The following is a 144,179-nucleotide window of genomic DNA, read 5'->3' on the forward strand; positions in this document are numbered from 1 at the left end:
TGCCACTTCCAGCTTAGCTGTGCAGAAGAAGAACAACAAGAAGAAGAAATATCTGGAAATATGTCCGTCAGGCCCCTTCCCTTGAGATATATCTGCAAATATCTCGGAAACGAAGCGAGCTACGGCAAAATGTTAAGAGACCTTTTTTGTAGAGAATCATATTTCCCACAATTTAGGTTCTATGATATTTTTTGATCAGAAGCGTAGTTTTCGAGATATATCGAGATATTTAAAAGATCCGAAGCCGCACCAACATAATAGAGATACAGAAACACCGTGGCCCCTTTCTTTGAGATAACTCTGCACTATTGCGAGCTGCAAATGCCACTTCCAGCTTAGCTGTGCAGAAGAAGAACAACAAGAAGAAGAAATATCTCGAAATATGTCCGTCAGGCCCCTTCCCTCGAGATAAATCTGCAAATATCTCGGAAACGAAGCGAGCTATGGCAAAATCTTAAGAGACCTTTTTTGTAGAGAATTAAGTTTCCTACTTTTTATGTTCTATGATATTTTTTGATCGGATGCGTAGTTCTCGAGATATATCAAGATATTTAAAAGTTCCGAAGCCGCACCAACATAATAGAGATACAGAAACACCGTGGCCCCTTACTTTGAGATAACTCTGCACTATTGCGAGCTGCAAATGCCACTTCCAGCTTAGCTGTGCAGAAGAAGAACAACAAGAAGAAGAAATATCTGGAAATATGTCCGTCAGGCCCCTTCCCTTGAGATAAATCTGCAAATATCTCGGAAACGAAGCGAGCTACGGCAAAATGTTAAGAGACCTTTTTTGTAGAGAATTATATTTCCCACAATTTAGGTTCTACGATATTTTTTGATCAGAAGCGTAGTTTTCGAGATATATCGAGATATTTAAAAGATCCGAAGCCGCACCAACATAATAGAGATACAGAAACACCGTGGCCCCTTTCTTTGAGATAACTCTGCACCATTGCGAGCTGCAAATGCCACTTCCAGCTTAGCTGTGCAGAAGAAGTCCAACAAGAAGAAGAAATATCTCGAATTATGTCCGTCAGGCCCCTTCCCTTGAGATAAATCTGCAAATATCTCGGAAACGAAGCGAGCTATGGCAAAATGTTAAGAGACCTTATTTGTAGAGAATTAAGTTTCCTACTTTTTATGTTGTATGATATTTTTTGATCAGATGCGTAGTTCTCGAGATATATCAAGATATCTAAAAGTTCCGAAGCCGCACCAACATAATAGAGATACAGAAACACCGTGGCCCCTTTCTTTGAGATAACTCTGCACTAGTGCGAGCCGCAAATGCCGCTTCCAGCTTAGCTGTGCAGAAGAAGAACAACAAGAAGAAGAAATATCTCGAAATATGTCCGTCAGGCCCCTTCCCTCGAGATAAATCTGCAAATATCTCGGAAACGAAGCGAGCTATGGCAAAATGTTAAGAGACCTTTTTTGTAGAGAATTAAGTTTCCTACTTTTTATGTTGTATGATATTTTTTGATCGGATGCGTAGTTCTCGAGATATATCAAGATATTTAAAAGTTCCGAAGCCGCACCAACATAATAGAGATACAGAAACACCGTGGCCCCTTTCTTTGAGATAACTCTGCACTATTGCGAGCTGCAAATGCCACTTCCAGCTTAGCTGTGCAGAAGAAGAACAACAAGAAGAAGAAATATCTGGAAATATGTCCGTCAGGCCCCTTCCCTTGAGATATATCTGCAAATATCTCGGAAACGAAGCGAGCTACGGCAAAATGTTAAGAGACCTTTTTTGTAGAGAATCATATTTCCCACAATTTAGGTTCTATGATATTTTTTGATCAGAAGCGTAGTTTTCGAGATATATCGAGATATTTAAAAGATCCGAAGCCGCACCAACATAATAGAGATACAGAAACACCGTGGCCCCTTTCTTTGAGATAACTCTGCACTATTGCGAGCTGCAAATGCCACTTCCAGCTTAGCTGTGCAGAAGAAGAACAACAAGAAGAAGAAATATCTGGAAATATGTGCGTCAGGCCCCTTCCCTTGAGATATATCTGCAAATATCTCGGAAACGAAGCGAGCTACGGCAAAATGTTAAGAGACCTTTTTTGTAGAGAATTATATTTCCCACAATTTAGGTTCTATGATATTTTTTGATCAGAAGCGTAGTTTTCGAGATATATCGAGATATTTAAAAGATCCGAAGCCGCACCAACATAATAGAGATACAGAAACACCGTGGCCCCTTTCTTTGAGATAACTCTGCACTATTGCGAGCTGCAAATGCCACTTCCAGCTTAGCTGTGCAGAAGAAGAACAACAAGAAGAAGAAATATCTCGAAATATGTCCGTCAGGCCCCTTCCCCTGAGATAAATCTGCAAATATCTCGGAAACGAAGCGAGCTATGGCAAAATGTTAAGAGACCTTATTTGTAGAGAATTAAGTTTCCTACTTTTTATGTTCTATGATATTTTTTGATCAGATGCGTAGTTCTCGAGATATATCAAGATATTTAAAAGTTCCGAAGCCGCACCAACATAATAGAGATACAGAAACACCGTGGCCCCTTTCTTTGAGATAACTCTGCACTATTGCGAGCTGCAAATGCCACTTCCAGCTTAGCTGTGCAGAAGAAGAACAAGAAGAAGAAGAAATATCTCGAAATATGTCCGTCAGGCCCCTCCCCTTGAGATAAATCTGCAAATATCTCGGAAACGAAGCGAGCTATGGCAAAATGTTAAGCGACTTTATTTGTAGAGAATTAAGTTTCCTACTTTTTACGTTCTATGATATTTTTTGATCAGATGCGTAGTTCTCGAGATATATCAAGATATTTAAAAGTTCCGAAGCCGCACCAACATAATAGAGATACAGAAACACCGTGGCCCCTTTCTTTGAGATAACTCTGCACTATTGCGAGCTGTAAATGCCACGTCCAGCTTAGCTGTGCAGAAGAAGAACAACAAGAAGAAGAAATATCTCGAAATATGTCCGTCAGGCCCCTTCCCTTGAGATAAATCTGCAAATATCTCTGAAACGAAGCGAGCTATGGCAAAATGTTAAGCGACTTTATTTGTAGAGAATTAAGTTTCCTACTTTTTACGTTCTATGATATTTTTTAATCAGATGCGTAGTTCTCGAGGTATATAAAGATATTTTAAAGTTCCGAAGCCGCACCAACATAATAGAGATACAGAAACACCGTGGCCCCTTTCTTCGAGATAACTCTGCACTATTACGAGCTGGAAATGCCACGTCCAGCTTAGCTGTGCAGAAGAAGAACAACAAGAAGAAGAAATATCTCGAAATATGTCCGTCAGGCCCCTTCCCTCGAGATAAATCTGCAAATATCTCGGAAACGAAGCGAGCTATGGCAAAATGTTAAGAGACCTTTTTTGTAGAGAATTAAGTTTCCTACTTTCTATGTTCTATGATATTTTTTGATCGGATGCGTAGCTCTCGAGATATATCAAGATATTTAAAAGTTCCGAAGCCGCACCAACATAATAGAGATACAGAAACACCGTGGCCCCTTCCTTTGAGATAACTCTGCACTATTGCGAGCTGCAAATGCCACTTCCAGCTTAGCTGTGCAGAAGAAGAACAACAAGAAGAAGAAATATCTGGAAATATGTCCGTCAGGCCCCTTCCCTTGAGATAAATCTGCAAATATCTCGGAAACGAAGCGAGCTACGGCAAAATGTTAAGAGACCTTTTTTGTAGAGAATTATATTTCCCACAATTTAGGTTCTATGATATTTTTTGATCAGAAGCGTAGTTTTCGAGATATATCGAGATATTTAAAAGATCCGAAGCCGCACCAACATAATAGAGATACAGAAACACCGTGGCCCCTTTCTTTGAGATAACTCTGCACCATTGCGAGCTGCAAATGCCACTTCCAGCTTAGCTGTGCAGAAGAAGACCAACAAGAAGAAGAAATATCTCGAATTATGTCCGTCAGGCCCCTTCCCTTGAGATAAATCTGCAAATATCTCGGAAACGAAGCGAGCTATGGCAAAATGTTAAGAGACCTTATTTGTAGAGAATTAAGTTTCCTACTTTTTATGTTCTATGATATTATTTGATCAGATGCGTAGTTCTCGAGATATATCAAGATATTTAAAAGTTCCGAAGCCGCACCAACATAATAGAGATACAGAAACACCGTGGCCCCTTTCTTTCAGATAACTCTGCACTAGTGCGAGCCGCAAATGCCGCTTCCAGCTTAGCTGTGCAGAAGAAGAACAACAAGAAGAAGAAATATCTCGAAATATGTCCGTCAGGCCCCTTCCCTCGAGATAAATCTGCAAATATCTCGGAAACGAAGCGAGCTATGGCAAAATGTTAAGAGACCTTTTTTGTAGAGAATTAAGTTTCCTACTTTTTATGTTGTATGATATTTTTTGATCGGATGCGTAGTTCTCGAGATATATCAAGATATTTAAAAGTTCCGAAGCCGCACCAACATAATAGAGATACAGAAACACCGTGGCCCCTTTCTTTGAGATAACTCTGCACTATTGCGAGCTGCAAATGCCACTTCCAGCTTAGCTGTGCAGAAGAAGAACAACAAGAAGAAGAAATATCTGGAAATATGTCCGTCAGGCCCCTTCCCTTGAGATATATCTGCAAATATCTCGGAAACGAAGCGAGCTACGGCAAAATGTTAAGAGACCTTTTTTGTAGAGAATCATATTTCCCACAATTTAGGTTCTATGATATTTTTTGATCAGAAGCGTAGTTTTCGAGATATATCGAGATATTTAAAAGATCCGAAGCCGCACCAACATAATAGAGATACAGAAACACCGTGGCCCCTTTCTTTGAGATAACTCTGCACTATTGCGAGCTGCAAATGCCACTTCCAGCTTAGCTGTGCAGAAGAAGAACAACAAGAAGAAGAAATATCTCGAAATATGTCCGTCAGGCCCCTTCCCTCGAGATAAATCTGCAAATATCTCGGAAACGAAGCGAGCTATGGCAAAATGTTAAGAGACCTTTTTTGTAGAGAATTATGTTTCCTACTTTTTATGTTGTATGATATTTTTTGATCGGATGCGTAGTTCTCGAGATATATCAAGATATTTAAAAGTTCCGAAGCCGCACCAACATAATAGAGATACAGAAACACCGTGGCCCCTTTCTTTGAGATAACTCTGCACTATTGCGAGCTGCAAATGCCACTTCCAGCTTAGCTGTGCAGAAGAAGAACAACAAGAAGAAGAAATATCTGGAAATATGTGCGTCAGGCCCCTTCCCTTGAGATATATCTGCAAATATCTCGGAAACGAAGCCAGCTACGGCAAAATGTTAAGAGACCTTTTTTGTAGAGAATTATATTTCCCACAATTTAGGTTCTATGATATTTTTTGATCAGAAGCGTAGTTTTCGAGATATATCGAGATATTTAAAAGATCCGAAGCCGCACCAACATAATAGAGATACAGAAACACCGTGGCCCCTTTCTTTGAGATAACTCTGCACTATTGCGAGCTGCAAATGCCACTTCCAGCTTAGCTGTGCAGAAGAAGAACAACAAGAAGAAGAAATATCTCGAAATATGTCCGTCAGGCCCCTTCCCCTGAGATAAATCTGCAAATATCTCGGAAACGAAGCGAGCTATGGCAAAATGTTAAGAGACCTTTTTTATAGAGAATTAAGTTTCCTACTTTTTATGTTCTATAATATTTTTTGATCAGATGCGTAGTTCTCGAGATATATCAAGATATTTAAAAGTTCCGAAGCCGCACCAACATAATAGAGATACAGAAACACCGTGGCCCCTTTCTTTGAGATAACTCTGCGCTATTGCGAGCTGGAAATGCCACTTCCAGTTTAGCTGTGCAGGAGAAGAACAACAAGAAGAGGAAATATCTCGAAATATGTCCGTCAGGCCCCTTCCCTTGAGATATATCTGCAAATATCTCGGAAACGAAACGAGCTATGGCAAAATGTTAAGAGACCTTTTTTGTAGAGAATTATGTTTCCTACAATTTATGTTCTATGATATTTTTTGATCAGAAGCGTAGTTTTCGAGATATATCGAGATATTTAAAAGATCCGAAGCTGCACCAACATAATAGAGATACAGAAACACCGTGGCCCCTTTCTTTGAGATAACTCTGCACTAGTGCGAGCCGCAAATGCCGCTTCCAGCTTAGCTGTGCAGAAGAAGAACAACAAGAAGAAGAAATATCTCGAAATATGTCCGTCAGGCCCCTTCCCTCGAGATAAATCTGCAAATATCTCGGAAACGAAGCGAGCTATGGCAAAATGTTAAGAGACCTTCTTTGTAGAGAATTAAGTTTCCTACCTTTTATGTTCTATGATATTTTTTGATCGGATGCGTAGTTCTCGAGATATATCAAGATATTTAAAAGTTCCGAAGCCGCACCAACATAATAGAGATACAGAAACACCGTGGCCCCTTTCTTTGAGATAACTCTGCACTATTGCGAGCTGCAAATGCCACTTCCAGCTTAGCTGTGCAGAAGAAGAACAACAAGAAGAAGAAATATCTGGAAATATGTCCGTCAGGCCCCTTCCCTTGAGATAAATCTGCAAATATCTCGGAAACGAAGCGAGCTACGGCAAAATGTTAAGAGACCTTTTTTGTAGAGAATTATATTTCCCACAATTTAGGTTGTATGATATTTTTTATCAGAAGCGTAGTTTTCGAGATATATCGAGATATTTAAAAGATCCGAAGCCGCACCAACATAATAGAGATACAGAAACACCGTGGCCCCTTTCGTTGAGATAACTCTGCACCATTGCGAGCTGCAAATGCCACTTCCAGCTTAGCTGTGCAGAAGAAGGCCAACAAGAAGAAGAAATATCTCGAAATATGTCCGTCAGGCCCCTTCCCTTGAGATAAATCTGCAAATATCTCGGAAACGAAGCGAGCTATGGCAAAATGTTAAGAGACCTTATTTGTAGAGAATTAAGTTTCCTACTTTTTATGTTCTATGATATTATTTGATCAGATGCGTAGTTCTCGAGATATATCAAGATATTTAAAAGTTCCGAAGCCGCACCAACATAATAGAGATACAGAAACACCGTGGCCCCTTTCTTTCAGATAACTCTGCACTATTGCGAGCTGGAAATGCCACTTCCTGTTTAGCTGTGCAGAAGAAGAACAACAAGAAGAAGAAATATCCCGAAATATGTCCGTCAGGCCCCTTCCCTTGAGATAAATCTGCATATATCTCGGAAACGAAGCGAGCTATGGCAAAATGTTAAGAGACCTTTTTGGTAGAGAATGAAGTTTCCTACTTTTTATGTTCTATGATATTTTTTGATCAGATGCGTAGTTCTCGAGATATATCAAGATATTTAAAAGTTCCGAAGCCGCACCAACATAATAGAGATACAGAAACACCGTGGCCCCTTTCTTTGAGATAACTCTGCACTATTGCGAGCTGCAAATGCCACTTCCAGCTTAGCTGTGCAGAAGAAGAACAAGAAGAAGAAGAAATATCTCGAAATATGTCCGTCAGGCCCCTCCCCTTGAGATAAATCTGCAAACATCTCGGAAACGAAGCGAGCTATGGCAAAATGTTAAGCGACTTTATTTGTAGAGAATTAAGTTTCCTACTTTTTACGTTCTATGATATTTTTTGATCAGATGCGTAGTTCTCGAGATATATCAAGATATTTAAAAGTTCCGAAGCCGCACTAACATAATAGAGATACAGAAACACCGTGGCCCCTTTCTTTGAGATAACTCTGCACTATTGCGAGCTGTAAATGCCACGTCCAGCTTAGCTGTGCAGAAGAAGAACAACAAGAAGAAGAAATATCTCGAAATATGTCCGTCAGGCCCCTTCCCTTGAGATAAATCTGCAAATATCTCTGAAACGAAGCGAGCTATGGCAAAATGTTAAGCGACTTTATTTGTAGAGAATTAAGTTTCCTACTTTTTACGTTCTATGATATTTTTTAATCAGATGCGTAGTTCTCGAGGTATATAAAGATATTTTAAAGTTCCGAAACCGCACCAACATAATAGAGATACAGAAACACCGTGGCCCCTTTCTTCGAGATAACTCTGCACTATTACGAGCTGGAAATGCCACGTCCAGCTTAGCTGTGCAGAAGAAGAACAACAAGAAGAAGAAATATCTCGAAATATGTCCGTCAGGCCCCTTCCCTCGAGATAAATCTGCAAATATCTCGGAAACGAAGCGAGCTATGGCAAAATGTTAAGAGACCTTTTTTGTAGAGAATTAAGTTTCCTACTTTCTATGTTCTATGATATTTTTTGATCGGATGCGTAGCTCTCGAGATATATCAAGATATTTAAAAGTTCCGAAGCCGCACCAACATAATAGAGATACAGAAACACCGTGGCCCCTTCCTTTGAGATAACTCTGCACTATTGCGAGCTGCAAATGCCACTTCCAGCTTAGCTGTGCAGAAGAAGAACAACAAGAAGAAGAAATATCTGGAAATATGTCCGTCAGGCCCCTTCCCTTGAGATAAATCTGCAAATATCTCGGAAACGAAGCGAGCTACGGCAAAATGTTAAGAGACCTTTTTTGTAGAGAATTATATTTCCCACAATTTAGGTTCTATGATATTTTTTGATCAGAAGCGTAGTTTTCGAGATATATCGAGATATTTAAAAGATCCGAAGCCGCACCAACATAATAGAGATACAGAAACACCGTGGCCCCTTTCTTTGAGATAACTCTGCACCATTGCGAGCTGCAAATGCCACTTCCAGCTTAGCTGTGCAGAAGAAGACCAACAAGAAGAAGAAATATCTCGAATTATGTCCGTCAGGCCCCTTCCCTTGAGATAAATCTGCAAATATCTCGGAAACGAAGCGAGCTATGGCAAAATGTTAAGAGACCTTATTTGTAGAGAATTAAGTTTCCTACTTTTTATGTTCTATGATATTATTTGATCAGATGCGTAGTTCTCGAGATATATCAAGATATTTAAAAGTTCCGAAGCCGCACCAACATAATAGAGATACAGAAACAACGTGGCCCCTTTCTTTCAGATAACTCTGCACTATTGCGAGCTGCAAATGCCACTTCCAGCTTAGCTGTGCAGAAGAAGAACAACAAGAAGAAGAAATATCTCGAAATATGTCCGTCAGGCCCCTTCCCTTGAGATAAATCTGCAAATATCTCGGAAACGAAGCGAGCTATGGCAAAATGTTAAGAGACCTTTTTTGTAGAGAATTAAGTTTCCTACTTTTTATGTTCTATGATATTTTTTGATCAGATGCGTAGTTCTCGAGATATATCAAGATATCTAAAAGTTCCGAAGCCGCACCAACATAATAGAGATACAGAAACACCGTGGCCCCTTTCTTCGAGATAACTCTGCACTATTGCGAGCTGCAAATGCCACTTCCAGCTTAGCTGTGCAGAAGAAGAACAACAAGAAGAAGAAATATCTCGAAAAATGTCCGTCAGGCCCCTTCCCTTGAGATAAATCTGCAAATATCTCGGAAACGAAGCGAGCTATGGCAAAAGGTTAAGAGACCTTATTTGTAGAGAATTAAGTTTCCTACTTTTTATGTTCTATGATATTTTTTGATTAGATGCGTAGTTCTCGAGATATATCAAGATATTTAAAAGTTCCGAAGCCGCACCAACATAATAGAGATACAGAAACACCGTGGCCCCTTTCTTTGAGATAACTCTGCGCTATTGCGAGCTGGAAATGCCACTTCCAGTTTAGCTGTGCAGAAGAAGAACAACAAGAAGAGGAAATATCTCGAAATATGTCCGTCAGGCCCCTTCCCTTGAGATATATCTGCAAATATCTCGGAAACGAAACGAGCTATGGCAAAATGTTAAGAGACCTTTTTTGTAGAGAATTATGTTTGCTACAATTTATGTTCTATGATATTTTTTGATCAGAAGCGTAGTTTTCGAGATATATCGAGATATTTAAAAGATCCGAAGCTGCACCAACATAATAGAGATACAGAAACACCGTGGCCCCTTTCTTTGAGATAACTCTGCACTAGTGCGAGCCGCAAATGCCGCTTCCAGCTTAGCTGTGCAGAAGAAGAACAACAAGAAGAAGAAATATCTCGAAATATGTCCGTCAGGCCCCTTCCCTCGAGATAAATCTGCAAATATCTCGGAAACGAAGCGAGCTATGGCAAAATGTTAAGAGACCTTTTTTGTAGAGAATTAAGTTTCCTACTTTTTATGTTCTATGATATTTTTTGATCGGATGCCTAGTTCTCGAGATATATCAAGATATTTAAAAGTTCCGAAGCCGCACCAACATAATAGAGATACAGAAACACCGTGGCCCCTTTCTTTGAGATAACTCTGCACTATTGCGAGCTGCAAATGCCACTTCCAGCTTAGCTGTGCAGAAGAAGAACAACAAGAAGAAGAAATATCTGGAAATATGTCCGTCAGGCCCCTTCCCTTGAGATAAATCTGCAAATATCTCGGAAACGAAGCGAGCTACGGCAAAATGTTAGGAGACCTTTTTTGTAGAGAATTATATTTCCCACAATTTAGGTTCTATGATATTTTTTGATCAGAAGCGTAGTTTTCGAGATATATCGAGATATTTAAAAGATCCGAAGCCGCACCAACATAATAGAGATACAGAAACACCGTGGCCCCTTTCTTTGAGATAACTCTGCACTAGTGCGAGCCGCAAATGCCGCTTCCAGCTTAGCTGTGCAGAAGAAGAACAACAAGAAGAAGAAATATCTCGAAATATGTCCGTCAGGCCCCTTCCCTCGAGATAAATCTGCAAATATCTCGGAAACGAAGCGAGCTATGGCAAAATGTTAAGAGACCTTTTTTGTAGAGAATTAAGTTTCCTACTTTTTATGTTCTATGATATTTTTTGATCGGATGCCTAGTTCTCGAGATATATCAAGATATTTAAAAGTTCCGAAGCCGCACCAACATAATAGAGATACAGAAACACCGTGGCCCCTTTCTTTGAGATAACTCTGCACTATTGCGAGCTGCAAATGCCACTTCCAGCTTAGCTGTGCAGAAGAAGAACAACAAGAAGAAGAAATATCTGGAAATATGTCCGTCAGGCCCCTTCCCTTGAGATAAATCTGCAAATATCTCGGAAACGAAGCGAGCTACGGCAAAATGTTAAGAGACCTTTTTTGTAGAGAATTATATTTCCCACAATTTAGGTTCTATGATATTTTTTGATCAGAAGCGTAGTTTTCGAGATATATCGAGATATTTAAAAGATCCGAAGCCGCACCAACATAATAGAGATACAGAAACACCGTGGCCCCTTTCTTTGAGATAACTCTGCACCATTGCGAGCTGCAAATGCCACTTCCAGCTTAGCTGTGCAGAAGAAGACCAACAAGAAGAAGAAATATCTCGAAATATGTCCGTCAGGCCCCTTCCCTTGAGATAAATCTGCAAATATCTCGGAAACGAAGCGAGCTATGGCAAAATGTTAAGAGACCTTATTTGTAGAGAATTAAGTTTCCTACTTTTTATGTTCTATGATATTATTTGATCAGATGCGTAGTTCTCGAGATATATCAAGATATCTAAAAGTTCCGAAGCCGCACCAACATAATAGAGATACAGAAACACCGTGGCCCCTTTCTTCGAGATAACTCTGCACTATTGCGAGCTGCAAATGCCACTTCCAGCTTAGCTGTGCAGAAGAAGAACAACAAGAAGAAGAAATATCTCGAAAAATGTCCGTCAGGCCCCTTCCCTTGAGATAAATCTGCAAATATCTCGGAAACGAAGCGAGCTATGGCAAAAGGTTAAGAGACCTTATTTGTAGAGAATTAAGTTTCCTACTTTTTATGTTCTATGATATTTTTTGATTAGATGCGTAGTTCTCGAGATATATCAAGATATTTAAAAGTTCCGAAGCCGCACCAACATAATAGAGATACAGAAACACCGTGGCCCCTTTCTTTGAGATAACTCTGCGCTATTGCGAGCTGGAAATGCCACTTCCAGTTTAGCTGTGCAGAAGAAGAACAACAAGAAGAGGAAATATCTCGAAATATGTCCGTCAGGCCCCTTCCCTTGAGATATATCTGCAAATATCTCGGAAACGAAACGAGCTATGGCAAAATGTTAAGAGACCTTTTTTGTAGAGAATTATGTTTGCTACAATTTATGTTCTATGATATTTTTTGATCAGAAGCGTAGTTTTCGAGATATATCGAGATATTTAAAAGATCCGAAGCTGCACCAACATAATAGAGATACAGAAACACCGTGGCCCCTTTCTTTGAGATAACTCTGCACTAGTGCGAGCCGCAAATGCCGCTTCCAGCTTAGCTGTGCAGAAGAAGAACAACAAGAAGAAGAAATATCTCGAAATATGTCCGTCAGGCCCCTTCCCTCGAGATAAATCTGCAAATATCTCGGAAACGAAGCGAGCTATGGCAAAATGTTAAGAGACCTTTTTTGTAGAGAATTAAGTTTCCTACTTTTTATGTTCTATGATATTTTTTGATCGGATGCCTAGTTCTCGAGATATATCAAGATATTTAAAAGTTCCGAAGCCGCACCAACATAATAGAGATACAGAAACACCGTGGCCCCTTTCTTTGAGATAACTCTGCACTATTGCGAGCTGCAAATGCCACTTCCAGCTTAGCTGTGCAGAAGAAGAACAACAAGAAGAAGAAATATCTGGAAATATGTCCGTCAGGCCCCTTCCCTTGAGATAAATCTGCAAATATCTCGGAAACGAAGCGAGCTACGGCAAAATGTTAGGAGACCTTTTTTGTAGAGAATTATATTTCCCACAATTTAGGTTCTATGATATTTTTTGATCAGAAGCGTAGTTTTCGAGATATATCGAGATATTTAAAAGATCCGAAGCCGCACCAACATAATAGAGATACAGAAACACCGTGGCCCCTTTCTTTGAGATAACTCTGCACTAGTGCGAGCCGCAAATGCCGCTTCCAGCTTAGCTGTGCAGAAGAAGAACAACAAGAAGAAGAAATATCTCGAAATATGTCCGTCAGGCCCCTTCCCTCGAGATAAATCTGCAAATATCTCGGAAACGAAGCGAGCTATGGCAAAATGTTAAGAGACCTTTTTTGTAGAGAATTAAGTTTCCTACTTTTTATGTTCTATGATATTTTTTGATCGGATGCCTAGTTCTCGAGATATATCAAGATATTTAAAAGTTCCGAAGCCGCACCAACATAATAGAGATACAGAAACACCGTGGCCCCTTTCTTTGAGATAACTCTGCACTATTGCGAGCTGCAAATGCCACTTCCAGCTTAGCTGTGCAGAAGAAGAACAACAAGAAGAAGAAATATCTGGAAATATGTCCGTCAGGCCCCTTCCCTTGAGATAAATCTGCAAATATCTCGGAAACGAAGCGAGCTACGGCAAAATGTTAAGAGACCTTTTTTGTAGAGAATTATATTTCCCACAATTTAGGTTCTATGATATTTTTTGATCAGAAGCGTAGTTTTCGAGATATATCGAGATATTTAAAAGATCCGAAGCCGCACCAACATAATAGAGATACAGAAACACCGTGGCCCCTTTCTTTGAGATAACTCTGCACCATTGCGAGCTGCAAATGCCACTTCCAGCTTAGCTGTGCAGAAGAAGACCAACAAGAAGAAGAAATATCTCGAAATATGTCCGTCAGGCCCCTTCCCTTGAGATAAATCTGCAAATATCTCGGAAACGAAGCGAGCTATGGCAAAATGTTAAGAGACCTTATTTGTAGAGAATTAAGTTTCCTACTTTTTATGTTCTATGATATTATTTGATCAGATGCGTAGTTCTCGAGATATATCAAGATATTTAAAAGTTCCGAAGCCGCACCAACATAATAGAGATACAGAAACACCGTGGCCCCTTTCTTTCAGATAACTCTGCACTATTGCGAGCTGGAAATGCCACTTCCTGTTTAGCTGTGCAGAAGAAGAACAACAAGAAGAAGAAATATCCCGAAATATGTCCGTCAGGCCCCTTCCCTTGAGATAAATCTGCATATATCTCGGAAACGAAGCGAGCTATGGCAAAATGTTAAGCGACTTTATTTGTAGAGAATTAAGTTTCCTACTTTTTACGTTCTATGATATTTTTTGATCAGATGCGTAGTTCTCGAGATATATCAAGATATTTAAAAGTTCCGAAGCCGCACCAACATAATAGAGATACAGAAACACCGTGGCCCCTTTCTTTGAGATAACTCTGCGCTATTGCGAGCTGGAAATGCCACTTCCAGTTTAGCTGTGCAGAAGAAGAACAACAAGAAGAGGAAATATCTCGAAATATGTCCGTCAGGCCCCTTCCCTTGAGATATATCTGCAAATATCTCGGAAACGAAACGAGCTATGGCAAAATGTTAAGAGACCTTTTTTGTAGAGAATTATGTTTCCTACAATTTATGTTCTATGATATTTTTTGATCAGAAGCGTAGTTTTCGAGATATATCGAGATATTTAAAAGATCCGAAGCTGCACCAACATAATAGAGATACAGAAACACCGTGGCCCCTTTCTTTGAGATAACTCTGCACTAGTGCGAGCCGCAAATGCCGCTTCCAGCTTAGCTGTGCAGAAGAAGAACAACAAGAAGAAGAAATATCTCGAAATATGTCCGTCAGGCCCCTTCCCTCGAGATAAATCTGCAAATATCTCGGAAACGAAGCGAGCTATGGCAAAATGTTAAGAGACCTTTTTTGTAGAGAATTAAGTTTCCTACTTTTTATGTTCTATGATATTTTTTGATCGGATGCCTAGTTCTCGAGATATATCAAGATATTTAAAAGTTCCGAAGCCGCACCAACATAATAGAGATACAGAAACACCGTGGCCCCTTTCTTTGAGATAACTCTGCACTATTGCGAGCTGCAAATGCCACTTCCAGCTTAGCTGTGCAGAAGAAGAACAGCAAGAAGAAGAAATATCTGGAAATATGTCCGTCAGGCCCCTTCCCTTGAGATAAATCTGCAAATATCTCGGAAACGAAGCGAGCTACGGCAAAATGTTAAGAGACCTTTTTTGTAGAGAATTATATTTCCCACAATTTAGGTTCTATGATATTTTTTGATCAGAAGCGTAGTTTTCGAGATATATCGAGATATTTAAAAGATCCGAAGCCGCACCAACATAATAGAGATACAGAAACACCGTGGCCCCTTTCTTTGAGATAACTCTGCACCATTGCGAGCTGCAAATGCCACTTCCAGCTTAGCTGTGCAGAAGAAGAACAACAAGAAGAAGAAATATCTCGAAATATGTCCGTCAGGCCCCTTCCCTCGAGATAAATCTGCAAATATCTCGGAAACGAAGCGAGCTATGGCAAAATGTTAAGAGACCTTTTTTGTAGAGAATTAAGTTTCCTACTTTTTATGTTCTATGATATTTTTTGATCGGATGCGTAGCTCTCGAGATATATCAAGATATTTAAAAGTTCCGAAGCCGCACCAACATAATAGAGATACAGAAACACCGTGGCCCCTTTCTTTGAGATAACTCTGCACTATTGCGAGCTGCAAATGCCACTTCCAGCTTAGCTGTGCAGAAGAAGACCAACAAGAAGAAGAAATATCTCGAAATATGTCCGTCAGGCCCCTTGCCTTGAGATAAATCTGCAAATATCTCGGAAACGAAGCGAGCTATGGCAAAATGTTAAGAGACCTTATTTGTGGAGAATTAAGTTTCCTACTTTTTATGTTCTATGATATTATTTGATCAGATGCGTAGTTCTCGAGATATATCAAGATATTTAAAAGTTCCGAAGCCGCACCAACATAATAGAGATACAGAAACACCGTGGCCCCTTTCTTTGAGATAACTCTGCACTATTGCGAGCTGCAAATGCCACTTCCAGCTTAGCTGTGCAGAAGAAGACCAACAAGAAGAAGAAATATCTCGAAATATGTCCGTCAGGCCCCTTCCCTTGAGATAAATCTGCAAATATCTCGGAAACGAAGCGAGCTATGGCAAAATGTTAAGAGACCTTATTTGTAGAGAATTAAGTTTCCTACTTTTTATGTTCTATGATATTATTTGATCAGATGCGTAGTTCTCGAGATATATCAAGATATTTAAAAGTTCCGAAGCCGTACCAACATAATAGAGATACAGAAACACCGTGGCCCCTTTCTTTCAGATAACTCTGCACTATTGCGAGCTGGAAATGCCACTTCCTGTTTAGCTGTGCAGAAGAAGAACAACAAGAAGAAGAAATATCCCGAAATATGTCCGTCAGGCCCCTTCCCTTGAGATAAATCTGCATATATCTCGGAAACGAAGCGAGCTATGGCAAAATGTTAAGAGACCTTTTTGGTAGAGAATGAAGTTTCCTACTTTTTATGTTCTATGATATTTTTTGATCAGATGCGTAGTTCTCGAGATATATCAAGATATTTAAAAGTTCCGAAGCCGCACCAACATAATAGAGATACAGAAACACCGTGGCCCCTTTCTTTGAGATAACTCTGCACTATTGCGAGCTGCAAATGCCACTTCCAGCTTAGCTGTGCAGAAGAAGAACAAGAAGAAGAAGAAATATCTCGAAATATGTCCGTCAGGCCCCTCCCCTTGAGATAAATCTGCAAATATCTCGGAAACGAAGCGAGCTATGGCAAAATGTTAAGCGACTTTATTTGTAGAGAATTAAGTTTCCTACTTTTTACGTTCTATGATATTTTTTGATCAGATGCGTAGTTCTCGAGATATATCAAGATATTTAAAAGTTCCGAAGCCGCACCAACATAATAGAGATACAGAAACACCGTGGCCCCTTTCTTCGAGATAACTCTGCACTATTGCGAGCTGCAAATGCCACTTCCAGCTTAGCTGTGCAGAAGAAGAACAACAAGAAGAAGAAATATCTCGAAAAATGTCCGTCAGGCCCCTTCCCTTGAGATAAATCTGCAAATATCTCGGAAACGAAGCGGACTATGGCAAAATGTTAAGAGACCTTATTTGTGGAGAATTAAGTTTCCTACTTTTTATGTTCTATGATATTATTTGATCAGATGCGTAGTTCTCGAGATATATCAAGATATTTAAAAGTTCCGAAGCCGCACCAACATAATAGAGATACAGAAACACCGTGGCCCCTTTCTTTGAGATAACTCTGCACTATTGCGAGCTGCAAATGCCACTTCCAGCTTAGCTGTGCAGAAGAAGAACAACAAGAAGAAGAAATATCTCGAAATATGTCCGTCAGGCCCCTTCCCTTGAGATAAATCTGCAAATATCTCGGAAACGAAGCGAGCTATGGCAAAATGTTAAGAGACCTTTTTTGTAGAGAATTAAGTTTCCTACGTTTTATGTTGTATGATATTTTTTGATCAGATGCGTAGTTCTCGAGATATATCAAGATATTTAAAAGTTCCGAAGCCGCACCAACATAATAGAGATACAGAAACACCGTGGCCCCTCTCTTTGAGATAACTCTGCACTATTGCGAGCTGCAAATGCCACTTCCAGTTTAGCTGTGCAGAAGAAGACCAACAAGAAGAAGAAATATCTCGAAATATGTCCGTCAGGCCCCTTCCCTTGAGATAAATCTGCAAATATCTCGGAAACGAAGCGAGCTATAGCAAAATGTTAAGAGACCTTATTTGTGGAGAATTAAGTTTGCTACTTTTTATGTTCTATGATATTATTTGATCAGATGCGTAGTTCTCGAGATATATCAAGATATTTAAAAGTTCCGAAGCCGCACCAACATAATAGAGATACAGAAACACCGTGGCCCCTTTCTTTGAGATAACTCTGCACTATTGCGAGCTGCAAATGCCACTTCCAGCTTAGCTGTGCAGAAGAAGAACAACAAGAAGAAGAAATATCTCGAAATATGTCCGTCAGGCCCCTTCCCTTGAGATAAATCTGCAAATATCTCGGAAACGAAGCGAGCTATGGCAAAATGTTAAGAGACCTTTTTTGTAGAGAATTAAGTTTCCTACTTTTTACGTTCTATGATATTTTTTGATCAGATGCGTAGTTCTCGAGATATATCAAGATATTTAAAAGTTCCGAAGCCGCACTAACATAATAGAGATACAGAAACACCGTGGCCCCTTTCTTTGAGATAACTCTGCACTATTGCGAGCTGTAAATGCCACGTCCAGCTTAGCTGTGCAGAAGAAGAACAACAAGAAGAAGAAATATCTCGAAATATGTCCGTCAGGCCCCTTCCCTTGAGATAAATCTGCAAATATCTCTGAAACGAAGCGAGCTATGGCAAAATGTTAAGCGACTTTATTTGTAGAGAATTAAGTTTCCTACTTTTTACGTTCTATGATATTTTTTAATCAGATGCGTAGTTCTCGAGGTATATAAAGATATTTTAAAGTTCCGAAACCGCACCAACATAATAGAGATACAGAAACACCGTGGCCCCTTTCTTCGAGATAACTCTGCACTATTACGAGCTGGAAATGCCACGTCCAGCTTAGCTGTGCAGAAGAAGAACAACAAGAAGAAGAAATATCTCGAAATATGTCCGTCAGGCCCCTTCCCTCGAGATAAATCTGCAAATATCTCGGAAACGAAGCGAGCTATGGCAAAATGTTAAGAGACCTTTTTTGTACAGAATTAAGTTTCCTACTTTCTATGTTCTATGATATTTTTTGATCGGATGCGTAGCTCTCGAGATATATCAAGATATTTAAAAGTTCCGAAGCCGCACCAACATAATAGAGATACAGAAACACCGTGGCCCCTTCCTTTGAGATAACTCTGCACTATTGCGAGCTGCAAATGCCACTTCCAGCTTAGCTGTGCAGAAGAAGAACAACAAGAAGAAGAAATATCTGGAAATATGTCCGTCAGGCCCCTTCCCTTGAGATAAATCTGCAAATATCTCGGAAACGAAGCGAGCTACGGCAAAATGTTAAGAGACCTTTTTTGTAGAGAATTAAGTTTCCTACTTTTTATGTTCTATGATATTTTTTGATTAGATGCGTAGTTCTCGAGATATATCAAGATATTTAAAAGTTCCGAAGCCGCACCAACATAATAGAGATACAGAAACACCGTGGCCCCTTTCTTTGAGATAACTCTGCGCTATTGCGAGCTGGAAATGCCACTTCCAGTTTAGCTGTGCAGAAGAAGAACAACAAGAAGAGGAAATATCTCGAAATATGTCCGTCAGGCCCCTTCCCTTGAGATATATCTGCAAATATCTCGGAAACGAAACGAGCTATGGCAAAATGTTAAGAGACCTTTTTTGTAGAGAATTATGTTTGCTACAATTTATGTTCTATGATATTTTTTGATCAGAAGCGTAGTTTTCGAGATATATCGAGATATTTAAAAGATCCGAAGCTGCACCAACATAATAGAGATACAGAAACACCGTGGCCCCTTTCTTTGAGATAACTCTGCACTAGTGCGAGCCGCAAATGCCGCTTCCAGCTTAGCTGTGCAGAAGAAGAACAACAAGAAGAAGAAATATCTCGAAATATGTCCGTCAGGCCCCTTCCCTCGAGATAAATCTGCAAATATCTCGGAAACGAAGCGAGCTATGGCAAAATGTTAAGAGACCTTTTTTGTAGAGAATTAAGTTTCCTACTTTTTATGTTCTATGATATTTTTTGATCGGATGCCTAGTTCTCGAGATATATCAAGATATTTAAAAGTTCCGAAGCCGCACCAACATAATAGAGATACAGAAACACCGTGGCCCCTTTCTTTGAGATAACTCTGCACTATTGCGAGCTGCAAATGCCACTTCCAGCTTAGCTGTGCAGAAGAAGAACAACAAGAAGAAGAAATATCTGGAAATATGTCCGTCAGGCCCCTTCCCTTGAGATAAATCTGCAAATATCTCGGAAACGAAGCGAGCTACGGCAAAATGTTAGGAGACCTTTTTTGTAGAGAATTATATTTCCCACAATTTAGGTTCTATGATATTTTTTGATCAGAAGCGTAGTTTTCGAGATATATCGAGATATTTAAAAGATCCGAAGCCGCACCAACATAATAGAGATACAGAAACACCGTGGCCCCTTTCTTTGAGATAACTCTGCACTAGTGCGAGCCGCAAATGCCGCTTCCAGCTTAGCTGTGCAGAAGAAGAACAACAAGAAGAAGAAATATCTCGAAATATGTCCGTCAGGCCCCTTCCCTCGAGATAAATCTGCAAATATCTCGGAAACGAAGCGAGCTATGGCAAAATGTTAAGAGACCTTTTTTGTAGAGAATTAAGTTTCCTACTTTTTATGTTCTATGATATTTTTTGATCGGATGCCTAGTTCTCGAGATATATCAAGATATTTAAAAGTTCCGAAGCCGCACCAACATAATAGAGATACAGAAACACCGTGGCCCCTTTCTTTGAGATAACTCTGCACTATTGCGAGCTGCAAATGCCACTTCCAGCTTAGCTGTGCAGAAGAAGAACAACAAGAAGAAGAAATATCTGGAAATATGTCCGTCAGGCCCCTTCCCTTGAGATAAATCTGCAAATATCTCGGAAACGAAGCGAGCTACGGCAAAATGTTAAGAGACCTTTTTTGTAGAGAATTATATTTCCCACAATTTAGGTTCTATGATATTTTTTGATCAGAAGCGTAGTTTTCGAGATATATCGAGATATTTAAAAGATCCGAAGCCGCACCAACATAATAGAGATACAGAAACACCGTGGCCCCTTTCTTTGAGATAACTCTGCACCATTGCGAGCTGCAAATGCCACTTCCAGCTTAGCTGTGCAGAAGAAGACCAACAAGAAGAAGAAATATCTCGAAATATGTCCGTCAGGCCCCTTCCCTTGAGATAAATCTGCAAATATCTCGGAAACGAAGCGAGCTATGGCAAAATGTTAAGAGACCTTATTTGTAGAGAATTAAGTTTCCTACTTTTTATGTTCTATGATATTATTTGATCAGATGCGTAGTTCTCGAGATATATCAAGATATTTAAAAGTTCCGAAGCCGCACCAACATAATAGAGATACAGAAACACCGTGGCCCCTTTCTTTCAGATAACTCTGCACTATTGCGAGCTGGAAATGCCACTTCCTGTTTAGCTGTGCAGAAGAAGAACAACAAGAAGAAGAAATATCCCGAAATATGTCCGTCAGGCCCCTTCCCTTGAGATAAATCTGCATATATCTCGGAAACGAAGCGAGCTATGGCAAAATGTTAAGCGACTTTATTTGTAGAGAATTAAGTTTCCTACTTTTTACGTTCTATGATATTTTTTGATCAGATGCGTAGTTCTCGAGATATATCAAGATATTTAAAAGTTCCGAAGCCGCACCAACATAATAGAGATACAGAAACACCGTGGCCCCTTTCTTTGAGATAACTCTGCGCTATTGCGAGCTGGAAATGCCACTTCCAGTTTAGCTGTGCAGAAGAAGAACAACAAGAAGAGGAAATATCTCGAAATATGTCCGTCAGGCCCCTTCCCTTGAGATATATCTGCAAATATCTCGGAAACGAAACGAGCTATGGCAAAATGTTAAGAGACCTTTTTTGTAGAGAATTATGTTTCCTACAATTTATGTTCTATGATATTTTTTGATCAGAAGCGTAGTTTTCGAGATATATCGAGATATTTAAAAGATCCGAAGCTGCACCAACATAATAGAAATACAGAAACACCGTGGCCCCTTTCTTTGAGATAACTCTGCACTAGTGCGAGCCGCAAATGCCGCTTCCAGCTTAGCTGTGCAGAAGAAGAACAACAAGAAGAAGAAATATCTCGAAATATGTCCGTCAGGCCCCTTCCCTCGAGATAAATCTGCAAATATCTCGGAAACGAAGCGAGCTATGGCAAAATGTTAAGAGACCTTTTTTGTAGAGAATTATATTTCCCACAATTTAGGTTCTATGATATTTTTTGATCAGAAGCGTAGTTTTCGAGATATATCGAGATATTTAAAAGATCCGAAGCCGCACCAACATAATAGAGATACAGAAACACCGTGGCCCCTTTCTTTGAGATAACTCTGCACCATTGCGAGCTGCAAATGCCACTTCCAGCTTAGCTGTGCAGAAGAAGAACAACAAGAAGAAGAAATATCTCGAAATATGTCCGTCAGGCCCCTTCCCTCGAGATAAATCTGCAAATATCTCGGAAACGAAGCGAGCTATGGCAAAATGTTAAGAGACCTTTTTTGTAGAGAATTAAGTTTCCTACTTTTTATGTTCTATGATATTTTTTGATCGGATGCGTAGCTCTCGAGATATATCAAGATATTTAAAAGTTCCGAAGCCGCACCAACATAATAGAGATACAGAAACACCGTGGCCCCTTTCTTTGAGATAACTCTGCACTATTGCGAGCTGCAAATGCCACTTCCAGCTTAGCTGTGCAGAAGAAGACCAACAAGAAGAAGAAATATCTCGAAATATGTCCGTCAGGCCCCTTGCCTTGAGATAAATCTGCAAATATCTCGGAAACGAAGCGAGCTATGGCAAAATGTTAAGAGACCTTATTTGTGGAGAATTAAGTTTCCTACTTTTTATGTTCTATGATATTATTTGATCAGATGCGTAGTTCTCGAGATATATCAAGATATTTAAAAGTTCCGAAGCCGCACCAACATAATAGAGATACAGAAACACCGTGGCCCCTTTCTTTGAGATAACTCTGCACTATTGCGAGCTGCAAATGCCACTTCCAGCTTAGCTGTGCAGAAGAAGACCAACAAGAAGAAGAAATATCTCGAAATATGTCCGTCAGGCCCCTTCCCTTGAGATAAATCTGCAAATATCTCGGAAACAAAGCGAGCTATGGCAAAATGTTAAGAGACCTTATTTGTAGAGAATTAAGTTTCCTACTTTTTATGTTCTATGATATTATTTGATCAGATGCGTAGTTCTCGAGATATATCAAGATATTTAAAAGTTCCGAAGCCGTACCAACATAATAGAGATACAGAAACACCGTGGCCCCTTTCTTTCAGATAACTCTGCACTATTGCGAGCTGGAAATGCCACTTCCTGTTTAGCTGTGCAGAAGAAGAACAACAAGAAGAAGAAATATCCCGAAATATGTCCGTCAGGCCCCTTCCCTTGAGATAAATCTGCATATATCTCGGAAACGAAGCGAGCTATGGCAAAATGTTAAGAGACCTTTTTGGTAGAGAATGAAGTTTCCTACTTTTTATGTTCTATGATATTTTTTGATCAGATGCGTAGTTCTCGAGATATATCAAGATATTTAAAAGTTCCGAAGCCGCACCAACATAATAGAGATACAGAAACACCGTGGCCCCTTTCTTTGAGATAACTCTGCACTATTGCGAGCTGCAAATGCCACTTCCAGCTTAGCTGTGCAGAAGAAGAACAAGAAGAAGAAGAAATATCTCGAAATATGTCCGTCAGGCCCCTCCCCTTGAGATAAATCTGCAAATATCTCGGAAACGAAGCGAGCTATGGCAAAATGTTAAGCGACTTTATTTGTAGAGAATTAAGTTTCCTACTTTTTACGTTCTATGATATTTTTTGATCAGATGCGTAGTTCTCGAGATATATCAAGATATTTAAAAGTTCCGAAGCCGCACCAACATAATAGAGATACAGAAACACCGTGGCCCCTTTCTTCGAGATAACTCTGCACTATTGCGAGCTGCAAATGCCACTTCCAGCTTAGCTGTGCAGAAGAAGAACAACAAGAAGAAGAAATATCTCGAAAAATGTCCGTCAGGCCCCTTCCCTTGAGATAAATCTGCAAATATCTCGGAAACGAAGCGGACTATGGCAAAATGTTAAGAGACCTTATTTGTGGAGAATTAAGTTTCCTACTTTTTATGTTCTATGATATTATTTGATCAGATGCGTAGTTCTCGAGATATATCAAGATATTTAAAAGTTCCGAAGCCGCACCAACATAATAGAGATACAGAAACACCGTGGCCCCTTTCTTTGAGATAACTCTGCACTATTGCGAGCTGCAAATGCCACTTCCAGCTTAGCTGTGCAGAAGAAGAACAACAAGAAGAAGAAATATCTCGAAATATGTCCGTCAGGCCCCTTCCCTTGAGATAAATCTGCAAATATCTCGGAAACGAAGCGAGCTATGGCAAAATGTTAAGAGACCTTTTTTGTAGAGAATTAAGTTTCCTACGTTTTATGTTGTATGATATTTTTTGATCAGATGCGTAGTTCTCGAGATATATCAAGATATTTAAAAGTTCCGAAGCCGCACCAACATAATAGAGATACAGAAACACCGTGGCCCCTCTCTTTGAGATAACTCTGCACTATTGCGAGCTGCAAATGCCACTTCCAGTTTAGCTGTGCAGAAGAAGACCAACAAGAAGAAGAAATATCTCGAAATATGTCCGTCAGGCCCCTTCCCTTGAGATAAATCTGCAAATATCTCGGAAACGAAGCGAGCTATAGCAAAATGTTAAGAGACCTTATTTGTGGAGAATTAAGTTTGCTACTTTTTATGTTCTATGATATTATTTGATCAGATGCGTAGTTCTCGAGATATATCAAGATATTTAAAAGTTCCGAAGCCGCACCAACATAATAGAGATACAGAAACACCGTGGCCCCTTTCTTTGAGATAACTCTGCCCTATTGCGAGCTGCAAATGCCACTTCCAGCTTAGCTGTGCAGAAGAAGAACAACAAGAAGAAGAAATATCTCGAAATATGTCCGTCAGGCCCCTTCCCTTGAGATAAATCTGCAAATATCTCGGAAACGAAGCGAGCTACGGCAAAATGTTGAGAGACCTTTTTTGTAGAGAATTATATTTCCCACAATTTAGGTTCTATGATATTTTTTGATCAGAAGCGTAGTTTTCGAGATATATCGAGATATTTAAAAGATCCGAAGCCGCACCAACATAATAGAGATACAGAAACACCGTGGCCCCTTTCTTTGAGATAACTCTGCACTATTGCGAGCTGCAAATGCCACTTCCAGCTTAGCTGTGCAGAAGAAGAACAACAAGAAGAAGAAATATCTCGAAATATGTCCGTCAGGCCCCTTCCCTTGAGATAAATCTGCAAATATCTCGGAAACGAAGCGAGCTATGGCAAAATGTTAAGAGACCTTTTTTGTAGAGAATTAAGTTTCCTACTTTTTATGTTCTATGATATTTTTTGATCGGATGCGTAGCTCTCGAGATATATCAAGATATTTAAAAGTTCCGAAGCCGCACCAACATAATAGAGATACAGAAACACCGTGGCCCCTTTCTTTGAGATAACTCTGCACTATTGCGAGCTGCAAATGCCACTTCCAGCTTAGCTGTGCAGAAGAAGACCAACAAGAAGAAGAAATATCTCGAAATATGTCCGTCAGGCCCCTTCCCTTGAGATAAATCTGCAAATATCTCGGAAACGAAGCGAGCTATGGCAAAATGTTAAGAGACCTTATTTGTAGAGAATTAAGTTTCCTACTTTTTATGTTCTATGATATTATTTGATCAGATGCGTAGTTCTCGAGATATATCAAGATATTTAAAAGTTCCGAAGCCGTACCAACATAATAGAGATACAGAAACACCGTGGCCCCTTTCTTTCAGATAACTCTGCACTATTGCGAGCTGGAAATGCCACTTCCTGTTTAGCTGTGCAGAAGAAGAACAACAAGAAGAAGAAATATCCCGAAATATGTCCGTCAGGCCCCTTCCCTTGAGATAAATCTGCATATATCTCGGAAACGAAGCGAGCTATGGCAAAATGTTAAGAGACCTTTTTGGTAGAGAATGAAGTTTCCTACTTTTTATGTTCTATGATATTTTTTGATCAGATGCGTAGTTCTCGAGATATATCAAGATATTTAAAAGTTCCGAAGCCGCACCAACATAATAGAGATACAGAAACACCGTGGCCCCTTTCTTTGAGATAACTCTGCACTATTGCGAGCTGCAAATGCCACTTCCAGCTTAGCTGTGCAGAAGAAGAACAAGAAGAAGAAGAAATATCTCGAAATATGTCCGTCAGGCCCCTCCCCTTGAGATAAATCTGCAAATATCTCGGAAACGAAGCGAGCTATGGCAAAATGTTAAGCGACTTTATTTGTAGAGAATTAAGTTTCCTACTTTTTACGTTCTATGATATTTTTTGATCAGATGCGTAGTTCTCGAGATATATCAAGATATTTAAAAGTTCCGAAGCCGCACCAACATAATAGAGATACAGAAACACCGTGGCCCCTTTCTTCGAGATAACTCTGCACTATTGCGAGCTGCAAATGCCACTTCCAGCTTAGCTGTGCAGAAGAAGAACAACAAGAAGAAGAAATATCTCGAAAAATGTCCGTCAGGCCCCTTCCCTTGAGATAAATCTGCAAATATCTCGGAAACGAAGCGGACTATGGCAAAATGTTAAGAGACCTTATTTGTGGAGAATTAAGTTTCCTACTTTTTATGTTCTATGATATTATTTGATCAGATGCGTAGTTCTCGAGATATATCAAGATATTTAAAAGTTCCGAAGCCGCACCAACATAATAGAGATACAGAAACACCGTGGCCCCTTTCTTTGAGATAACTCTGCACTATTGCGAGCTGCAAATGCCACTTCCAGCTTAGCTGTGCAGAAGAAGAACAACAAGAAGAAGAAATATCTCGAAATATGTCCGTCAGGCCCCTTCCCTTGAGATAAATCTGCAAATATCTCGGAAACGAAGCGAGCTATGGCAAAATGTTAAGAGACCTTTTTTGTAGAGAATTAAGTTTCCTACGTTTTATGTTGTATGATATTTTTTGATCAGATGCGTAGTTCTCGAGATATATCAAGATATTTAAAAGTTCCGAAGCCGCACCAACATAATAGAGATACAGAAACACCGTGGCCCCTCTCTTTGAGATAACTCTGCACTATTGCGAGCTGCAAATGCCACTTCCAGTTTAGCTGTGCAGAAGAAGACCAACAAGAAGAAGAAATATCTCGAAATATGTCCGTCAGGCCCCTTCCCTTGAGATAAATCTGCAAATATCTCGGAAACGAAGCGAGCTATAGCAAAATGTTAAGAGACCTTATTTGTGGAGAATTAAGTTTGCTACTTTTTATGTTCTATGATATTATTTGATCAGATGCGTAGTTCTCGAGATATATCAAGATATTTAAAAGTTCCGAAGCCGCACCAACATAATAGAGATACAGAAACACCGTGGCCCCTTTCTTTGAGATAACTCTGCACTATTGCGAGCTGCAAATGCCACTTCCAGCTTAGCTGTGCAGAAGAAGAACAACAAGAAGAAGAAATATCTCGAAATATGTCCGTCAGGCCCCTTCCCTTGAGATAAATCTGCAAATATCTCGGAAACGAAGCGAGCTATGGCAAAATGTTAAGAGACCTTTTTTGTAGAGAATTAAGTTTCCTACGTTTTATGTTGTATGATATTTTTTGATCAGATGCGTAGTTCTCGAGATATATCAAGATATTTAAAAGTTCCGAAGCCGCACCAACATAATAGAGATACAGAAACACCGTGGCCCCTTTCTTTGAGATAACTCTGCACTAGTGCGAGCCGCAAATGCCGCTTCCAGCTTAGCTGTGCAGAAGAAGAACAACAAGAAGAAGAAATATCTCGAAATATGTCCGTCAGGCCCCTTCCATCGAGATAAATCTGCAAATATCTCGGAAACGAAGCGAGCTATGGCAAAATGTTAAGAGACCTTTTTTGTAGAGAATTAAGTTTCCTACTTTTTATGTTCTATGATATTTTTCGATCAGATGCGTAGTTCTCGAGATATATCAAGATATTTAAAAGTTCCGAAGCCGCACCAACATAATAGAGATACAGACACACCGTGGCCCCTTTCTTTGAGATAACTCTGCACTATTGCGAGCTGCAAGTGCCACTTCCAGCTTAGCTGTGCAGAAGAAGAACAACAAGAAGAAGAAATATCTCGAAATATGTCCGTCAGGCCCCTTCCCTTGAGATAAATCTGCAAATATCTCGGAAACGAAGCGAGCTATGGCAAAATGTTAAGAGACCTGTTTTGCAGAGAATTAAGTTTCCTACTTTTTATGTTCTATGATATTTTTCGATCAGATGCGTAGTTCTCGAGATATATCAAGATATTTAAAAGTTCCGAAGCCGCACCAACATAATAGAGATACAGAAACACCGTGGCCCCTTTCTTTGAGATAACTCTGCACTATTGCGAGCTGCAAATGCCACTTCCAGCTTAGCTGTGCAGAAGAAGAACAACAAGAAGAAGAAATATCTCGAAATATGTCCGTCAGACCCCTTCCCTTGAGATAAATCTGCAAATATCTCGGAAACGAAGCGAGCTACGGCAAAATGTTAAGAGACCTTTTTTGTAGAAAATTAGGTTTCCTACTTTTTATGTTCTATGATATTTTTTGATCAGATGCGTAGTTCTCGAGATATATCAAGATATTTGAAAGTTCCGAAGCCGTACCAACATAATAGAGATACAGAAACACCGTGGCCCCTTTCTTTGCGATAACTCTGCACTATTGCGAGCTGCAAATGCCACTTCCAGCTTAGCTGTGCAGAAGAAGAACAACAAGAAGAAGAAATATCTCGAAATATGTCCGTCAGGCCCCTTCCCTTGAGATAAATCTGCAAATATCTCGGAAACGAAGCGAGCTATGGCAAAATGTTAAGAGACCTTTTTTGTAGAGAATTAAGTTTCCTACTTTTTATGTTCTATGATATTTTTCGATCAGATGCGTAGTTCTCGAGATATATCAAGATATTTAAAAGTTCCGAAGCCGCACCAACATAATAGAGATACAGACACACCGTGGCCCCTTTCTTTGAGATAACTCTGCACTATTGCGAGCTGCAAGTGCCACTTCCAGCTTAGCTGTGCAGAAGAAGAACAACAAGAAGAAGAAATATCTCGAAATATGTCCGTCAGGCCCCTTCCCTTGAGATAAATCTGCAAATATCTCGGAAACGAAGCGAGCTATGGCAAAATGTTAAGAGACCTGTTTTGCAGAGAATTAAGTTTCCTACTTTTTATGTTCTATGATATTTTTCGATCAGATGCGTAGTTCTCGAGATATATCAAGATATTTAAAAGTTCCGAAGCCGCACCAACATAATAGAGATACAGAAACACCGTGGCCCCTTTCTTTGAGATAACTCTGCACTATTGCGAGCTGCAAATGCCACTTCCAGCTTAGCTGTGCAGAAGAAGAACAACAAGAAGAAGAAATATCTCGAAATATGTCCGTCAGACCCCTTCCCTTGAGATAAATCTGCAAATATCTCGGAAACGAAGCGAGCTACGGCAAAATGTTAAGAGACCTTTTTTGTAGAAAATTAGGTTTCCTACTTTTTATGTTCTATGATATTTTTTGATCAGATGCGTAGTTCTCGAGATATATCAAGATATTTGAAAGTTCCGAAGCCGTACCAACATAATAGAGATACAGAAACACCGTGGCCCCTTTCTTTGCGATAACTCTGCACTATTGCGAGCTGCAAATGCCACTTCCAGCTTAGCTGTGCAGAAGAAGAACAACAAGAAGAAGAAATATCTCGAAATATGTCCGTCAGGCCCCTTCCCTTGAGATAAATCTGCAAATATCTCGGAAACGAAGCGAGCTATGGCAAAATGTTAAGAGACCTTTTTTGTAGAGAATTAAGTTTCCTACTTTTTATGTTCTATGATATTTTTCGATCAGAGGCGTAGTTCTCGAGATATATCAAGATATTTAAAAGTTCCGAAGCCGCACCAACATAATAGAGATACAGAAACACCGTGGCCCCTCTCTTTGAGATAACTCTGCACAATTGCGAGCTGCAAATGCCACTTCCAGCTTAGCTGTGCAGAAGAAGAACAACAAGAAGAAGAAATATCTCGAAATATGTCCGTCAGGCCCCTTCCCTTGAGATAAATCGGCAAGTATCTCGGAAACGAAGCGAGCTATGGCAAAATGTTGAGAGACCTTTTTTGTAGAGAATTAAGTTTCCTACTTTTTATGTTGTATGATATTTTTTGATCAGATGCGTAGATCTCGAGATATATCAAGATATTTAAAAGTTCCGAAGCCGCACCAACATAATAGAGATACAGAAACACCGTGGCCCCTTTCTTTGAGATAACTCTGCACTATTGCGAGCTGCAAATGCCACTTCCAGCTTAGCTGTGCAGAAGAAGAACAACAAGAAGAAGAAATATCTCGAAATATGTCCGTCAGGCCCCTTCCCTTGAGATAAATCTGCAAATATCTCGGAAACGAAGCGAGCTATGGCAAAATGTTAAGAGACCTTTTTTGTATGGAATTATGTTTCCTACTTTTTATGTTCTATGATATTTTTTGATCAGACGCGTAGTTCTCGAGATATATCAAGATATTTAAAAGTTCCGAAGCCGCACCAACATAATAGAGATACAGAAACACCGTGGCTCCTTTCTTTTAGATAACTCTGCACTATTGCGACCTGGAAATGCCACTTCCAGTTTAGCTGTGCAGAAGAAGAACAACAAGAAGAAGAAATATCTCGAAATATGTCCGTCAGGCCCCTTCCCTTGAGATAAATCTGCAAATATCTCGGAAACGAAGCGAGCTATGGCAAAATGTTAAGAGACCTTTTTTGTAGAGAATTCAGTTTGCTACTTTTTACGTTCTATGATATTTTTTGATCAGATGCGTAGTTCTCGAGATATATCAAGATATTTAAAAGTTCCGAAGCAGCACCAACATAATAGAGATACAGAAACACCGTGGCCCCTTTCTTTGAGATAACTCTGCACTATTGCGAGCTGTAAATGCCACTTCCAGCTTAGCTGTGCAGAAGAAGAACAACAAGAAGAAGAAATATCTCGAAATATGTCCGGCAGGCCCCTTCCCTTGAGATAAATCTGCAAATATCTCGGAAACGAAGCGAGCTATGGCAAAATGTTAAGAGACGTTTTTTGTAGAGAATAATGTTTCCTACAATTTATGTTTTATGATATTTTTTGATCAGAAGCGTAGTTTTCGAGATATATCGAGATCTTTAAAAGTTCCGAAGCCGCACCAACATAATAGAGATACAGAAACACCGTCGCCCCTTTCTTTGAGATAACTCTGCACTATTGCGACCTGCAAATGCCACTTCCAGCTCAGCTGTGCAGAAGAAGAACAACAAGAAGAAGAAATATCTCGAAATATGTCCGTCAGGCCCCTTCCCTTGAGATAAATCTGCAAATATCTCGGAAACGAAGCGAGCTATGGCAAAATGTTAAGAGACCGTTTTTGTAGAGAATTAAGTTTCCTACTTTTTATGTTCTATGATATTTTTTGATCAGATGCGTGGTTCTCGAGATATATCAAGATATTTAAAAGTTCCGAAGCCGCACCAACATAATAGAGATACAGAAACACCGTGGCCCCTTTCTTTGAGATAACTCTGCACTAGTGCGAGCCGCAAATGCCACTTCCAGCTTAGCTGTGCAGAAGAAGAACAACAAGAAGAAGAAATATCTCGAAATATGTCCGTCAGGCCCCTTCCCTTGAGATAAATCTGCAAATATCTCGGAAACGAAGCGAGCTATGGCAAAATGTTAAGAGACCTTTTTTGTAGAGAATTAAGTTTCCTACTTTTTATGTTCTATGATATTTTTCGATCAGAGGCGTAGTTCTCGAGATATATCAAGATATTTAAAAGTTCCGAAGCCGCACCAACATAATAGAGATACAGAAACACCGTGGCCCCTCTCTTTGAGATAACTCTGCACAATTGCGAGCTGCAAATGCCACTTCCAGCTTAGCTGTGCAGAAGAAGAACAACAAGAAGAAGAAATATCTCGAAATATGTCCGTCAGGCCCCTTCCCTTGAGATAAATCGGCAAGTATCTCGGAAACGAAGCGAGCTATGGCAAAATGTTGAGAGACCTTTTTTGTAGAGAATTAAGTTTCCTACTTTTTATGTTGTATGATATTTTTTGATCAGATGCGTAGATCTCGAGATATATCAAGATATTTAAAAGTTCCGAAGCCGCACCAACATAATAGAGATACAGAAACACCGTGGCCCCTTTCTTTGAGATAACTCTGCACTATTGCGAGCTGCAAATGCCACTTCCAGCTTAGCTGTGCAGAAGAAGAACAACAAGAAGAAGAAATATCTCGAAATATGTCCGTCAAGCCCCTTCCCTTGAGATAAATCTGCAAATATCTCGGAAACGAAGCGAGCTATGGCAAAATGTTAAGAGACCTTTTTTGTATGGAATTATGTTTCCTACTTTTTATGTTCTATGATATTTTTTGATCAGACGCGTAGTTCTCGAGATATATCAAGATATTTAAAAGTTCCGAAGCCGCACCAACATAATAGAGATACAGAAACACCGTGGCTCCTTTCTTTTAGATAACTCTGCACTATTGCGACCTGGAAATGCCACTTCCAGTTTAGCTGTGCAGAAGAAGAACAACAAGAAGAAGAAATATCTCGAAATATGTCCGTCAGGCCCCTTCCCTTGAGATAAATCTGCAAATATCTCGGAAACGAAGCGAGCTATGGCAAAATGTTATGAGACCTTTTTTGTAGAGAATTCAGTTTGCTACTTTTTACGTTCTATGATATTTTTTGATCAGATGCGTAGTTCTCGAGATATATCAAGATATTTAAAAGTTCCGAAGCCGCACCAACATAATAGAGATACAGAAACACCGTGGCCCCTTTCTTTGAGATAACTCTGCACTATTGCGAGCTGCAAATGCCACTTCCAGCTTAGCTGTGCAGAGGAAGAACAACAAGAAGAAGAAGTATCTCGAAATATGTCCGTCAGGCCCGTTCCTTTGAGCTGAATCTGCAAATATCTCGGAAACGAAGCGAGCTATGGCAAAATGTTAAGAGACGTTTTTTGTAGAGAATTATGTTTCCTACAATTTATGTTCTATGATATTTTTTGATCAGAAGCGTAGTTTTCGAGATATATCGAGATATTTAAAAGTTCCGACGCCGCACCAAGATAATAGGGATACAGAAACACCGTGGCTCCTTTCTTTGAGATAACTCTGCACTAGTGCGAGCCGCAAATGCCACTTCCAGCTTAGCTGTGCAGAAGAAGAACAACAAGAAGAAGAAATATCTCGAAATATGTCCGTCAGGCCCCTTCCCTTGAAATAAATCTGCAAATATCTCGGAAACGAAGCGAGCTATGGCAAAATGTTAAGAGACCTTTTTTGTAGAGAATTAAGTTTCCTACTTTTTATGTTCTATGATATTTTTCGATCAGACGCGTAGTTCTCGAGATATATCGAGATATTTAAAAGTTCCGAAGCCGCACCAACATAATAGAGATACAGAAACACCGTGGCCCCTTTCTTTGAGATAACTCTGCACTAGTGCGAGCCGCAAATGCCACTTCCAGCTTAGCTGTGCAGAAGAAGAACAACAAGAAGAAGAAATATCTCGAAATATGTCCGTCAGGCCCCTTCCCTTGAGATAAATCTGCAAATATCTCGGGAACGAAGCGAGCTATGGCAAAATGTTAAGAGACCTTTTTTGTAGAGAATTAAGTTTCCTACTTTTTATGTTCTATGATATTTTTTGATCAGATGCGTAGTTCTCGAGATATATCAAGATATTTAAAAGTTCCGAAGCCGCACCAACATAATAGAGATACAGAAACACCGTGGCCCCTTTCTTTGAGATAACTCTGCACTAGTGCGAGCTGCAAATGCCACTTCGAGCTTAGCTGTGCAGAAGAAGAACAACAAGAAGAAGAAATATCTCGAAATATGTCCGTCAGGCCCCTTCCCTTGAAATAAATCTGCAAATATCTCGGAAACGAAGCGAGCTATGGCAAAATGTTAAGAGACCTTTTTTGTAGAGAATTAAGTTTCCTACTTTTTATGTTCTATGATATTTTTTGATCAGATGCGTAGTTCTCGAGATATATCAAGATATTTAAAAGTTCCGAAGCCGCACCAACATAATAGAGATACAGAAACACCGTGGCCCCTTCCTTTTAGATAACTCTGCACTATTGCGAGCTGCAAATGCCACTTCCAGCTTAGCTGTGCAGAGGAAGAACAACAAGAAGAAGAAATATCTCGAAATATGTCCGTCAGGCCCCTTCCCTTGAGATAAATCTGCAAATATCTCGGGAACGAAGCGAGCTATGGCAAAATGTTAAGAAACCTTTTTTGTAGAGAATTAAGTTTCCTACTTTTTATGTTCTATGATATTTTTTGATCAGATGCGTAGTTCTCGAGATATATCAAGATATTTAAAAGTTCCGAAGCCGCACCAACATAATAGAGATACAGAAACACCGTGGCCCCTTTCTTTGAGATAACTCTGCACTATTGCGAGCTGCAAATGCCACTTCCAGCTTAGCTGTGCAGAGGAAGAACAACAAGAAGAAGAAGTATCTCGAAATATGTCCGTCAGGCCCGTTCCTTTGAGCTGAATCTGCAAATATCTCGGAAACGAAGCGAGCTATGGCAAAATGTTAAGAGACGTTTTTTGTAGTGAATTATGTTTCCTACAATTTATGTTCTATGATATTTTTTGATCAGAAGCGTAGTTTTCGAGATATATCGAGATATTTAAAAGTTCCGAAGCCGCACCAACATAATAGAGATACAGAAACACCGTGGCCCCTTTCGTTGAGATAACTCTGCACTATTGCGAGCTGCAAATGCCACTTCCAGCTTAGCTGTGCAGAGGAAGAACAACAAGAAGAAGAAATATCTCGAAATATGTCCGTCAGGCCCCTTCCCTTGAGATAAATCTGCAAATATCTCGGGAACGAAGCGAGCTATGGCAAAATGTTAAGAAACCTTTTTTGTAGAGAATTAAGTTTCCTACTTTTTATGTTCTATGATATTTTTTGATCAGATGCGTAGTTCTCGAGATATATCAAGATATTTAAAAGTTCCGAAGCCGCACCAACATAATAGAGATACAGAAACACCGTGGCCCCTTTCTTCGAGATAACTCTGCACTATTGCGAGCTGCAAATGCCACTTCCAGCTTAGCTGTGCAGAGGAAGAACAACAAGAAGAAGAAGTATCTCGAAATATGTCCGGCAGGCCCCTTCCCTTGAGATATATCTGCAAATATCTCGGAAACGAAGCGAGCTATGGCAAAATGTTAAGATACCTTTTTTGTAGAGAATTATGTTTCCTACAATTTATGTTCTATGATATTTTTTGATCAGATGCGTAGTTCTCGAGATATATCAAGATATTTAAATTCCGAAGCAGCACCAACATAATAGAGATACAGAAACACCGTGGCCCCTTTCTTTGAGATAACTCTGCACTATTGCGAGCTGCAAATGCCACTTCCAGCTTAGCTGTGCAGAGGAAGAACAACAAGAAGAAGAAATATCTCGAAATATGTCCGACAGGCCCCTTCCCTTGAGATTAATCTGCAAATATCTCGGAAACGAAGCGAGTTATGGCGAAATGTTAAGAGACCTTTTTTGTAGAGAATTAAGTTTCCTACTTTTTATCTTCTATGATATTTTTTGATCAGATGCGTAGTTCTCGAGATGTATCAAGATATTTAAAAGTTCCGAAGCCGCACCAACATAATAGAGATACAGAAACACCGTGGCCCCTTTCTTTGAGATACCTCTGCACTATTGCGCGCTGCAAATGCCACTTCCAGCTTAGCTGTGCAGAAGAACAACAACAAGAAGAAGAAATATCTCGAAATATGTCCGTCAGGCCCCTTCCCTTGAGATAAATCTGCAAATATCTCGGAAACGAAGCGAGCTATGGCAAAATGTTAAGAGACCTTTTTTGTAGAGAATTAAGTTTCCTACTTTTTACGTTCTATGATATTTTTCGATCAGAGGCGTAGTTCTCGAGATATATCAAGATATTTAAAAGTTCCGAAGCCGCACCAACATAATAGAGATACAGAAACACCGTGGCCCCGTTCTTTGAGATAACTCTGCACGATTGCGAGCTGGAAATGCCACTACCAGTTTAGCTGTGCAGAGGAAGAACAACAAGAAGAAGAAATATCTCGAAATATGTCCGACAGGCCCCTTCCCTTGAGATTAATCTGCAAATATCTCGGAAACGAAGCGAGTTATGGCGAAATGTTAAGAGACCTTTTTTGTAGAGAATTAAGTTTCCTACTTTTTATCTTCTATGATATTTTTTGATCAGATGCGTAGTTCTCGAGATGTATCAAGATATTTAAAAGTTCCGAAGCCGCACCAACATAATAGAGATACAGAAACACCGTGGCCCCTTTCTTTGAGATACCTCTGCACTATTGCGCGCTGCAAATGCCACTTCCAGCTTAGCTGTGCAGAAGAACAACAACAAGAAGAAGAAATATCTCGAAATATGTCCGTCAGGCCCCTTCCCTTGAGATAAATCTGCAAATTTCTCGGAAACGAAGCGAGCTATGGCAAAATGTTAAGAGACCTTTTTTGTAGAGAATTAAGTTTCCTACTTTTTACGTTCTATGATATTTTTCGATCAGAGGCGTAGTTCTCGAGATATATCAAGATATTTAAAAGTTCCGAAGCCGCACCAACATAATAGAGATACAGAAACACCGTGGCCCCGTTCTTTGAGATAACTCTGCACGATTGCGAGCTGGAAATGCCACTACCAGTTTAGCTGTGCAGATGAAGAACAACAAGAAGAAGAAGTATCTCGAAATATGTCCGTCAGGCCCGTTCCTTTGAGCTGAATCTGCAAATATCTCGGAAACGAAGCGAGCTATGGCAAAATGTTAAGAGACGTTTTTTGTAGAGAATTATGTGTCCTACAATTTATGTTCTATGATATTTTTTGATCAGAAGCGTAGTTTTCGAGATATATCGAGATATTTAAAAGTTCCGAAGCCGCACCAACATAATAGAGATACAGAAACACCGTGGCCCCTTTCTTTGAGATAACTCTGCACTAGTGCGAGCCGCAAATGCCACTTCCAGCTTAGCTGTGCAGAAGAAGAACAACAAGAAGAAGAAATATCTCGAAATATGTCCGACAGGCCCCTTCCCTTGAGATAAATCTGCAAATATCTCGGAAACGAAGCGAGCTATGGCGAAATGTTAAGAGACCTTTTTTGTAGAGAATTAAGTTTCCTACTTTTTATCTTCTATGATATTTTTTGATCAGATGCGTAGTTCTCGAGATGTATCAAGATATTTAAAAGTTCCGAAGCCGCACCAACATAATAGAGATACAGAAACACCGTGGCCCCTTTCTTTGAGATAACTCTGCCCTATTGCGCGCTGCAAATGCCACTTCCAGCTTAGCTGTGCAGAAGAACAACAACAAGAAGAAGAAATATCTCGAAATATGTCCGTCAGGCCCCTTCCCTTGAGATAAATCTGCAAATATCTCGGAAACGAAGCGAGCTATGGCAAAATGTTAAGAGACCTTTTTTGTAGAGAATTAAGTTTCCTACTTTTTACGTTCTATGATATTTTTCGATCAGAGGCGTAGTTCTCGAGATATATCAAGATATTTAAAAGTTCCGAAGCCGCACCAACATAATAGAGATACAGAAACACCGTGGCCCCTTTCTTTGAGATAACTCTGCACTATTGCGAGCTGCAAATGCCACTTCCAGCTAAGCTGTGCAGAGGAAGAACAACAAGAAGAAGAAGTATCTCGAAATATGTCCGTCAGGCCCGTTCCTTTGAGCTGAATCTGCAAATATCTCGGAAACGAAGCGAGCTATGGCAAAATGTTGAGAGACGTTTTTTGTAGTGAATTATGTTTCCTACAATTTATGTTCTATGATATTTTTTGATCAGAAGCGTAGTTTTCGAGATATATCGAGATATTTAAAAGATCCGAAGCCGCACCAACATAATAGGGATACAGAAACACCGTGGCCCCTTTCTTTGAGATAACTCTGCACTAGTGCGAGCTGCAAATGCCACTTCCAGCTTAGCTGTGCAGAAGAAGAACAACAAGAAGAAGAAATATCTCGAAATATGTCCGTCAGGCCCCTTCCCTTGAAATAAATCTGCAAATATCTCGGAAACGAAGCGAGCTATGGCAAAATGTTAAGAGACCTTTTTTGTAGAGAATTAAGTTTCCTACTTTTTATGTTCTATGATATTTTTCGATCAGAGGCGTAGTTCTCGAGATATATCAAGATATTTAAAAGTTCCGAAGCCGCACCAACATAATAGAGATACAGAAACACCGTGGCCCCTTTCTTTGAGATAACTCTGCACGATTGCGAGCTGGAAATGCCACTTCCAGTTTAGCTGTGCAGAAGAAGAACAACAAGAAGAAGAAATATCTCGAAATATGTCCATCAGGACCCTTCCCTTGAGATAAATCTGCAAATATCTCGGAAACGAAGCGAGCTATGGCAAAACGTTAAGAGACCTTTTTTGTAGAGAATTATGTTTCCTACAATTTATGTTCTATGATATTTTTTGATCAGAAGCGTAGTTTTCGAGATATATCGAGATATGTAAAAGTTCCGAAGCCGCACGAACATAATAGAGATACAGAAACACCGTGGCCCCTTTCTTTGGGATAACTCTGCACTATTGCGAGCTGCAAATGCCACTTCCAGCTTAGCTGTGCAGAAGAAGAACAACAAGAAGAGGAAATATCTCGAAATATGTCCGTCAGGCCGCTTCCCTTGAGATAAATCTGCAAATATCTCGGAAACGAAGCGAGCTATGGCAAAATGTTAAGAGACCTTTTTTGTAGAGAATTACGTTTCCTACTTTTTATGTTCTATGATATTTTTCGATCAGAGGCGTAGTTCTCGAGATATATCAAGATATTTAAAAGTTCCGAAGCCGCACCAACATAATAGAGATACAGAAACACCGTGGCCCCTTTCTTTGAGATAACTCTGCACGATTGCGAGCTGGAAATGCCACTTCCAGTTTAGCTGTGCAGAAGAAGAACAACAAGAAGAAGAAATATCTCGAAATATGTCCGTCAGGCCAGTTCCTTTGAGCTGAATCTGCAAATATCTCGGAAACGAAGCGAGCTATGGCAAAATGTTAAGAGACGTTTTTTGTAGAGAATTATGTTTCCTACAATTTATGTTCTATGATATTTTTTGATCAGAAGCGTAGTTTTCGAGATATATCGAGATATTTAAAAGTTCCGAAGCCGCACCAACATAATAGGGATACAGAAACACCGTGGCCCCTTTCTTTGAGATAACTCTGCACTAGTGCGAGCCGCAAATGCCACTTCCAGCTTAGCTGTGCAGAAGAAGAACAACAAGAAGAAGAAATATCTCGAAATATGTCCGTCAGGCGCCTTCCCTTGAGATAAATCTGCAAATATCTCGGAAACGAAGCGAGCTATGGCAAAATGTTAAGAGACCTTTTTTGTAGAGAATTACGTTTCCTACTTTTTATGTTCTATGATATTTTTCGATCAGAGGCGTAGTTCTCGAGATATATCAAGATATTTAAAAGTTCCGAAGCCGCACCAACATAATAGAGATACAGAAACACCGTTGCCCCTTTCTTTGAGATAACTCTGCACGATTGCGAGCTGGAAATGCCACTTCCAGTTTAGCTGTGCAGAAGAAGAACAACAAGAAGAAGAAATATCTCGAAATATGTCCGTCAGGCCAGTTCCTTTGAGCTGAATCTGCAAATATCTCGGAAACGAAGCGAGCTATGGCAAAATGTTAAGAGACGTTTTTTGTAGAGAATTATGTTTCCTACAATTTGTGTTCTATGATATTTTTTGATCAGAAGCGTAGTTTTCGAGATATATCGAGATATTTAAAAGTTCCGAAGCCGCACCAGAATAATAGGGATACAGAAACACCGTGGCCCCTTTCTTTGAGATAACTCTGCACTAGTGCGAGCCGCAAATGCCACTTCCAGCTTAGCTGTGCAGAAGAAGAACAACAAGAAGAAGAAATATCTCGAAATATGTCCGTCAGGCCCCTTCCCTTGAAATAAATCTGCAAATATCTCGGAAACGAAGCGAGCTATGGCAAAATGTTAAGAGACCTTTTTTGTAGAGAATTAAGTTTCCTACTTTTTATGTTCTATGATATTTTTCGATCAGAGGCGTAGTTCTCGAGATATATCAAGATATTTAAAAGTTCCGAAGCCGCACCAACATAATAGAGATACAGAAACACCGTGGCCCCTTTCTTTGAGATAACTCTGCACGATTGCGAGCTGGAAATGCCACTTCCAGTTTAGCTGTGCAGAAGAAGAACAACAAGAAGAAGAAATATCTCGAAATATGTCCATCAGGACCCTTCCCTTGAGATAAATCTGCAAATATCTCGGAAACGAAGCGAGCTATGGCAAAACGTTAAGAGACCTTTTTTGTAGAGAATTATGTTTCCTACAATTTATGTTCTATGATATTTTTTGATCAGAAGCGTAGTTTTCGAGATATATCGAGATATGTAAAAGTTCCGAAGCCGCACGAACATAATAGAGATAAAGAAACACCGTGGCCCCTTTCTTTGGGATAACTCTGCACTATTGCGAGCTGCAAATGCCACTTCCAGCTTAGCTGTGCAGAAGAAGAACAACAAGAAGAGGAAATATCTCGAAATATGTCCGTCAGGCCGCTTCCCTTGAGATAAATCTGCAAATATCTCGGAAACGAAGCGAGCTATGGCAAAATGTTAAGAGACCTTTTTTGTAGAGAATTACGTTTCCTACTTTTTATGTTCTATGATATTTTTCGATCAGAGGCGTAGTTCTCGAGATATATCAAGATATTTAAAAGTTCCGAAGCCGCACCAACATAATAGAGATACAGAAACACCGTGGCCCCTTTCTTTGAGATAACTCTGCACGATTGCGAGCTGGAAATGCCACTTCCAGTTTAGCTGTGCAGAAGAAGAACAACAAGAAGAAGAAATATCTCGAAATATGTCCGTCAGGCCAGTTCCTTTGAGCTGAATCTGCAAATATCTCGGAAACGAAGCGAGCTATGGCAAAATGTTAAGAGACGTTTTTTGTAGAGAATTATGTTTCCTACAATTTATGTTCTATGATATTTTTTGATCAGAAGCGTAGTTTTCGAGATATATCGAGATTTTTAAAAGTTCCGAAGCCGCACCAACATAATAGGGATACAGAAACACCGTGGCCCCTTTCTTTGAGATAACTCTGCACTAGTGCGAGCCGCAAATGCCACTTCCAGCTTAGCTGTGCAGAAGAAGAACAACAAGAAGAAGAAATATCTCGAAATATGTCCGTCAGGCGCCTTCCCTTGAGATAAATCTGCAAATATCTCGGAAACGAAGCGAGCTATGGCAAAATGTTAAGAGACCTTTTTTGTAGAGAATTACGTTTCCTACTTTTTATGTTCTATGATATTTTTCGATCAGAGGCGTAGTTCTCGAGATATATCAAGATATTTAAAAGTTCCGAAGCCGCACCAACATAATAGAGATACAGAAACACCGTGGCCCCTTTCTTTGAGATAACTCTGCACGATTGCGAGCTGGAAATGCCACTTCCAGTTTAGCTGTGCAGAAGAAGAACAACAAGAAGAAGAAATATCTCGAAATATGTCCGTCAGGCCAGTTCCTTTGAGCTGAATCTGCAAATATCTCGGAAACGAAGCGAGCTATGGCAAAATGTTAAGAGACGTTTTTTGTAGAGAATTATGTTTCCTACAATTTGTGTTCTATGATATTTTTTGATCAGAAGCGTAGTTTTCGAGATATATCGAGATATTTAAAAGTTCCGAAGCCGCACCAGAATAATAGGGATACAGAAACACCGTGGCCCCTTTCTTTGAGATAACTCTGCACTAGTGCGAGCCGCAAATGCCACTTCCAGCTTAGCTGTGCAGAAGAAGAACAACAAGAAGAAGAAATATCTCGAAATATGGCCGTCAGGCCCCTTCCCTTGAGATATATCTGCAAATATCTCGGAAACGAAGCGAGCTATGGCAAAATGTTAAGAGACCTTTTTTGTAGAGAATTAAGTTTCCTACATTTTATGTTCTATGATATTTTTTGATCAGATGCGTAGTTCTCGAGATATATTAAGATATTTAAAAGTTCCGAAGCCGCACCAACATAATAGAGATACAGAAACACCGTGGTCCCTTTCTTTGAGATAACTCTGCACTATTGCGAGCTGCAAATGCCACTTCCAGCTTAGCTGTGCAGAAGAAGAACAACAAGAAGAAGAAGTATCTTGAAATATGTCCGTCAGGCCCCTTCCCTTGAGATAAATCTGCAAATATCTCGGAAACGAAGCGAGCTATGGCAAAATGTTAAGAGACCTTTTTTGTAGAGAATTAAGTTTCCTACTTTTTATGTTCTATGATATTTTTTGATCAGATGCGTAGTTCTCGAGATATATTAAGATATTTAAAAGTTCCGAAGCCGCAACAACATAATAGAGATACAGAAACACCGTGGCCCCTTTCTTTGAGATAACTCTGCACTATTGCGAGCTGCAAATGCCACTTCCAGCTTAGCTGTGCAGAAGAAGAACAACAAGAAGAAGAAGTATCTCGAAATATGTCCGTCAGGCCCCTTCCCTTGAGATAAATCTGCAAATATCTCGGAAACGAAGAGAGCTATGGCAAAATGTTAAGAGACCTTTTTTGTAGAGAATTAAGTTTCCTACTTTTTATGTTCTATGATATTTTTTGATCAGATGCGTAGTTCTCGAGATATATCAAGATATTTAAAAGTTCCGAAGCCGCACCAACATAATAGAGATACAGAAACACCGTGGCCCCTTTCTTTGAGATAACTCTGCACTATTGCGAGCTGTAAATGCCACTTCCAGCTTAGCTGTGCAGAAGAAGAACAACAAGAAGAAGAAATATCTCGAAATATGTCCGTCAGGCCCCTGCCCTTGAGATATATCTGCAAATATCTCGGAAACGAAGCGAGCTATGGCAAAATGTTAAGAGACCTTTTTTGTAGAGAATTATGTTTCCTACAATTTATGTTCTATGATATTTTTTGATCAGAAGCGTAGTTTTCGAGATATATCGAGATATTTAAAGGTTCCGAAGCCGCACCAACATAATAGAGATACAGAAACACCGTGGCCCCTTTCTTTGAGATAACTCTGCACTAGTGCGAGCCGCAAATGCCACTTACAGCTTAGCTGTGCAGAAGAAGAACAACGAGAAGAAGAAATATCTCGAAATATGTCCGTCAGGCCCCTTCCCTTGAGATAAATCTGCAAATATCTCGGAAACGAAGCGAGCTATGGCAAAATGTTGAGAGACCTTTTTTGTAGAGAATTAAGTTTCCTACATTTTATGTTCTATGATATTTTTTGATCAGATGCGTAGTTCTCGAGATATATCAAGATATTTAAAAGTTCCGAAGCCGCACCAACATAATAGAGATACAGAAACAACGTGGCTCCTTTCTTTGAGATAACTCTGCACTATTGCGAGCTGCAAATGCCACTTCCAGCTTAGCTGTGCAGAAGAAGAACAACAAGAAGAAGAAATATCTGGTAATATGTCCGTCAGGCCCCTTCCCTTGAGATAAATCTGCAACTATCTCGGAAACCAAGCGAGCTATGGCAAAATGTTAAGAGACCTTATTTGTAGAGAATTAAGTTTCCTACTTTTTATGGTCTACGATATTTTTTGATCAGATGCGTAGTTCTCGAGATATATCAAGATATTTAAAAGTTCCGAAGCCGCACCAACATAATAGAGATACAGAAACACCGTGGCCCCTTTCTTTGAGATAACTCTGCACTACTGCGAGCTGCAAATGCCACTTCCAGCTTAGCTGTGCAGAAGAAGAACAACAAGAAGAAGAAATATCTCGAAATATGTCCGTCAGGCCCCTTCCCTTGAGATAAATCTGCAAATATCTCGGAAACGAAGCGAGCTATGGCAAAATGTTAAGAGACCTTTTTTGTAGAGAATTATATTTCCTATAATTTACGTTCTCTGATATTTTTTGATCAGAAGCGTAGTTTTCGAGATATATCAAGATATTTAAAAGTTCCGAAGCCGCACCAACATAATAGAGATACAGAAACACCGTGGCCCCTTTCTTTGAGATAACTCTGCACTATTGCGCGCTGCAAATGCCACTTCCAGCTTAGCTGTGCAGAAGAAGAACAACAAGAAGAAGAAATATCTCGAAATATGTCCGTCAGGCCCCTTCCCTTGAGATAAATCTGCAAATATCTCGGAAACGAAGCGAGCTATGGCAAAATGTTAAGAGACCTTCTTTGTAGAGAATTAAGTTTCCTACTTTTCATGTTCTATGATATTTTTTGATCAGATGCGTAGTTCTCGAGATATATCAAGATATTTAAAAGCTCCGAAGCTGCACCAACATAATAGAGGTACAGAAACACCGTGGCCCCTTTCTTTGAGATAACTCTGCACTATTGCGAGCTGCAAATGCCACTTCCAGCTTAGCTGTGCAGAAGAAGAACAACAAGAATAAGAAATATTTCGAAATATGTCCGTCAGGCCCCTTCCCTTGAGATAAATCTGCAAATATCTCGGAAACGAAGCGAGCTACGGCAAAATGTTAAGAGACCTTTTTTGTAGAAAATTAGGTTTCCTACTTTTTATGTTCTATGATATTTTTTGATCAGATGCGTAGTTCTCGAGATATATCAAGATATTTAAAAGTTCCGAAGCCGCACCAACATAATAGAGATACAGAAACACCGTGGCCCCTTTCTTTGCGATAACTCTGCACTATTGCGAGCTGCAAATGCCACTTCCAGCTTAGCTGTGCAGAAGAAGAACAACAAGACGAAGAAATATCTCGAAATATGTCCGTCAGGCCCCTTCCCTTGAGATAAATCTGTAAATATCTCGGAAACGAAGCGAGCTATGGCAAAATGTTAAGAGACCTTTTTTGTAGAGAATTATGTTTCCTACAATTTAGGTTCTCTGATATTTTTTGATCAGAAGCGTAGTTTTCGAGATATATCGAGATATTTAAAAGTTCCGAAGCCGCACCAACATAATAGAGATACAGAAACACCGTGGCCCCTTTCTTTGCGATAACTCTGCACTATTGCGAGCTGCAAATGCCACTTCCAGCTTAGCTGTGCAGAAGAAGAACAACAAGACGAAGAAATATCTCGAAATATGTCCGTCAGGCCCCTTCCCTTGAGATAAATCTGTAAATATCTCGGAAACGAAGCGAGCTATGGCAAAATGTTAAGAGACCTTTTTTGTAGAGAATTAAGTTTCCTACTTTTTATGTTCTATGATATTTTTCGATCAGAGGCGTAGTTCTCGAGATATATCAAGATATTTAAAAGTTCCGAAGCCGCACCAACATAATAGAGATACAGAAACACCGTGGCCCCTCTCTTTGAGATAACTCTGCACGATTGCGAGCTGGAAATGCCACTTCCAGTTTAGCTGTGCAGAAGAAGAACAACAAGAAGAAGAAATATCTCGAAATATGTCCGTCAGGACCCTTCCCTTGAGATAAATCTGCAAATATCTCGGAAACGAAGCGAGCTATGGCAAAATGTTAAGAGACCTTTTTTGTAGAGAATTATGTTTCCTACAATTTAGGTTCTCTGATATTTTTTGATCAGAAGCGTAGTTTTCGAGATATATCGAGATATTTAAAAGTTCCGAAGCCGCACCAACATAATAGAGATACAGAAACACCGTGGCCCCTTTCTTTGAGATAACTCTGCACTATTGCGAGCTGCAAATGCCACTTCCAGCTTAGCTGTGCAGAAGAAGAACAACAAGAATAAGAAATATTTCGAAATATGTCCGTCAGGCCCCTTCCCTTGAGATAAATCTGCAAATATCTCGGAAACGAAGCGAGCTACGGCAAAATGTTAAGCGACCTTTTTTGTAGAAAATTAGGTTTCCTACTTTTTATGTTCTACGATATTTTTTGATCAGATGCGTAGTTCTCGAGATATATCAAGATATTTAAAAGTTCCGAAGCCGCACCAACATAATAGAGATACAGAAACACCGTGGCCCCTTTCTTTGAGATAACTCTGCACTAGTGCGAGCCGCAAATGCCACTTACAGCTTAGCTGTGCAGAAGAAGAACAACGAGAAGAAGAAATATCTCGAAATATGTCCGTCAGGCCCCTGCCCTTGAGATATATCTGCAACTATCTCGGAAACCAAGCGAGCTATGGCAAAATGTTAAGAGACCTTATTTGTAGAGAATTAAGTTTCCTACTTTTTATGGTCTACGATATTTTTTGATCAGATGCGTAGTTCTCGAGATATATCAAGATATTTAAAAGTTCCGAAGCCGCACCAACATAATAGAGATACAGAAACACCGTGGCCCCTTTCTTTGAGATAACTCTGCACTACTGCGAGCTGCAAATGCCACTTCCAGCTTAGCTGTGCAGAAGAAGAACAACAAGAAGAAGAAATATCTCGAAATATGTCCGTCAGGCCCCTTCCCTTGAGATAAATCTGCAAATATCTCGGAAACGAAGCGAGCTATGGCAAAATGTTAAGAGACCTTTTTTGTAGAGAATTATGTTTCCTACAATTTACGTTCTCTGATATTTTTTGATCAGAAGCGTAGTTTTCGAGATATATCAAGATATTTAAAAGTTCCGAAGCCGCACCAACATAATAGAGATACAGAAACACCGTGGCCCCTTTCTTTGAGATAACTCTGCACTATTGCGCGCTGCAAATGCCACTTCCAGCTTAGCTGTGCAGAAGAAGAACAACAAGAAGAAGAAATATCTCGAAATATGTCCGTCAGGCCCCTTCCCTTGAGATAAATCTGCAAATATCTCGGAAACCAAGCGAGCTATGGCAAAATGTTAAGAGACCTTCTTTGTAGAGAATTAAGTTTCCTACTTTTCATGTTCTATGATATTTTTTGATCAGATGCGTAGTTCTCGAGATATATCAAGATATTTAAAAGCTCCGAAGCTGCACCAACATAATAGAGGTACAGAAACACCGTGGCCCCTTTCTTTGAGATAACTCTGCACTATTGCGAGCTGCAAATGCCACTTCCAGCTTAGCTGTGCAGAAGAAGAACAACAAGAATAAGAAATATTTCGAAATATGTCCGTCAGGCCCCTTCCCTTGAGATAAATCTGCAAATATCTCGGAAACGAAGCGAGCTACGGCAAAATGTTAAGAGACCTTTTTTGTAGAAAATTAGGTTTCCTACTTTTTATGTTCTATGATATTTTTTGATCAGATGCGTAGTTCTCGAGATATATCAAGATATTTAAAAGTTCCGAAGCCGCACCAACATAATAGAGATACAGAAACACCGTGGCCCCTTTCTTTGCGATAACTCTGCACTATTGCGAGCTGCAAATGCCACTTCCAGCTTAGCTGTGCAGAAGAAGAACAACAAGACGAAGAAATATCTCGAAATATGTCCGTCAGGCCCCTTCCCTTGAGATAAATCTGTAAATATCTCGGAAACGAAGCGAGCTATGGCAAAATGTTAAGAGACCTTTTTTGTAGAGAATTAAGTTTCCTACTTTTTATGTTCTATGATATTTTTCGATCAGAGGCGTAGTTCTCGAGATATATCAAGATATTTAAAAGTTCCGAAGCCGCACCAACATAATAGAGATACAGAAACACCGTGGCCCCTCTCTTTGAGATAACTCTGCACGATTGCGAGCTGGAAATGCCACTTCCAGTTTAGCTGTGCAGAAGAAGAACAACAAGAAGAAGAAATATCTCGAAATATGTCCGTCAGGACCCTTCCCTTGAGATAAATCTGCAAATATCTCGGAAACGAAGCGAGCTATGGCAAAATGTTAAGAGACCTTTTTTGTAGAGAATTATGTTTCCTACAATTTAAGTTCTCTGATATTTTTTGATCAGAAGCGTAGTTTTCGAGATATATCGAGATATTTAAAAGTTCCGAAGCCGCACCAACATAATAGAGATACAGAAACACCGTGGCCCCTTTCTTTGAGATAACTCTGCACTATTGCGACCTGCAAATGCCACTTCCAGCTTAGCTGTGCAGAAGAGGAACAACAAGAATAAGAAATATCTCGGAATATGTCCGTCAGGCCCCTTCCCTTGAGCTAAATCTGCAAATATCTCGGAAACGATGCCAGCTATGGGAAAATGTTAAGAGACCTTTTTTGTAGAGAATTAAGTTTCCTACTTTTCATGTTCTATGATATTTTTTGATCAGATGCGTAGTTCTCGAGATATATCAAGATATTTAAAAGTTCCGAAGCCGCACCAACATAATAGAGATACAGAAACAACGTGGCCCCTTTCTTTGAGATAACTCTGCACTATTGCGCGCTGCAAATGCCACTTCCAGCTTAGCTGTGCAGAAGAAGAACAACAAGAAGAAGAAATATCTCGAAATATGTCCGTCAGGCCCCTTCCCTTGAGATAAATCTGCAAATATCTCGGAAACGAAGCGAGCTATGGCAAAATGTTAAGAGACCTTTTTTGTAGAGAATTAAGTTTCCTACTTTTAATGTTCTATGATATTTTTTGATCAGATGCGTAGTTCTCGAGATATATCAAGATATTTAAAAGCTCCGAAGCTGCACCAACATAATAGAGGTACAGAAACACCGTGGCCCCTTTCTTTGAGATAACTCTGCACTATTGCGAGCTGCAAATGCCACTTCCAGCTTAGCTGTGCAGAAGAAGAACAACAAGAATAAGAAATATTTCGAAATATGTCCGTCAGGCCCCTTCCCTTGAGATAAATCTGCAAATATCTCGGAAACGAAGCGAGCTACGGCAAAATGTTAAGCGACCTTTTTTGTAGAAAATTAGGTTTCCTACTTTTTATGTTCTACGATATTTTTTGATCAGATGCGTAGTTCTCGAGATATATCCAGATATTTAAAAGTTCCGAAGCCGCACCAACATAATAGAGATACAGAAACACCGTGGCCCCTTTCTTTGAGATAACTCTGCACTATTGCCAGCTGCAGATGCCACTTCCAGCTTAGCTGTGCAGAAGAAGAACAACAAGAAGAAGAAATATCTGGAAATATGTCCGTCAGGCCCCTTCCCTTGAGATAAATCTGCAAATATCTCGGAAACGAAGCGAGCTACGGCAAAATGTTAAGAGACCTTTTTTGTAGAAAATTAGGATTCCTACTTTTTATGTTCTATGATATTTTTTGAACAGATGCGTAGTTCTCGAGATATAGCAAGATATTTAAAAGTTCCGAAGCCGCACTAACATAATAGAGATACAGAAACACCGTGGCCCCTTTCTTTGAGATAACTCTGCACTATTGCGCGCTGCAAATACCACTTCCAGCTTAGCTGTGCAGAAGAAGAACAACAACAAGAAGAAGTATCTCGAAATATGTCCGTCAGGCCCCTTCCCTTGAGATAAATCTGCAAATATCGCGGAAACGAAGCGAGCTATGGCAAAATGTTAAGAGACCTTTTTTGTAGAGAATTAAGTTTCCTACTTTTTATGTTCTATGATATTTTTTGATCAGATGCGTAGTTCTCGAGATATATCAAGATATTTAAAAGTTCCGAAGCCGCACCAACATAATAGAGATACAGAAACACCGTGGCCCCTTTCTTTGAGATAACTCTGCAGTATTGCGAGCTGCAAATGCCACTTCCAGCTTAGCTGTGCAGAAGAAGAACAACAAGAAGAAGAAATATCTCGAAATATGTCCGTCAGGCCCCTTCCCTTGACATAAATCTGCAAATATCTCGGAAACGAAGCGAGCTATGGCAAAATGTTAAGAGACCTTTTTTGTAGAGAATTAAGTTTCCTCCTTTTTATGTTCTATGATATTTTTTGATCAGATGCGTAGTTCTCGAGATATATCAAGATATTTAAAAGCTCCGAAGCTGCACCAACATAATAGAGGTACAGAAACACCGTGGCCCCTTTCTTTGAGATAACTCTGCACTATTGCGAGCTGCAAATGCCACTTCCAGCTTAGCTGTGCAGAAGAAGAACAACAAGAATAAGAAATATTTCGAAATATGTCCGTCAGGCCCCTTCCCTTGAGATAAATCTGCAAATATCTCGGAAACGAAGCGAGCTACGGCAAAATGTTAAGCGACCTTTTTTGTAGAAAATTAGGTTTCCTACTTTTTATGTTCTACGATATTTTTTGATCAGATGCGTAGTTCTCGAGATATATCAAGATATTTAAAAGTTCCGAAGCCGCACCAACATAATAGAGATACAGAAACACCGTGGCCCCTTTCCTTGAGATAACTCTGCACTATTGCGCGCTGCAAATGCCACTTCCAGCTTAGCTGTGCAGAAGAAGAACAACAAGAAGAAGAAATATCTCGAAATATGTCCGTCAGGCCCCTTCCCTTGAGATAAATCTGCAAATATCTCGGAAACGAAGCGAGCTATGGCAAAATGTTAAGAGACCTTTTTTGTAGAGAATTAAGTTTCCTACTTTTTATGTTCTATGATATTTTTTGATCAGATGCGTAGTTCTCGAGATATATCAAGATATTTAAAAGTTCCGAAGCCGCACCAACATAATAGAGATACAGAAACACCGTGGCCCCTTTCTTTGCGATAACTCTGCACTATTGCGAGCTGCAAATGCCACTTCCAGCTTAGCTGTGCAGAAGAAGAACAACAAGACGAAGAAATATCTCGAAATATGTCCGTCAGGCCCCTTCCCTTGAGATAAATCTGTAAATATCTCGGAAACGAAGCGAGCTATGGCAAAATATTAAGAGACCTTTTTTGTAGAGAATTAAGTTTCCTACTTTTTATGTTCTATGATATTTTTTGATCAGATGCGTAGTTCTCGAGATATATCAAGATATTTAAAAGTTCCGAAGCCGCACCAACATAATAGAGATACAGAAACAACGTGGCCCCTTTCTTTGAGATAACTCTGCACTATTGCGCGCTGCAAATGCCACTTCCAGCTTAGCTGTGCAGAAGAAGAACAACAAGAAGAAGAAATATCTCGAAATATGTCCGTCAGGCCCCTTCCCTTGAGATAAATCTGCAAATATCTCGGAAACGAAGCGAGCTATGGCAAAATGTTAAGAGACCTTTTTTGTAGAGAATTAAGTTTCCTACTTTTTATGTTCTATGATATTTTTTGATCAGATGCGTAGTTCTCGAGATATATCAAGATATTTAAAAGCTCCGAAGCTGCACCAACATAATAGAGGTACAGAAACACCGTGGCCCCTTTCTTTGAGATAACTCTGCACTATTGCGAGCTGCAAATGCCACTTCCAGCTTAGCTGTGCAGAAGAAGAACAACAAGAATAAGAAATATTTCGAAATATGTCCGTCAGGCCCCTTCCCTTGACATAAATCTGCAAATATCTCGGAAACGAAGCGAGCTATGGCAAAATGTTAAGAGACCTTTTTTGTAGAGAATTAAGTTTCCTCCTTTTTATGTTCTATGATATTTTTTGATCAGATGCGTAGTTCTCGAGATATATCAAGATATTTAAAAGCTCCGAAGCTGCACCAACATAATAGAGGTACAGAAACACCGTGGCCCCTTTCTTTGAGATAACTCTGCACTATTGCGAGCTGCAAATGCCACTTCCAGCTTAGCTGTGCAGAAGAAGAACAACAAGAATAAGAAATATTTCGAAATATGTCCGTCAGGCCCCTTCCCTTGAGATAAATCTGCAAATATCTCGGAAACGAAGCGAGCTACGGCAAAATGTTAAGCGACCTTTTTTGTAGAAAATTAAGTTTCCTACTTTTTATGTTCTACGATATTTTTTGATCAGATGCGTAGTTCTCGAGATATATCAAGATATTTAAAAGTTCCGAAGCCGCACCAACATAATAGAGATACAGAAACACCGTGGCCCCTTTCCTTGAGATAACTCTGCACTATTGCGCGCTGCAAATGCCACTTCCAGCTTAGCTGTGCAGAAGTAGAACAACAAGAAGAAGAAATATCTCGAAATATGTCCGTCAGGCCCCTTCCCTTGAGATAAATCTGCAAATATCTCGGAAACGAAGCGAGCTATGGCAAAATCTTAAGAGACCTTTTTTGTAGAGAATTAAGTTTCCTACTTTTTATGTTCTATGATATTTTTTGATCAGATGCGTAGTTCTCGAGATATATCCAGATATTTAAAAGTTCCGAAGCGGCACCAACATAATAGAGATACAGAAACACCGTGGCCCCTTTCTTTGAGGTAACTCTGCACTATTGCGAGCTGCAAATGCCACTTCCAGCTTAGGTGTGCAGAAGAAGAACAACAAGAAGAAGAAATATCTCGAAATATGTCCCTCAGGCCCCTTCCCTTGAGATAAATCTGCAAATATCTCGGAAACCAAGCGAGCTATGGCAAAATGTTAAGAGACCTTTTTTGTAGAGAATTATGTTTCCTACAATTTACGTTCTCTGATATTTTTTGATCAGAAGCGTAGTTTTCGAGATATATCGAGATATTTAAAAGTTCCGAAGCCGCACCAACATAATAGAGATACAGAAACATCGTGGCCCCTTTCTTTGGGATAACTCTGCACTATTGCGAGTTGGAAATGCCACTTCCAGTTTAGCTGTGCAGAAGAAGAACAACAAGAAGAAGAAATATCTCGAAATATGTCCGTCAGGACCCTTCCCTTGAGATAAATCTGCAAATATCTCGGAAACGAAGCGAGCTATTGTAAAACGTTAAGAGACCTTTTTTGTAGAGAATTAAGTTTCCTACTTTTTATGTTCTATGATATTTTTTGATCAGATGCGTAGTTCTCGAGATATATCAAGATATTTAAAAGTTCCGAAGCCGCACCAACATAATAGAGATACAGAAACACCGTGGCCCCTTTCTTTGAGATAACTCTGCACTATTGCCAGCTGCAGATGCCACTTCCAGCTTAGCTGTGCAGAAGAAGAACAACAAGAAGAAGAAATATCTGGAAATATGTCCGTCAGGCCCCTTCCCTTGAGATAAATCTGCAAATATCTCGGAAACGAAGCGAGCTACGGCAAAATGTTAAGAGACCTTTTTTGTAGAAAATTAGGATTCCTACTTTTTATGTTCTATGATATTTTTTGAACAGATGCGTAGTTCTCGAGATATATCAAGATATTTAAAAGTTCCGAAGCCGCAATAACATAATAGAGATACAGAAACACCGTGGCCCCTTTCTTTGAGATAACTCTGCACTATTGCGCGCTGCAAATGCCACTTCCAGCTTAGCTGTGCAGAAGAAGAACAACAACAAGAAGAAATATCTCGAAATATGTCCGTCAGGCCCCTTCCCTTGAGATAAATCTGCAAATATCTCGGAAACGAAGCGAGCTACGGCAAAATGTTAAGCGACCTTTTTTGTAGAAAATTAGGTTTCCTACTTTTTATGTTCTACGATATTTTTTGATCAGATGCGTAGTTCTCGAGATATATCAAGATATTTAAAAGTTCCGAAGCCGCACCAACATAATAGAGATACAGAAACACCGTGGCCCCTTTCTTTGAGATAACTCTGCACTATTGCGAGCTGCAAATGCCACTTCCAGCTTAGCTGTGCAGAAGAAGAACAACAAGAAGAAGAAATATCTCGAAATATGTCCGTCAGGCCCCTTCCCTTGACATAAATCTGCAAATATCTCGGAAACGAAGCGAGCTATGGCAAAATGTTAAGAGACCTTTTTTGTAGAGAATTAAGTTTCCTCCTTTTTATGTTCTATGATATTTTTTGATCAGATGCGTAGTTCTCGAGATATATCAAGATATTTAAAAGTTCCGAAGCCGCACCAACATAATAGAGGTACAGAAACACCGTGGCCCCTTTCTTTGAGATAACTCTGCACTATTGCGAGCTGCAAATGCCACTTCCAGCTTAGCTGTGCAGAAGAAGAACAACAAGAATAAGAAATATTTCGAAATATGTCCGTCAGGCCCCTTCCCTTGAGATAAATCTGCAAATATCTCGGAAACGAAGCGAGCTACGGCAAAATGTTAAGCGACCTTTTTTGTAGAAAATTAGGTTTCCTACTTTTTATGTTCTACGATATTTTTTGATCAGATGCGTAGTTCTCGAGATATATCAAGATATTTAAAAGTTCCGAAGCCGCACCAACATAATAGAGATACAGAAACACCGTGGCCCCTTTCCTTGAGATAACTCTGCACTATTGCGCGCTGCAAATGCCACTTCCAGCTTAGCTGTGCAGAAGAAGAACAACAAGAAGAAGAAATATCTCGAAATATGTCCGTCAGGCCCCTTCCCTTGAGATAAATCTGCAAATATCTCGGAAACGAAGCGAGCTATGGCAAAATGTTAAGAGACCTTTTTTGTAGAGAATTAAGTTTCCTACTTTTTATGTTCTATGATATTTTTTGAACAGATGCGTAGTTCTCGAGATATAGCAAGATATTTAAAAGTTCCGAAGCCGCACTAACATAATAGAGATACAGAAACACCGTGGCCCCTTTCTTTGAGATAACTCTGCACTATTGCGCGCTGCAAATACCACTTCCAGCTTAGCTGTGCAGAAGAAGAACAACAACAAGAAGAAGTATCTCGAAATATGTCCGTCAGGCCCCTTCCCTTGAGATAAATCTGCAAATATCGCGGAAACGAAGCGAGCTATGGCAAAATGTTAAGAGACCTTCTTTGTAGAGAATTAAGTTTCCTACTTTTCATGTTCTATGATATTTTTTGATCAGATGCGTAGTTCTCGAGATATATCAAGATATTTAAAAGCTCCGAAGCTGCACCAACATAATAGAGGTACAGAAACACCGTGGCCCCTTTCTTTGAGATAACTCTGCACTATTGCGAGCTGCAAATGCCACTTCCAGCTTAGCTGTGCAGAAGAAGAACAACAAGACGAAGAAATATCTCGAAATATGTCCGTCAGGCCCCTTCCCTTGAGATAAATCTGTAAATATCTCGGAAACGAAGCGAGCTATGGCAAAATGTTAAGAGACCTTTTTTGTAGAGAATTAAGTTTCCTACTTTTTATGTTCTATGATATTTTTTGATCAGATGCGTAGTTCTCGAGATATATCAAGATATTTAAAAGTTCCGAAGCCGCACCAACATAATAGAGATACAGAAACAACGTGGCCCCTTTCTGTGAGATAACTCTGCACTATTGCGCGCTGCAAATGCCACTTCCAGCTTAGCTGTGCAGAAGAAGAACAACAAGAAGAAGAAATATCTCGAAATATGTCCGTCAGGCCCCTTCCCTTGAGATAAATCTGCAAATATCTCGGAAACGAAGCGAGCTATGGCAAAATGTTAAGAGACCTTTTTTGTAGAGAATTAAGTTTCCTACTTTTTATGTTCTATGATATTTTTTGATCAGATGCGTAGTTCTCGAGATATATCAAGATATTTAAAAGCTCCGAAGCTGCACCAACATAATAGAGGTACAGAAACACCGTGGCCCCTTTCTTTGAGATAACTCTGCACTATTGCGAGCTGCAAATGCCACTTCCAGCTTAGCTGTGCAGAAGAAGAACAACAAGAATAAGAAATATTTCGAAATATGTCCGTCAGGCCCCTTCCCTTGAGATAAATCTGCAAATATCTCGGAAACGAAGCGAGCTACGGCAAAATGTTAAGCGACCTTTTTTGTAGAAAATTAGGTTTCCTACTTTTTATGTTCTACGATATTTTTTGATCAGATGCGTAGTTCTCGAGATATATCAAGATATTTAAAAGTTCCGAAGCCGCACCAACATAATAGAGATACAGAAACACCGTGGCCCCTTTCCTTGAGATAACTCTGCACTATTGCGCGCTGCAAATGCCACTTCCAGCTTAGCTGTGCAGAAGAAGAACAACAAGAAGAAGAAATATCTCGAAATATGTCCGTCAGGCCCCTTCCCTTGAGATAAATCTGCAAATATCTCGGAAACGAAGCGAGCTATGGCAAAATGTTAAGAGACCTTTTTTGTAGAGAATTAAGTTTCCTACTTTTTATGTTCTATGATATTTTTTGATCAGATGCGTAGTTCTCGAGATATATCCAGATATTTAAAAGTTCCGAAGCGGCACCAACATAATAGAGATACAGAAACACCGTGGCCCCTTTCTTTGAGGTAACTCTGCACTATTGCGAGCTGCAAATGCCACTTCCAGCTTAGGTGTGCAGAAGAAGAACAACAAGAAGAAGAAATATCTCGAAATATGTCCCTCAGGCCCCTTCCCTTGAGATAAATCTGCAAATATCTCGGAAACCAAGCGAGCTATGGCAAAATGTTAAGAGACCTTTTTTGTAGAGAATTATGTTTCCTACAATTTACGTTCTCTGATATTTTTTGATCAGAAGCGTAGTTTTCGAGATATATCGAGATATTTAAAAGTTCCGAAGCCGCACCAACATAATAGAGATACAGAAACATCGTGGCCCCTTTCTTTGGGATAACTCTGCACTATTGCGAGTTGGAAATGCCACTTCCAGTTTAGCTGTGCAGAAGAAGAACAACAAGAAGAAGAAATATCTCGAAATATGTCCGTCAGGACCCTTCCCTTGAGATAAATCTGCAAATATCTCGGAAACGAAGCGAGCTATTGTAAAACGTTAAGAGACCTTTTTTGTAGAGAATTAAGTTTCCTACTTTTTATGTTCTATGATATTTTTTGATCAGATGCGTAGTTCTCGAGATATATCAAGATATTTAAAAGTTCCGAAGCCGCACCAACATAATAGAGATACAGAAACACCGTGGCCCCTTTCTTTGAGATAACTCTGCACTATTGCCAGCTGCAGATGCCACTTCCAGCTTAGCTGTGCAGAAGAAGAACAACAAGAAGAAGAAATATCTGGAAATATGTCCGTCAGGCCCCTTCCCTTGAGATAAATCTGCAAATATCTCGGAAACGAAGCGAGCTACGGCAAAATGTTAAGAGACCTTTTTTGTAGAAAATTAGGATTCCTACTTTTTATGTTCTATGATATTTTTTGAACAGATGCGTAGTTCTCGAGATATATCAAGATATTTAAAAGTTCCGAAGCCGCACTAACATAATAGAGATACAGAAACACCGTGGCCCCTTTCTTTGAGATAACTCTGCACTATTGCGCGCTGCAAATGCCACTTCCAGCTTAGCTGTGCAGAAGAAGAACAACAACAAGAAGAAATATCTCGAAATATGTCCGTCAGGCCCCTTCCCTTGAGATAAATCTGCAAATATCTCGGAAACGAAGCGAGCTACGGCAAAATGTTAAGCGACCTTTTTTGTAGAAAATTAGGTTTCCTACTTTTTATGTTCTACGATATTTTTTGATCAGATGCGTAGTTCTCGAGATATATCAAGATATTTAAAAGTTCCGAAGCCGCACCAACATAATAGAGATACAGAAACACCGTGGCCCCTTTCCTTGAGATAACTCTGCACTATTGCGCGCTGCAAATGCCACTTCCAGCTTAGCTGTGCAGAAGAAGAACAACAAGAAGAAGAAATATCTCGAAATATGTCCGTCAGGCCCCTTCCCTTGAGATAAATCTGCAAATATCTCGGAAACGAAGCGAGCTATGGCAAAATGTTAAGAGACCTTTTTTGTAGAGAATTACGTTTCCTACTTTTTATATTCTATGATATTTTTTGATCAGATGCGTAGTTCTCGAGATATATCAAGATATTTAAAAGTTCCGAAGCCGCACCAACATAATAGAGATACAGAAACACCGTGGCCCCTTTCTTTGCGATAACTCTGCACTATTGCGAGCTGCAAATGCCACTTCCAGCTTAGCTGTGCAGAAGAAGAACAACAAGACGAAGAAATATCTCGAAATATGTCCGTCAGGCCCCTTCCCTTGAGATAAATCTGTAAATATCTCGGAAACGAAGCGAGCTATGGCAAAATGTTAAGAGACCTTTTTTGTAGAGAATTAAGTTTCCTACTTTTTATGTTCTATGATATTTTTCGATCAGAGGCGTAGTTCTCGAGATATATCAAGATATTTAAAAGTTCCGAAGCCGCACCAACATAATAGAGATACAGAAACACCGTGGCCCCTCTCTTTGAGATAACTCTGCACGATTGCGAGCTGGAAATGCCACTTCCAGTTTAGCTGTGCAGAAGAAGAACAACAAGAAGAAGAAATATCTCGAAATATGTCCGTCAGGACCCTTCCCTTGAGATAAATCTGCAAATATCTCGGAAACGAAGCGAGCTATGGCAAAATGTTAAGAGACCTTTTTTGTAGAGAATTATGTTTCCTACAATTTAGGTTCTCTGATATTTTTTGATCAGAAGCGTAGTTTTCGAGATATATCGAGATATTTAAAAGTTCCGAAGCCGCACCAACATAATAGAGATACAGAAACACCGTGGCCCCTTTCTTTGAGATAACTCTGCACTATTGCGACCTGCAAATGCCACTTCCAGCTTAGCTGTGCAGAAGAGGAACAACAAGAATAAGAAATATCTCGGAATATGTCCGTCAGGCCCCTTCCCTTGAGCTAAATCTGCAAATATCTCGGAAACGATGCCAGCTATGGGAAAATGTTAAGAGACCTTTTTTGTAGAGAATTAAGTTTCCTACTTTTTATGTTCTATGATATTTTTTGATCAGATGCGTAGTTCTCGAGATATATCAAGATATTTAAAAGTTCCGAAGCCGCACCAACATAATAGAGATACAGAAACAACGTGGCCCCTTTCTTTGAGATAGCTCTGCACTATTGCGCGCTGCAAATGCCACTTCCAGCTTAGCTGTGCAGAAGAAGAACAACAAGAAGAAGAAATATCTCGAAATATGTCCGTCAGGCCCCTTCCCTTGAGATAAATCTGCAAATATCTCGGAAACGAAGCGAGCTATGGCAAAATGTTAAGAGACCTTTTTTGTAGAGAATTAAGTTTCCTACTTTTTATGTTCTATGATATTTTTTGATCAGATGCGTAGTTCTCGAGATATATCAAGATATTTAAAAGCTCCGAAGCTGCACCAACATAATAGAGGTACAGAAACACCGTGGCCCCTTTCTTTGAGATAACTCTGCACTATTGCGAGCTGCAAATGCCACTTCCAGCTTAGCTGTGCAGAAGAAGAACAACAAGAATAAGAAATATTTCGAAATATGTCCGTCAGGCCCCTTCCCTTGAGATAAATCTGCAAATATCTCGGAAACGAAGCGAGCTACGGCAAAATGTTAAGCGACCTTTTTTGTAGAAAATTAGGTTTCCTACTTTTTATGTTCTACGATATTTTTTGATCAGATGCGTAGTTCTCGAGATATATCAAGATATTTAAAAGTTCCGAAGCCGCACCAACATAATAGAGATACAGAAACACCGTGGCCCCTTTCCTTGAGATAACTCTGCACTATTGCGCGCTGCAAATGCCACTTCCAGTTTAGCTGTGCAGAAGAAGAACAACAAGAAGAAGAAATATCTCGAAATATGTCCGTCAGGCCCCTTCCCTTGAGATAAATCTGCAAATATCTCGGAAACGAAGCGAGCTATGGCAAAATCTTAAGAGACCTTTTTTGTAGAGAATTAAGTTTCCTACTTTTTATGTTCTATGATATTTTTTGATCAGATGCGTAGTTCTCGAGATATATCCAGATATTTAAAAGTTCCGAAGCGGCACCAACATAATAGAGATACAGAAACACCGTGGCCCCTTTCTTTGAGGTAACTCTGCACTATTGCGAGCTGCAAATGCCACTTCCAGCTTAGGTGTGCAGAAGAAGAACAACAAGAAGAAGAAATATCTCGAAATATGTCCCTCAGGCCCCTTCCCTGGAGATAAATCTGCAAATATCTCGGAAACCAAGCAAGCTATGGCAAAATGTTAAGAGACCTTTTTTGTAGAGAATTATGTTTCCTACAATTTACGTTCTCTGATATTTTTTGATCAGAAGCGTAGTTTTCGAGATATATCGAGATATTTAAAAGTTCCGAAGCCGCACCAACATAATAGAGATACAGAAACATCGTGGCCCCTTTCTTTGGGATAACTCTGCACTATTGCGAGTTGGAAATGCCACTTCCAGTTTAGCTGTGCAGAAGAAGAACAACAAGAAGAAGAAATATCTCGAAATATGTCCGTCAGGACCCTTCCCTTGAGATAAATCTGCAAATATCTCGGAAACGAAGCGAGCTATTGTAAAACGTTAAGAGACCTTTTTTGTAGAGAATTAAGTTTCCTACTTTTTATGTTCTATGATATTTTTTGATCAGATGCGTAGTTCTCGAGATATATCAAGATATTTAAAAGTTCCGAAGCCGCACCAACATAATAGAGATACAGAAACACCGTGGCCCCTTTCTTTGAGATAACTCTGCACTATTGCCAGCTGCAGATGCCACTTCCAGCTTAGCTGTGCAGAAGAAGAACAACAAGAAGAAGAAATATCTGGAAATATGTCCGTCAGGCCCCTTCCCTTGAGATAAATCTGCAAATATCTCGGAAACGAAGCGAGCTACGGCAAAATGTTAAGAGACCTTTTTTGTAGAAAATTAGGATTCCTACTTTTTATGTTCTATGATATTTTTTGAACAGATGCGTAGTTCTCGAGATATATCAAGATATTTAAAAGTTCCGAAGCCGCACCAACATAATAGAGATACAGAAACACCGTGGCCCCTTTCTTTGAGATAACTCTGCACTATTGCGAGCTGCAAATGCCACTTCCAGCTTAGCTGTGCAGAAGAAGAACAACAAGAAGAAGAAATATCTCGAAATATGTCCGTCAGGCCCCTTCCCTTGAGATAAATCTGCAAATATCTCGGAAACGAAGCGAGCAATGGCAAAATGTTGAGAGACCTTTTTTGTAGAGAATTAAGTTTCCTACTTTTTATGTTCTATGATATTTTTTGATCAGATGCGTAGTTCTCGAGATATATCGAGATATTTAAAAGTTCCGAAGCCGCACCAACATAATAGAGATACAGAAACACCGTGGCCCCTTTCTTTGAGATAACTCTGCACTACTGCGAGCTGGAATTGCCACTTCCAGTTTAGCTGTGCAGAAGAAGAACAACAAGAAGAAGAAACATCTCGAAATATATCCATCAGGACCCTTCCCTTGAGATAAATCTGCAAATATCTCGGAAACGAAGCGAGCTATGGCAAAATGTTGAGAGACCTTTTTTGTAGAGAATTATGTTTCCTACAATTTATGTTCTATGATATTTTTTGATCAGAAGCATAGTTTTCGAGATATATCGAGATACTTAAAAGTTCCGAAGCCGCACCAACATAATAGAGATACAGAAACACCGTGGCCCCTTTCGTTGAGATAACTCTGCACTATTGCGAGCCGCAAATGCCACTTCCAGCTTAGCTGTGCAGAAGAAGAACAACAAGAAGAAGAAATATCTCGAAATATGTCCGTCAGGCCCCTTCCCTTGAGATAAATCTGCAAATATCTCGGAAACGAAGCGAGCTATGGTAAAATGTTAAGAGACCTTTTTTGTAGAGAATTAAGTTTCCTACTTTTTATGTTCTATGATATTTTTTGATCAGATGCGTAGTTCTCGAGATATATCAAGATATTTAAAAGTTCCGAAGCCGCACCAACATAATAGAGATACAGAAACACCGTGGCCCCTTTCTTTGAGATAACTCTGCACTATTGCGAGCTGTAAATGCCACTTCCAGTTAAGCTGTGCAGAAGAAGAACAACAAGAAGAAGAAGTATCTCGAAATATGTCCGTCAGGCCCCTTCCCTTGAGATATATCTGCAAATATCTCGGAAACGAAGCGAGCTATGGCAAAATGTTAAGAGACCTTTTTTGTAGAGAATTATGTTTCCTACAATTTATGTTCTATGATATTTTTTGTTCAGAAGCGTAGTTTTCGAGATATATCGAGATATTTAAAAGTTCCGAAGCCGCACCAACATAATAGAGATACAGAAACACCGTGGCCCCTTTCGTTGAGATAACTCTGCACTAGTGCGAGCCGCAAATGCCACTTCCAGCTTAGCTGTGCAGAAGAAGAACAACAAGAAGAAGAAATATCTCGAAATATGTCCGTCAGGCCCCTTCCCTTGAGATAAATCTGCAAATATCTCGGAAACGAAGCGAGCTATGGCAAAATGTTAAGAGACCTTTTTTGTAGAGAATTAAGTTTCCTACTTTGTATGTTCTATGATATTTTTTTATCAGACGCGTAGTTCTCGAGATATATCAAGATATTTAAAAGTTCCGAAGCCGCACCAACATAATAGAGATACAGAAACACCGTGGCCCCTTTCTTTGAGATATCTCTGCACTATTGCGAGCTGCAAATGCCACTTCCAGCTTAGCTGCGCAGAAGAAGAACAACAAGAAGAAGAAATATCTCGAAATATGTCCGTCAGGCCCCTTCCCTTGAGATATATCTGCAAATATCTCGGAAACGAAGCGAGCTATGGCAAAATGTTAAGAGACCTTTTTTGTAGAGAATTATGTTTCCTACAATTTATGTTCTATGATATTTTTTGATCAGATGCGTAGTTCTCGAGATATACCAAGATATTTAAAAGTTCCGAAGCCGCACCAACATAATAGAGATACAGAAACACCGTGGCCCCTTTCTTTGAGATAACTCTGCACTATTGCGAGCTGCAAATGCCACTTCCAGCTTAGCTGTGCAGAGGAAGAACAACAAGAAGAAGGAATATCTCGAAATATGTCCGTCAGGCCAGTTCCTTTGAGCTGAATCTGCAAATATCTCGGAAACGAAGCGAGCTATGGCAAAATGTTAAGAGACGTTTCTTGTAGAGAATTATGTTTCCTACAATTTATGTTCTATGATATTTTTTGATCAGAAGCGTAGTTTTCGAGATATATCGAGATATTTAAAAGTTCCGAAGCCGCACCAACATAATAGAGATACAGAAACACCGTGGCCCCTTTCTTTGAGATAACTCTGCACTAGTGCGAGCCGCAAATGCCACTTCCAGCTTAGCTGTGCAGAAGAAGAACAACAAGAAGAAGAAATATCTCGAAATATGTCCGTCAGGCCCCTTCCCTTGAGATAAATCTGCAAATATCTCGGAAACGAAGCGAGCTATGGCAAAATGTTAAGAGACCTTTTTTGTAGAGAATTAAGTTTCCTACTTTTTATGTTCTATGATATTTTTTGATCAGATGAGTAGTTCTCGAGATATATCAAGATATTTAAAAGTTCCGAAGCCGCACCAACATAATAGAGATACAGAAACACCGTGGCCCCTTTCTTTGAGATAACTCTGCACTATTGCGAGCTGTAAATGCCACTTCCAGTTAAGCTGTGCAGAAGAAGAACAACAAGAAGAAGAAATATCTCGAAATATGTCCGTCAGGCCCCTTCCCTTGAGATATATCTGCAAATATCTCGGAAACGAAGCGAGCTATGGCAAAATGTTAAGAGACCTTTTTTGTAGAGAATTATGTTTCCTACAATTTATGTTCTATGATATTTTTTGTTCAGAAGCGTAGTTTTCGAGATATATCGAGATATTTAAAAGTTCCGAAGCCGCACCAACATAATAGAGATACAGAAACACCGTGGCCCCTTTCGTTGAGATAACTCTGCACTAGTGCGAGCCGCAAATGCCACTTCCAGCTTAGCTGTGCAGAAGAAGAACAACAAGAAGAAGAAATATCTCGAAATATGTCCGTCAGGCCCCTTCCCTTGAGATAAATCTGCAAATATCTCGGAAACGAAGCGAGCTATGGCAAAATGTTAAGAAACCTTTTTTGTAGAGAATTAAGTTTCCTACTTTGTATGTTCTATGATATTTTTTGATGAGACGCGTAGTTCTCGAGATATATCAAGATATTTAAAAGTTCCGAAGCCGCACCAACATAATAGAGATACAGAAACACCGTGGCCCCTTTCTTTGAGATATCTCTGCACTATTGCGAGCTGCAAATGCCACTTCCAGCTTAGCTGCGCAGAAGAAGAACAACAAGAAGAAGAAATATCTCGAAATATGTCCGTCAGGCCCCTTCCCTTGAGATATATCTGCAAATATCTCGGAAACGAAGCGAGCTATGGCAAAATGTTAAGAGACCTTTTTTGTAGAGAATTATGTTTCCTACAATTTATGTTCTATGATATTTTTTGATCAGATGCGTAGTTCTCGAGATATACCAAGATATTTAAAAGTTCCGAAGCCGCACCAACATAATAGAGATACTGAAACACCGTGGCCCCTTTCTTTGAGATAACTCTGCACTATTGCGAGCTGCAAATGCCACTTCCAGCTTAGCTGTGCAGAGGAAGAACAACAAGAAGAAGGAATATCTCGAAATATGTCCGTCAGGCCAGTTCCTTTGAGCTGAATCTGCAAATATCTCGGAAACGAAGCGAGCTATGGCAAAATGTTAAGAGACGTTTCTTGTAGAGAATTATGTTTCCTACAATTTATGTTCTATGATATTTTTTGATCAGAAGCGTAGTTTTCGAGATATATCGAGATATTTAAAAGTTCCGAAGCCGCACCAACATAATAGAGATACAGAAACACCGTGGCCCCTTTCTTTGAGATAACTCTGCACTAGTGCGAGCCGCAAATGCCACTTCCAGCTTAGCTGTGCAGAACAAGAACAACAAGAAGAAGAAATATCTCGAAATATGTCCGTCAGGCACCTTCCCTTGAGATAAATCTGCAAATATCTCGGAAACGAAGCGAGCTATTGCAAAATGTTAAGAGACCTTTTTTGTAGAGAATTGAGTTTCCTACTTTTTATGTTCTATGATATTTTTTGATCAGATGCGTAGTTCTCGAGATATATCAAGATATTTAAAAGTTCCGAAGCCGCACCAACATAATAGAGATACAGAAACACCGTGGCCCCTTTCTTTGAGATAACTCTGCACTATAGCGAGCTGCAAATGCCACTTTCAGCTTAGCTGTACAGAAGAAGAACAACAAGAAGAAGAAATATCTCGAAATATGTCCGTCAGGCCCCTTCCCTTGGGATAAATCTGCAAATATCTCGGAAACGATGAGAGCTATGGCAAAATGTTAAGAGACCTTTTTTGTAGAGAATTAGGTTTCCTACTTTTTATGTTCTATGATATTTTTTGATCAGATGCGTAGTTCTCGAGATATATCAAGATATTTAAAAGTTCCGAAGCCGCACCAACATAATAGAGATACAGAAACACCGTGGCCCCTTTCTTTGAGATAACTCTGCACTATTGCGAGCTGTAAATGCCACTTCCAGCTTAGCTGTGCAGAAGAAGAACAACAAGAAGAAGAAATATCTCGAAATATGTCCGTCAGGCCCCTTCCCTTGAGATATATCTGCAAATATCTCGGAAACGAAGCGAGCTATGGCAAAATGTTAAGAGACCTTTTTTGTAGAGAATTATGTTTCCTACAATTTATGTTCTATGATATTTTTTCATCAGAAGCGTAGTTTTCGAGATATATCGAGATATTTGAAAGTTCCGAAGCCGCACCAACATAATAGAGATACAGAAACACTGTGGCCCCTTTCGTTGAGATAACTCTGCACTAGTGCGAGCCGCAAATGCCACTTCCAGCTTAGCTGTGCAGAAGAAGAACAACAAGAAGAAGAAATATCTCGAAATATGTCCGTCAGGCCCCTTCCCTTGAGATAAATCTGCAAATATCTCGGAAACGAAGCGAGCTATGGCAAAATGTTAAGAGACCTTTTTTGTAGAGAATTAAGTTTCCTACTTTTGATGTTCTATGATATTTTTTGATCAGATGCGTAGTTCTCGAGATATATCAAGATACTTAAAAGTTCCGAAGCCGCACCAACATAATAGAGATACAGAAACACCGTGGCCCCTTTCTTTGAGATAACTCTGCACTATTGCGAGCTGCAAATGCCACTTCCAGCTTAGCTGTGCAGAGGAAGAACAACAAGAAGAAGAAATATCTCGAAATATGTCCGTCAGGCCCCTTCCCTTGAGATAAATCTGCAAATATCTCGGAAACGAAGCGAGCTATGGCAAAATGTTAAGAGACCTTTTTTGTAGAGAATTAAGTTTCCTACTTTTTATGTTGTATGATATTTTTCGATCAGAGGCGTAGTTCTCGAGATATATCAAGATATTTAAAAGTTCCGAAGCCGCACCAACATAATAGAGATACAGAAACACCGTGGCCCCTTTCTTTGAGATAACTCTGCACTATTGCGAGCTGCAAATGCCACTTCCAGCTTAGCTGTGCAGAGGAAGAACAACAAGAAGAAGAAATATCTCGAAATATGTCCGTCAGGCCAGTTCCTTTGAGCTGAATCTGCAAATATCTCGGAAACGAAGCGAGCTATGGCAAAATGTTAAGAGACATTTTTTGTAGAGAATTATGTTTCCTACAATTTATGTTCTATGATATTTTTTGATCAGAAGCGTAGTTTTCGAGATGTATCGAGATATTTAAAAGTTCCGAAGCCGCACCAACATAATAGGGATACAGAAACACCGTGGCCCCTTTCTTTGAGATAACTCTGCACTAGTGCGAGTCGCAAATGCCACTTCCAGCTTAGCTGTGCAGAAGAAGAACAACAAGAAGAAGAAATATCTCGAAATATGTCCGACAGGCCCCTTCCCTTGAGATAAATCTGCAAATATCTCGGAAACGAAGCGAGCTATGGCGAAATGTTAAGAGACCTTTTTTGTAGAGAATTAAGTTTCCTACTTTTTATCTTCTATGATATTTTTTGATCAGATGCGTAGTTCTCGAGATAGATCAAGATACTTAAAAGTTCCGAAGCCGCACCAACATAATAGATATACAGAAACACCGTGGCCCCTCTCTTTGAGATAACTCTGCACTATTGCGAGCTGCAAATGCCACTTCCAGCTTAGCTGTGCAGAAGAAGAACAACAAGAAGAAGAAATATCTCGAAATATGTCCGTCAGGACCCTTCCCTTGAGATAAATCTGCAAATATCTCGGAAACGAAGCGAGCTATCGCAAAATGTTAAGAGACCTTTTTTGTAGAGAATTATGTTTCCTACAATTTATCTTCTATGATATTTTTTGATCAGAAGCGTAGTTTTCGAGATATATCGAGATATTTAAAAGTTCCGAAGCCGCACCAACATAATAGAGATACAGAAACACCGTGGCCCATCTCGGTGAGATAACTCTGCACTAGTGCGAGCTGCAAATGCCACTTCCAGATTAGCTGTGCAGAAGAAGAACAACAAGAAGAAGAAATATCTCGAAATATGTCCGTCAGGCCCCTTCCCTTGAGATAAATCTGCAAATATCTCGGAAACGAAGCGAGCTATGGCAAAATGTTAAGAGACCTTTTTTGTAGAGAATTAAGTTTCCTACTTTTTATGTTCTATGATATTTTTTGATCAGATGCGTAGTTCTCGAGATATATCAAGATATTTAAAAGTTCCGAAGCCGCACCAACATAATAGAGATACAGAACCACCGTGGCCCCTTTCTTTGAGATAACTCTGCACTATTGCGAGCTGCAAATGCCACTTCCAGCTTAGCTGTGCAGAGGAAGAACAACAAGAAGAAGAAATATCTCGAAATATGTCCGTCAGGCCAGTTCCTTTGAGCTGAATCTGCAAATATCTCGGAAACGAAGCGAGCTATGGCAAAATGTTAAGAGACGTTTTTTGTAGAGAATTATGTTTCCTACAATTTATGTTCTCTGATATTTTTTGATCAGATGCGTAGTTCTCGAGATATATCAAGATATTTAAAAGTTCCGAAGCCGCACCAACATAATAGGGATACAGAAACACCGTGGCCCCTTTCTTTGAGATAACTCTGCACTAGTGCGAGCCGCAAATGCCACTTCCAGCTTAGCTGTGCAGAAGAAGAACAACAAGAAGAAGAAATATCTCGAAATATGTCCGTCAGGCCCCTTCCCTTGAGATAAATCTGCAAATATCTCGGAAACGAAGCGAGCTATCGCAAAATGTTAAGAGACCTTTTTTGTAGAGAATTATGTTTCCTACAATTTATGCTCTATGATATTTTTTGATCAGAAGCGTAGTTTTCGAGATATATCGAGATATTTAAAAGTTCCGAAGCCGCACCAACATAATAGAGATACAGAAACACCGTGGCCCCTTTCTTTGAGATAACTCTGCACTAGTGCGAGCTGCAAATGCCACTTCCAGCTTAGCTGTGCAGAAGAAGAACAACAAGAAGAAGAAATATCTCGAAATATGTCCGTCAGGCCCCTTCCCTTGAGATAAATCTGCAAATATCTCGGAAACGAAGCGAGCTATGGCAAAATGTTAAGAGACCTTTTTTGTAGAGAATTATGTTTCCTACAATTTATGTTCTATGATATTTTTTGATCAGAAGCGTAGTTTTCGAGATATATCGAGATATTTAAAAGTTCCGAAGCCGCACCAACATAATAGGGATACAGAAACACCGTGGCCCCTTTCTTTGAGATAACTCTGCACTAGTGCGAGCCGCAAATGCCACTTCCAGCTTAGCTGTGCAGAAGAAGAACAACAAGAAGAAGAAATATCTCGAAATATGTCCGTCAGGCCCCTTCCCTTGAGATAAATCTGCAAATATCTCGGAAACGAAGCGAGCTATGGCAAAATGTTAAGAGACCTTTTTTGTAGAGAATTATGTTTCCTACAATTTATGTTCTATGATATTTTTTGATCAGATGCGTAGTTCTCGAGATATATCAAGATATTTAAAAGTTCCGAAGCCACACCAACATAATAGAGATACAGAAACACCGTGGCCCCTTTCTTTGAGATAACTCGGCACTATTGCGAGCTGTAAATGCCACTTCCAGCTTAGCTGTGCAGAAGAAGAACAACAAGAAGAAGAAATATCTCGAAATATGTCCGTCAGGCCCCTTCCCTTGAGATAAATCTGCAAATATCTCGGAAACGAAACGAGCTATGGCAAAATGTTAAGAGACCTTTTTTGTAGAGAATTAAGTTTCCTACTTTTTATGTTCTATGATATTTTTTGATCAGAAGCGTAGTTTTCGAGATATATCGAGATATTTAAAAGTTCCGAAGCCGCACCAACATAATAGAGATACAGAAACACCGTGGCCCCTTTCTTTGAGATAACTCTGCACTAGTGCGAGCCGCAAATGCCACTTCCAGCTTAGCTGTGCAGAAGAAGAACAACAAGAAGAGGAAATATCTCGAAATACGTCCGTCAGGCCCCTTCCCTTGAGATAAATCTGCAAATATCTCGGAAACGAAGCGAGCTATGGCAAAATGTTAAGAGACCTTTTTTGTAGAGAATTAAGTTTCCTACTTTTTATGTTCTATGATATTTTTTGATCAGATGCGTAGTTCTCGAGATATATCAAGATATTTAAAAGTTCCGAAACCGCACCAACATAATAGAGATACAGAAACACCGTGGCCCCTTTCTTTGAGATAACTCTGCACTATTGCGAGCTGCAAATGCCACTTCCAGCTTAGCTGTGCAGAGGAAGAACAACAAGAAGAAGAAATATCTCGAAATATGTCCGTCAGGCCAGTTCCTTTGAGCTGAATCTGCAAATATCTCGGAAACGAAGCGAGCTATGGCAAAATGTTAAGAGACGTTTTTTGTAGAGAATTATGTTTCCTACAATTTATGTTCTATGATATTTTTTGATCAGAAGCGTAGTTTTCGAGATATATCGAGATATTTAAAAGTTCCGAAGACGCACCAACATAATAGAGATACAGAAACACCGTGGCCCCTTTCTTTGAGATAACTGTGCACTAGTGCGAGTCGCAAATGCCACTTCCAGCTTAGCTGTGCAGATGAAGAACAACAAGAAGAAGAAATATCTCGAAATATGTCCGTCAGGCCCCTTCCCTTGAGATATATCTGCAAATATCTCGGAAACGAAGCGAGCTATGGCGAAATGTTAAGAGACCTTTTTTGTAGAGAATTAAGTTTCCTACTTTTTATCCTCTATGATGTTTTTTGATGAGATGCGTAGTTCTCGAGATATATCAAGATATTTAAAAGTTCCGAAGCCGCACCAACATAATAGAGATACAGAAACACCGTGGCCCCTCTCTTTGAGATAACTCTGCACTATTGCCAGCTGCAAATGCCACTTCCAGCTTAGCTGTGCAGAAGAAGAACAACAAGAAGAAGAAATATCTCGAAATATGTCCGTCAGGCCCCTTCCCTTGAGATAAATCTGCAAATATCTCGGAAACGAAGCGAGCTATGGCAAAATGTTTAGAGACCTTTCTTGTAGAGAATTAAGTTTCCTACTTTTTATGTAGTATGATATTTTTTGATCAGATGCGTAGTTCTCGAGATATATCAAGATATTTAAAAGTTCCGAAGCCGCACCAACATAATAGAGATACAGAAACACCGTGGCCCCTTTCTTTGAGATAACTCTGCACTAGTGCGAGCCGCAAATGCCACTTCCAGCTCAGCTGTGCAGAAGAAGAACAACAAGAAGAAGAAATATCTCGAAATATGTCCGTCAGGCCCCTTCCCTTGAGATAAATATGCAAATATCTCGGAAACGAAGCGAGCTATGGCAAAATGTTAAGAGACGTTTTTTGTAGAGAATTATGTTTCCTACAATTTATGTTCTATGATATTTTTTGATCAGAAGCCTAGTTTTCGAGATATATCGAGATATTTAAAAGTTCCGAAGACGCACCAACATAATAGAGATACAGAAACACCGTGGCCCCTTTCTTTGAGATAACTGTGCACTAGTGCGAGCCGCAAATGCAACTTCCAGCTTAGCTGTGCAGAAGAAGAACAACAAGAAGAAGAAATATCTCGAAATATGTCCGTCAGGCCCCTTCCCTTGAGATAAATCTGCAAATGTCTCGGAAACGAAGCGAGCTATGGCAAAATGTTAAGAGACCTTTTTTGTAGAGAATTAAGTTTCCTACTTTTTATGTTCTATGATATTTTTTGATCAGATGCGTAGTTCTCGAGATATATCAAGATATTTAAAAGTTCCGAAGCCGCACCAACATAATAGAGACAGGAACACCGTGGCCCCTTTCTTTGAGATAACTCTGCACTATTGCGAGCTGCAAATGCCACTTCCAGCTTAGCTGTGCAGAGGAAGAACAACAAGAAGAAGAAATATCTCGAAATATGTCCGTCAGGCCAGTTCCTTTGAGCTGAATCTGCAAATATCTCGGAAACGAAGCGAGCTATGGCAAAATGTTAAGAGACGTTTTTTGTAGAGAATTATGTTTCCTACAATTTATGTTCTATGATATTTTTTGATCAGAAGCGTAGTTTTCGAGATATATCGAGATATTTAAAAGTTCCGAAGACGCACCAACATAATAGAGATACAGAAACACCGTGGCCCCTTTCTTTGAGATAACTGTGCACTAGTGCGAGTCGCAAATGCCACTTCCAGCTTAGCTGTGCAGATGAAGAACAACAAGAAGAAGAAATATCTCGAAATATGTCCGTCAGGCCCCTTCCCTTGAGATATATCTGCAAATATCTCGGAAACGAAGCGAGCTATGGCGAAATGTTAAGAGACCTTTTTTGTAGAGAATTAAGTTTCCTACTTTTTATCCTCTATGATGTTTTTTGATGAGATGCGTAGTTCTCGAGATATATCAAGATATTTAAAAGTTCCGAAGCCGCACCAACATAATAGAGATACAGAAACTCCGTGGCCCCTCTCTTTGAGATAACTCTGCACTATTGCGAGCTGCAAATGCCACTTCCAGCTTAGCTGTGCAGAAGAAGAACAACAAGAAGAAGAAATATCTCGAAATATGTCCGTCAGGCCCCTTCCCTTGAGATAAATCTGCAAATATCTCGGAAACGAAGCGAGCTATGGCAAAATGTTTAGAGACCTTTCTTGTAGAGAATTAAGTTTCCTACTTTTTATGTAGTATGATATTTTTTGATCAGATGCGTAGTTCTCGAGATATATCAAGATATTTAAAAGTTCCGAAGCCGCACCAACATAATAGAGATACAGAAACACCGTGGCCCCTTTCTATGAGATAACTCTGCACTAGTGCGAGCCGCAAATGCCACTTCCAGCTCAGCTGTGCAGAAGAAGAACAACAAGAAGAAGAAATATCTCGAAATATGTCCGTCAGGCCCCTTCCCTTGAGATAAATATGCAAATATCTCGGAAACGAAGCGAGCTATGGCAAAATGTTAAGAGACGTTTTTTGTAGAGAATTATGTTTCCTACAATTTATGTTCTATGATATTTTTTGATCAGAAGCCTAGTTTTCGAGATATATCGAGATATTTAAAAATTCCGAAGACGCACCAACATAATAGAGATACAGAAACACCGTGGCCCCTTTCTTTGAGATAACTCTGCACTATTGCGAGCTGCAAATGCCACTTCCAGCTTAGCTGTGCAGAGGAAGAACAACAAGAAGAAGAAATATCTCGAAATATGTCCGTCAGGCCAGTTCCTTTGAGCTGAATCTGCAAATATCTCGGAAACGAAGCGATCTATGGCAAAATGTTAAGAGACGTTTTTTGTAGAGAATTATGTTTCCTACAATTTATGTTCTATGATATTTTTTGATCAGAAGCGTAGTTTTCGAGATATATCGAGATATTTAAAAGTTCCGAAGACGCACCAACATAATAGAGATACAGAAACACCGTGGCCCCTTTCTTTGAGATAACTGTGCACTAGTGCGAGTCGCAAATGCCACTTCCAGCTTAGCTGTGCAGATGAAGAACAACAAGAAGAAGAAATATCTCGAAATATGTCCGTCAGGCCCCTTCCCTTGAGATATATCTGCAAATATCTCGGAAACGAAGCGAGCTATGGCGAAATGTTAAGAGACCTTTTTTGTAGAGAATTAAGTTTCCTACTTTTTATCCTCTATGATGTTTTTTGATGAGATGCGTAGTTCTCGAGATATATCAAGATATTTAAAAGTTCCGAAGCCGCACCAACACAATAGAGATACAGAAACACCGTGGCCCCTCTCTTTGAGATAACTCTGCACTATTGCGAGCTGCAAATGCCACTTCCAGCTTAGCTGTGCAGAAGAAGAACAACAAGAAGAAGAAATATCTCGAAATATGTCCGTCAGGCCCCTTCCCTTGAGATAAATCTGCAAATATCTCGGAAACGAAGCGAGCTATGGCAAAATGTTTAGAGACCTTTCTTGTAGAGAATTAAGTTTCCTACTTTTTATGTAGTATGATATTTTTTGATCAGATGCGTAGTTCTCGAGATATATCAAGATATTTAAAAGTTCCGAAGCCGCACCAACATAATAGAGATACAGAAACACCGTGGCCCCTTTCTATGAGATAACTCTGCACTAGTGCGAGCCGCAAATGCCACTTCCAGCTCAGCTGTGCAGAAGAAGAACAACAAGAAGAAGAAATATCTCGAAATATGTCCGTCAGGCCCCTTCCCTTGAGATAAATATGCAAATATCTCGGAAACGAAGCGAGCTATGGCAAAATGTTAAGAGACGTTTTTTGTAGAGAATTATGTTTCCTACAATTTATGTTCTATGATATTTTTTGATCAGAAGCCTAGTTTTCGAGATATATCGAGATATTTAAAAATTCCGAAGACGCACCAACATAATAGAGATACAGAAACACCGTGGCAACTTTCTTTGAGATAACTGTGCACTAGTGCGAGCCGCAAATGCAACTTCCAGCTTAGCTGTGCAGAAGAAGAACAACAAGAAGAAGAAATATCTCGAAATATGTCCGTCAGGCCCCTTCCCTTGAGATAAATCTGCAAATGTCTCGGAAACGAAGCGAGCTATGGCAAAATGTTAAGAGACCTTTTTTGTAGAGAATTAAGTTTCCTACTTTTTATGTTCTATGATATTTTTTGATCAGATGCGTAGTTCTCGAGATATATCAAGATATTTAAAAGTTCCGAAGCCACACCAACATAATAGAGATACAGAAACACCGTGGCCCCTTTCTTTGAGATAACTCTGCACTATTGCGAGCTGTAAATGCCACTTCCAGCTTAGCTGTGCAGAAGAAGAACAACAAGAAGAAGAAATATCTCGAAATATGTCCGTCAGGCCCCTTCCCTTGAGATAAATCTGCAAATATCTCGGAAACGAAACGAGCTATGGCAAAATGTTAAGAGACCTTTTTTGTAGAGAATTAAGTTTCCTACTTTTTATGTTCTATGATATTTTTTGATCAGAAGCGTAGTTTTCGAGATATATCGAGATATTTAAAAGTTCCGAAGCCGCACCAACATAATAGAGATACAGAAACACCGTGGCCCCTTTCTTTGAGATAACTCTGCACTAGTGCGAGCTGCAAATGCCACTTCCAGCTTAGCTGTGCAGAAGAAGAACAACAAGAAGAAGAAATATCTCGAAATATGTCCGTCAGGCCCCTTCCCTTGAGATAAATCTGCAAATATCTCGGAAACGAAGCGAGCCATGGCAAAATGTTAAGAGACCTTTTTTGTAGAGAATTAAGTTTCCTACCTTTTATGTTCTATGATATTTTTTGATCAGATGCGTAGTTCTCGAGATATATCAAGATATTTAAAAGTTCCGAAGCCGCACCAACATAATAGAGATACAGAAACACCGTGGCCCCTTTCTTTGAGATAACTCTGCACTATTGCGAGCTGTAAATGCCACTTCCAGCTTAGCTGTGCAGAAGAAGAACAACAAGAAGAAGAAATATCTCGAAATATGTCCGTCAGGCCCCTTCCCTTGAGATAAATCTGCAAATATCTCGGAAACAAAACGAGCTATGGCAAAATGTTCAGAGACCTTTTTTGTAGAGAATTAAGTTTCCTACTTTTTATGTTCTATGATATTTTTTGATCAGAAGCGTAGTTTTCGAGATATATCGAGATATTTAAAAGTTCCGAAGCCGCACCAACATAATAGAGATACAGAAACACCGTGGCCCCTTTCTTTGAGATAACTCTGCACTAGTGCGAGCTGCAAATGCCACTTCCAGCTTAGCTGTGCAGAAGAAGAACAACAAGAAGAAGAAATATCTCGAAATATGTCCGTCAGGCCCCTTCCCTTGAGATAAATCTGCAAATATCTCGGAAACGAAGCGAGCTATGGCAAAATGTTAAGCGACCTTTTTTGTAGAGAATTAAGTTTCCTACTTTTTATGTTCTATGATATTTTTTGATCAGATGCGTAGTTCTCGAGATATATCAAGATATTTAAAAGTTCCGAAGCCGCACCAACATAATAGAGATACAGAAACACCGTGGCCCCTTTCTTTGAGATAACTCTGCACTATTGCGAGCTGTAAATGCCACTTCCAGCTTAGCTGTGCAGAAGAAGAACAACAAGAAGAAGAAATATCTCGAAATATGTCCGTCAGGCCCCTTCCCTTGAGATAAATCTGCAAATATCTCGGAAACGGAACGAGCTATGGCAAAATGTTAAGAGACCTTTTTTGTAGAGAATTAAGTTTCCTACTTTTTATGTTCTATGATATTTTTTGATCAGAAGCGTAGTTTTCGAGATATATCGAGATATTTAAAAGTTCCGAAGCCGCACCAACATAATAGAGATACAGAAACACCGTGGCCCCTTTCTTTGAGATAACTCTGCACTAGTGCGAGCTGCAAATGCCACTTCCAGCTTAGCTGTGCAGAAGAAGAACAACAAGAAGAAGAAATATCTCGAAATATGTCCGTCAGGCCCCTTCCCTTGAGATATATCTGCAAATATCTCGGAAACGAAGCGAGCTATGGCAAAATGTTAAGAGACCTTTTTTGTAGAGAATTAAGTTTCCTACTTTTTATGTTGTACGATATTTTTCGATCAGAGGCGTAGTTCTCGAGATATATCAAGATATTTAAAAGTTCCGAAGCCGCACCAACATAATAGAGATACAGAAACACCGTGGCCCCTTTCTTTGAGATAACTCTGCACTATTGCGAGCTGCAAATGCCACTTCCAGCTTAGCTGTGCAGAGGAAGAACAACAAGAAGAAGAAATATCTCGAAATATGTCCGTCAGGCCAGTTCCTTTGAGATGAATCTGCAAATATCTCGGAAACGAAGCGAGCTATGGCAAAATGTTAAGAGACATTTTTTGTAGAGAATTATGTTTCCTACAATTTATGTTCTATGATATTTTTTGATCAGAAGCGTAGTTTTCGAGATATATCGAGATATTTATAAGTTCCGAAGCCGCACCAACATAATACGGATACAGAAACACCGTGGCCCCTTTCTTTGAGATAACTCTGCACTAGTGCGAGTCGCAAATGCCACTTCCAGCTTAGCTGTGCAGAAGAAGAACAACAAGAAGAAGAAATATCTCGAAATATGTCCGACAGGCCCCTTCCCTTGAGATAAATCTGCAAATATCTCGGAAACGAAGCGAGCTATGGCAAAATGTTAAGAGACCTTTTTTGTAGAGAATTAAGTTTCCTACTTTTTATGTTCTATGATATTTTTTGATCAGATGCGTAGTTCACGAGATATATCAAGATATTTAAAAGTTCCGAAGCCGCACCAACATAATAGAGATACAGAAACACCGTGGCCCCTTTCTTTGAGATAACTCTGCACTATTGCGAGCTGCAAATGCCACTTCCAGCTTAGCTGTGCAGAGGAAGAACAACAAGAAGAAGAAATATCTCGAAATATGTCCGTCAGGCCAGTTCCCTTGAGATAAATATGCAAATATCTCGGAAACGAAGCGAGCTATGGCAAAATGTTAAGAGACCTTTTTTGTAGAGAATTATGTTTCCTACAATTTATGTTCTATGATATTTTTTGATCAGATGCGTAGTTCTCGAGATATATCAAGATATTTAAAAGTTCCGAAGCCGCACCAACATAATAGAGATACAGAAACACCGTGGCCCCTTTCTTTGAGATAACTCTGCACTATTGCGAGCTGCAAATGCCACTTCCAGCTTAGCTGTGCAGAGGAAGAACAACAAGAAGAAGAAATATCTCGAAATATGTCCGTCAGGCCAGTTCCTTTGAGCTGAATCTGCAAATATCTCGGAAACGAAGCGAGCTATGGCAAAATGTTAAGAGACGTTTTTTGTAGAGAATTATGTTTCCTACAATTTATGTTCTATGATATTTTTTGATCAGAAGCGTAGTTTTCGAGATATATCGAGATATTTAAAAGTTCCGAAGACGCACCAACATAATAGAGATACAGAAACACCGTGGCCCCTTTCTTTGAGATAACTGTGCAGCAGTGCGAGCCGCAAATGCCACTTTCAGCTTAGCTGTGCAGAAGAAGAACAACAAGAAGAAGAAATATCTCGAAATATGTCCGTCAGGCCCCTTCCCTTGAGATATATCTGCAAATATCTCGGAAACGAAGCGAGCTATGGCAAAATGTTAAGAGACCGTTTTTGTAGAGAATTATGTTTCCTACTTTTTATGTTCTATGATATTTTTTGATCAGTCGCGTAGTTCTCGAGATATATCAAGATATTTAAAAGTTCCGAAGCCGCACCAACATAATAGAGATACAGAAACACCGTGGCCCCTTTCTTTGAGATAACTCTGCACTATTGCGAGCTGCAAATGCCACTTCCAGCTTAGCTGTGCAGAAGAAGAACAACAAGAAGAAGAAATATCTCGAAATATGTCCGTCAGGCCCCTTCCCTTGAGATAAATCTGCAAATATCTCGGAAACGAAGAGAGCTATGGCAAAATGTTAAGAGACCTTTTTTGTAGAGAATTAAGTTTCCTACTTTTGATGTTCCATGGTATTTTTTGATCAGATGCGTAGTTCTCGAGATATATCAAGATATTTAAAAGTTCCGAAGCCGCACCAACATAATAGAGATACAGAAACACCGTGGCCCCTTTCTTTGAGATAACTCTGCACTATTGCGAGCTGTAAATGCCACTTCCCGCTTAGCTGTGCAGATGAAGAACAACAAGAAGAAGAAATATCTCGAAATATGTCCGTCAGGCCAGTTCCTTTGAGCTGAATCTGCAAATATCTCGGAAACGAAGCGAGCTATGGCAAAATGTTAAGAGACGTTTTTTGTAGAGAATTATGTTTCCTACAATTTATGTTCTATGATATTTTTTGATCAGAAGCGTAGTTTTCGAGATATATCGAGATATTTAAAAGTTCCGAAGACGCACCAACATAATAGAGATACAGAAACACCGTGGCCCCTTTCTTTGAGATAACTGTGCAGCAGTGCGAGCCGCAAATGCCACTTTCAGCTTAGCTGTGCAGAAGAAGAACAACAAGAAGAAGAAATATCTCGAAATATGTCCGTCAGGCCCCTTCCCTTGAGATATATCTGCAAATATCTCGGAAACGAAGCGAGCTATGGCAAAATGTTAAGAGACCGTTTTTGTAGAGAATTATGTTTCCTACTTTTTATGTTCTATGATATTTTTTGATCAGTCGCGTAGTTCTCGAGATATATCAAGATATTTAAAAGTTCCGAAGCCGCACCAACATAATAGAGATACAGAAACACCGTGGCCCCTTTCTTTGAGATAACTCTGCACTATTGCGAGCTGTAAATGCCACTTCCCGCTTAGCTGTGCAGAAGAAGAACAACAAGAAGAAGAAATATCTCGAAATATGTCCGTCAGGCCAGTTCCTTTGAGCTGAATCTGCAAATATCTCGGAAACGAAGCGAGCTATGGCAAAATGTTAAGAGACCTTTTTTGTAGAGAATTATGTTTCCTACAATTTATGTTCTATGATATTTTTTGATCAGAAGCGTAGTTTTCGAGATATATCGAGATATTTAAAAGTTCCGAAGCCGCACCAACATAATAGAGATACAGAAACACCGTGGCCCATTTCGGTGAGATAACTCTGCACTAGTGCGAGCTGCAAATGCCACTTCCAGCTTAGCTGTGCAGAAGAAGAACAACAAGAAGAAGAAATATCTCGAAATATGTCCGTCAGGCCCCTTCCCTTGAGATAAATCTGCAAATATCTCGGAAACGAAGCGAGCTATGGCAAAATGTTAAGAGACCTTTTTTGTAGAGAATTAAGTTTCCTACTTTTTATGTTCTATGATATTTTTTGATCAGATGCGTAGTTCTCGAGATATATCAAGATATTTAAAAGTTCCGAAGCCGCACCAACATAATAGAGATACAGAAACACCGTGGCCCCTTTCTTTGAGATAACTCTGCACTATTGCGAGCTGCAAATGCCACTTCCAGCTTAGCTGTGCAGAGGAAGAACAACAAGAAGAAGAAATATCTCGAAATATGTCCGTCAGGCCAGTTCCTTTGAGCTGAATCTGCAAATATCTCGGAAACGAAGCGAGCTATGGCAAAATGTTAAGAGACGTTTTTTGTAGCGAATTATGTTTCCTACAATTTATGTTCTCTGATATTTTTTGATCAGAAGCGTAGTTTTCGAGATATATCGAGATATTTAAAAGTTCCGAAGACGCACCAACATAATAGAGATACAGAAACACCGTGGCCCCTTTCTTTGAGATAACTGTGCACTAGTGCGAGCCGCAAATGCCACTTCCAGCTTAGCTGTGCAGAAGAAGAACAACAAGAAGAAGAAATATCTCGAAATATTTCCGTCAGGCCACTTCCCTTGAGATAAATCTGCAAATATCTCGGAAACGAAGCGAGCTATGGCAAAATGTTAAGAGACCTTTTTTGTAGAGAATTAAGTTTCCTACTTTTTATGTTCGATGATATTTTTTGATCAGATGCGTAGTTCTCGAGATATATCAAGATATTTAAAAGTTCCGAAGCTGCACCAACATAATAGAGGTACAGAAACACCGTGGCCTCTTTCTTTGAGATAACTCTGCACTATTGCGAGCTGCAAATGCCGCTTCGAGCTTAGCTGTGCAGAAGAAGAACAACAAGAAGAAGAAATATCTCGAAATATGTCCGTCAGACCCCTTCCCTTGAGATGAATCTGCAAATATCTCGGAAGCGAAGCGAGCTATGGCAAAATGTTAAGAGACCTTCTTTGTAGAGAATAATGTTTCCTACAATTTACGTTCTATGATATTTTTTGATCAGAAGCGTAGTTTTCGAGATATATCGAGATATTTAAAAGTTCCGAAGCCGCACCAACATAATAGAGATACAGAAACACCGTGGCCCCTTTCTTTGAGATAACTCTGCACTATTGCGAGCTGCAAATGCCACTTCCAGCTTAGCTGTGCAGAAGAAGAACAACAAGAAGAAGAAATATCTCGAAATATGTCCGTCAGGCCACTTCCCTTGAGATAAATCTGCAAATATCTCGGAAACGAAGCGAGCTATGGCAAAATGTTAAGAGACCTTTTTTGTAGAGAATTAAGTTTCCTACTTTTTATGTTCGATGATATTTTTTGATCAGATGCGTAGTTCTCGAGATATATCAAGATATTTAAAAGTTCCGAAGCTGCACCAACATAATAGAGGTACAGAAACACCGTGGCCTCTTTCTTTGAGATAACTCTGCACTATTGCGAGCTGCAAATGCCGCTTCGAGCTTAGCTGTGCAGAAGAAGAACAACAAGAAGAAGAAATATCTCGAAATATGTCCGTCAGGCCACTTCCCTTGAGATAAATCTGCAAATATCTCGGAAACGAAGCGAGCTATGGCAAAATGTTAAGAGACCTTTTTTGTAGAGAATTAAGTTTCCTACTTTTTATGTTCGATGATATTTTTTGATCAGATGCGTAGTTCTCGAGATATATCAAGATATTTAAAAGTTCCGAAGCTGCACCAACATAATAGAGGTACAGAAACACCGTGGCCTCTTTCTTTGAGATAACTCTGCACTATTGCGAGCTGCAAATGCCGCTTCGAGCTTAGCTGTGCAGAAGAAGAACAACAAGAAGAAGAAATATCTCGAAATATGTCCGTCAGACCCCTTCCCTTGAGATGAATCTGCAAATATCTCGGAAGCGAAGCGAGCTATGGCAAAATGTTAAGAGACCTTCTTTGTAGAGAATAATGTTTCCTACAATTTACGTTCTATGATATTTTTTGATCAGAAGCGTAGTTTTCGAGATATATCGAGATATTTAAAAGTTCCGAAGCCGCACCAACATAATAGAGATACAGAAACACCGTGGCCCCTTTCTTTGAGATAACTCTGCACTATTGCGAGCTGCAAATGCCACTTCCAGCTTAGCTGTGCAGAGGAAGAACAACAAGAAGAAGAAATATCTCGAAATATGTCCGTCAGGCCAGTTCCTTTGAGCTGAATCTGCAAATATCTCGGAAACGAAGCGAGCTATGGCAAAATGTTAAGAGACGTTTTTTGTAGAGAATTAAGTTTCCTACTTTTTATGTTCTATGATATTTTTTGATCAGAAGCGTAGTTTTCGAGATATATCGAGATATTTAAAAGTTCCGAAGCCGCACCAACATAATAGAGATACAGAAACACCGTGGCCCCTTTCTTTGAGATAACTCTGCACTAGTGCGAGCCGCAAATGCCACTTCCAGCTTAGCTGTGCAGAAGAAGAACAACAAGAAGAGGAAATATCTCGAAATACGTCCGTCAGGCCCCTTCCCTTGAGATAAATCTGCAAATATCTCGGAAACGAAGCGAGCTATGGCAAAATGTTAAGAGACCTTTTTTGTAGAGAATTAAGTTTCCTACTTTTTATGTTCTATGATATTTTTTGATCAGATGCGTAGTTCTCGAGATATATCAAGATATTTAAAAGTTCCGAAACCGCACCAACATAATAGAGATACAGAAACACCGTGGCCCCTTTCTTTGAGATAACTCTGCACTATTGCGAGCTGCAAATGCCACTTCCAGCTTAGCTGTGCAGAGGAAGAACAACAAGAAGAAGAAATATCTCGAAATATGTCCGTCAGGCCAGTTCCTTTGAGCTGAAACTGCAAATATCTCGGAAACGAAGCGAGCTATGGTAAAATGTTAAGAGACGTTTTTTGTAGAGAATTATGTTTCCTACAATTTATGTTCTATGATATTTTTTGATCAGAAGCGTAGTTTTCGAGATATATCGAGATATTTAAAAGTTCCGAAGACGCACCAACATAATAGAGATACAGAAACACCGTGGCCCCTTTCTTTGAGATAACTCTGCACTATTGCCAGCTGCAGATGCCACTTCCAGCTTAGCTGTGCAGATGAAGAACAACAAGAAGAAGAAATATCTCGAAATATGTCCGTCAGGCCACTTCCCTTGAGATAAATCTGCAAATATCTCGGAAACGAAGCGAGCTATGGCAAAATGTTAAGAGACCTTTTTTGTAGAGAATTAAGTTTCCTACTTTTTATGTTCGATGATATTTTTTGATCAGATGCGTAGTTCTCGAGATATATCAAGATATTTAAAAGTTCCGAAGCTGCACCAACATAATAGAGGTACAGAAACACCGTGGCCTCTTTCTTTGAGATAACTCTGCACTATTGCGAGCTGCAAATGCCGCTTCGAGCTTAGCTGTGCAGAAGAAGAACAACAAGAAGAAGAAATATCTCGAAATATGTCCGTCAGGCCCCTTCCCTTGAGATAAATCTGCAAGTATCTCGGAAACGAAGCGAGCTATGGCAAAATGTTTAGAGACCTTTCTTGTAGAGAATTAAGTTTCCTACTTTTTATGTAGTATGATATTTTTTGATCAGATGCGTAGTTCTCGAGATATATCAAGATATTTAAAAGTTCCGAAGCCGCACCAACATAATAGAGATACAGAAACACCGTGGCCCCTTTCTTTGGGATAACTCTGCACTATTGCGAGCTGCAAATGCCACTTCCAGCTTAGCTGTGCAGAACAAGAACAACAAGAAGAAGAAATATCTCGAAATATGTCCGTCAGGCCACTTCCCTTGAGATAAATCTGCAAATATCTCGGAAACGAAGCGAGCTATGGCAAAATGTTAAGAGACCTTTTTTGTAGAGAATTAAATTTCCTACTTTTTATGTTCGATGATATTTTTTGATCAGATGCGTAGTTCTCGAGATATATCAAGATATTTAAAAGTTCCGAAGCTGCACCAACATAATAGAGGTACAGAAACACCGTGGCCTCTTTCTTTGAGATAACTCTGCACTATTGCGAGCTGCAAATACCGCTTCGAGCTTAGCTGTGCAGAAGAAGAACAACAAGAAGAAGAAATATCTCGAAATATGTCCGTCAGACCCCTTCCCTTGAGATGAATCTGCAAATATCTCGGAAACGAAGCGAGCTATGGCAAAATGTTAAGAGACCTTTTTTGTAGAGAATAATGTTTCCTACAATTTACGTTCTATGATATTTTTTGATCAGAAGCGTAGTTTTCGAGATATATCGAGATATTTAAAAGTTCCGAAGCCGCACCAACATAATAGAGATACAGAAACACCGTGGCCCCTTTCTTTGAGATAACTCTGCACTATTGCGAGCTGCAAATGCCACTTCCAGCTTAGCTGTGCAGAGGAAGAACAACAAGAAGAAGAAATATCTCGAAATATGTCCGTCAGGCCAGTTGCTTTGAGCTGAATCTTCAAATATCTCGGAAACGAAGCGAGCTATGGCAAAATGTTAAGAGACGTTTTTTGTAGAGATTTATGTTTCCTACTTTTTATGTTCTATGATATTTTTTGATCAGATGCGTAGTTCTCGAGATATATCAAGATATTTAAAAGTTCCGAAACAGCACCAACATAATAGAGATACAGAAACACCGTGGCCCCTTTCTTTGAGATAACTCTGCACTATTGCGAGCTGGAAATGCCACTTCCAGTTTAGCTGTGCAGAAGAAGAACAACAAGAAGAAGAAATATCTCGAAATATGTCCGTCAGGCCCCTTCCCTTGAGATAAATCTGCAAATATCTCGGAAACGAAGCGAGCTATGGCAAAATGTTAAGAGACGTTTTTTGTAGAGAATTATGTTTCCTACAATTTATGTTCTATGATATTTTTTGATCAGAAGCCTAGTTTTCGAGATATATCGAGATATTTAAAAGTTCCGAAGACGCACCAACACAATAGAGATACAGAAACACCGTGGCCCCTTTCTTTGAGATAACTGTGCACTAGTGCGAGCCGCAAATGCAACTTCCAGCTTAGCTGTGCAGAAGAAGAACAACAAGAAGAAGAAATATCTCGAAATATGTCCGTCAGGCCCCTTCCCTTGAGATAAATCTGCAAATATCTCGGAAACGAAGCGAGCTATGGCAAAATGTTAAGAGACCTTTTTTGTAGAGACTTAAGTTTCCTACTTTTTATGTTCTATGATATTTTTTGATCAGATGCGTAGTTCTCGAGATATATCAAGATATTTAAAAGTTCCGAAGCCGCACCAACATAATAGAGATACAGAAACACCGTGGCCCCTTTCTTTGAGATAACTCTGCACTATTGCGAGCTGTAAATGCCACTTCCCGCTTAGCTGTGCAGAAGAAGAACAACAAGAAGAAGAAATATCTCGAAATATGTCCGTCAGGCCAGTTCCTTTGAGCTGAATCTGCAAATATCTCGGAAACGAAGCGAGCTATGGCAAAATGTTAAGAGACCTTTTTTGTAGAGAATTATGTTTCCTACAATTTATGTTCTATGATATTTTTTGATCAGAAGCGTAGTTTTCGAGATATATCGAGATATTTAAAAGTTCCGAAGCCGCACCAACATAATAGAGATACAGAAACACCGTGGCCCATTTCGGTGAGATAACTCTGCACTAGTGCGAGCTGCAAATGCCACTTCCAGCTTAGCTGTGCAGAAGAAGAACAACAAGAAGAAGAAATATCTCGAAATATGTCCGTCAGGCCCCTTCCCTTGAGATAAATCTGCAAATATCTCGGAAACGAAGCGAGCTATGGCAAAATGTTAAGAGACCTTTTTTGTAGAGAATTAAGTTTCCTACTTTTTATGTTCTATGATATTTTTTGATCAGATGCGTAGTTCTCGAGATATATCAAGATATTTAAAAGTTCCGAAGCCGCACCAACATAATAGAGATACAGAAACACCGTGGCCCCTTTCTTTGAGATAACTCTGCACTATTGCGAGCTGCAAATGCCACTTCCAGCTTAGCTGTGCAGAGGAAGAACAACAAGAAGAAGAAATATCTCGAAATATGTCCGTCAGGCCAGTTCCTTTGAGCTGAATCTGCAAATATCTCGGAAACGAAGCGAGCTATGGCAAAATGTTAAGAGACGTTTTTTGTAGCGAATTATGTTTCCTACAATTTATGTTCTCTGATATTTTTTGATCAGAAGCGTAGTTTTCGAGATATATCGAGATATTTAAAAGTTCCGAAGACGCACCAACATAATAGAGATACAGAAACACCGTGGCCCCTTTCTTTGAGATAACTGTGCACTAGTGCGAGCCGCAAATGCCACTTCCAGCTTAGCTGTGCAGAAGAAGAACAACAAGAAGAAGAAATATCTCGAAATATTTCCGTCAGGCCACTTCCCTTGAGATAAATCTGCAAATATCTCGGAAACGAAGCGAGCTATGGCAAAATGTTAAGAGACCTTTTTTGTAGAGAATTAAGTTTCCTACTTTTTATGTTCGATGATATTTTTTGATCAGATGCGTAGTTCTCGAGATATATCAAGATATTTAAAAGTTCCGAAGCTGCACCAACATAATAGAGGTACAGAAACACCGTGGCCTCTTTCTTTGAGATAACTCTGCACTATTGCGAGCTGCAAATGCCGCTTCGAGCTTAGCTGTGCAGAAGAAGAACAACAAGAAGAAGAAATATCTCGAAATATGTCCGTCAGACCCCTTCCCTTGAGATGAATCTGCAAATATCTCGGAAGCGAAGCGAGCTATGGCAAAATGTTAAGAGACCTTCTTTGTAGAGAATAATGTTTCCTACAATTTACGTTCTATGATATTTTTTGATCAGAAGCGTAGTTTTCGAGATATATCGAGATATTTAAAAGTTCCGAAGCCGCACCAACATAATAGAGATACAGAAACACCGTGGCCCCTTTCTTTGAGATAACTCTGCACTATTGCGAGCTGCAAATGCCACTTCCAGCTTAGCTGTGCAGAAGAAGAACAACAAGAAGAAGAAATATCTCGAAATATGTCCGTCAGGCCACTTCCCTTGAGATAAATCTGCAAATATCTCGGAAACGAAGCGAGCTATGGCAAAATGTTAAGAGACCTTTTTTGTAGAGAATTAAGTTTCCTACTTTTTATGTTCGATGATATTTTTTGATCAGATGCGTAGTTCTCGAGATATATCAAGATATTTAAAAGTTCCGAAGCTGCACCAACATAATAGAGGTACAGAAACACCGTGGCCTCTTTCTTTGAGATAACTCTGCACTATTGCGAGCTGCAAATGCCGCTTCGAGCTTAGCTGTGCAGAAGAAGAACAACAAGAAGAAGAAATATCTCGAAATATGTCCGTCAGGCCACTTCCCTTGAGATAAATCTGCAAATATCTCGGAAACGAAGCGAGCTATGGCAAAATGTTAAGAGACCTTTTTTGTAGAGAATTAAGTTTCCTACTTTTTATGTTCGATGATATTTTTTGATCAGATGCGTAGTTCTCGAGATATATCAAGATATTTAAAAGTTCCGAAGCTGCACCAACATAATAGAGGTACAGAAACACCGTGGCCTCTTTCTTTGAGATAACTCTGCACTATTGCGAGCTGCAAATGCCGCTTCGAGCTTAGCTGTGCAGAAGAAGAACAACAAGAAGAAGAAATATCTCGAAATATGTCCGTCAGACCCCTTCCCTTGAGATGAATCTGCAAATATCTCGGAAGCGAAGCGAGCTATGGCAAAATGTTAAGAGACCTTCTTTGTAGAGAATAATGTTTCCTACAATTTACGTTCTATGATATTTTTTGATCAGAAGCGTAGTTTTCGAGATATATCGAGATATTTAAAAGTTCCGAAGCCGCACCAACATAATAGAGATACAGAAACACCGTGGCCCCTTTCTTTGAGATAACTCTGCACTATTGCGAGCTGCAAATGCCACTTCCAGCTTAGCTGTGCAGAGGAAGAACAACAAGAAGAAGAAATATCTCGAAATATGTCCGTCAGGCCAGTTCCTTTGAGCTGAATCTGCAAATATCTCGGAAACGAAGCGAGCTATGGCAAAATGTTAAGAGACGTTTTTTGTAGAGAATTAAGTTTCCTACTTTTTATGTTCTATGATATTTTTTGATCAGAAGCGTAGTTTTCGAGATATATCGAGATATTTAAAAGTTCCGAAGCCGCACCAACATAATAGAGATACAGAAACACCGTGGCCCCTTTCTTTGAGATAACTCTGCACTAGTGCGAGCCGCAAATGCCACTTCCAGCTTAGCTGTGCAGAAGAAGAACAACAAGAAGAGGAAATATCTCGAAATACGTCCGTCAGGCCCCTTCCCTTGAGATAAATCTGCAAATATCTCGGAAACGAAGCGAGCTATGGCAAAATGTTAAGAGACCTTTTTTGTAGAGAATTAAGTTTCCTACTTTTTATGTTCTATGATATTTTTTGATCAGATGCGTAGTTCTCGAGATATATCAAGATATTTAAAAGTTCCGAAACCGCACCAACATAATAGAGATACAGAAACACCGTGGCCCCTTTCTTTGAGATAACTCTGCACTATTGCGAGCTGCAAATGCCACTTCCAGCTTAGCTGTGCAGAGGAAGAACAACAAGAAGAAGAAATATCTCGAAATATGTCCGTCAGGCCAGTTCCTTTGAGCTGAAACTGCAAATATCTCGGAAACGAAGCGAGCTATGGTAAAATGTTAAGAGACGTTTTTTGTAGAGAATTATGTTTCCTACAATTTATGTTCTATGATATTTTTTGATCAGAAGCGTAGTTTTCGAGATATATCGAGATATTTAAAAGTTCCGAAGACGCACCAACATAATAGAGATACAGAAACACCGTGGCCCCTTTCTTTGAGATAACTCTGCACTATTGCCAGCTGCAGATGCCACTTCCAGCTTAGCTGTGCAGATGAAGAACAACAAGAAGAAGAAATATCTCGAAATATGTCCGTCAGGCCACTTCCCTTGAGATAAATCTGCAAATATCTCGGAAACGAAGCGAGCTATGGCAAAATGTTAAGAGACCTTTTTTGTAGAGAATTAAGTTTCCTACTTTTTATGTTCGATGATATTTTTTGATCAGATGCGTAGTTCTCGAGATATATCAAGATATTTAAAAGTTCCGAAGCTGCACCAACATAATAGAGGTACAGAAACACCGTGGCCTCTTTCTTTGAGATAACTCTGCACTATTGCGAGCTGCAAATGCCGCTTCGAGCTTAGCTGTGCAGAAGAAGAACAACAAGAAGAAGAAATATCTCGAAATATGTCCGTCAGGCCCCTTCCCTTGAGATAAATCTGCAAGTATCTCGGAAACGAAGCGAGCTATGGCAAAATGTTTAGAGACCTTTCTTGTAGAGAATTAAGTTTCCTACTTTTTATGTAGTATGATATTTTTTGATCAGATGCGTAGTTCTCGAGATATATCAAGATATTTAAAAGTTCCGAAGCCGCACCAACATAATAGAGATACAGAAACACCGTGGCCCCTTTCTTTGGGATAACTCTGCACTATTGCGAGCTGCAAATGCCACTTCCAGCTTAGCTGTGCAGAACAAGAACAACAAGAAGAAGAAATATCTCGAAATATGTCCGTCAGGCCACTTCCCTTGAGATAAATCTGCAAATATCTCGGAAACGAAGCGAGCTATGGCAAAATGTTAAGAGACCTTTTTTGTAGAGAATTAAGTTTCCTACTTTTTATGTTCGATGATATTTTTTGATCAGATGCGTAGTTCTCGAGATATATCAAGATATTTAAAAGTTCCGAAGCTGCACCAACATAATAGAGGTACAGAAACACCGTGGCCTCTTTCTTTGAGATAACTCTGCACTATTGCGAGCTGCAAATACCGCTTCGAGCTTAGCTGTGCAGAAGAAGAACAACAAGAAGAAGAAATATCTCGAAATATGTCCGTCAGACCCCTTCCCTTGAGATGAATCTGCAAATATCTCGGAAACGAAGCGAGCTATGGCAAAATGTTAAGAGACCTTTTTTGTAGAGAATAATGTTTCCTACAATTTACGTTCTATGATATTTTTTGATCAGAAGCGTAGTTTTCGAGATATATCGAGATATTTAAAAGTTCCGAAGCCGCACCAACATAATAGAGATACAGAAACACCGTGGCCCCTTTCTTTGAGATAACTCTGCACTATTGCGAGCTGCAAATGCCACTTCCAGCTTAGCTGTGCAGAGGAAGAACAACAAGAAGAAGAAATATCTCGAAATATGTCCGTCAGGCCAGTTGCTTTGAGCTGAATCTTCAAATATCTCGGAAACGAAGCGAGCTATGGCAAAATGTTAAGAGACGTTTTTTGTAGAGATTTATGTTTCCTACTTTTTATGTTCTATGATATTTTTTGATCAGATGCGTAGTTCTCGAGATATATCAAGATATTTAAAAGTTCCGAAACAGCACCAACATAATAGAGATACAGAAACACCGTGGCCCCTTTCTTTGAGATAACTCTGCACTATTGCGAGCTGGAAATGCCACTTCCAGTTTAGCTGTGCAGAAGAAGAACAACAAGAAGAAGAAATATCTCGAAATATGTCCGTCAGGCCCCTTCCCTTGAGATAAATCTGCAAATATCTCGGAAACGAAGCGAGCTATGGCAAAATGTTAAGAGACGTTTTTTGTAGAGAATTATGTTTCCTACAATTTATGTTCTATGATATTTTTTGATCAGAAGCCTAGTTTTCGAGATATATCGAGATATTTAAAAGTTCCGAAGACGCACCAACACAATAGAGATACAGAAACACCGTGGCCCCTTTCTTTGAGATAACTGTGCACTAGTGCGAGCCGCAAATGCAACTTCCAGCTTAGCTGTGCAGAAGAAGAACAACAAGAAGAAGAAATATCTCGAAATATGTCCGTCAGGCCCCTTCCCTTGAGATAAATCTGCAAATATCTCGGAAACGAAGCGAGCTATGGCAAAATGTTAAGAGACCTTTTTTGTAGAGACTTAAGTTTCCTACTTTTTATGTTCTATGATATTTTTTGATCAGATGCGTAGTTCTCGAGATATATCAAGATATTTAAAAGTTCCGAAGCCGCACCAACATAATAGAGATACAGAAACACCGTGGCCCCTTTCTTTGAGATAACTCTGCACTATTGCGAGCTGCAAATGCCACTTCCAGCTTAGCTGTGCAGAGGAAGAACAACAAGAAGAAGAAGTATCTCGAAATATGTCCGTCAGGCCCGTTCCTTTGAGCTGAATCTGCAAATATCTCGGAAACGAAGCGAGCTATGGCAAAATGTTAAGATACGTTTTTTGTAGAGAATTATGTTTGCTACAATTTATGTTCTATGATATTTTTTGATCAGAAGCGTAGTTTTCGAGATATATCGAGATATTTAAAAGTTCCGAAGCCGCACCAACATAATAGAGATACAGAAACACCGTGGCCCCTTTCTTTGAGATAACTCTGCACTAGTGCGAGCCGGAAATGCCACTTCCAGCTTAGCTGTGCAGAAGAAGAACAACAAGAAGAAGAAATATCTCGAAATATGTCCGTCAGGCCCCTTCCCTTGAGATAAATCTGCAAATATCTCGGAAACCAAGCGAGCTATGGCAAAATGTTAAGAGACCTTTTTTGTAGAGAATTATGTTTCCTACAATTTATGTTCTATGATATTTTTTGATCAGAAGCGTAGTTTTCGAGATATATCGAGATATTTAAAAGTTCCGAAGCCGCACCAACATAATAGAGATACAGAAACACCGTGGCCCCTTTCTTTGAGATAACTCTGCACTATTGCGACCTGCAAATGCCACTTCCAGCTCAGCTGTGCAGAAGAAGAACAACAAGAAGAAGAAATATCTCGAAATATGTCCGTCAGACCCCTTCCCTTGAGATGAATCTGCAAATATCTCGGAAACGAAGCGAGCTATGGCAAAATGTTAAGAGACCTTTTTTGTAGAGAATAATGTTTCCTACAATTGACGTTCTATGATATTTTTTGATCAGAAGCGTAGTTTTCGAGATATATCGAGATATTTAAAAGTTCCGAAGCCGCACCAACATAATAGAGATACAGAAACACCGTGGCCCCTTTCTTTGAGATAACTCTGCACTATTGCGACCTGCAAATGCCACTTCCAGCTCAGCTGTGCAGAAGAAGAACAACAAGAAGAAGAAATATCTCGAAATATGTCCGTCAGGCCCCTTCCCTTGAGATAAATCTGCAAATATCTCGGAAACGAAGCGAGCTATGGCAAAATGTTAAGAGACCTTTTTTGTAGAGACTTAAGTTTCCTACTTTTTATGTTCTATGATATTTTTTGATCAGATGCGTAGTTCTCGAGATATATCAAGATATTTAAAAGTTCCGAAGCCGCACCAACATAATAGAGATACAGAAACACCGTGGCCCCTTTCTTTGAGATAACTCTGCACTATTGCGAGCTGTAAATGCCACTTCCCGCTTAGCTGTGCAGAAGAAGAACAACAAGAAGAAGAAATATCTCGAAATATGTCCGTCAGGCCAGTTCCTTTGAGCTGAATCTGCAAATATCTCGGAAACGAAGCGAGCTATGGCAAAATGTTAAGAGACCTTTTTTGTAGAGAATTATGTTTCCTACAATTTATGTTCTATGATATTTTTTGATCAGAAGCGTAGTTTTCGAGATATATCGAGATATTTAAAAGTTCCGAAGCCGCACCAACATAATAGAGATACAGAAACACCGTGGCCCATTTCGGTGAGATAACTCTGCACTAGTGCGAGCTGCAAATGCCACTTCCAGCTTAGCTGTGCAGAAGAAGAACAACAAGAAGAAGAAATATCTCGAAATATGTCCGTCAGGCCCCTTCCCTTGAGATAAATCTGCAAATATCTCGGAAACGAAGCGAGCTATGGCAAAATGTTAAGAGACCTTTTTTGTAGAGAATTAAGTTTCCTACTTTTTATGTTCTATGATATTTTTTGATCAGATGCGTAGTTCTCGAGATATATCAAGATATTTAAAAGTTCCGAAGCCGCACCAACATAATAGAGATACAGAAACACCGTGGCCCCTTTCTTTGAGATAACTCTGCACTATTGCGAGCTGCAAATGCCACTTCCAGCTTAGCTGTGCAGAGGAAGAACAACAAGAAGAAGAAATATCTCGAAATATGTCCGTCAGGCCAGTTCCTTTGAGCTGAATCTGCAAATATCTCGGAAACGAAGCGAGCTATGGCAAAATGTTAAGAGACGTTTTTTGTAGCGAATTATGTTTCCTACAATTTATGTTCTCTGATATTTTTTGATCAGAAGCGTAGTTTTCGAGATATATCGAGATATTTAAAAGTTCCGAAGACGCACCAACATAATAGAGATACAGAAACACCGTGGCCCCTTTCTTTGAGATAACTGTGCACTAGTGCGAGCCGCAAATGCCACTTCCAGCTTAGCTGTGCAGAAGAAGAACAACAAGAAGAAGAAATATCTCGAAATATTTCCGTCAGGCCACTTCCCTTGAGATAAATCTGCAAATATCTCGGAAACGAAGCGAGCTATGGCAAAATGTTAAGAGACCTTTTTTGTAGAGAATTAAGTTTCCTACTTTTTATGTTCGATGATATTTTTTGATCAGATGCGTAGTTCTCGAGATATATCAAGATATTTAAAAGTTCCGAAGCTGCACCAACATAATAGAGGTACAGAAACACCGTGGCCTCTTTCTTTGAGATAACTCTGCACTATTGCGAGCTGCAAATGCCGCTTCGAGCTTAGCTGTGCAGAAGAAGAACAACAAGAAGAAGAAATATCTCGAAATATGTCCGTCAGACCCCTTCCCTTGAGATGAATCTGCAAATATCTCGGAAGCGAAGCGAGCTATGGCAAAATGTTAAGAGACCTTCTTTGTAGAGAATAATGTTTCCTACAATTTACGTTCTATGATATTTTTTGATCAGAAGCGTAGTTTTCGAGATATATCGAGATATTTAAAAGTTCCGAAGCCGCACCAACATAATAGAGATACAGAAACACCGTGGCCCCTTTCTTTGAGATAACTCTGCACTATTGCGAGCTGCAAATGCCACTTCCAGCTTAGCTGTGCAGAAGAAGAACAACAAGAAGAAGAAATATCTCGAAATATGTCCGTCAGGCCACTTCCCTTGAGATAAATCTGCAAATATCTCGGAAACGAAGCGAGCTATGGCAAAATGTTAAGAGACCTTTTTTGTAGAGAATTAAGTTTCCTACTTTTTATGTTCGATGATATTTTTTGATCAGATGCGTAGTTCTCGAGATATATCAAGATATTTAAAAGTTCCGAAGCTGCACCAACATAATAGAGGTACAGAAACACCGTGGCCTCTTTCTTTGAGATAACTCTGCACTATTGCGAGCTGCAAATGCCGCTTCGAGCTTAGCTGTGCAGAAGAAGAACAACAAGAAGAAGAAATATCTCGAAATATGTCCGTCAGGCCACTTCCCTTGAGATAAATCTGCAAATATCTCGGAAACGAAGCGAGCTATGGCAAAATGTTAAGAGACCTTTTTTGTAGAGAATTAAGTTTCCTACTTTTTATGTTCGATGATATTTTTTGATCAGATGCGTAGTTCTCGAGATATATCAAGATATTTAAAAGTTCCGAAGCTGCACCAACATAATAGAGGTACAGAAACACCGTGGCCTCTTTCTTTGAGATAACTCTGCACTATTGCGAGCTGCAAATGCCGCTTCGAGCTTAGCTGTGCAGAAGAAGAACAACAAGAAGAAGAAATATCTCGAAATATGTCCGTCAGACCCCTTCCCTTGAGATGAATCTGCAAATATCTCGGAAGCGAAGCGAGCTATGGCAAAATGTTAAGAGACCTTCTTTGTAGAGAATAATGTTTCCTACAATTTACGTTCTATGATATTTTTTGATCAGAAGCGTAGTTTTCGAGATATATCGAGATATTTAAAAGTTCCGAAGCCGCACCAACATAATAGAGATACAGAAACACCGTGGCCCCTTTCTTTGAGATAACTCTGCACTATTGCGAGCTGCAAATGCCACTTCCAGCTTAGCTGTGCAGAGGAAGAACAACAAGAAGAAGAAATATCTCGAAATATGTCCGTCAGGCCAGTTCCTTTGAGCTGAATCTGCAAATATCTCGGAAACGAAGCGAGCTATGGCAAAATGTTAAGAGACGTTTTTTGTAGAGAATTAAGTTTCCTACTTTTTATGTTCTATGATATTTTTTGATCAGAAGCGTAGTTTTCGAGATATATCGAGATATTTAAAAGTTCCGAAGCCGCACCAACATAATAGAGATACAGAAACACCGTGGCCCCTTTCTTTGAGATAACTCTGCACTAGTGCGAGCCGCAAATGCCACTTCCAGCTTAGCTGTGCAGAAGAAGAACAACAAGAAGAGGAAATATCTCGAAATACGTCCGTCAGGCCCCTTCCCTTGAGATAAATCTGCAAATATCTCGGAAACGAAGCGAGCTATGGCAAAATGTTAAGAGACCTTTTTTGTAGAGAATTAAGTTTCCTACTTTTTATGTTCTATGATATTTTTTGATCAGATGCGTAGTTCTCGAGATATATCAAGATATTTAAAAGTTCCGAAACCGCACCAACATAATAGAGATACAGAAACACCGTGGCCCCTTTCTTTGAGATAACTCTGCACTATTGCGAGCTGCAAATGCCACTTCCAGCTTAGCTGTGCAGAGGAAGAACAACAAGAAGAAGAAATATCTCGAAATATGTCCGTCAGGCCAGTTCCTTTGAGCTGAAACTGCAAATATCTCGGAAACGAAGCGAGCTATGGTAAAATGTTAAGAGACGTTTTTTGTAGAGAATTATGTTTCCTACAATTTATGTTCTATGATATTTTTTGATCAGAAGCGTAGTTTTCGAGATATATCGAGATATTTAAAAGTTCCGAAGACGCACCAACATAATAGAGATACAGAAACACCGTGGCCCCTTTCTTTGAGATAACTCTGCACTATTGCCAGCTGCAGATGCCACTTCCAGCTTAGCTGTGCAGATGAAGAACAACAAGAAGAAGAAATATCTCGAAATATGTCCGTCAGGCCACTTCCCTTGAGATAAATCTGCAAATATCTCGGAAACGAAGCGAGCTATGGCAAAATGTTAAGAGACCTTTTTTGTAGAGAATTAAGTTTCCTACTTTTTATGTTCGATGATATTTTTTGATCAGATGCGTAGTTCTCGAGATATATCAAGATATTTAAAAGTTCCGAAGCTGCACCAACATAATAGAGGTACAGAAACACCGTGGCCTCTTTCTTTGAGATAACTCTGCACTATTGCGAGCTGCAAATGCCGCTTCGAGCTTAGCTGTGCAGAAGAAGAACAACAAGAAGAAGAAATATCTCGAAATATGTCCGTCAGGCCCCTTCCCTTGAGATAAATCTGCAAGTATCTCGGAAACGAAGCGAGCTATGGCAAAATGTTTAGAGACCTTTCTTGTAGAGAATTAAGTTTCCTACTTTTTATGTAGTATGATATTTTTTGATCAGATGCGTAGTTCTCGAGATATATCAAGATATTTAAAAGTTCCGAAGCCGCACCAACATAATAGAGATACAGAAACACCGTGGCCCCTTTCTTTGGGATAACTCTGCACTATTGCGAGCTGCAAATGCCACTTCCAGCTTAGCTGTGCAGAACAAGAACAACAAGAAGAAGAAATATCTCGAAATATGTCCGTCAGGCCACTTCCCTTGAGATAAATCTGCAAATATCTCGGAAACGAAGCGAGCTATGGCAAAATGTTAAGAGACCTTTTTTGTAGAGAATTAAGTTTCCTACTTTTTATGTTCGATGATATTTTTTGATCAGATGCGTAGTTCTCGAGATATATCAAGATATTTAAAAGTTCCGAAGCTGCACCAACATAATAGAGGTACAGAAACACCGTGGCCTCTTTCTTTGAGATAACTCTGCACTATTGCGAGCTGCAAATACCGCTTCGAGCTTAGCTGTGCAGAAGAAGAACAACAAGAAGAAGAAATATCTCGAAATATGTCCGTCAGACCCCTTCCCTTGAGATGAATCTGCAAATATCTCGGAAACGAAGCGAGCTATGGCAAAATGTTAAGAGACCTTTTTTGTAGAGAATAATGTTTCCTACAATTTACGTTCTATGATATTTTTTGATCAGAAGCGTAGTTTTCGAGATATATCGAGATATTTAAAAGTTCCGAAGCCGCACCAACATAATAGAGATACAGAAACACCGTGGCCCCTTTCTTTGAGATAACTCTGCACTATTGCGAGCTGCAAATGCCACTTCCAGCTTAGCTGTGCAGAGGAAGAACAACAAGAAGAAGAAATATCTCGAAATATGTCCGTCAGGCCAGTTGCTTTGAGCTGAATCTTCAAATATCTCGGAAACGAAGCGAGCTATGGCAAAATGTTAAGAGACGTTTTTTGTAGAGATTTATGTTTCCTACTTTTTATGTTCTATGATATTTTTTGATCAGATGCGTAGTTCTCGAGATATATCAAGATATTTAAAAGTTCCGAAACAGCACCAACATAATAGAGATACAGAAACACCGTGGCCCCTTTCTTTGAGATAACTCTGCACTATTGCGAGCTGGAAATGCCACTTCCAGTTTAGCTGTGCAGAAGAAGAACAACAAGAAGAAGAAATATCTCGAAATATGTCCGTCAGGCCCCTTCCCTTGAGATAAATCTGCAAATATCTCGGAAACGAAGCGAGCTATGGCAAAATGTTAAGAGACGTTTTTTGTAGAGAATTATGTTTCCTACAATTTATGTTCTATGATATTTTTTGATCAGAAGCCTAGTTTTCGAGATATATCGAGATATTTAAAAGTTCCGAAGACGCACCAACACAATAGAGATACAGAAACACCGTGGCCCCTTTCTTTGAGATAACTGTGCACTAGTGCGAGCCGCAAATGCAACTTCCAGCTTAGCTGTGCAGAAGAAGAACAACAAGAAGAAGAAATATCTCGAAATATGTCCGTCAGGCCCCTTCCCTTGAGATAAATCTGCAAATATCTCGGAAACGAAGCGAGCTATGGCAAAATGTTAAGAGACCTTTTTTGTAGAGACTTAAGTTTCCTACTTTTTATGTTCTATGATATTTTTTGATCAGATGCGTAGTTCTCGAGATATATCAAGATATTTAAAAGTTCCGAAGCCGCACCAACATAATAGAGATACAGAAACACCGTGGCCCCTTTCTTTGAGATAACTCTGCACTATTGCGAGCTGCAAATGCCACTTCCAGCTTAGCTGTGCAGAGGAAGAACAACAAGAAGAAGAAGTATCTCGAAATATGTCCGTCAGGCCCGTTCCTTTGAGCTGAATCTGCAAATATCTCGGAAACGAAGCGAGCTATGGCAAAATGTTAAGATACGTTTTTTGTAGAGAATTATGTTTGCTACAATTTATGTTCTATGATATTTTTTGATCAGAAGCGTAGTTTTCGAGATATATCGAGATATTTAAAAGTTCCGAAGCCGCACCAACATAATAGAGATACAGAAACACCGTGGCCCCTTTCTTTGAGATAACTCTGCACTAGTGCGAGCCGGAAATGCCACTTCCAGCTTAGCTGTGCAGAAGAAGAACAACAAGAAGAAGAAATATCTCGAAATATGTCCGTCAGGCCCCTTCCCTTGAGATAAATCTGCAAATATCTCGGAAACCAAGCGAGCTATGGCAAAATGTTAAGAGACCTTTTTTGTAGAGAATTATGTTTCCTACAATTTATGTTCTATGATATTTTTTGATCAGAAGCGTAGTTTTCGAGATATATCGAGATATTTAAAAGTTCCGAAGCCGCACCAACATAATAGAGATACAGAAACACCGTGGCCCCTTTCTTTGAGATAACTCTGCACTATTGCGACCTGCAAATGCCACTTCCAGCTCAGCTGTGCAGAAGAAGAACAACAAGAAGAAGAAATATCTCGAAATATGTCCGTCAGACCCCTTCCCTTGAGATGAATCTGCAAATATCTCGGAAACGAAGCGAGCTATGGCAAAATGTTAAGAGACCTTTTTTGTAGAGAATAATGTTTCCTACAATTGACGTTCTATGATATTTTTTGATCAGAAGCGTAGTTTTCGAGATATATCGAGATATTTAAAAGTTCCGAAGCCGCACCAACATAATAGAGATACAGAAACACCGTGGCCCCTTTCTTTGAGATAACTCTGCACTATTGCGACCTGCAAATGCCACTTCCAGCTCAGCTGTGCAGAAGAAGAACAACAAGAAGAAGAAATATCTCGAAATATGTCCGTCAGGCCCCTTCCCTTGAGATAAATCTGCAAATATCTCGGAAACGAAGCGAGCTATGGCAAAATGTTAAGAGACCTTTTTTGTAGAGAATTAAGTTTCCTACTTTTTATGTTCTATGATATTTTTTGATCAGAAGCGTAGTTTTCGAGATATATCGAGATATTTAAAAGTTCCGAAGCCGCACCAACATAATAGAGATACAGAAACACCGTGGCCCCTTTCTTTGAGATAACTCTGCACTATTGCGACCTGCAAATGCCACTTCCAGCTCAGCTGTGCAGAAGAAGAACAACAAGAAGAAGAAATATCTCGAAATATGTCCGTCAGGCCCCTTCCCTTGAGATAAATCTGCAAATATCTCGGAAACGAAGCGAGCTATGGCAAAATGTTAAGAGACCTTTTTTGTAGAGAATTAAGTTTCCTACTTTTTATGTTCTATGATATTTTTTGATCAGATGCGTAGTTCTCGAGATATATCAAGATATTTAAAAGTTCCGAAGCCGCACCAACATAATAGAGATACAGAAACACCGTGGCCCCTTTCTTTGAGATAACTCTGCACTATTGCGAGCTGGAAATGCCACTTCCAGTTTAGCTGTGCAGAAGAAGAACAACAAGAAGAAGAAATATCTCGAAATATGTCCGTTAGGCCCCTTCCCTTGAGATAAATCTGCAAATATCTCGGAAACGAAGCGAGCAAATGCAAAATGTTAAGAGACCTTTTTTGTAGAGAATTAAGTTTCCTACTTTTTATGTTCTATGATATTTTTTGATCAGAAGCGTAGTTTTCGAGATATATCGAGATATTTAAAAGTTCCGAAGCCGCACCAACATAACAGAGATACAGAAACACCGTGGCCCCTTTCTTTGAGATAACTCTGCACTAGTGCGAGCCGCAAATGCCACTTCCAGCTTAGCTGTGCAGAAGAAGAACAACAAGAAGAAGAAATATCTCGAAATATGTCCGTCAGGCCCCTTCCCTTGAGATAAATATGCAAATATCTCGGAAACGAAGCGAGCTATGGCAAAATGTTAAGAGACCTTTTTTGTAGAGAATTAAGTTTCCTACTTTTTATCTTCTATGATATTTTTTGATCAGATGCGTAGTTCTCGAGATATATCAAGATATTTAAAAGTTCCGAAGCCGCACCAACATAATAGTGATACAGAAACACCGTGGCCCCTCTCTTTGAGATAACTCTGCACTATTGCGAGCTGCAAATGCCACTTCCAGCTTAGCTGTGCAGAAGAAGAACAACAAGAAGAAGAAATATCTCGAAATATGTCCGTCAGGCCCCTTCCCTTGAGATGAATCTGCAAATATCTCGGAAACGAAGCGAGCTATGGCAAGATGTTAAGAGACCTTTTTTGTAGAGAATAATGTTTCCTACAATTTACGTTCTATGATATTTTTTGATCAGAAGCGTAGTTTTCGAGATATATCGAGATATTTAAAAGTTCCGAAGCCGCACCAACATAATAGAGATACAGAAACACCGTGGCCCCTTTCTTTGAGATAACTCTGCACTATTGCGACCTGCAAATGCCACTTCCAGCTCAGCTGTGCAGAAGAAGAACAACAAGAAGAAGAAATATCTCGAAATATGTCCGTCAGGCCCCTTCCCTTGCGATAAATCTGCAAATATCTCGGAAACAAAGCGAGCTATGGCAAAATGTTAAGAGACCTTTTTTGTAGAGAATTAAGTTTCCTACTTTTTATGTTCTATGATATTTTTTGATCAGATGCGTAGTTCTCGAGATATATCAAGATATTTAAAAGTTCCGAAGCCGCACCAACATAATAGAGATACAGAAACACCGTGGCCCCTTTCTTTGAGATAACTCTGCACTATTGCGAGCTGTAAATGCCACTTCCAGCTTAGCTGTGCAGAAGAAGAACAACAAGAAGAAGAAATATCTCGAAATATGTCCGTCAGGCCCCTTCCCTTGAGATGAATCTGCAAATATCTCGGAAACGAAGCGAGCTATGGCAAAATGTTAAGAGACCTTTTTTGTAGAGAATTATGTTTCCTACAATTTATGTTCTATGATATTTTTTGATCAGAAGCGTAGTTTTCGAGATATATCGAGATATTTAAAAGTTCCGAAGCCGCACCAACATAATAGAGATACAGAAACACCGTGGCCCCTTTCTTTGAGATAACTCTGCACTAGTGAGAGCCGCAAATGCCACTTCCAGCTTAGCTGTGCAGAAGAAGAACAACAAGAAGAAGAAATATCTCGAAATATGTCCGTCAGGCCCCTTCCCTTGAGATAAATCTGCAAATATCTCGGAAACGAAGCGAGCTATGGCAAAATGTTAAGAGACCTTTTTTGTAGAGAATTAAGTTTCCTACTTTTTATGTTCTATGATATTTTTTGATCAGATGCGTAGTTCTCGAGATATATCAAGATATTTAAAAGTTCCGAAGCCGCACCAACATAATAGAGATACAGAAACACCGTGGCCCCTTTCTTTGAGATAACTCTGCACTATTGCGAGCTGCAAATGCCACTTCCAGCTTAGCTGTGCAGAGGAAGAACAACAAGAAGAAGAAGTATCTCGAAATATGTCCGTCAGGCCCGTTCCTTTGAGCTGAATCTGCAAATATCTCGGAAACGAAGCGAGCCATGGCAAAATGTTAAGATACGTTTTTTGTAGAGAATTATGTTTCCTACAATTTATGTTCTATGATATTTTTTGATCAGAAGCGTAGTTTTCGAGATATATCGAGATATTTAAAAGTTCCGAAGCCGCACCAACATAATAGAGATACAGAAACACCGTGGCCCCTTTCTTTGAGATAACTCTGCACTAGTGCGAGCCGCAAATGCCACTTCCAGCTTAGCTGTGCAGAAGAAGAACAACAAGAAGAAGAAATATCTCGAAATATGTCCGTCAGGCCCCTTCCCTTGAGATATATCTGCAAATATCTCGGAAACGAAGCGAGCTATGGCAAAATGTTAAGAGACCTTTTTTGTAGAGAATTATGTTTCCTACAATTCATGCTCTATGATATTTTTTGATCAGAAGCGTAGTTTTCGAGATATATCGAGATATTTAAAAGTTCCGAAGCCGCACCAACATAATAGAGATACAGAAACACCGTGGCCCCTTTCTTTGAGATAACTCTGCACTAGTGCGAGCCGCAAATGCCACTTCCAGCTTAGCTGTGCAGAAGAAGAACAACAAGAAGAAGAAATATCTCGAAATATGTCCGTCAGGCCCCTTCCCTTGAGATAAATCTGCACATATCTCGGAAACGAAGCGAGCTATGGCAAAATGTTAAGAGACCTTTTTTGTAGAGAATTAAGTTTCCTACTTTTTATGTTCTATGATATTTTTTGATCAGATGCGTAGTTCTCGAGATATATCAAGATATTTAAAAGTTCCGAAGCCGCACCAACATAATAGAGATACAGAAACACCGTGGCCCCTTTCTTTGAGATAACTCTGCACTATTGCGAGCTGCAAATGCCACTTCCAGCTTAGCTGTGCAGAGGAAGAACAACAAGAAGAAGAAATATCTCGAAATATGTCCGTCAGGCCAGTTCCTTTGAGCTGAATCTGCAAATATCTCGGAAACGAAGCGAGCTATCGCAAAATGTTAAGAGACGTTTTTTGTAGAGAATTACGTTTCCTACAATTTATGTTCTATGATATTTTTTGATCAGAAGCGTAGTTCTCGAGATATATCGAGATATTTAAAAGTTCCGAAGCCGCACCAACATAATAGGGATACAGAAACACCGTGGCCCCTTTCTTTGAGATAACTCTGCACTAGTGCGAGCCGCAAATGCCACTTCCAGCTTAGCTGTGCAGAAGAAGAACAACAAGAAGAAGAAATATCTCGAAATATGTCCGTCAGGCCCCTTCCCTTGAGATAAATCTGCAAATATCTCGGAAACGAAGCGAGCTATGGCAAAATGTTAAGAGACCTTTTTTGTAGAGAATTAAGTTTCCTACTTTTTATGTTCTATGATATTTTTTGATCAGATGCGTAGTTCTCGAGATATATCAAGATATTTAAAAGTTCCGAAGCCGCACCAACATAATAGAGATACAGAAACACCGTGGCCCCTTTCTTTGAGATAACTCTGCACTATTGCGAGCTGTAAATGCCATTTCCAGCTTAGCTGTGCAGAAGAAGAATAACAAGAAGAAGAAATATCTCGAAATATGTCCGTCAAGCCCCTTCCCTTGAGATATATCTGCAAATATCTCGGAAACGAAGCGAGCTATGGCAAAATGTTAAGAGACCTTTTTTGTAGAGAATTATGTTTCCTACAATTTACGTTCTATGATATTTTTTGATCAGAAGCGTAGTTTTCGAGATATATCGAGATATTTAAAAGTTCCGAAGCCGCACCAACATAATAGGGATACAGAAACACCGTGGCCCCTTTCTTTGAGATAACTCTGCACTAGTGCGAGCCGCAAATGCCACTTCCAGCTTAGCTGTGCAGAAGAAGAACAACAAGAAGAAGAAATATCTCGAAATATGTCCGTCAGGCCCCTTCCCTTGAGATAAATCTGCAAATATCTCGGAAACGAAGCGAGCTATGGCAAAATGTTAGGAGACCTTTTTTGTAGAGAATTAAGTTTCCTACTTTTTATGTTCTATCATATTTTTTGATCAGATGCGTAGTTCTCGAGATATATCAAGATATTTAAAAGTTCCGAACCCGCACCAACATAATAGAGATACAGAAACACCGTGGCCCCTTTCTTTGAGATAACTCTGCACTATTGCGAGCTGCAAATGCCACTTCCAGCTTAGCTGTGCAGAAGAAGAACAACAAGAAGAAGAAATATCTCGAAATATGTCCGTCAGGCCCCTTCCCTTGAGATAAATCTGCAAATACCTCGGAAACGAAGAGAGCTATGGCAAAATGTTAAGAGACCTTTTTTGTAGAGAATTAAGTTTCCTACTTTTTATGTTCTATCATATTTTTTGATCAGATGCGTAGTTCTCGAGATATATCAAGATATTTAAAAGTTCCGAACCCGCACCAACATAATAGAGATACAGAAACACCGTGGCCCCTTTCTTTGAGATAACTCTGCACTATTGCGAGCTGCAAATGCCACTTCCAGCTTAGCTGTGCAGAAGAAGAACAACAAGAAGAAGAAATATCTCGAAATATGTCCGTCAGGCCCCTTCCCTTGAGATAAATCTGCAAATACCTCGGAAACGAAGAGAGCTATGGCAAAATGTTAAGAGACCTTTTTTGTAGAGAATTAAGTTTCCTACTTTTTATGTTCTATGATATTTTTTGATCAGATGCGTAGTTCTCGAGATATATCAAGATATTTAAAAGTTCCGAAGCCGCACCAACATAATAGAGATACAGAAACACCGTGGCCCCTTTCTTTGAGATAACTCTGCACTATTGCGAGCTGCAAATGCCACTTCCAGCTTAGCTGTGCAGAGGAAGAACAACAAGAAGAAGAAGTATCTCGAAATATGTCCGTCAGGCCCGTTCCTTTGAGCTGAATCTGCAAATATCTCGGAAACGAAGCGAGCTATGGCAAAATGTTAAGATACGTTTTTTGTAGAGAATTATGTTTCCTACAATTTATGTTCTATGATATTTTTTGATCAGAAGCGTAGTTTTCGAGATATATCGAGATATTTAAAAGTTCCGAAGCCGCACCAACATAATAGAGATACAGAAACACCGTGGCCCCTTTCTTTGAGATAACTCTGCACTAGTGCGAGCCGCAAATGCCACTTCCAGCTTAGCTGTGCAGAAGAAGAACAACAAGAAGAAGAAATATCTCGAAATATGTCCGTCAGGCCCCTTCCCTTGAGATATATCTGCAAATATCTCGGAAACGAAGCGAGCTATGGCAAAATGTTAAGAGACCTTTTTTGTAGAGAATTATGTTTCCTACAATTCATGCTCTATGATATTTTTTGATCAGAAGCGTAGTTTTCGAGATATATCGAGATATTTAAAAGTTCCGAAGCCGCACCAACATAATAGAGATACAGAAACACCGTGGCCCCTTTCTTTGAGATAACTCTGCACTAGTGCGAGCCGCAAATGCCACTTCCAGCTTAGCTGTGCAGAAGAAGAACAACAAGAAGAAGAAATATCTCGAAATATGTCCGTCAGGCCCCTTCCCTTGAGATAAATCTGCACATATCTCGGAAACGAAGCGAGCTATGGCAAAATGTTAAGAGACCTTTTTTGTAGAGAATTAAGTTTCCTACTTTTTATGTTCTATGATATTTTTTGATCAGATGCGTAGTTCTCGAGATATATCAAGATATTTAAAAGTTCCGAAGCCGCACCAACATAATAGAGATACAGAAACACCGTGGCCCCTTTCTTTGAGATAACTCTGCACTATTGCGAGCTGCAAATGCCACTTCCAGCTTAGCTGTGCAGAGGAAGAACAACAAGAAGAAGAAATATCTCGAAATATGTCCGTCAGGCCAGTTCCTTTGAGCTGAATCTGCAAATATCTCGGAAACGAAGCGAGCTATCGCAAAATGTTAAGAGACGTTTTTTGTAGAGAATTACGTTTCCTACAATTTATGTTCTATGATATTTTTTGATCAGAAGCGTAGTTCTCGAGATATATCGAGATATTTAAAAGTTCCGAAGCCGCACCAATATAATAGGGATACAGAAACACCGTGGCCCCTTTCTTTGAGATAACTCTGCACTAGTGCGAGCCGCAAATGCCACTTCCAGCTTAGCTGTGCAGAAGAAGAACAACAAGAAGAAGAAATATCTCGAAATATGTCCGTCAGGCCCCTTCCCTTGAGATAAATCTGCAAATATCTCGGAAACGAAGCGAGCTATGGCAAAATGTTAAGAGACCTTTTTTGTAGAGAATTAAGTTTCCTACTTTTTATGTTCTATGATATTTTTTGATCAGATGCGTAGTTCTCGAGATATATCAAGATATTTAAAAGTTCCGAAGCCGCACCAACATAATAGAGATACAGAAACACCGTGGCCCCTTTCTTTGAGATAACTCTGCACTATTGCGAGCTGTAAATGCCATTTCCAGCTTAGCTGTGCAGAAGAAGAATAACAAGAAGAAGAAATATCTCGAAATATGTCCGTCAAGCCCCTTCCCTTGAGATATATCTGCAAATATCTCGGAAACGAAGCGAGCTATGGCAAAATGTTAAGAGACCTTTTTTGTAGAGAATTATGTTTCCTACAATTTACGTTCTATGATATTTTTTGATCAGAAGCGTAGTTTTCGAGATATATCGAGATATTTAAAAGTTCCGAAGCCGCACCAACATAATAGGGATACAGAAACACCGTGGCCCCTTTCTTTGAGATAACTCTGCACTAGTGCGAGCCGCAAATGCCACTTCCAGCTTAGCTGTGCAGAAGAAGAACAACAAGAAGAAGAAATATCTCGAAATATGTCCGTCAGGCCCCTTCCCTTGAGATAAATCTGCAAATATCTCGGAAACGAAGCGAGCTATGGCAAAATGTTAGGAGACCTTTTTTGTAGAGAATTAAGTTTCCTACTTTTTATGTTCTATCATATTTTTTGATCAGATGCGTAGTTCTCGAGATATATCAAGATATTTAAAAGTTCCGAACCCGCACCAACATAATAGAGATACAGAAACACCGTGGCCCCTTTCTTTGAGATAACTCTGCACTATTGCGAGCTGTAAATGCCATTTCCAGCTTAGCTGTGCAGAAGAAGAATAACAAGAAGCAGAAATATCTCGAAATATGTCCGTCAGGCCCCTTCCCTTGAGATATATCTGCAAATATCTCGGAAACGAAGCGAGCTATGGCAAAATGTTAGGAGACCTTTTTTGTAGAGAATTAAGTTTCCTACTTTTTATGTTCTATCATATTTTTTGATCAGATGCGTAGTTCTCGAGATATATCAAGATATTTAAAAGTTCCGAACCCGCACCAACATAATAGAGATACAGAAACACCGTGGCCCCTTTCTTTGAGATAACTCTGCACTATTGCGAGCTGCAAATGCCACTTCCAGCTTAGCTGTGCAGAAGAAGAACAACAAGAAGAAGAAATATCTCGAAATATGTCCGTCAGGCCCCTTCCCTTGAGATAAATCTGCAAATACCTCGGAAACGAAGAGAGCTATGGCAAAATGTTAAGAGACCTTTTTTGTAGAGAATTAAGTTTCCTACTTTTTATGTTCTATCATATTTTTTGATCAGATGCGTAGTTCTCGAGATATATCAAGATATTTAAAAGTTCCGAACCCGCACCAACATAATAGAGATACAGAAACACCGTGGCCCCTTTCTTTGAGATAACTCTGCACTATTGCGAGCTGCAAATGCCACTTCCAGCTTAGCTGTGCAGAAGAAGAACAACAAGAAGAAGAAATATCTCGAAATATGTCCGTCAGGCCCCTTCCCTTGAGATAAATCTGCAAATACCTCGGAAACGAAGAGAGCTATGGCAAAATGTTAAGAGACCTTTTTTGTAGAGAATTAAGTTTCCTACTTTTTATGTTCTATGATATTTTTTGATCAGATGCGTAGTTCTCGAGATATAACAAGATATTTAAAAGTTCCGAAGCCGCACCAACATAATAGAGATACAGAAACACCGTGGCCCCTTTCTTTGAGATAACTCTGCACTATTGCGAGCTGTAAATGCCATTTCCAGCTTAGCTGTGCAGAAGAAGAATAACAAGAAGCAGAAATATCTCGAAATATGTCCGTCAGGCCCCTTCCCTTGAGATATATCTGCAAATATCTCGGAAACGAAGCGAGCTATGGCAAAATGTTAAGAGACCTTTTTTGTAGAGAATTATGTTTCCTACAATTTACGTTCTATGATATTTTTTGATCAGAAGCGTAGTTTTCGAGATATATCGAGATATTTAAAAGTTCCGAAGCCGCACCAACATAATAGGGATACAGAAACACCGTGGCCCCTTTCTTTGAGATAACTCTGCACTAGTGCGAGCCGCAAATGCCACTTCCAGCTTAGCTGTGCAGAAGAAGAACAACAAGAAGAAGAAATATCTCGAAATATGTCCGTCAGGCCCCTTCCCTTGAGATAAATTTGCAAATATCTCGGAAACGAAGCGAGCTATGGCAAAATGTTAGGAGACCTTTTTTGTAGAGAATTAAGTTTCCTACTTTTTATGTTCTATCATATTTTTTGATCAGATGCGTAGTTCTCGAGATATATCAAGATATTTAAAAGTTCCGAACCCGCACCAACATAATAGAGATACAGAAACACCGTGGCCCCTTTCTTTGAGATAACTCTGCACTATTGCGAGCTGTAAATGCCATTTCCAGCTTAGCTGTGCAGAAGAAGAATAACAAGAAGCAGAAATATCTCGAAATATGTCCGTCAGGCCCCTTCCCTTGAGATATATCTGCAAATATCTCGGAAACGAAGCGAGCTATGGCAAAATGTTAGGAGACCTTTTTTGTAGAGAATTAAGTTTCCTACTTTTTATGTTCTATCATATTTTTTGATCAGATGCGTAGTTCTCGAGATATATCAAGATATTTAAAAGTTCCGAACCCGCACCAACATAATAGAGATACAGAAACACCGTGGCCCCTTTCTTTGAGATAACTCTGCACTATTGCGAGCTGCAAATGCCACTTCCAGTTTAGCTGTGCAGAAGAAGAACAACAAGAAGAAGAAATATCTCGAAATATGTCCGTTAGGCCCCTTCCCTTGAGATAAATCTGCAAATATCTCGGAAACGAAGCGAGCTATGGCAAAATGTTAAGAGACCTTTCTTGTCGAGAATTAAGTTTCCTACAATTTATGTTCTATGATATTTTTTGATCAGAAGCGTAGTTTTCGAGATATATCGAGATATTTAAAAGTTCCGAAGCCGCACAAACATAATAGGGATACAGAAACACCGTGGCCCCTTTCTTTGAGATAACTCTGCACTAGTGCGAGCCGCAAATGCCACTTCCAGCTTAGCTGTGCAGAAGAAGAACAACAAGAAGAAGAAATATCTCGAAATATGTCCGTCAGGCCCCTTCCCTTGAGATAAATCTGCAAATATCTCGGAAACGAAGCGAGCTATGGCAAAATGTTTAGAGACCTTTCTTGTAGAGAATTAAGTTTCCTACTTTTTATGTAGTATGATATTTTTTGATCAGATGCGTAGTTCTCGAGATATATCAAGATATTTAAAACTTCCGAAGCCGCACCAACATAATAGAGATACAGAAACACCGTGGCCCCTTTCTTTGAGATAACTCTGCACTAGTGCGAGCCGCAAATGCCACTTCCAGCTTAGCTGTGCAGAAGAAGAACAACAAGAAGAAGAAATATCTCGAAATATGTCCGTCAGGCCCCTTCCCTTGAGATAAATCTGCAAATATCTCGGAAACGAAGCGAGCTATGGCAAAATGTTAAGAGACCTTTTTTGTAGAGAATAATGTTTCCTACAATTTACGTTCTATGATATTTTTTGATCAGAAGCGTAGTTTTCGAGATATATCGAGATATTTAAAAGTTCCGAAGCCGCACCAACATAGTAGAGATACAGAAACACCGTGGCCACTTTCTTTGAGATAACTCTGCACTATTGCGACCTGCAAATGCCACTTCCAGCTCAGCTGTGCAGAAGAAGAACAACAAGAAGAAGAAATATCTCGAAATATGTCCGTCAGGCCCCTTCCCGTGAGATAAATCTGCAAATATCTCGGAAACGAAGCGAGCTATGGCGAAATATTAAGAGACCTTTTTTGTAGAGAATTAAGTTTCCTACTTTTTATCTTCTATGATATTTTTTGATCAGATGCGTAGTTCTCGAGATATATCAAGATATTTAAAAGTTCCGAAGCCGCACCAACATAATAGAGATACAGAAACACCGTGGCCCCTTTCTTTGAGATAATTCTGCACTATTGCGACCTGCAAATGCCACTTCCAGCTCAGCTGTGCAGAAGAAGAACAACAAGAAGAAGAAATATCTCGAAATATGTCCGTCAGGCCCCTTCCCTTGAGATAAATCTGCAAATATCTCGGAAACGAAGCGAGCTATGTCAAAATGTTAAGACACCTTTTTTGTACGGAATTAAGTTTCCTACTTTTTACGTTCTATGATATTTTTTGATCAGATGCGTAGTTCTCGAGATATATCAAGATATTTAAAAGTTCCGAAGCCGCACCAACATAATAGAGATACAGAAACACCGTGGCCCCTTTCTTTGAGATAACTCTGCACTATTGCGAGCTGGAAATGCCACTTCCAGTTTAGCTGTGCAGAAGAAGAACAACAAGAAGAAGAAATATCTCGAAATATGTCCGTCAGGCCCCTTCCCTTGAGATATATCTGCAAATATCTCGGAAACGAAGCGAGCTATGGCAAAATGTTAAGAGACCTCTTTTGTAGAGAATTAAGTTTCCTACTTTTCATGTTCTATGATATTTTTTGATCAGATGCGTAGTTCTCGAGATATATCAAGATATTCAAAAGTTCCGAAGCCGCACCAACATAATAGAGATACAGAAACACCGTGGCCCCTTTCTTTGAGATAAGTCTGCACTAGTGCGAGCCGCAAATGCCACTTCCAGCTTAGCTGTGCAGAAGAAGAACAACAAGAAGAAGAAATATCTCGAAATATGTCCGTCAGGCCCCTTCCCTTGAGATAAATCTGCAAATATCTCGGAAACGAAGAGAGCTATGGCAAAATGTTAAGAGACCTTTTTTGTAGAGAATTAAGTTTCCTACAATTTATGTTCTATGATATTTTTTGATCAGAAGCGTAGTTTTCGAGATATATCGAGATATTTAAAAGTTCCGAAGCCGCACCAACATAATAGGGATACAGAAACACCGTGGCCCCTTTCTTTGAGATAACTCTGCACTAGTGCGAGCCGCAAATGCCACTTCCAGCTTAGCTGTGCAGAAGAAGAACAACAAGAAGAAGAAATATCTCGAAATATGTCCGTCAGGCCCCTTCCCTTGAGATATATCTGCAAATATCTCGGAAACGAAGCGAGCTATGGCAAAATGTTAAGAGACGTTTTTTATAGAGAATTATGTTTCCTACAATTTACGTTCTATGATATTTTTTGATCAGAAGCGTAGTTTTCGAGATATATCGAGATATTTAAAAGTTCCGAAGCCGCACCAACATAATAGAGATACAGAAACACCGTGGCCCCTTTCTTTGAGATAACTCTGCACTAGTGCGAGCCGCAAATGCCACTTCCAGCTTAGCTGTGCAGAAGAAGAACAACAAGAAGAAGAAATATCTCGAAATATGTCCGTCAGGCCCCTTCCCTTGAGATAAATCTGCAAATATCTCGGAAACGAAGCGAGCTATGGCAAAATGTTAAGAGACCTTTTTTGTAGAGAATTAAGTTTCCTACTTTTTATGTTCTATGATATTTTTTGATCAGATGCGTAGTTCTCGAGATATATCAAGATATTTAAAAGTTCCGAAGCCGCACCAACATAATAGAGATACAGAAACACCGTGGCCCCTTTCTTTGAGATAACTCTGCACTATTGCGAGCTGCAAATGCCACTTCCAGCTTAGCTGTGCAGAGGAAGAACAACAAGAAGAAGAAATATCTCGAAATATGTCCGTCAGGCCAGTTCCTTTGAGCTGAATCTGCAAATATCTCGGAAACGAAGCGAGCTATGGCAAAATGTTAAGAGACGTTTTTTGTAGAGAATTATGTTTCCTACAATTTATGTTCTATGATATTTTTTGATCCGAAGCGTAGTTTTCGCGATATATCGAGATATTTAAAAGTTCCGAAGCCGCACCAACATAATAGGGATACAGAAACACCGTGGCCCCTTTCTTTGAGATAACTCTGCACTAGTGCGAGCCGCAAATGCCACTTCCAGCTTAGCTGTGCAGAAGAAGAACAACAAGAAGAAGAAATATCTCGAAATATGTCCGTCAGGCCCCTTCCCTTGAGATAAATCTGCAAATATCTCGGAAACGAAGCGAGCTATGGCAAAATGTTTAGAGACCTTTCTTGTAGAGAATTAAGTTTCCTACTTTTTATGTAGTATGATATTTTTTGATCAGATGCGTAGTTCTCGAGATATATCAAGATATTTAAAACTTCCGAAGCCGCACCAACATAATAGAGATACAGAAACACCGTGGCCCCTTTCTTTGAGATAACTCTGCACTAGTGCGAGCCGCAAATGCCACTTCCAGCTTAGCTGTGCAGAAGAAGAACAACAAGAAGAAGAAATATCTCGAAATATGTCCGTCAGGCCCCTTCCCTTGAGATAAATCTGCAAATATCTCGGAAACGAAGCGAGCTATGGCAAAATGTTAAGAGACCTTTTTTGTAGAGAATAATGTTTCCTACAATTTACGTTCTATGATATTTTTTGATCAGAAGCGTAGTTTTCGAGATATATCGAGATATTTAAAAGTTCCGAAGCCGCACCAACATAGTAGAGATACAGAAACACCGTGGCCACTTTCTTTGAGATAACTCTGCACTATTGCGACCTGCAAATGCCACTTCCAGCTCAGCTGTGCAGAAGAAGAACAACAAGAAGAAGAAATATCTCGAAATATGTCCGTCAGGCCCCTTCCCGTGAGATAAATCTGCAAATATCTCGGAAACGAAGCGAGCTATGGCGAAATATTAAGAGACCTTTTTTGTAGAGAATTAAGTTTCCTACTTTTTATCTTCTATGATATTTTTTGATCAGATGCGTAGTTCTCGAGATATATCAAGATATTTAAAAGTTCCGAAGCCGCACCAACATAATAGAGATACAGAAACACCGTGGCCCCTTTCTTTGAGATAATTCTGCACTATTGCGACCTGCAAATGCCACTTCCAGCTCAGCTGTGCAGAAGAAGAACAACAAGAAGAAGAAATATCTCGAAATATGTCCGTCAGGCCCCTTCCCTTGAGATAAATCTGCAAATATCTCGGAAACGAAGCGAGCTATGTCAAAATGTTAAGACACCTTTTTTGTACGGAATTAAGTTTCCTACTTTTTACGTTCTATGATATTTTTTGATCAGATGCGTAGTTCTCGAGATATATCAAGATATTTAAAAGTTCCGAAGCCGCACCAACATAATAGAGATACAGAAACACCGTGGCCCCTTTCTTTGAGATAACTCTGCACTATTGCGAGCTGGAAATGCCACTTCCAGTTTAGCTGTGCAGAAGAAGAACAACAAGAAGAAGAAATATCTCGAAATATGTCCGTCAGGCCCCTTCCCTTGAGATATATCTGCAAATATCTCGGAAACGAAGCGAGCTATGGCAAAATGTTAAGAGACCTCTTTTGTAGAGAATTAAGTTTCCTACTTTTCATGTTCTATGATATTTTTTGATCAGATGCGTAGTTCTCGAGATATATCAAGATATTCAAAAGTTCCGAAGCCGCACCAACATAATAGAGATACAGAAACACCGTGGCCCCTTTCTTTGAGATAAGTCTGCACTAGTGCGAGCCGCAAATGCCACTTCCAGCTTAGCTGTGCAGAAGAAGAACAACAAGAAGAAGAAATATCTCGAAATATGTCCGTCAGGCCCCTTCCCTTGAGATAAATCTGCAAATATCTCGGAAACGAAGAGAGCTATGGCAAAATGTTAAGAGACCTTTTTTGTAGAGAATTAAGTTTCCTACAATTTATGTTCTATGATATTTTTTGATCAGAAGCGTAGTTTTCGAGATATATCGAGATATTTAAAAGTTCCGAAGCCGCACCAACATAATAGGGATACAGAAACACCGTGGCCCCTTTCTTTGAGATAACTCTGCACTAGTGCGAGCCGCAAATGCCACTTCCAGCTTAGCTGTGCAGAAGAAGAACAACAAGAAGAAGAAATATCTCGAAATATGTCCGTCAGGCCCCTTCCCTTGAGATATATCTGCAAATATCTCGGAAACGAAGCGAGCTATGGCAAAATGTTAAGAGACGTTTTTTATAGAGAATTATGTTTCCTACAATTTACGTTCTATGATATTTTTTGATCAGAAGCGTAGTTTTCGAGATATATCGAGATATTTAAAAGTTCCGAAGCCGCACCAACATAATAGAGATACAGAAACACCGTGGCCCCTTTCTTTGAGATAACTCTGCACTAGTGCGAGCCGCAAATGCCACTTCCAGCTTAGCTGTGCAGAAGAAGAACAACAAGAAGAAGAAATATCTCGAAATATGTCCGTCAGGCCCCTTCCCTTGAGATAAATCTGCAAATATCTCGGAAACGAAGCGAGCTATGGCAAAATGTTAAGAGACCTTTTTTGTAGAGAATTAAGTTTCCTACTTTTTATGTTCTATGATATTTTTTGATCAGATGCGTAGTTCTCGAGATATATCAAGATATTTAAAAGTTCCGAAGCCGCACCAACATAATAGAGATACAGAAACACCGTGGCCCCTTTCTTTGAGATAACTCTGCACTATTGCGAGCTGCAAATGCCACTTCCAGCTTAGCTGTGCAGAGGAAGAACAACAAGAAGAAGAAATATCTCGAAATATGTCCGTCAGGCCAGTTCCTTTGAGCTGAATCTGCAAATATCTCGGAAACGAAGCGAGCTATGGCAAAATGTTAAGAGACGTTTTTTGTAGAGAATTATGTTTCCTACAATTTATGTTCTATGATATTTTTTGATCCGAAGCGTAGTTTTCGCGATATATCGAGATATTTAAAAGTTCCGAAGCCGCACCAACATAATAGGGATACAGAAACACCGTGGCCCCTTTCTTTGAGATAACTCTGCACTAGTGCGAGCCGCAAATGCCACTTCCAGCTTAGCTGTGCAGAAGAAGAACAACAAGAAGAAGAAATATCTCTAAATATGTCCGTCAGGCCCCTTCGCTTGAGATAAATCTGCAAATATCTCGGAAACGAAGCGAGCTATGGCAAAATGTTAAGAGACCTTTTTTGTAGAGAATTAAGTTTCCTACTTTTTATGTTCTATGATATTTTTCGATCAGAGGCGTAGTTCTCGAGATATATCAAGATATTTAAAAGTTCCGAAGCCGCACCAACATAATAGAGATACAGAAACACCGTGGCCCCTTTCTTTGAGATAACTCTGCACGATTGCGAGCTGGAAATGCCACTTCCAGCTTAGCTGTGCAGAAGAAGAACAACAAGAAGAAGAAATATCTCGAAATATGTCCGTCAGGACCCTTCCCTTGAGATAAATCTGCAAATATCTCGGAAACGAAGCGAGCTACGGTAAAATGTTAAGGGACCTTTTTTGTAGAGAATAATGTTTCCTACAATTTACGTTCTATGATATTTTTTGATCAGAAGCGTAGTTTTCGAGATATATCGAGATATTTAAAAGTTCCGAAGCCGCACCAACATAATAGAGATACAGAAACACCGTGGCCCCTTTCTTTGAGATAATTCTGCACTATTGCGACCTGCAAGTGCCACTTCCAGCTCAGCTGTGCAGAAGAAGAACAACAAGAAGAAGAAATATCTCGAAATATGTCCGTCAGGCCCCTTCCCTTGAGATATATCTGCAAATATCTCGGAAACGAAGCGAGCTATGGCAAAATGTTAAGAGACCTTTTTTGTAGAGAATTCTGTTTGCTACAATTTATGTTCTATGAAATTTTTTGATCAGAAGCGTAGTTTTCGAGATATATCGAGATATTTAAAAGTTCCGAAGCCGCACCAACATAATAGAGATACAGAAACACCGTGGCCCCTTTCTTTTAGATAACTCTGCACTAGTGCGAGCCGCAAATGCCACTTCCAGCTTAGCTGTGCAGAAGAAGAACAACAAGAAGAAGAAATATCTCGAAATATGTCCGACAGGCCCCTTCCCTTGAGATAAATCTGCAAATATCTCGGAAACGAAGCGAGCTATGGCGAAATGTTGAGAGACCTTTTTTGTAGAGAATTAAGTTTCCTACTTTTTATCTTCTATGATATTTTTTGATCAGATGCGTAGTTCTCGAGATATATCAAGATATTTAAAAGTTCCGAAGCCGCACCAACATAATAGAGATACAGAAACACCGTGGCCCCTTTCTTTGAGATAACTCTGCACTATTGCGAGCTGCAAATACCACTTCCAGCTTAGCTGTGCAGAGGAAGAACAACAAGAAGAAGAAATATCTCGAAATATGTCCGTCAGGCCCCTTCCCTTGAGATAAATCTGCAAATATCTCGGAAACGAAGCGAGCTATGGCAAAATGTTTAGAGACCTTTCTTGTAGAGAATTAAGTTTCCTACTTTTTATGTAGTATGATATTTTTTGATCAGATGCGTAGTTCTCGAGATATATCAAGATATTTAAAAGTTCCGAAGCCGCACCAACATAATAGAGATACAGAAACACCGTGGCCCGTTTCTTTGAGATAACTCTGCGCTATTGCGCGCTGCAAATGCCACTTCCAGCTTAGCTGTGCAGAAGAAGAACAACAAGAAGAAGAAATATCTCGAAATATGTCCGTCAGGCCCCTTCCCTTGAGTTATATCTGCAAATATCTCGGAAACGAAGCGAGCTATGGCAAAATGTTAAGAGACCTTTTTTGTAGAGAATTAAGTTTCCTACTTTTTATGTTCTATGATATTTTTCGATCAGAGGCGTAGTTCTCGAGATATATCAAGATATTTAAAAGTTCCGAAGCCGCACCAACATAATAGAGATACAGAAACACCGTGGCCCCTTTCTTTGAGATAACTCTGCACGATTGCGAGCTGGAAATGCCACTTCCAGTTCAGCTGTGCAGAAGAAGAACAACAAGAAGAAGAAATATCTCGAAATATGTCCATCAGGACCCTTCCCTTGAGATATATCTGCAAATATCTCGGAAACGAAGCGAGCTACGGCAAAATGTTAAGGGACCTTTTTTGTAGAGAATAATGTTTCCTACAATTTACGTTCTATGATATTTTTTGATCAGAAGCGTAGTTTTCGAGATATATCGAGATATTTAAAAGTTCCGAAGCCGCACCAACATAATAGAGATACAGAAACACCGTGGCCCCTTTCTTTGAGATAATTCTGCACTATTGCGACCTGCAAATGCCACTTCCAGCTCAGCTGTGCAGAAGAAGAACAACAAGAAGAAGAAATATCTCGAAATATGTCCGTCAGGCCCCTTCCCTTGAGATATATCTGCAAATATCTCGGAAACGAAGCGAGCTATGGCAAAATGTTAAGAGACCTTTTTTGTAGAGAATTCTGTTTGCTACAATTTATGTTCTATGAAATTTTTTGATCAGAAGCGTAGTTTTCGAGATATATCGAGATATTTAAAAGTTCCGAAGCCGCACCAACATAATAGAGATACAGAAACACCGTGGCCCCTTTCTTTGAGATAACTCTGCACTAGTGCGAGCCGCAAATGCCACTTCCAGCTTAGCTGTGCAGAACAAGAACAACAAGAAGAAGAAATATCTCGAAATATGTCCCTCAGGCACCTTCCCTTGAGATAAATCTGCAAATATCTCGGAAACGAAGCGAGCTATTGCAAAATGTTAAGAGACCTTTTTTGTAGAGAATTGAGTTTCCTACTTTTTATGTTCTATGATATTTTTTGATCAGATGCGTAGTTCTCGAGATATATCAAGATATTTAAAAGTTCCGAAGCCGCACCAACATAATAGAGATACAGAAACACCGTGGCCCCTTTCTTTCAGATAACTATGCACTATTGCGAGCTGCAAATGCCACTTCCAGCTTAGCTGTGCAGAAGAAGAACAACAAGAAGAAGAAATATCTCGAAATATGTCCGTCAGGCCCCTTACCTTGAGATAAATCTGCAAATATCTCGGAAACGAAGCGAGCTATGGCAAAATGTTAAGAGACCTTTTTTGTAGAGAATTAAGTTTCCTACTTTTTATCTTCTATGATATTTTCTGATCAGATGCGTAGTTCTCGAGATATATCAAGATATTTAAAAGTTCCGAAGCCGCACCAACATAATAGAGATACAGAAACACCGTGGCCCCTTTCTTTGAGATAACTCTGCACTATTGCGAGCTGCAAATGCCACTTCCAGCTTAGCTGTGCAGAAGAAGAACAACAAGAAGAAGAAATATCTCGACATATGTCCGTCAGGCCCCTTCCCTTGAGATAAATCTGCAAATATCTCGGAAACGAAGCGAGCTATGGCAAAATGTTTAGAGACCTTTCTTGTAGAGAATTAAGTTTCCTACTTTTTATGTAGTATGATATTTTTTGATCAGATGCGTAGTTCTCGAGATATATCAAGATTTTTAAAAGTTCCGAAGCCGCACCAACATAATAGAGATACAGAAACACCGTGGCCCGTTTCTTTGAGATAACTCTGCACTATTGCGCGCTGCAAATGCCACTTCCAGCTTAGCTGTGCAGAAGAAGAACAACAAGAAGAAGAAATATCTCGAAATATGTCCGTCAGGCCCCTTCCCTTGAGATATATCTGCAAATATCTCGGAAACGAAGCGAGCTATGGCAAAATGTTAAGAGACCTTTTTTGTAGAGAATTCTGTTTGCTACAATTTATGTTCTATGAAATTTTTTGATCAGAAGCGTAGTTTTCGAGATATATCGAGATATTTAAAAGTTCCGAAGCCGCACCAACATAATAGAGATACAGAAACACCGTGGCCCCTTTCTTTGAGATAACTCTGCACTAGTGCGAGCCGCAGATGCCACTTCCAGCTTAGCTGTGCAGAAGAAGAACAACAAGAAGAAGAAATATCTCGAAATATGTCCGACAGGCCCCTTCCCTTGAGATAAATCTGCAAATATCTCGGAAACGAAGCGAGCTATGGCGAAATGTTGAGAGACCTTTTTTGTAGAGAATTAAGTTTCCTACTTTTTATCTTCTATGATATTTTTTGATCAGATGCGTGGTTCTCGAGATATATCAAGATATTTAAAAGTTCCGAAGCCGCACCAACATAATAGAGATACAGAAACACCGTGGCCCCTCTCTTTGAGATAACTCTGCACTATTGCGAGCTGCAAATGCCACTTCCAGCTTAGCTGTGCAGAAGAAGAACAACAAGAAGAAGAAATATCTCGAAATATGTCCGTCAGGCCCCTTCCCTTGAGATAAATCTGCAAATATCTCGGAAACGAAGCGAGCTATGGCAAAATGTTAAGAGACCTTTTTTGTAGAGAATTAAGTTTCCTACTTTTTATGTTCTATGATATTTTTCGGTCAGAGGCGTAGTTCTCGAGATATATCAAGATATTTAAAAGTTCCGAAGCCGCACCAACATAATAGAGATACAGAAACACCGTGGCCCCTTCCTTTGAGATAACTCTGCACTATTGCGAGCTGCAAATACCACTTCCAGCTTAGCTGTGCAGAGGAAGAACAACAAGAAGAAGAAATATCTCGAAATATGTCCGTCAGGCCAGTTCCTTTGAGCTGAATCTGCAAATATCTCGGAAACGAAGCGAGCTATGGCAAAATGATGAGACGTTTTTTGTAGAGAATTATGTTTCCTACAATTTATGTTCTATGATATTTTTTGATCAGAAGCGTAGTTTTCGCTAATATATCGAGATATTTAAAAGTTCCGAAGCCGCACCAACATAATAGAGATACAGAAACACCGCGGCCCCTTTCTTTGAGATAACTCTGCACTAGTGCGAGCCGCAAATGCCACTTCCAGCTTAGCTGTGCAGAACAAGAACAACAAGAAGAAGAAATATCTCGAAATATGTCCGTCAGGCCCCTTACCTTGAGATAAATCTGCAAATATCTCGGAAACGAAGCGAGCTATGGCAAAATGTTAAGAGACCTTTTTTGTAGAGAATTAAGTTTCCTACTTTTTATCTTCTATGATATTTTTCGATCGGAGGCGTAGTTCTCGAGATATATCAAGATATTTAAAAGTTCCGAAGCCGCACCAACATAATAGAGATACAGAAACACCGTGGCCCCTTTCTTTGAGATAACTCTGCACGATTGCGAGCTGGAAATGCCACTTCCAGTTCAGCTGTGCAGAAGAAGAACAACAAGAAGAAGAAATATCTCGAAATATGTCCATCAGGACCCTTCCCTTGAGATAAATCTGCAAATATCTCGGAAACGAAGCGAGCTACGGCAAAATGTTAAGGGACCTTTTTTGTAGAGAATAATGTTTCCTACAATTTACGTTCTATGATATTTTTTGATCAGAAGCGTAGTTTTCGAGATATATCGAGATATTTAAAAGTTCCGAAGCCGCACCAACATAATAGAGATACAGAAACACCGTGGCCCCTTTCTTTGAGATAATTCTGCACTATTGCGACCTGCAAATGCCACTTCCAGCTCAGCTGTGCAGAAGAAGAACAACAAGAAGAAGAAATATCTCGAAATATGTCCGTCAGGCCCCTTCCCTTGAGATATATCTGCAAATATCTCGGAAACGAAGCGAGCTATGGCAAAATGTTAAGAGACCTTTTTTGTAGAGAATTCTGTTTGCTACAATTTATGTTCTATGAAATTTTTTGATCAGAAGCGTAGTTTTCGAGATATATCGAGATATTTAAAAGTTCCGAAGCCGCACCAACATAATAGAGATACAGAAACACCGTGGCCCCTTTCTTTGAGATAACTCTGCACTAGTGCGAGCCGCAGATGCCACTTCCAGCTTAGCTGTGCAGAAGAAGAACAACAAGAAGAAGAAATATCTCGAAATATGTCCGACAGGCCCCTTCCCTTGAGATAAATCTGCAAATATCTCGGAAACGAAGCGAGCTATGGCAAAATGTTAAGAGACCTTTTTTGTAGAGAATTAAGTTTCCTACTTTTTATGTTCTATGATATTTTTCGGTCAGAGGCGTAGTTCTCGAGATATATCAAGATATTTAAAAGTTCCGAAGCCGCACCAACATAATAGAGATACAGAAACACCGTGGCCCCTTTCTTTGAGATAACTCTGCACTATTGCGAGCTGCAAATACCACTTCCAGCTTAGCTGTGCAGAGGAAGAACAACAAGAAGAAGAAATATCTCGAAATATGTCCGTCAGGCCAGTTCCTTTGAGCTGAATCTGCAAATATCTCGGAAACGAAGCGAGCTATGGCAAAATGTTGAGACGTTTTTTGTAGAGAATTATGTTTCCTACAATTTATGTTCTATGATATTTTTTGATCAGAAGCGTAGTTTTCGAGATATATCGAGATATTTAAAAGTTCCGAAGCCGCACCAACATAATAGAGATACAGAAACACCGCGGCCCCTTTCTTTGAGATAACTCTGCACTAGTGCGAGCCGCAAATGCCACTTCCAGCTTAGCTGTGCAGAACAAGAACAACAAGAAGAAGAAATATCTCGAAATATGTCCGTCAGGCCCCTTACCTTGAGATAAATCTGCAAATATCTCGGAAACGAAGCGAGCTATGGCAAAATGTTAAGAGACCTTTTTTGTAGAGAATTAAGTTTCCTACTTTTTATCTTCTATGATATTTTCTGATCAGATGCGTAGTTCTCGAGATATATCAAGATATTTAAAAGTTCCGAAGCCGCACCAACATAATAGAGATACAGAAACACCGTGGCCCCTTTCTTTGAGATAACTCTGCACTATTGCGAGCTGCAAATGCAACTTTCAGCTTAGCTGTGCAGAAGAAGAACAACAAGAAGAAGAAATATCTCGAAATATGTCCGTCAGGCCCCTTCCCTTGAGATAAATCTGCAAATATCTCGGAAACGAAGCGAGCTATGGCAAAATGTTAAGAGACCTTTTTTGTAGAGAATTAAGTTTCCTACTTTTGGTGTTCTATGATATTTTTTGATCAGATGCGTAGTTCTCGAGATATATCAAGATATTTAAAAGGTCCGAAGCCGCACCAACATAATAGAGATACAGAAACACCGTGGCCCCTTTCTTTGAGATAACTCTGCACCATTGCGAGCTGCAAATGCCACTTCCAGCTTAGCTGTGCAGAGGAAGAACAACAAGAAGAAGAAATATCTCGAAATATGTCCGTCAGGCCCCTTCCCTTGAGATAAATCTGCAAATATCTCGGAAACGAAGCGAGCTATGGCAAAATGTTAAGAGACCTTTTTTGTAGAGAATTAAGTTTCCTACTTTTGGTGTTCTATGATATTTTTTGATCAGATGCGTAGTTCTCGAGATATATCAAGATATTTAAAAGGTCCGAAGCCGCACCAACATAATAGAGATACAGAAACACCGTGGCCCCTTTCTTTGAGATAACTCTGCACCATTGCGAGCTGCAAATGCCACTTCCAGCTTAGCTGTGCAGAGGAAGAACAACAAGAAGAAGAAATATCTCGAAATATGTCCGTCAGGCCCCTTCCCTTGAGATAAATCTGCAAATATCTCGGAAACGAAGCGAGCTATGGCAAAATGTTAAGAGACCTTTTTTGTAGAGAATTAAGTTTCCTACTTTTTATGTTCTATGATATTTTTCGATCAGAGGCGTAGTTCTCGAGATATATCAAGATATTTAAAAGTTCCGAAGCCGCACCAACATAATAGAGATACAGAAACACCGTGGCCCCTTTCTTTCAGATAACTATGCACTATTGCGAGCTGCAAATGCCACTTCCAGCTTAGCTGTGCAGAAGAAGAACAACAAGAAGAAGAAATATCTCGAAATATGTCCGTCAGGCCCCTTACCTTGAGATAAATCTGCAAATATCTCGGAAACGAAGCGAGCTATGGCAAAATGTTAAGAGACCTTTTTTGTAGAGAATTATGTTTCCTACAATTTATGTTCTATGATATTTTTTGATCAGAAGCGTAGTTTTCGAGATATATCGAGATATTTAAAAGTTCCGAAGCCGCACCAACATAATAGAGATACAGAAACACCGTGGCCCCTTTCTTTGAGATAACTCTGCACTAGTGCGAGCCGCAAATGCCACTTCCAGCTTAGCTGTGCAGAACAAGAACAACAAGAAGAAGAAATATCTCGAAATATGTCCGTCAGGCACCTTCCCTTGAGATAAATCTGCAAATATCTCGGAAACGAAGCGAGCTATTGCAAAATGTTAAGAGACCTTTTTTGTAGAGAATTGAGTTTCCTACTTTTTATGTTCTATGATATTTTTTGATCAGATGCGTAGTTCTCGAGATATATCAAGATATTTAAAAGTTCCGAAGCCGCACCAACATAATAGAGATACAGAAACACCGTGGCCCCTTTCTTTCAGATAACTATGCACTATTGCGAGCTGCAAATGCCACTTCCAGCTTAGCTGTGCAGAAGAAGAACAACAAGAAGAAGAAATATCTCGAAATATGTCCGTCAGGCCCCTTACCTTGAGATAAATCTGCAAATATCTCGGAAACGAAGCGAGCTATGGCAAAATGTTAAGAGACCTTTTTCGTAGAGAATTAAGTTTCCTACTTTTTATCTTCTATGATATTTTCTGATCAGATGCGTAGTTCTCGAGATATATCAAGATATTTAAAAGTTCCGAAGCCGCACCAACATAATAGAGATACAGAAACACCGTGGCCCCTTTCTTTGAGATAACTCTGCACTATTGCGAGCTGCAAATGCCACTTTCAGCTTAGCTGTGCAGAAGAAGAACAACAAGAAGAAGAAATATCTCGAAATATGTCCGTCAGGCCCCTTCCCTTGAGATAATTCTGCAAATATCTCGGAAACGAAGCGAGCTATGGCAAAATGTTAAGAGACCTTTTTTGTAGAGAATTAAGTTTCCTACTTTTGGTGTTCTATGATATTTTTTGATCAGATGCGTAGTTCTCGAGATATATCAAGATATTTAAAAGGTCCGAAGCCGCACCAACATAATAGAGATACAGAAACACCGTGGCCCCTTTCTTTGAGATAACTCTGCACTATTGCGAGCTGCAAATGCCACTTCCAGCTTAGCTGTGCAGAGGAAGAACAACAAGAAGAAGAAATATCTCGAAATATGTCCGTCAGGCCCCTTCCCTTGAGATAAATCTGCAAATATCTCGGAAACGAAGCGAGCTATGGCAAAATGTTAAGAGACCTTTTTTGTAGAGAATTAAGTTTCCTACTTTTTATGTTCTATGATATTTTTCGATCAGAGGCGTAGTTCTCGAGATATATGAAGATATTTAAAAGTTCCGAAGCCGCACCAACATAATAGAGATACAGAAACACCGTGGCCACTTTCTTTGAGATAACTCTGCACTATTGCGAGCTGTAAATGCCACTTCCAGCTTAGCTGTGCAGAAGAAGAACAACAAGAAGAAGAAATATCTCGAAATATGTCCGTCAGGCCAGTTCCTTTGAGCTGAATCTGCAAATATCTCGGAAACGAAGCGAGCTATGGCAAAATGTTAAGAGACGTTTTTTGTAGAGAATTAAGTTTCCTACTTTTTATGTAGTATGATATTTTTTGATCAGATGCGTAGTTCTCGAGATATATCAAGATATTTAAAAGTTCCGAAGCCGCACCAACATAATAGAGATACAGAAACACCGTGGCCCCTTTCTTTGAGATAACTCTGCACTATTGCGCGCTGCAAATGCCACTTCCAGCTTAGCTGTGTAGAAGAAGAACAACAAGAAGAAGAAATATCTCGAAATATGTCCGTCAGGCCCCTTCCCTTGAGATAAATCTGCAAATATCTCGGAAACGAAGCGAGCTATGGCAAAATGTTAAGAGACCTTTTTTGTAGAGAATTATGTTCCCTACAATTTATGTTCTATGATATTTTTTGATCAGAAGCGTAGTTTTCGAGATATATCGAGATATTTAAAAGTTCCGGAGCCGCACCAACATAATAGAGATACAGAAACATCCTGGCCCCTTTCTTTGGGATAACTCTGCACTATTGCGCGCTGCAAATGCCACTTCCAGTTTAGCTGTGCAGAAGAAGAACAACAAGAAGAAGAAATATCTCGAAATATGTCCGTCAGGACCCTTCCCTTGAGATGAATCTGCAAATATCTCGGAAAAGAAGCGAGCTATGGCAAAATGTTAAGAGACCTTTTTTGTAGAGAATTAAGTTTCCTACTTTTTATGTTCTATGATATTTTTCGATCAGAGGCGTAGTTCTCGAGATATATCAAGATATTTAAAAGTTCCGAAGCCGCACCAACATAATAGAGATACAGAAACACCGTGGCCCCTTTCTTTGAGATAACTCTGCACGATTGCGAGCTGGAAATGCCACTTCCAGTTCAGCTGTGCAGAAGAAGAACAACAAGAAGAAGAAATATCTCGAAATATGTCCATCAGGACCCTTCCCTTGAGATAAATCTGCAAATATCTCGGAAACGAAGCGAGCTACGGCAAAATGTTAAGGGACCTTTTTTGTAGAGAATAATGTTTCCTACAATTTACGTTCTATGATATTTTTTGATCAGAAGCGTAGTTTTCGAGATATATCGAGATATTTAAAAGTTCCGAAGCCGCACCAACATAATAGAGATACAGAAACACCGTGGCCCCTTTCTTTGAGATAATTCTGCACTATTGCGACCTGCAAATGCCACTTCCAGCTCAGCTGTGCAGAAGAAGAACAACAAGAAGAAGAAATATCTCGAAATATGTCCGTCAGGCCCCTTCCCTTGAGATATATCTGCAAATATCTCGGAAACGAAGCGAGCTATGGCAAAATGTGAAGAGACCTTTTTTGTAGAGAATTCTGTTTGCTACAATTTATGTTCTATGAAATTTTTTGATCAGAAGCGTAGTTTTCGAGATATATCGAGATATTTAAAAGTTCCGAAGCCGCACCAACATAATAGAGATACAGAAACACCGTGGCCCCTTTCTTTGAGATAACTCTGCACTAGTGCGAGCCGCAGATGCCACTTCCAGCTTAGCTGTGCAGAAGAAGAACAACAAGAAGAAGAAATATCTCGAAATATGTCCGACAGGCCCCTTCCCTTGAGATAAATCTGCAAATATCTCGGAAACGAAGCGAGCTATGGCGAAATGTTGAGAGACCTTTTTTGTAGAGAATTAAGTTTCCTACTTTTTATCTTCTATGATATTTTTTGATCAGATGCGTGGTTCTCGAGATATATCAAGATATTTAAAAGTTCCGAAGCCGCACCAACATAATAGAGATACAGAAACACCGTGGCCCCTCTCTTTGAGATAACTCTGCACTATTGCGAGCTGCAAATGCCACTTCCAGCTTAGCTGTGCAGAAGAAGAACAACAAGAAGAAGAAATATCTCGAAATATGTCCGTCAGGCCCCTTCCCTTGAGATAAATCTGCAAATATCTCGGAAACGAAGCGAGCTATGGCAAAATGTTAAGAGACCTTTTTTGTAGAGAATTAAGTTTCCTACTTTTTATGTTCTATGATATTTTTCGGTCAGAGGCGTAGTTCTCGAGATATATCAAGATATTTAAAAGTTCCGAAGCCGCACCAACATAATAGAGATACAGAAACACCGTGGCCCCTTTCTTTGAGATAACTCTGCACTATTGCGAGCTGCAAATACCACTTCCAGCTTAGCTGTGCAGAGGAAGAACAACAAGAAGAAGAAATATCTCGAAATATGTCCGTCAGGCCAGTTCCTTTGAGCTGAATCTGCAAATATCTCGGAAACGAAGCGAGCTATGGCAAAATGTTAAGAGACGTTTTTTGTAGAGAATTAAGTTTCCTACTTTTTATGTAGTATGATATTTTTTGATCAGATGCGTAGTTCTCGAGATATATCAAGATATTTAAAAGTTCCGAAGCCGCACCAACATAATAGAGATACAGAAACACCGTGGCCCCTTTCTTTGAGATAACTCTGCACTATTGCGCGCTGCAAATGCCACTTCCAGCTTAGCTGTGTAGAAGAAGAACAACAAGAAGAAGAAATATCTCGAAATATGTCCGTCAGGCCCCTTCCCTTGAGATAAATCTGCAAATATCTCGGAAACGAAGCGAGCTATGGCAAAATGTTAAGAGACCTTTTTTGTAGAGAATTATGTTCCCTACAATTTATGTTCTATGATATTTTTTGATCAGAAGCGTAGTTTTCGAGATATATCGAGATATTTAAAAGTTCCGAAGCCGCACCAACATAATAGAGATACAGAAACACCGTGGCCCCTTTCTTTGAGATAACTCTGCACTAGTGCGAGCCGCAAATGCCACTTCCAGCTTAGCTGTGCAGAACAAGAACAACAAGAAGAAGAAATATCTCGAAATATGTCCGTCAGGCACCTTCCCTTGAGATAAATCTGCAAATATCTCGGAAACGAAGCGAGCTATTGCAAAATGTTAAGAGACCTTTTTTGTAGAGAATTAAGTTTCCTACTTTTCATGTTCTATGGTATTTTTTGATCAGATGCGTAGTTCTCGAGATATATCAAGATATTTAAAAGTTCCGAAGCCGCACCAACATAATAGAGATACAGAAACACCGTGGCCCCTTTCTTTGAGATAACTCTGCACTAGTGCGAGCCGCAAATGCCACTTCCAGCTTAGCTGTGCAGAAGAAGAACAACAAGAAGAAGAAATATCTCGAAATATGTCCGTCAGGCCCCTTCCCTTGAGATAAATCTGCAAATATCTCGGAAACGAAGAGAGCTATGGCAAAATGTTAAGAGACCTTTTTTGTAGAGAATTAAGTTTCCTACTTTTCACGTTCTATGGTATTTTTTGATCAGATGCGTAGTTCTCGAGATATATCAAGATATTTAAAAGTTCCGAAGCCGCACCAACATAATAGAGATACAGAAACACCGTGGCCCCTTTCTTTGAGATAACTCTGCACTATTGCGAGCTGTAAATGCCACTTCCAGCTTAGCTGTGCAGAAGAAGAACAACAAGAAGAAGAAATATCTCGAAATATGTCCGTCAGGCCCCTTCCCTTGAGATAAATATGCAAATATCTCGGAAACGAAGCGAGGTATGGCAAAATGTTAAGAGACCTTTTTTGTAGAGAATTAAGTTTCCTACTTTTTATGTTCTATGATATTTTTTGATGAGATGCGTAGTTCTCGAGATATATCAAGATATTTAAAAGTTCCGAAGCCGCACCAACATAATAGAGATACAGAAACACCGTGGCCCCTTTCTTTGAGATAACTCTGCACTATTGCGAGCTGCAAATGCCACTTCCAGCTTAGCTGTGCAGAGGAAGAACAACAAGAAGAAGAAATATCTCGAAATATGTCCGTCAGGCCAGTTCCTTTGAGCTGAATCTGCAAATATCTCGGAAACGAAGCGAGCTATGGCAAAATGTTAAGAGACGTTTTTTGTAGAGAATTATGTTTCCTACAATTTATGTTCTATCATATTTTTTGATCAGAAGCGTAGTTTTCGAGATATATCGAGATATTTAAAAGTTCCGAAGACGCACCAACATAATAGAGATACAGAAACACCGTGGCCCCTTTCTTTGAGATAACTGTGCACCAGTGCGAGCCGCAAATGCCACTTCCAGCTTAGCTGTGCAGAAGAAGAACAACAAGAAGAAGAAATATCTCGAAATATGTCCGTCAGGCCCCTTCCCTTGAGATAGATCTGCAAATATCTCGGAAACGAAGAGAGCTATGGCAAAATGTTAAGAGACCTTTTTTGTAGAGAATTAAGTTTCCTACTTTTCATGTTCTATGGTATTTTTTGATCAGATGCGTAGTTCTCGAGATATATCAAGATATTTAAAAGTTCCGAAGCCGCACCAACATAATAGAGATACAGAAACACCGTGGCCCCTTTCTTTGAGATAACTCTGCACTAGTGCGAGCCGCAAATGCCACTTCCAGCTTAGCTGTGCAGAAGAAGAACAACAAGAAGAAGAAATATCTCGAAATATGTCCGTCAGGCCCCTTCCCTTGAGATAAATCTGCAAATATCTCGGAAACGAAGAGAGCTATGGCAAAATGTTAAGAGACCTTTTTTGTAGAGAATTAAGTTTCCTACTTTTCATGTTCTATGGTATTTTTTGATCAGATGCGTAGTTCTCGAGATATATCAAGATATTTAAAAGTTCCGAAGCCGCACCAACATAATAGAGATACAGAAACACCGTGGCCCCTTTCTTTGAGATAACTCTGCACTATTGCGAGCTGTAAATGCCACTTCCAGCTTAGCTGTGCAGAAGAAGAACAACAAGAAGAAGAAATATCTCGAAATATGTCCGTCAGGCCCCTTCCCTTGAGATATATCTGCAAATATCTCGGAAACGAAGCGAGCTATGGCAAAATGTTAAGAGACCTTTTTTGTAGAGAATTATGTTTCCTACAATTTATGTTCTATGATATTTTTTGATCAGAAGCGTAGTTTTCGAGATATATCGAGATATTTAAAAGTTCCGAAGCCGCACCAACATAATAGAGATACAGAAACACCGTGGCCCCTTTCTTTGAGATAACTCTGCACTAGTGCGAGCCGCAAATGCCACTTCCAGCTTAGCTGTGCAGAAGAAGAACAACAAGAAGAAGAAATATCTCGAAATATGTCCGTCAGGCCCCTTCCCTTGAGATAAATCTGCAAATATCTCGGTAACGAAGCGAGCTATGGCAAAATGTTAAGAGACCTTTTTTGTAGAGAATTAAGTTTCCTACTTTTTATGTTCTATGATATTTTTTGATCAGATGCGTAGTTCTCGAGATATATCAAGATATTTAAAAGTTCCGAAGCCGCACCAACATAATAGGGATACAGAAACACCGTGGCCCCTTTCTTTGAGATAACTCTGCACTAGTGTGAGCCGCAAATGCCACTTCCAGCTTAGCTGTGCAGAAGAAGAACAACAAGAAGAAGAAATATCTCGAAATATGTCCGTCAGGCCCCTTCCCTTGAGATAAATCTGCAAATATCTCGGAAACGAAGCGAGCTATCGCAAAATGTTAAGAGACCTTTTTTGTAGAGAATTGTGTTTCCTACAATTTATGTTCTATGATATTTTTTGATCAGAAGCGTAGTTTTCGAGATATATCGAGATATTTAAAAGTTCCGAAGCCGCACCAACATAATAGAGATACAGAAACACCGTGGCCCGTTTCTTTGAGATAACTCTGCACTAGTGCGAGCTGCAAATGCCACTTCCAGCTTAGCTGTGCAGAAGAAGAACAACAAGAAGAAGAAATATCTCGAAATATGTCCGTCAGGCCCCTTCCCTTGAGATAAATCTGCAAATATCTCGGAAACGAAGCGAGCTATGGCAAAATGTTAAGAGACCTTTTTTGTAGAGAATTATGTTTCCTACTTTTTATGTTCTATGATATTTTTTGATCAGATGCGTAGTTCTGGAGATATATCAAGATATTTAAAAGTTCCGAAGCCGCACCAACATAATAGAGATACAGAAACACCGTGGCCCCTTTCTTTGAGATAACTCTGCACTATTGCGAGCTGCAAATGCCACTTCCAGCTTAGCTGTGCAGAGGAAGAACAACAAGAAGAAGAAATATCTCGAAATATGTCCGTCAGACCCCTTCCCTTGAGATGAATCTGCAAATATCTCGGAAACGAAGCGAGCTATGGCAAAATGTTAAGAGACCTTTTTTGTAGAGAATAATGTTTCCTACAATTTACGTTCTATGATATTTTTTGATCAGAAGCGTAGTTCTCGAGATATATCAAGATATTTAAAAGTTCCGAAGCCGCACCAACATAATAGAGATACAGAAACACCGTGGCCCCTTTCTTTGAGATAACTCTGCACTAGTGCGAGCCGCAAATGCCACTTCCAGCTTAGCTGTGCAGAAGAAGAACAACAAGAAGAAGAAATATCTCGAAATATGTCCGTCAGGCCCCTTCCCTTGAGATAAATCTGCAAATATCTCGGTAACGAAGCGAGCTATGGCAAAATGTTGAGAGACCTTTTTTGTAGAGAATTAAGTTTCCTACTTTTTATGTTCTATGATATTTTTTGATCAGATGCGTAGTTCTCGAGATATATCAAGATATTTAAAAGTTCCGAAGCCGCACCAACATAATAGGGATACAGAAACACCGTGGCCCCTTTCTTTGAGATAACTCTGCACTAGTGTGAGCCGCAAATGCCACTTCCAGCTTAGCTGTGCAGAAGAAGAACAACAAGAAGAAGAAATATCTCGAAATATGTCCGTCAGGCCCCTTCCCTTGAGATAAATCTGCAAATATCTCGGAAACGAAGCGAGCTATCGCAAAATGTTAAGAGACCTTTTTTGTAGAGAATTGTGTTTCCTACAATTTATGTTCTATGATATTTTTTGATCAGAAGCGTAGTTTTCGAGATATATCGAGATATTTAAAAGTTCCGAAGCCGCACCAACATAATAGAGATACAGAAACACCGTGGCCCGTTTCTTTGAGATAACTCTGCACTAGTGCGAGCTGCAAATGCCACTTCCAGCTTAGCTGTGCAGAAGAAGAACAACAAGAAGAAGAAATATCTCGAAATATGTCCGTCAGGCCCCTTCCCTTGAGATAAATCTGCAAATATCTCGGAAACGAAGCGAGCTATGGCAAAATGTTAAGAGACCTTTTTTGTAGAGAATTATGTTTCCTACAATTTATGTTCTATGATATTTTTTGATCAGAAGCGTAGTTTTCGAGATATATCGAGATATTTAAAAGTTCCGAAGCCGTACCAACATAATAGAGATACAGAAACACCGTGTCCCATTTCGGTGAGATAACTCTGCACTAGTGCGAGCTGCAAATGCCACTTCCAGCTTAGCTGTGCAGAAGAAGAACAACAAGAAGAAGAAATATCTCGAAATATGTCCGTCAGGCCCCTTCCCTTGAGATAAATCTGCAAATATCTCGGAAACGAAGCGAGCTATGGCAAAATGTTAAGAGACCTTTTTTGTAGAGAATTATGTTTCCTACTTTTTATGTTCTATGATATTTTTTGATCAGATGCGTAGTTCTGGAGATATATCAAGATATTTAAAAGTTCCGAAGCCGCACCAACATAATAGAGATACAGAAACACCGTGGCCCCTTTCTTTGAGATAACTCTGCACTATTGCGAGCTGCAAATGCCACTTCCAGCTTAGCTGTGCAGAGGAAGAACAACAAGAAGAAGAAATATCTCGAAATATGTCCGTCAGACCCCTTCCCTTGAGATGAATCTGCAAATATCTCGGAAACGAAGCGAGCTATGGCAAAATGTTAAGAGACCTTTTTTGTAGAGAATAATGTTTCCTACAATTTACGTTCTATGATATTTTTTGATCAGAAGCGTAGTTCTCGAGATATATCAAGATATTTAAAAGTTCCGAAGCCGCACCAACATAATAGAGATACAGAAACACCGTGGCCCCTTTCTTTGAGATAACTCTGCACTAGTGTGAGCCGCAAATGCCACTTCCAGCTTAGCTGTGCAGAAGAAGAACAACAAGAAGAAGAAATATCTCGAAATATGTCCGTCAGGCCCCTTCCCTTGAGATAAATCTGCAAATATCTCGGAAACGAAGCGAGCTATCGCAAAATGTTAAGAGACCTTTTTTGTAGAGAATTATGTTTCCTACAATTTATGTTCTATGATATTTTTTGATCAGAAGCGTAGTTTTCGAGATATATCGAGATATTTAAAAGTTCCGAAGCCGCACCAACATAATAGAGATACAGAAACACCGTGGCCCGTTTCTTTGAGATAACTCTGCACTAGTGCGAGCTGCAAATGCCACTTCCAGCTTAGCTGTGCAGAAGAAGAACAACAAGAAGAAGAAATATCTCGAAATATGTCCGTCAGGCCCCTTCCCTTGAGATAAATCTGCAAATATCTCGGAAACGAAGCGAGCTATGGCAAAATGTTAAGAGACCTTTTTTGTAGAGAATTATGTTTCCTACAATTTATGTTGTATGATATTTTTTGATCAGAAGCGTAGTTTTCGAGATATATCGAGATATTTAAAAGTTCCGAAGCCGTACCAACATAATAGAGATACAGAAACACCGTGTCCCATTTCGGTGAGATAACTCTGCACTAGTGCGAGCTGCAAATGCCACTTCCAGCTTAGCTGTGCAGAAGAAGAACAACAAGAAGAAGAAATATCTCGAAATATGTCCGTCAGGCCCCTTCCCTTGAGATAAATCTGCAAATATCTCGGAAACGAAGCGAGCTATGGCAAAATGTTGAGAGACCTTTTTTGTAGAGAATTATGTTTCCTACTTTTTATGTTCTATGATATTTTTTGATCAGATGCGTAGTTCTCGAGATATATCAAGATATTTAAAAGTTCCGAAACCGCACTAACATAATAGAAATACAGAAACACCGTGGCCCCTTTCTTTGAGATAACTCTGCACTATTGCGAGCTGCAAATGCCACTTCCAGCTTAGCTGTGCAGAGGAAGAACAACAAGAAGAAGAAATATCTCGAAATATGTCCGTCAGACCCCTTCCCTTGAGATGAATCTGCAAATATCTCGGAAACGAAGCGAGCTATGGCAAAATGTTAAGAGACCTTTTTTGTAGAGAATAATGTTTCCTACAATTTACGTTCGATGATATTTTTTGATCAGAAGCGTAGTTTTCGAGATATATCGAGATATTTAAAAGTTCCGAAGCCGCACCAACATAATAGAGATACAGAAACACCGTGGCCCCTTTCTTTGAGATAACTCTGCACTATTGCGACCTGCAAATGCCACTTCCAGCTCAGCTGTGCAGAAGAAGAACAACAAGAAGAAGAAATATCTCGAAATACGTCCGTCAGGCCCCTTCCCTTGAGATAAATCTGCAAATATCTCGGAAACGAAGCGAGCTATGGCAAAATGTTAAGAGACCTTTTTTGTAGAGAATTAAGTTTCCTACTTTTTATGTTGTATGATATTTTTTGATCAGAAGCGTAGTTTTCGAGATATATCGAGATATTTAAAAGTTCCGAAGCCGCACCAACATAATAGAGATACAGAAACACCGTGGCCCCTTTCTTTGAGGTAACTCTGCACTAGTGCGAGCCGCAAATGCCACTTCCAGCTTAGCTGTGCAGAAGAAGAACAACAAGAAGAAGAAATATCTCGAAATATGTCCGTCAGGCCCCTTCCCTTGAGATAAATATGCAAATATCTCGGAAACGAAGCGAGCTATGGCAAAATGTTAAGAGACCTTTTTTGTAGAGAATTAAGTTTCCTACTTTTTATGTTGTATGATATTTTTTGATCAGAAGCGTAGTTCTGGAGATATATCAAGATATTTAAAAGTTCCGAAGCCGCACCAACATAATAGAGATACAGAAACACCGTGGCCCCTTTCTTTGAGATAACTCTGCACTATTGCGAGCTGCAAATGCCACTTCCAGCTTAGCTGTGCAGAGGAAGAACAACAAGAAGAAGAAATATCTCGAAATATGTCCGTCAGACCCCTTCCCTTGAGATGAATCTGCAAATATCTCGGAAACGAAGCGAGCTATGGCAAAATGTTAAGAGACCTTTTTTGTAGAGAATAATGTTTCCTACAATTTACGTTCTATGATATTTTTTGATCAGAAGCGTAGTTTTCGAGATATATCGAGATATTTAAAAGTTCCGAAGCCGCACCAACATAATAGAGATACAGAAACACCGTGGCCCCTTTCTTTGAGATAACTCTGCACTATTGCGACCTGCAAATGCCACTTCCAGCTCAGCTGTGCAGAAGAAGAACAACAAGAAGAAGAAATATCTCGAAATACGTCCGTCAGGCCCCTTCCCTTGACATAAATCTGCAAATATCTCGGAAACGAAGCGAGCTATGGCAAAATGTTAAGCGACCTTTTGTGTAGAGAATTAAGTTTCCTACTTTTTATGTTCTATGATATTTTTTGATCAGATGCGTAGTTCTCGAGATATATCAAGATATTTAAAAGTTCCGAAACCGCACCAACATAATAGAGATACAGAAACACCGTGGCCCCTTTCTTTGAGATAACTCTGCACTATTGCGAGCTGGAAATGCGACTTCCAGTTTAGCTGTGCAGAAGAAGAACAACAAGAAGAAGACCGTGGCCCCTTCCCTTGAGATAAATCTGCAAATATCTCGGAAACGAAGCGAGCTATGGCAAAATGTTAAGAGACCTTTTTTGTAGAGAATTATGTTTCCTACAATTTATGTTGTATGATATTTTTTGATCAGAAGCGTAGTTTTCGAGATATATCGAGATATTTAAAAGTTCCGAAGCCGCACCAACATAATAGAGATACAGAAACACCGTGGCCCCTTTCTTTGAGATAACTCTGCACTAGTGCGAGCCGCAAATGCCACTTCCAGCTAAGCTGTGCAGAAGAAGAACAACAAGAAGAAGAAATATCTCGAAATATGTCCGTCAGGCCCCTTGCCTTGAGATAAATATGCAAATATCTCGGAAACGAAGCGAGCTATGGCAAAATGTTAAGAGACCTTTTTTGTAGAAAATTAAGTTTCCTACTTTTTATGTTCTATGACATTTTTTGATCAGATGCGTAGTTCTCGAGATATATCAAGATATTTAAAAGTTCCGAAGCCGCACCAACATAATAGAGATACAGAAACATCGTGGCCCCTTTCTTTAAGATAACTCTGCACTATTGCGAGCTGCAAATGCCACTTCCAGCTTAGCTGTGCAGAGGAAGAACAACAAGAAGAAGAAATATCTCGAAATATGTCCGTCAGGCCAGTTCCTTTGAGTTGAATCTGCAAATATCTCGGAAACGAAGCGAGCTATGGCAAAATGTTAAGAGACCTTTTTTGTAGAGAATTATGTTTCCTACAATTTATGTTGTATGATATTTTTTGATCAGAAGCGTAGTTTTCGAGATATATCGAGATATTTAAAAGTTCCGAAGCCGCACCAACATAATAGAGATACAGAAACACCGTGGCCCCTTTCTTTGAGATAACTCTGCACTAGTGCGAGCCGCAAATGCCACTTCCAGCTTAGCTGTGCAGAAGAAGAACAACAAGAAGAAGAAATATCTCGAAATATGTCCGTCAGGCCCCTTCCCTTGAGATAAATATGCAAATATCTCGGAAACGAAGCGAGCTATGGCAAATTGTTAAGAGACCTTTTTTGTAGAGAATTAAGTTTCCTACTTTTTATGTTCTATGATATTTTTTGATCAGATGCGTAGTTCTCGAGATATATCAAGATATTTAAAAGTTCCGAAGCCGCACCAACATAATAGAGATACAGATACACCGTGGCCCCTTTCTTTGAGATAACTCTGCACTATTGCGAGCTGCAAATGCCACTTTCAGCTTAGCTGTGCAGAGGAAGAACAACAAGAAGAAGAAATATCTCGAAATATGTCCGTCAGGCCAGTTCCTTTCAGCTGAATCTGCAAATATCTCGGAAACGAAGCGAGCTATGGCAAAATGTTAAGAGACGTTTTTTGTAGAGAATTATGTTTCCTACAATTTATGTTCTATGATATTTTTTGATCAGAAGCGTAGTTTTCGAGATATATCGAGATATTTAAAAGTTCCGAAGACGCACCAACATAATAGAGATACAGAAACACCGTGGCCCCTTTCTTTGAGATAACTGTGCACTAGTGCGAGCCGCAAATGCAACTTCCAGCTTAGCTGTGCAGAAGAAGAACAACAAGAAGAAGAAATATCTCGAAATATGTCCGTCAGGCCCCTTCCCTTGAGATAAATCTGCAAATGTCTCGGAAACGAAGCGAGCTATGGCAAAATGTTAAGAGACCTTTTTTGTAGAGAATTAAGTTTCCTACTTTTTATGTTCTATGATATTTTTTGATCAGATGCGTAGTTCTCGAGATATATCAAGATATTTAAAAGTTCCGAAGCCGCACCAACATAATAGAGATACAGAAACACCGTGGCCCCTTTCTTTGAGATAACTCTGCACTATTGCGAGCTGCAAACGCCACTTCCAGCTTAGCTGTGCAGAGGAAGAACAACAAGAAGAAGAAATATCTCGAAATATGTCCGTCAGGCCAGTTCCTTTGAGCTGAATCTGCAAATATCTCGGAAACGAAGCGAGCTATGGCAAAATGTTAAGAGACCTTTTTTGTAGAGAATTATGTTTCCTACAATTTATGTTGTATGATATTTTTTGATCAGAAGCGTAGTTTTCGAGATATATCGAGATATTTAAAAGTTCCGAAGCCGCACCAACATAATAGAGATACAGAAACACCGTGGCCCCTTTCTTTGAGATAACTCTGCACTAGTGCGAGCCGCAAATGCCACTTCCAGCTTAGCTGTGCAGAAGAAGAACAACAAGAAGAAGAAATATCTCGAAATATGTCCGTCAGGCCCCTTCCCTTGAGATAAATATGCAAATATCTCGGAAACGAAGCGAGCTATGGCAAAATGTTAAGAGACCTTTTTTGTAGAGAATTAAGTTTCCTTCTTTTTATGTTCTATGATATTTTTTGATCAGATCCGTAGTCCTCGAGATATATCAAGATATTTAAAAGTTCCGAAGCCGCACCAACATAATAGAGATACAGATACACCGTGGCCCCTTTCTTTGAGATAACTCTGCACTATTGCGAGCTGCAAATGCCACTTTCAGCTTAGCTGTGCAGAGGAAGAACAACAAGAAGAAGAAATATCTCGAAATATGTCCGTCAGGCCAGTTCCTTTGAGCTGAATCTGCAAATATCTCGGAAACGAAGCGAGCTATGGCAAAATGTTAAGAGACGTTTTTTGTAGAGAATTATGTTTCCTACAATTTATGTTCTATGATATTTTTTGATCAGAAGCGTAGTTTTCGAGATATATCGAGATATTTAAAAGTTCCGAAGACGCACCAACATAATAGAGATACAGAAACACCGTGGCCCCTTTCTTTGAGATAACTGTGCACTAGTGCGAGCCGCAAATGCAACATCCAGCTTAGCTGTGCAGAAGAAGGACAACAAGAAGAAGAAATATCTCGAAATATGTCCGTCAGGCCCCTTCCCTTGAGATAAATCTGCAAATGTCTCGGAAACGAAGCGAGCTATGGCAAAATGTTAAGAGACCTTTTTTGTAGAGAATTAAGTTTCCTACTTTTTATGTTCTATGATATTTTTTGATCAGATGCGTAGTTCTCGAGATATATCAAGATATTTAAAAGTTCCGAAGCCGCACCAACATAATAGAGATACAGAAACACCGTGGCCCCTTTCTTTGAGATAACTCTGCACTATTGCGAGCCGCAAATGCCACTTCCAGCTTAGCTGTGCAGAAGAAGAACAACAAGAAGAAGAAATATCTCGAAATATGTCCGTCAGGCCCCTTCCCTTGAGATAAATCTGCAAATATCTCGGAAACGAAGCGAGCTATGGCAAAATCTTTAGAGACCTTTCTTGTAGAGAATTAAGTTTCCTACTTTTTATCTTCTATGATATTTTTTGATCAGATGCGTAGTTCTCGAGATATATCAAGATATTTAAAAGTTCCGAAGCCGCACCAACATAATAGAGATACAGAAACACCGTGGCCCCTCTCTTTGAGATAACTCTGCACTATTGCGAGCTGCAAATGCCACTTCCAGCTTAGCTGTGCAGAAGAAGAACAACAAGAAGAAGAAATATCTCGAAATATGTCCGTCAGGCCCCTTCCCTTGAGATATATCTGCAAATATCTCGGAAACGAAGCGAGCTATGGCAAAATCTTTGGAGACCTTTCTTGTAGAGAATTAAGTTTCCTACTTTTTATGTAGTATGATATTTTTTGATCAGATGCGTAGTTCTCGAGATATATCAAGATATTTAAAAGTTCCGAAGCCGCACCAACATAATAGAGATACAGAAACACCGTGGCCCCTTTCTTTGAGATAACTCTGCACTATTGCGACCTGCAAATGCCACTTCCAGCTCAGCTGTGCAGAAGAAGAACAACAAGAAGAAGAAATATCTCGAAATATGTCCGTCAGGCCCCTTCCCTTGAGATAAATCTGCAAATATCTCCGAAACGAAGCGAGCTCTGGCAAAATGTTAAGAGACATTTTTTGTAGAGAATTACGTTTCCTACAATTTATGTTCTATGATATTTTTTGATCAGAAGCGTAGTTCTCGAGATATATCGAGATATTTAAAAGTTCCGAAGCCGCACCAACATAATAGGGATACAGAAACACCGTGGCCCCTTTCTTTGAGATAACTCTGCACTAGTGCGAGCCGCAAATGCCACTTCCAGCTTAGCTGTGCAGAAGAAGAACAACAAGAAGAAGAAATATCTCGAAATATGTCCGTCAGGCCCCTTCCCTTGAGATAAATCTGCAAATATCTCGGAAACGAAGCGAGCTATGGCAAAATGTTAAGAGACCTTTTTTGTAGAGAATTAAGTTTCCTACTTTTTATGTTCTATGATATTTTTTGATCAGATGCGTAGTTCTCGAGATATATCAAGATATTTAAAAGTTCCGAAGCCGCTCCAACATAATAGAGATACAGAAACACCGTGGCCCCTTTCTTTGAGATACCTCTGCACTATTGCGAGCTGTAAATGCCACTTCCAGCTTAGCTGTGCAGAAGAAGAACAACAAGAAGAAGACATATCTCGAAATATGTCCGTCAGTCCCCTTCCCTTGAGATAAATCTGCAAATATCTCGGAAACGAAGCGAGCTATGGCAAAATGTTAAGAGACCTTTTTTGTAGAGAATTAAGTTTCCTACTTTTTATCTTCTATGATATTTTCTGATCAGATTCGTAGTTCTCGAGATATATCAAGATATTTAAAAGTTCCGAAGCCGCACCAACATAATAGAGATACAGAAACACCGTGGCCCCTCTCTTTGAGATAACTCTGCACAATTGCGAGCTGCAAATGCCACTTCCAGCTTAGCTGTGCAGAAGAAGAACAACAAGAAGAAGAAATATCTCGAAATATGTCCGTCAGGCCCCTTCCCTTGAGATAAATCGGCAAGTATCTCGGAAACGAAGCGAGCTATGGCAAAATATTGAGAGACATTTTTTGTAGAGAATTAAGTTTCCTACTTTTTATGTTCTATGATATTTTTTGATCAGATGCGTAGATCTCGAGATATATCAAGATATTTAAAAGTTCCGAAGCCGCACCAACATAATAGAGATACAGAAACACCGTGGCCCCTTTCTTTGAGATAACTCTGCACTATTGCGAGCTGCAAATGCCACTTCCAGCTTAGCTGTGCAGAAGAAGAACAACAAGAAGAAGAAATATCTCGAAATATGTCCGTCAGGCCCCTTCCCTTGAGATAAATCTGCAAATATCTCGGAAACGAAGCGAGCTATGGCAAAATGTTAAGAGACCTTTTTTGTATGGAATTATGTTTCCTACTTTTTATGTTCTATGATATTTTTTGATCAGACGCGTAGTTCTCGAGATATATCAAGATATTTAAAAGTTCCGAAGCAGCACCAACATAATAGAGATACAGAAACACCGTGGCCCCTTTCTTTGAGATAACTCTGCACTAGTGCGAGCCGCAAATGCCACTTCCAGCTTAGCTGTGCAGAAGAAGAACAACAAGAAGAAGAAATATCTGGAAATATGTCCGTTAGGCCCCTTCCCTTGAGATAAATCTGCAAATATCTCGGAAACGAAGCGAGCTATGGCAAAATGTTGAGAGACCTTTTTTGTAGAGAATTAGGTTTCCTACTATTTATGTTCTATGATATTTTTGGATCAGATGCGTAGTTCTCGAGATATATCAAGATATTTAAAAGTTCCGAAGCCGCACCAACATAATAGAGATACAGAAACACCGTGGCCCCTCTCTTTGAGATAACTCTGCACTATTGCGAGCTGGAAATGCCACTTCCAGTTTAGCTGTGCAGAAGAAGAACAACAAGAAGAAGAAATATCTCGAAATATGTCCGTTAGGCCCCTTCCCTTGAGATAAATCTGCAAATATCTCGGAAACGAAGCGAGCTATGGCAAAATCCTACCAGACTTTTTTGTAGAGAATTAAGTTTCCTACTTTTTATGTTCTATGATATTTTTTGATCAGATGCGTAGTTCTCGAGATATATCAAGATATTTAAAAGTTCCGAAGCCGCACCAACATAATAGAGATACAGAAACACCGTGGCCCCTTTCTTTGAGATAACTCTGCACTATTGCGAGCTGCAAATGCCACTTCCAGCTTAGCTGTGCAGAAGAAGAACAACAAGAAGAAGAAATATCTCGAAATGTGTCCGTCAGGCCCCTTCCCTTGAGATAAATCTGCAAATATCTCGGAAACGAAGAGAGCTATGGCAAAATGTTAAGAGACCTTTTTTGTAGAGAATTAAGTTTCCTACTTTTTATGTTCTATGATATTTTTTGATCAGATGCGTAGTTCTCGAGATATATCAAGATATTTAAAAGTTCCGAAGCCGCACCAACATAATAGAGATACAGAAACACCGTGGCCCCTTTCTTTGAGATAACTCTGTACTATTGCGAGCTGGAAATGCCACTTCCAGTTTAGCTGTGCAGAAGAAGAACAACAAGAAGAAGAAATATCTCGAAATATGTCCGTTAGGCCCTTTCCCTTGAGATAAATCTGCAAATATCTCGGAAACGAAGCGAGCTATGGCAAAATGTTAAGAGACGTTTTTTGTAGAGAATTATGTTTCCTACAATTTACGTTCTATGATATTTTTTGATCAGAAGCGTAGTTTTCGAGATATATCGAGATATTTAAAAGTTCCGAAGCAGCACCAACATAATAGAGATACAGAAACACCGTGGCCCCTTTCTTTGAGATAACTCTGCACTAGTGCGAGCCGCAAATGCCACTTCCAGCTTAGCTGTGCAGAAGAAGAACAACAAGAAGAAGAAATATCTCGAAATATGTCCGTCAGGCCCCTTCCCTTGAGATAAATCTGCAAATATCTCGGAAACGAAGAGAGCTATGGCAAAATGTTAAGAGACCTTTTTTGTAGAGAATTATGTTTCCTACAATTTATGTTCTATGACATTTTTTGATCAGAAGCGTAGTTTTCGAGATATATCGAGATATTTAAAAGTTCCGAAGCCGCACCAACATAATAGAGATACAGAAACACCGTGGCCCCTTTCTTTGAGATAACTCTGCACTAGTGCGAGCCGCAAATGCCACTTCCAGCTTAGCTGTGCAGAAGAAGAACAACAAGAAGAACAAATATCTCGAAATATGTCCGTCATGCCCCTTCCCTTGAGATAAATCTGCAAATATCTCGGAAACGAAGAGAGCTATGGCAAAATGTTAAGAGACCTTTTTTGTACAGAATTAAGTTTCCTACTTTTTATGTTCTATGATATTTTTTGATCAGATGCGCAGTTCTCGAGATATATCAAGATATTTAAAAGTTCCGAAGCCGCACCAACATAATAGAGATACAGAAACACCGTGGCCCCTTTCTTTGAGATAACTCTGCACTATTGCGAGCTGCAAATGCCACTTCCAGCCTAGCTGTGCAGAAGAAGAACAACAAGAAGAAGAAATATCTCGAAATATGTCCGTCAGGCCCTTTCCCTTCAGATATATCTGCAAATATCTCGGAAACGAAGCGAGCTATGGCAAAATGCTAAGAGACCTTTTTTGTAGAGAATTATGTTTCCTACAATTTACGTTCTATGATATTTTTTGATCAGAAGCGTAGTTTTCGAGATATATCGAGATATTTAAAAGTTCCGAAGCAGCACCAACATAATAGAGATACAGAAACACCGTGGCCCCTTTCTTTGAGATAACTCTGCACTATTGCGAGCTGCAAATGCCACTTCCAGCTTAGCTGTGCAGAAGAAGAACAACAAGAAGAAGAAATATCTCGAAATGTGTCCGTCAGGCCCCTTCCCTTGAGATAAATCTGCAAATATCTCGGAAACGAATGGAGCTATGGCAAAATGTTAAGAGACCTTTTTTGTAGAGAATTACGTTTCCTACAATTTATGTTCTATAATATTTTTTGATCAGAAGCGTAGTTTTCGAGATATATCGAGATATTTAAAAGTTCCAAAGCCGCACCAACATAATAGAGATACAGAAACACCGTGGCCCCTTTCTTTGAGATAACTCTGCACTAGTGCGAGCCGCAAATGCCACTTCCAGCTTAGCTGTGCAGAAGAAGAACAACAAGAAGAAGAAATATCTCGAAATATGTCCGTCAGGCCCCTTCCCTTGAGATAAATCTGCAAATATCTCGGAAACGAAGCGAGCTATGGCAAAATGTTAAGAGACCTTTTTTGTAGAGAATTAAGTTTCCTACTTTTTATCTTCTATGATATTTTTTGATCAGATGCGTAGTTCTCGAGATATATTAAGATATTTAAAAGTTCCGAAGCCGCACCAACATAATAGAGATACAGAAACACCGTGGCCCCTTTCTTTGAGATAACTCTGCACTATTGCGAGCTGTAAATGCCACTTCCAGCTTATCTGTGCAGAGGAAGAACAACAAGAAGAAGAAATATCTCGAAATATGTCCGTCAGGCCAGTTCCTTTGAGCTGAATCTGCAAATATCTCGGAAACGAAGCGAGCTATGGCAAAATGTTAAGAGACGTTTTTTATAGAGAATTATGTTTCCTACAATTTATGTTCTATGATATTTTTTGATCAGAAGCGTAGTTTTCGAGATATATCGAGATATTTAAAAGTTCCGAAGCCGCACCAACATAATAGAGATACAGAAACACCGTGGCCCCTTTCTTTGAGATAACTCTGCACTAGTGCGAGCCGCAAATGCCACTTCCAGCTTAGCTGTGCAGAAGTAGTACAACAAGAAGAAGAAATATCTCGAAATATGTCCGTCAGGCCCCTTCCCTTGAGATAAATCTGCAAATATCTCGGAAACGAAGCGAGCTATGGCGAAATGTTAAGAGACCTTTTTTGTAGAGAATTAAGTTTCCTACTTTTTATGTTCTATGATATTTTTTGATCAGATGCGTAGTTCTCGAGATATATCAAGATATTTAAAAGTTCCGAAGCCGCACCAACATAATAGAGATACAGAAACACCGTGGCCCCTTTCTTTGAGATAACTCTGCACTATTGCGAGCTGCAAATGTCACTTCCAGCTTAGCTGTGCAGAGGAAGAACAACAAGAAGAAGAAATATCTCGAAATATGTCCGTCAGGCCAGTTCCTTTGAGCTGAATCTGCAAATATCTCGGAAACGAAGCGAGCTATGGCAAAATGTTAAGAGACGTTTTTTGTAGAGAATTATGTTTCCTACAATTTATGTTCTATGATATTTTTTGATCAGAAGCGTAGTTTTCGAGATATATCGAGATATTTAAAAGTTCCGAAGCCGCACCAACATGATAGAGATACAGAAACACCGTGGCCCCTTTCTTTGAGATAACTCTGCACTAGTGCTAGCCGCAAATGCCACTTCCAGCTTAGCTGTGCAGAAGAAGAACAACAAGAAGAAGAAATATCTCGAAATATGTCCGTCAGGCCCCTTCCCTTGAGATAAATCTGCAAATATCTCGGAAACGAAGCGAGCTATGGCAAAATGTTAAGAGACCTTTTTTGTAGAGAATTAAGTTTCCTACTTTTTATGTTCTATGATATTTTTTGATCAGATACGTAGTTCTCGAGATATATCGAGATATTTAAAAGTTCCGAAGCGGCACCAACATAATAGAGATACAGAAACACCGTGGCCCCTTTCTTTGAGATAACTCTGCACTATTGCGAGCTGCAAATGCCACTTCCAGCTTAGCTGTGCAGAAGAAGAACAACAAGAAGAAGAAATATCTCGAAATATGTCCGTCAGGCCCCTTCCCTTGTGATATATCTGCAAATATCTCGGAAACGAAGCGAGCTATGGCAAAATGTTAAGAGACCTTTTTTGTAGAGAATTATGTTTCCTACAATTTAGGTTCTATGATATTTTTTGATCAGAAGCGTAGTTTTCGAGATATATCGAGATATTTAAAAGTTCCGAAGCGGCACCAACATAATAGAGATACAGAAACACCGTGGCCCCTTTCTTTGAGATAACTCTGCACTAGTGCGAGCCGCAAATGCCACTTCCAGCTTAGCTGTGCAGAAGAAGAACAACAAGAAGAAGAAATATCTCGAAATATGTCCGTCAGGCCCCTTCCCTTGAGATAAATCTGCAAATATCTCGGAAACGAAGCGAGCTATGGCAAAATGTTTAGAGACCTTTCTTGTAGAGAATTAAGTTTCCTACTTTTTATGTAGTATGATATTTTTTGATCAGATGCGTAGTTCTCGAGATATATCAAGATATTTAAAAGTTCCGAAGCCGCACCAACATAATAGAGATACAGAAACACCGTGGCACCTTTCTTTGAGATAATTCTGCACGATTGCGAGCTGGAAATGCCACTTCCAGTTTAGCTGTGCAGAAGAAGAACAACAAGAAGAAGAAATATCTCGAAATATGTCCATCAGGACCCTTCCCTTGAGATAAATCTGCAAATATCTCGGAAACGAAGCGAGCTATGGCAAAATGTTAAGAGACCTTTTTTGTAGAGAATAATGTTTCCTACAATTTGCGTTCTATGACATTTTTTGATCAGAAGCGTAGTTTTCGAGATATATCGAGATATTTAAAAGTTCCGAAGCCGCACCAACATAATAGAGATACAGAAACACCGTGGCCCCTTTCTTTGAGATAACTCTGCACTAGTGCGAGCCGCAAATGCCACTTCCAGCTTAGCTGTGCAGAAGAAGAACAACAAGAAGAAGAAATATCTCGAAATATGTCCGACAGGCCCCTTCCCTTGAGATAAATCTGCAAATATCTCGGAAACGAAGCGAGCTATGGCAAAATGTTGAGAGACCTTTTTTGTAGAGAATTAGGTTTCCTACTATTTATGTTCTATGATATTTTTGGATCAGATGCGTAGTTCTCGAGATATATCAAGATATTTAAAAGTTCCGAAGCCGCACCAACATAATAGAGATACAGAAAC

Source organism: Osmia lignaria, unplaced genomic scaffold (assembly GCF_051020975.1).
Source record: "Osmia lignaria lignaria isolate PbOS001 unplaced genomic scaffold, iyOsmLign1 scaffold0005, whole genome shotgun sequence".
NCBI classification, from domain to species: domain Eukaryota; kingdom Metazoa; phylum Arthropoda; class Insecta; order Hymenoptera; family Megachilidae; genus Osmia; species Osmia lignaria.